This window comes from Hyperolius riggenbachi, chromosome 1 (assembly GCF_040937935.1).
Source record: "Hyperolius riggenbachi isolate aHypRig1 chromosome 1, aHypRig1.pri, whole genome shotgun sequence".
NCBI lineage: Eukaryota > Metazoa > Chordata > Amphibia > Anura > Hyperoliidae > Hyperolius > Hyperolius riggenbachi.
In genome coordinates this window covers 519,860,129-520,004,307 of record NC_090646.1, presented here as the reverse complement: position 1 = coordinate 520,004,307, position 144,179 = coordinate 519,860,129, and the positions used below count along the sequence as shown (strand labels likewise).

Genomic DNA, 144,179 nt, shown 5'->3' with positions numbered 1-144,179 from the left:
TGCAGCCGGGCCAGTGCCTATGATACGTGACCAAGCCGACTGGAAGACAGGGCAGGAGAAAATTACAGGTACCGGAGAGGGCAGAATGGAGAACGGGGGGAGCGGTGCGCATCAGGACAGCTCACCATACATGCCTGCTACCCCTGTTTCTCATTTTCATTTGGGCTCTGGTAGCCTTTAAGCCCCTTATACATTCCCAGTGGTTCTGGGACACATTGAGCTAACTGGGTATTCCATAGCACAAATGTTATAGGGGTACCATAGTGACCTACAGTAGACATAAACCGGTATATGCTAGGTACACGCGATCCAATTTTGTTAGATTTCCATGCCCGATCCAATTTTTTTTTCCCTACATGTCCGATTTAATTTCGATCAATTTCCGTTCACTTCTATAAAAATCGATTGGAAAATCGGTTGTGTTGGAAAAAATTGATCTGGCGGGCTAATATAACATAAAATTGTGTGTACAGTGGCATAGCTAAGGAGCTATGGGCTCCGTTTTTTTTTTTTACATGGGGCCCCCCAAGCACTCTATGCATAATAATCGATACCGCGCACCAAAACCTGCTACTATTTAAAACATTTATAGAAGTGATTGTGACCAACACAGGGCAATAAAGAGCTAATATTGTGCTTGAGGGAGGGCCCCTCTGACCCAAGGGCCTGATGCGGTCGCTACCTCTGCAACCCCTACTGCTACGCCACTGCATGTGTACCTAGCATAAAGGTATAGAGTCACATCTGCAAGAATTAGTTTGTTCTACCACTCGCTGCCTGCCGCAGAAGCCAGTTATCTCTTGTAGTGTCATGCTACCTATAGTCTGTGTGAAGTTGTAGTCAAATAATTGATTATATCTATACTGTAGTCTAGTAGCTGTATGTGCCTAGTTCAGCTTGCACTGTAACCTAGCTTCTGTCTTTTTTCTTTACATTTTACGTTGCATTCCATTTACTTGTGAATTGTATAATGCAAAATATATGATAAAATCCTGGGTACATGACGAGGGGGATCTGAACTCCTCTGACATGTTTGGCCCTTGAAATGCTTATATGATTTATGCTTTTATTCAGGCCTACCACTCCATGTTAATGGAATCTGACACAAAGTTAACAGGAAACATGGCATTGCTGCCAATCAGGAGCCAGTTCAAAGGACCCGCCCCCAGAGAAAGTAAGTACTGGAAGGCATTTCAAACTTTTCATTCACATTCCTGTTCCAGACCTTCTTCAAGTTCCTGCTCGCTTGCGGGATAGTTTTTTTTCTCAAGCAGTTGTATGTCTAAGGTGTGATAAACAGGTAGTGTTTTTTTCTTTTCAGTCAGTACTTTAAAAATGGCTAAAAAGCATTTATATGTAGGTGCTTGTGAAAAGTAAATATATTATAGATTGTCCAGTCATACAGCTCTGTGAATGTTATGAACATACATTATACAAATGCTAACATGCTTTCCTCCAGAAGGATAAGTAAATGGTCTGGATTGGTTATCTCTTCAGTGGTCCTGGTCCCAGTCTTCCCTTTGGAGGCTGTTTATAGTCATTATCTTGCATATCTGCCCCTATTTTTGGTCCTTGTGATAACATTATATGATTATTGATAATCATTTATAAAGTGCCAACATATTCTGTGGTGCTGTAAGTAAGAAATAGACATGGAGTACATAATAGTACAGACAATGGTATACACCAACATACAAAATGTAAGTTTGCAAGGGCAGGGGCCTCCTCCTAGTGTTTCTTATTTTGCTGTAGTTTACCATATGAATGTGTACCAATTTTAGTGATATCTCAATCCACACATTAACTACCGGTATGTATGTATTTGTACAGTACTTGTATTACCGGATTTCATTACTGTACAGTGTCTTGAACTTTTTGTATATTTGTTCTGTAATATTTGTTTTGTACTATGTACAGTGCTGCAGAAGATGTGGCGCTATATAAATAAAATAATAATAATAATAATAATAATAATAATAATAATAATAATAATTGCTCTGCAATAACCAGCCAATGCCAATCAGTCAGTGGGAAGGACAGGTGGAAGTGGTGTGTGAATAACTAGCGCATAGATTTGTAGCATATGAAGCCATACAAAGTCCGATCAATCATATCTCCATCAATTTTGACCTAGAATTGATCAAAAGTATCGATAGGACAGAAATTTTCCATTGATCGATGGGGTGTAGTGTTGCACTGCATCGAACAGTACAGCGATGTGGTTCACTCGATTTTCAAGCTGTTTCCTGATGAAATCTATTGAAAATCGATGTGCTGTGTGTGGAAGGAATTGATCACTCTTTGGTCAGAATCTGATTAAATTGTGATCGATTGGATAGGCACTTTGGCTTATAATCAGCTGTGTATGGCTCCCTGAGATAAGGGAATTTTTATTTTATAGTTAGTCACAAGTCAGATTTGTGTTGCTCTGAGGGTCACAAGACAATATGCTGTATGTCTGTAAAACTGACTTTTATTGGGTTGGGGTTTAAGTTAGTGGGTGCTTTGTGTGGTTTAAGCTGGTGTTGTTGTTTTTTTTTTGTGTCCAACTTTAAGAACATTTTAAAAAATATCTATATTTGCACTTTATATAGATAATAGGATAACAGAGGTGCCAACAGTATAAAAAACACTAAAAGAACTTAAAAACCCATCTTGGTAATAGAGGAGGTAGTGGTGGATTTACCTCCTCCAAGCAGAACATACGACTGTGGATTTTCAGTCAAAACAATTTTATTGGATACTCCAAATAAAGTGCAACGCGTTTCTTGGGATACAAACCCGCTTCATCAGGCAACAACAGATAGGAGTAAATAGCATCTGCCAGTATCAACGCTGAGCCTTCAGTATAGTTAGCCAGGTATAGTGTACTTAGGTGTGGGTGCCTTCAGGATAGTTAGCCAGGTATAGTGTAGTTAGGTGTAGGGGCCTTCAGTATAGTTAGCCCGGTATAATGTAGTTAGGTGTAGGTGCCTATAGGATAGTTAGCCAGGTATAGTGTAGTTAGGTGTGGGTGCCTTCAGGATAGTTAGCCAGGTATAGTGTAGTTAGGTGTGGGTGCCTTCAGGATAGTTAGCCAGGTATAGTGTAGTTAGGTGTAGGGGCCTTCAGTATAGTTAGCCCGGTATAATGTAGTTAGGCGTAGGTGCCTATAGGATAGTTAGCCAGGTATAGTGTAGTTAGGTGTACTTGCCTTCAGAATAGTTAGCCAGGTATAGTGTAGTTAGGTGTAGGGGCCTTCAGTATAGTTAGCCAGGTATAGTGTAGTTAGGCGTAGGTGCCACTTACCTCCCTCCAGTTCCAGCGGCGGTGTCTGGGGCTCCTCCTGGTCTCCCCTCCTTCAGCCGTGCTGCCTAGAGTGCAGATCGGCGGTTAAATTAACATTCCGGCAGCTATGACGTCGCGGCGTCCTCCGCTGCCTTCTAATTGGCCGGCAGCAGAATCTGATAGCTGCCGGCTGCAAAATTTAACATGACGCGGCCTCGATCTACCAAATACGTGGTCGCGATCTACCGGTAGATCGTGATCGACCTATTGGGCACCTCTGTACTACACTATATTGGGCTCTTGGTGTTCTCTCTTTTTCCTCATATTTGCACTTTAAATTTGTAATTTCCAAGGCATTCAGACCGCTACAGCCAAAAGGATGAAATCCTATCTAACACTGTACAACACAATGCTGTATGCTATATTTTATAGCGAGAAGCAATATCCATTCGTTCAATAGCTCTTTCTTTTTTTTTGTTTTTTAGCCAAAGATAACGATATTATTGATGAAGCTATTTATTATTTCAAGGCCAATGTTTTTTTCAAAAATTATGAAATTAAGGTAAGTCATTTATTATGTGAGCTGTGCAATATTATTGTTCTAGCGTATTGACCCTTTTTTTAATGTGTGCTGCAGTGCCTTATTTTTTTTTCTTCCCTCAAAGCAGAGCGGTGCAGAGAGTGCTTGGTAGTTACCGGGTCCGCTCTCCTCCACCACCACCGGGATAAGCTCTTCTCTTCAATCACTGAGCGGCACTGTAACACTGACATCATCCTCTGGGTCCTGATCACACGATATGACGTGACCGGAACCCGGAGGAGGTTGTCAACATTACAGAGCCAATCTCCTCTTCCACCACTGAGCTGCGCTGTAACGCTGACATCCTCCTTCGGGGCCCACTTACGTGTCCTATCCTGATCGGGGACCCGGAGGAGGATGTTGGCATTACAGCGCTGCTCAGTGGTGGAAGAGGAAAGAGCCGATCCTGTGCCTGAATCAGGTAAATGTAAAGCGCACCCTGTCGCTCTGCATTAGGCAGCCTGAGATTAGCCGGCTGCGGCTTAGTCATTCATCTGCTACAAAGTGTGGCTTTCTCTATCTCTGCTACTTGTATTCTCCTTTAAATAAGATACACAAATGATTGAATAGGATCCTAAGAAGCTTGGTGTACCTGAGCTGAGTGTACCATCGGGGCCGCACGGCTCCTCTTATACATTCATGGCCTCGCAGTAGCTACTGAGCCTGCCTACGCAGTAAGCCGGAGCCATGGGCTCTGTGTTACTGCGCATACATGGGCAGGCTTGAGCCACGTAGCCATGATATGGAGAGTAGCCACGCTCACCAACCGGGGACACCGGACCACCGAGGGAAGCCTCACTAGTATCCTGAGGCTTCCCTCTCTTAATGGTAAGTATCTGTTTTTTAACACGAGCTTTGCCTCGGGTTCATTTTAATAGGCCAATAAGGTAGTTTAAGCTGAACTCACGATTTAAAGAGAACCTGTCAGGTAAAAAGGTGCCTAAGCTAACAGTGCTACAATTCAGGTGCAGTGTGGTGCCTTCTAGTACCTTCACTCTTCTTTAGACTGACGTGTGAGCCCAGGAAACCCTCAAGACATGCGTTGTATACAGAAGCACAGTGAGTAAGGGCCCGTTTCCACTAGGGCCGGATCTGCAGCTTCCCCGCATGCGAGCTGGAGGGGGAATGCTGCCTATTTGGGCAATGGCTTGCCATCTGAATCGCATTACAGTTCGAATCTGGACTGCAAGCTGCAGTTTACCGCAGCATGCATCTGAATCCTATTCCCTATAGCCGTGCATGGCAAGGCTACAGGGATTCGGATGCATACTCGCATTACTGCAAGTGCTCAGTGGAAACCAGCCAAACACTGAATCTACAATGCAGGCTCTAGACATTAGGCATGGAGTTTGCACTTTGCTCCATGTTTATGCAGGTCTCTCGAGTACTTTAGATTCAATTCTAAATACATGCTGGTAGGTTAACTGACCCTCACCAGAAAAACAGAAAGCCCCGTTCTGCATTAGGGAATTAGATTGGAAGGTACTTTGAGGGATATGGGCATAGTAGATTTTCATTGTGCTTCTTAAAGTGCTGTGAAAAATGTGTGAATGCTATTTATACATGTAAAAGAAGAATAAGAGCACCTCAAATATTTCCTGACTATGTGCAGCACGCCAGTCAGTAGCCCCAGCTCAATATTTTACCTAATTGAAAACCTTTCGACAACCAGTGTGCACCTAGCTGGTGTTAAAATGCTACAAAGTACTGCACCACAAAGCCTGCTTTGTACAACAATACTGGGATCTCTTTACTAACCAAACTAAGGAGACCAGAGTGATACTTTTTTTTTCTGAGTTCTGAAATTGGTCACAAATGCAGAGTAAATATATACCACATATTAATTCAGTGATCCGGCAGCTGCCTGTCCCCGAATTACATCTCCCTCTGAGTTGCGACTACTCGGAGGGGGAATAGTATTTACCGCTGCCGGGGAGTTTAGTAGCAGCGGGGAGCGCTGTCATTCAGCTTGCCCTGTGCCGAACTGCCCGGCACCGGGAGGAGATGTTCCCATTCACTACAAGCAGGTGGCCACCCCAGACTCTTGTTAATACTAATACCCAATCTAATAACCATAGACTTACATAATTTTTATAGATGTAAATTATAGCTTTTCTTGACTGGCCTAAACCTCTACAAATGTGAATTTCATATCTTAAAGGTACCCTGAAGTGAGAGGGATATGGAGGCTGACATATTTATTAAAACATTAAACAATGCACATTGCCTGGCTGTCTTGCTGATCCTCTGTTTCTAATACTTTTAGCCATAGATCCTGAACAGAGCATGGAGATCAGGGGTTTCTGACAAGATTAGCTTGATACTTGTTTCAGGTGCGTGTGATTCAAGCACTACTGCAGCCAAAGAGATCAGCAGGACCACCAGGCAACTGGTATTGTTTGAAAAGAAATACACTTGGCAGCCTTTATATACCTAGTTTCAGATTCCACTCATCCTTTAACTTCAGGTTTAAAATAAGTCAGTTTTCTTGCACCTGTACAACGAATCCAGATTCCACAAGGTGGTCTGCAGGCTCACCAGTTGTGCTTGAAGAGTTGAGCAATGTGATGATGTAATCACACTATCCCACCTGAGATATGAGTTCTGCTGGAAAGACTTGTGCAGATAGTCATTAGGGGGACTCCTTTTACAGTGTTTTTTTTTGTTGTTGTTGCAGTGAGGAAAAGTTTGTAGCGAAAATGCTTTCCTTTTTGCTTTCTCTTGCTGGTATGCTTATAGAGTGAGTTTCTAAATGTGTGCTTTTTATTTTAGAATGAAGCTGACCGGACATTAATATATATTACTTTATACATCTCTGAATGCTTAAAAAAACTGCAAAAGGTGAGCTGTACATTGATATACACACAATGATGTTTTACTGGGGTATGTGTGGGCACCTGCAGTTTATATTTGGTGTATCATCATACTACAGGGGTGTCCAAACTTTTTTTTTTTTTTTTTTAAGGAGTTACAGATTTAGTGATGTGAAAGTGTCAGAGGGTCATCAGCGCCTGTTAAGGTGGCCACACACGATACAATAAAATGATCTGATTTTAGATAAATATGATTGGATCTCCTGAAAATATCAAAAGGTGTTTTTTTTTTTTGTTTTTTTTTTTTTTTTTCAAAATCCAATCGGATTTCCGGTTTATTGTTTCCGATTTCAAACAAGCCGGAATGCTGGACATTTTTCTTCAATTTTTCTAAAGACTGTATGGTGTGTGTTTTGTCAATTTATTAATATACACAGCCTAGCAATTTTCTCAGTTTCCAACCATTTTTATCATAATTGGGGAGTAATTGAACATATGTGTTTTGGTACATTGGTCAGATTTTTGAAATGTTACAATCAGTCGGAAAAATTTATTGCAATTCTTGAATTGAACAGATATTTTAAAATATTGTATGGTGTGTGGCCACCTTTAGTTAGATGCGAGTTGGCCAAGTCGCACACTACCGCACATAACAATCATACAAAACTATCTTTGGAGCCTGCAGGGCTAGGGGTCTGAAATTTGGCACAGACATAGATTCGGGAGGGGGGGAGAAATACTTCGCTGTAGGAGGCATGGTTGACCAGATTTAATGAATGGGGTTTCCTGTGAACAGTGTAGATGCCAAAAACAAGCACTAAATGACACTGCATATAATTATGATGGGGAACTGCAGTGGAGGATGGCACGCTAGTCTACATTGTGCCGCGCCACGCCCCCTGAATTGCCTATTCATGTGGGCGGGCCAATCATCACAGGGAGCTGTAGGTAAAGAGCGGCCCTCTACATTGTGGTTGGCCACGCCCCACAGATTACTTTTACTCATTTGGGCATGACAATCATCACAGGGCGCAGCTGCGCAGGGTGGCTCTCAACATCTTGGCAGCTGCAGAACAAAATTAAGGGGGAAGATGCGGGCTGTGTAGTATTTGACTTCGAGCCGTGATTGGCCCATGGGCTGGACTTTGGACATGCCTGTCATACTTGGTTATTAAAAGGTTTCTTACCTTTACACCAGGGACATTGTCATTTTTATGCAAAATAGTCAGGTGTACAAACTAATAAGTGTATTTAGTAAGTTGGCTTAATTCTAGAGTAGACTTTGTAAACGTGCAGAAGCTGAGGATTTGAAAAAACATGGATAAAATGTATTTGTGGCCAGACAGCTGTTGGCTAAGGGAATGAGTACTAAGAGATATAGTAAATGGATCATATTTAAAATGGGAAGTTGTGAACAGTGGGGTCCCACAAGAGTCTGTACTAGGTCCAATTCTTTTCAACTTAGTAATTAGTGACTTAGTGGATGGAATACAGACTAATATTGCCATTTTTGCAGAACATGCAAAATTATCATCACTAAGCAGGATAGTGATATACTACAGAATGTTTTTGACAGCATGGCTATATGGGTAGGCATATGGCAGATGACATTTGATGTTGATCAATGTAAGGTCATGCATCTTGGATTTGCCAATGCCAGTTGCGTTATACCAAATCAACTAAATGGGATAAAGCTGAGAACATCTGATTTGAAGACAGACTTAGGAATAATGGTTTATAGCAAGTTAACCAGCTTTATTCAGTGCCAGCAGCAGCTAAAGTAAATTAAGATTGAGGGTTGCATAGAACTATAAATGAAATCACAAAATACCAGTGTACTAATCCCTCTGTATATATCATTTGAGAGGCAGCATCTGGAGTATGATACAGTTTTGGGCATCACACTATAGGAAGGACATTGATCATCAGTAAGGGGCTCTTCATAGTCAGAGGGGTTAAAATGTTGAACATCTTAATAGTTACTGCAAAAACTGTAGTTGCATTTACAATGGCTTGGATACTTTCCTTATGCTAGGAATACCCCAATACCACCAAAGTAAATCTGCCAAAAAACTTGTTGAGTATTCCCAGCATTACATTGAATTGGCATCAACTACTATGATTGCTAGATGTGGGGAGATGATAACTTGGTGCAGGGAAGGAGTTTCTGCCCTTGTGGCTTTTCTTTCCTGGATTGAGGTGCATTGAGGCTGAAGAGGTTGAATTTGACGGATGCTTGTGTTCTTCTCCAGCCTAGATAACTGTAACAATATGACACAACATCTTTGATATATCAGTGCAAGCTGTCATTTTCTCAATTGATTTTGAATTTTGTTTAACTTTTAATTTATTTTGAATTAGTGCACTTCTAAAGGCCAAGGAGAAAAGGAGATGTACACACTGGGGATTACAAATTTCCCAATCCCAGGAGAACCAGGATTCCCCCTCAATGCCATGTATGTGAAACCAGCCAACAAGCAGGAGGATGGTAAGGCTGGGAAAGGTGGCTGGTTTATAGCCAGATCTTTGTAACAGATGTTGGGGGATGCCAGGAGATTGACTAAGGCCTCGTTCACATCATTTAGCGCAGATGGCTGTGCGATCGGAACGCAACGCGTCCAATCGCACGCCATCTGCGCTCCTATGCGCTGCAGATCCCATTCATTACAATGAATGGGATCTGCGCTGCGATTCACAAAAATGCGTGCAGTACGCGATAGCGCAATCGCGCTGCCACGCAGCGCATATGATGGGAACGGTAGAAGGGCTGTCTATGCCCTTCTACCGTTCTTGCGTGTCGCACACTATACGCGCTGCCAAAATGCGCATGGCAGCGCGTATAGTCTGAACGAGGCCTAAAGGTGCGTTCCTGCATCCAGTCCTGATTGGCCCATTTTACCACTTCCATGTAGTGTGATAGCTTACCTATACAATGTTCAAATTATTCAAAATATGTTGGCCCTCATACTACATGGATGTGATAATGTTCGCCAAACAAGATTGGATGTTTGTATTCACCTTCAGGCTAGGTTCACACTCGCCGTGGATAGTGACAGTGCATTCGTAGTCACCCTCCATGGAAAGTGCCTATGGTGTCACCCTCCTTGGAGTAATTGTACTGCATTGTACCTTGCACTGGTCATGTCATGACAGCATTGTCTGGTATCCAGGAAAGTCATGGATGCTGCGAGTTTGCATCCTGGCATTGCAATGCACAGAACACTGGGCGTACCACACATCAGCACATCTGAATAGATCCTATGTTTACTGCAGGATCGGTCAAGATGCCCATTGTGGTCCATTCTGTGAATTGGACAGTTTTCGGTGCTAGTGTGAACCAGCCCTAAAATTCATATTAAGGCTTTGAGTACATGGGCATTTATTTTGCATTTGTACTGCATTTCTAAAGCACAATGAAAGCATCTCAAATGCATATAAAGATTCATCAGAGATCTTATAGAGCAGCATTGACCTATATGAAAAGGCTGTGTTTGGATTGTATTGGGTGTTTCCAAACAGCTGACAGGTTTGATGCCATATTTTGTTTTTCCAGATGGTCTCTGTGCACCTCCTGTCCCTGCTGTTTGTGTGGTCTCCAGCTTAATGAAGCCTGTGTTCCCTGCATTGGCTGCAGTATGAGAGCGTTACCAATACTGCAGCAGTTGCACCACCTTGTTGCTAATGTGCTTTTGCTCTCTCTTTGCTGTAGAGGTGATGAGGGCCTACCTGCAGCAGCTGAGACAGGAGACAGGACTGCGGCTGTGTGAAAAGGTGTTTGACCCTCAGACTGACAAGCCCAGTAAGGTAAGCAAGCAGCCAGTCCAACCTGCAGCCATCATTTTGCAATTCTACTACCCTCATGTGGATGTCTATATTTTATGGTTAATTTTGGACCTTTAGAACTTTATCTACTTAACAAAAAAGAACGACCATATGTGTGGTCGATGTTAGTTGACTCCAGGAAAAAACAAACAAACCTTAAACTGCATTTTTCACTTGCCCAAAGTGTTTGCCATTTTCAGTAAACAAGGAGCTTTGAGTGCACGTCTCATCCAGTCATCCAGTGTGCACAGACAGCACTATTTCACTTCTGAAGCCTGCTTGTCACCTGAGTGGTTGTTATGATCACTTATTGTGCAGTGAGGTTGCAGTTTCAGGAAGCTGCAAGGCTGAGAAAGGAAATGATGGTGGCACTTGCCTGCCGTACAGTGATGATGCAGTCATCTGGCTGAGCAGAGATACAAATCTATTGGAAAGTGAAACCGTTCAAATGCTTGTATTTTAACTTTAGAATAAGTGGGGTATTTTAAAGCCCAATTCTTGAAAATAGTTTTCCAGTTTTCATCCCTTTACCCTAGTCTACAGTTAGAGCTCATACATTACCTATGGAGGTCTTCAGCTTTGGGGATTATGTGACACTCCCCACATTACAAGTGGGCTTGTCTGTCTTTTCTGGCAGCAGCTAATGCCACCCCAGTTGCTGCTCCATCTCTTTTCCATGAGAAAGTCTAGAAGGGAGGGCGTAGTTGCTGCACCCCTTCCTACAACGTGGTGCTGATTCTACAAACTGCATCCTCCATTTGCTAGTTAGTCAGAACACTTTTCAGTTCCACTTATTTCTATATGTGTGCAGCAGTATAATCTCAGTGATAATGTGGTGTGTTTTTGTTTCAGTGGTGGATGTGCTTTGTGAAGAAACAGTTTATGAACAAATCCCTGTCTGGCCCTGGACAGTGAAGCTGTAGAACATGGAGGGTGGAGAACTTCAGCATCATTCAGTTCAGTCTTGAAAAAAAAAATCTTTTATACTGTGTTGTAATATGACTGGCCATAGCCAAATCGGGAAATCTGGTATTGGGAGGAATATTCCATGTTAAGCTGGTGCTTAATAAAAGTGATAATGCTTTTCTTGATTGTTTGCCTTGTGGGTTAATGCTTTGCCTGTATCTCCACTGGCTGGAGAGATACCATCACACACCACCTCCTGTATGCTAATAAATAATATACTGCTATCCTGACAGTGTTTTGGTCTCTTGAGTAATCATAGAAGTACACAATTTCAAACCCCAGGCTTAGAGTGGATCCTTGTGTGCATTTTTTTTATTATTATTGCAGGTAAAGTTCCACAGCGAGGGCACTACACTGGATTGGTACTCTTTCAGATGGTCGGCTGAATAGCGTTTTTGTCATCCTGCCTCTTGGCCATGAACACCGCTCGGGTGCTGTGATGTCGCATCTGAGCACCGCAGCGCTCAGTTGCTACGGGGGGTGGGGTGGAAGTTGGATTGGGATGCCACTTTACCTACTGTACCAAACACTAACAAATGTCTGGCCGGTGCACAGGAGCAGCTGACAGGCTGTGCATTCACTGCCCTCAGCCTTCTGTGGCCTTAGTCGCCTCTGTTGAGAGGTTGCTATTTTATGCCTGCATAGTTTTTGGGGGTGTGACTGCTACTATTGCAAAGGCAAGTTGGAGTTCTGTTACCAGAGTTGGGATGAGGAATGTCCAATAAGGGCAAATTGTGGTTATATGAGTGGCACCTCTAGGTTATCAGTACCCCTCTTCTTACATACATTGCTTTTGGTATTCCAGCCTTGCCACACTATAATTTACTTTTGGTGTTCTTTATTTTGTTTCTGGGAGGTTCTTGGAGTGTCCAGATTTATCGCTCACTTTTTCTGACTGCTTACCCAAACAACTGGGCCTTTCTAGTCAGGGAGCAGCAGGCAAAGTTAATGTGACACACATTTCAAAAGGTTATTCTGTATGAATTTCAGTGGTTAAAGTGGATCTTAGTGTCCTTGCATAAAAAAACACCACCTTGTTAACCACTTAAGTACCAGCGGTGCCTGCCCACTAAAGGACCAGAGACAGTTGGTACCAGAAAACTCCAGATACCGATGAATTGCCGCACATACCCACCACAACCGCCATCCACGCCGCACGCCCGGAGCCTCAGGCCACCCACTCTGCAGTTATGTAGCTATGAAGTATATTTTTGCATGAGGTGCCATCCCCTGCGCCCTTTTTCCAGGTGACTTTTTTACATGAATGCGTTTATGGTTACTGATATAATGTACTCTTAAAGTGAACCTACAGTGAAAATAAAATTCTGAAATGACTTTGATAGGAAGTACGGATAATAAATATAACATTGGCATTTTTATTTTCAGTTGTATAGCTTTATTTATACACTCTGTCTTTTAAGCTGTGAAACAAAGCAGAACTTTTTTTGAAATTTCCTACAGCAAAACTTTATCTCAAGTTGTCTCTACCTTTTTTTTCCTAGCTGATCAAGCTTCTACTTGCTCTTCAGAAAACAGGACAGACTTCACAAGCTGTCAAGCTCAGAGAAGTTCTTTGCATAGATAACTCAAGGTTTTTATTAACTCTTCTTGTACTGGAAAAGAAAGGGAATTCACATTGTTTTAGTAGGGCTAGTAGTATATGTGTACAGTATATGTTTCTCACATGTCACTTCAGGTTCACTTTAACAGTAAATGGGAACTGGCCAGAGCTTAATAATGCAGAAAATGGGTAAAGTTGCCATTACTTTGCATCAAAGAGATAAGTATAACCAGTAAGCAAAGCAGCATGTGTGAGCGAGCAGATCTTGTAAAGAGTTGTGCTGGAAGTGGAGAGGAGTCCAGCAGAAGACAAAATATTTTGGAAAAGTGTTATTTACCTCTAACCTTTGAGAGAAAAAAAAATACTGGTACTTAGAGACTATGAAGCGACCCCAAAAAAATGTATTTGATTTGTATGTGTAGTACAGCTAAGAAATAAAAAAGAAGCAGAGACATACAGTAGGTATAATATTGTTTCCAGTATAGGAAGAGGTAAGAAACTACAGTTATCTATGCAAAAGAGCCATTGCGCTCCATGACTTTGAGCTCTGTCTTTTGAAGCTTATTATCTCAAGTGTCTGTAAATGTATTTTATTTTTCTCTGCAGAGAAGGGTTCAAAAGTTCATGTGTTGTTCTATAAAATCAGTTAGAATGCCGAGCAGTGTGTAAACTGTAAATATTAGAGAATGATGTAATGTTATAAAAAAAACTATATAACTGAAAAAAAAGAATATTTTCTCATTGTTTGGGGCTATTATGCTATTGCTACTAATGTTCTAGTAATTATTCGTACTACACAACCAATTCATTATTTATTTATTTTTTTTATTTTTTTTTGCTTCAGTGGCAAGCCTCAGTCTAGAAGCTTCCTGGATAGTCCTGGTGCTCATTGTTCCAGTGTTGGGTTCCTCTAGACATATTTGACAATAACATGCTCTTTTTGGGCATGCTTCTGTCCAAATATGAGCTTCATTGTATTGCGAGCACAAGGTCAGTCTGCACATGTCCAGTAGAACCTGCTTGTGTACAGCTTTTTCCTCTGTGCATCAGCTGGCTTCATTCTGCTGATCATGTATGAACTGTCCTCCCTCATGCCCAGTACAAAGAAACTGGTACTTGGATGGGAGTGTGACCATGGAGAAGGGGAGAAGCGGTGTGCTTAAGGAGGATCTGGGAAGTCCCTGGAGCTTTAAATGGAAATTAAAAGGATACCAGAGCCAAAAGACTCTAGTTAAACAGGCATATACTGTGGGTAAGGTGGTATAAGGAAATACAGCACCTTCCGTTCCCTTCAGTCACTTGCCGTTCTCCTGCAGTAATCCCCGTTCTTTTGACTGACTCGCATAACCTAGCATCCTGCGCTGCAGCTGGGAGCGCTATGCCCAGCAGCAATTTTTGTGTACTGCGCATGCGCAGTAGCCGGGCCAACTTTGTGAGGGTTGCTGCTGCTGGCTGGAGGGACTTGGAAGCATGTCGTGGGCACAGGATGATTCCATTTCCTTTAAGGTGAAAATGTAATACAAGTGAGCATCAAAAATGTCTTATCTTGCCAGGAATATATCCTTACCAGAGTCAGAAATTACATTAAATGATAGTATCTTGGGAAAATTTGTTTTTTTTTCCCAGTCTTATTTTGTATTTAAAAGCTAAACATATAGGTTTGACATTACTATCTTAATTACTTTTTAATTTAGGCTCCACACAGATGAATCTTAAACTACTTACACTGCTCCTACACTAAGACATTTGCCATCTAACTAGTTATCAGTGAGAGTTATACTACAGTCTGATTGCAGGGAACCTGGCATTTAGAGCCGTGAATTCTTAACCCTTAAAGAGACACTGAAGCGAAAAAAAAAAAATGATATAATGAATTGGTTGTGTACTATGAATAATTACTAGAAGATTAGCAGCAAAGAAAATATTCTCATACTTTTGTTTTCAGGTATATAGTGTTTTTTCTAACATTGCATCATTCTATAATATGGCAGATTACACAACATTCTGCATTCAAAATGAGTCTTTCAGAGCAGTCTGTGAAGTAATTACATCTCCTCTAGCAGAGGAAAAGTAAACAGTACAATAACACTTGAGATAATAAAAGTCAGATAACAGCCCTCTCCAAGACTAACTTGGTCGGAGAGCTTAATGGCTTGTTTGCATAGAGATAACAACTGGAGTTTCTCAACTCTTCCTGTACTGGAAACAATTAGACTGATGTATCTGATCTTAATGTTTTATTTCTTAGCTGTACTACACATACAAATCATAATATCATAATTTTTTTTTCGCTTCAGTGTCTCTTTAAGGCTGCCATACACTGGTCAATAGCCACCAGATTGACCAACAGATTCCTCTCTAATTGAATCTGTTCAGAGAGGGATCTATTGGCTGCTCATACACTGCACACAGATTTTGAATCGATTTCAGTTTGAAATCGATTCACAACCTGTGGAGCTGCCTCGCCGCCTCTTCTCCCCCAAGCAAGAAATACATTAGCTTTCCGGCCGATGCGAGTCCCCGGGTCCGTGCTGTCCCTTTCTCTAGCTGACCATCTTCTCTTCACTTCCTCTCCTGAGCAGAAGCTCAAACAGTAGAGGGTGCTCTACTGTTTGAACTTCCCCTTTTCACAGGAGCGGAAGTGAGGAGGTGATGCCAGAAGACCAGCTGGAGAAAGGGAAAGCACGGACCTGGGGACTCGCGCCGGCGGAAAGGTGATGTATTGCTGTAATGGTCGTCACCAAATGGAACGGCGCTAACGACGTGCTCCTGACCCGCCGGTGATTGAGCTAAATTTTCCACCTGGACTGAATCGATTGATTTTAGATGGAAATCAGTTGGTCAGCGTTTGCATTAACTTTCACAGCAGATTCGATCACACCTATCGCACATATATCAGCAGAAAAATCAATGTAGTCTGAGGGGGAAAAAAGAAACACGTGCTAGATCTAAGAAGGATAGGGACTTTGTCTGCACATGTTTATCTCGTGTTACATCTCACTTCAGCTATCCTTTATCTTTGCTATGTATATGTTATGGCCAGAACCCGAAGTCTGCCCACTTCAGGCTCTGGCCGGTCAAAACGAAAAGTGGCTATCTGCAGGCTGCGGCCAATGTGAGAAAGGAATGAAATTCAATTCGATTCCCGGCAGCATAAATGAAGCTTCTCGGCTCTGGCACCTCCCCCTGCCCATCTCCTATTCACCTCCGGCAGCCAGAGACACAGGCATTCCCCTAGAGTCGGTTGACGCAGCAGGGAAGCAGAGCGGGAACGCTTGGAGACATTGCTTCTGCCAGCACCTGCTCTGCAGGAACTAATGGCAGGATTCCCTGCCACGACGATCGACTCTGGGGGCTTGCGTGTGTGTCACTGGCTGCCAGCGGTGTATAGGAGGGGGGCAGGGGGAGGAGCCAGCATCATTTCTCACATTGCCGCCAGTGTAATCTAATTGACTCTAATTCGTTTCTCACATTGGCCGCAATGAGACGGCCACTTCTAGTTTTGACTGACCAGACTTACACATGTGCTGGTCTTTGCAATCCCAAAAAAAAAGTTCAGCTTTAGCTCCCTGCCTATATCATCTACAAGTGCAAATTCATTGTCCGCTTAAGGTACACTAAGGGCCCGTTTCCACTATCGCGAATCTGCATGTGTTCCTGCATGCAGATTCGCACAGCCAATACAAGTGGATGGGCCTGTTTCCACTTGTCATTTTTCCTGAGCGTTTTTCTGCACGGCAGAACCCTCAGAATTCACCTGCGTGTGGAATGCATGCGAATCGTCGCTAATGTATTTAATAGGGAAATCGCCTGCGGCTTTGGTATGCGAATTTTCATGCGAATTCGCATGGAAATCAACACCGGCACTGCCATGGTTAAATTCGCATACAGCATCATTCATGCGAATTCGCATGAAAATTCCCATCCGCATGTGAATTTTTACTGCGGTGATTCGTACCGCACAAGTGGAAACGCGCCCTGATAGATTTGCAGCAGATTCAACCATCAGATAGATTTGTCAGGTCGAATCTGACAGGCATCTATGATCTCTGCCACACACTAGGAACAGATTTACAGTAGATTTCAGAATGAAATTATTTAAAAAAAATCGAGATAAATGAATTATTCACCATTAGAGCTAATGCAACCCTATGGGCCATCGCTTTGCTGCCAGCAGCAGATCGACCTAGATTTTCCATCCTGCCAGATAGATAAAATCGATCATTCGGTGGCTGAAATCCATCAGTGTATGAGCCCCTTTATGGTGAACATTTAGCCATGCCTCCCCAAAATCCTTGGCAGTCTAGGGGTTCCAGGGCTTTCCTCCTTTATTGAATACTTGTGTTTCTGTTGCTCCATTCTGCTTGGCGGCAAAGTCCCCTAGGCTCACTCTGCATGAAGGATCAGTGTCACTCAATTTCTTCATCCCGAGAGCAGTGGCTCAGCTCTCCTTACACCAGTGGGCATTTTTCTGTAATGTAGATTAACCACTTGACGACCACAGAGTTAACCTCCCTAACGACCAGGCTGTTTTTTTTTAGCTTAGCTCAGCTGAGCTGTGCAGTTTCTTCAGCCTCCTGAACAGCCCAGCTATGGAGCCCCACGATCGGGCTCACCTTTTTTTTTTTGTCCCTAAGGGAACATGCTGCTGGAGGTGTCTGATCGCTGTGGCCGGGTTTTTTTTTTTTTTTCTTTCCCCCTCAGCCTGTATCAGGCTGTTTCTCCCTCCCCTCAGCTGTTCACAAAATTGAACAGGACGGTGATCTGTCCTGTTCTGCCTCTCATAGGCATCAGCCTATGAGAGGACGGTGATCCCCAGCCAATCAGAGGCCAGGGATCGCCCATCTTGTTCAGCGCTGCCGGAGATTGCAGCGCTGTACAGTTGTAAACAAAGGGGATTTCTTTCCCCTTTTGTTTATAAACAGCGTGCTAGCCGCAATCTGCAACTCCGCTCCGTGAACTGGCAGGGATGATTGCACATACGTGCCAAACTGCAGCTCCAGGACTTGACGCCAATTGGCGTTAGGCAGACCTGGGGCTGCCGCCACGTCCATTGGCATGGAGTGGTCGTCATGTAGGTAAAGGAAACCCGAGGTGAGAGGGATATGGAGGCTGCCATATTTGTTTTCTTTTAAATACCAGTTACCTGGCAGTCCATCTGATCCTGTGTCTGTAATACTTTTAGCCATAGACCCTGAATTAGCATGTACAGATCAGGTACTCTGACTCAGGTTTTACTGGATTAGCCATATGATTGTTCCAAGGTTTTGACTCAGACACTACACCAGTAGATCAACAGGAATGCCAGGTAACTGGCATGGTTTACAAGGGAGTATATATTGCAGACTCCTTATCTCAACTCAGGTTACCTTTGAAGTGTACCAGGGATTGAACTATTAACCCAGGTAAGAATCAATACTTACCCGGGGCCTTCCTCCAGTCCTATAAGCACATCTGAATCCCTCGCCGCTGAGGTCTGCGCGCAGGCAGAAAACCCAGACTGACGCGACTGAACCAGTTACCGAGGCTGATTATGGTTGACTGCCGGATGACAGCGTGGGGCTCAGATGTGCTTATGGGGATGGAGGAAACCCTGGGTAAGTACTGATTCTAGCTATTGTTTGATCTCTGGTTTACTGTAAGGTCCTTGCTTGATGAGGTCATCAAGCGAGGGACCCTCAAAGACGCAGTAGAGAAGAACGCCTGCCGTAATCTTGCGAGCAAAGCCGCTGCTCCTGGGACAGACCAGACTTAAAGGACAACTGAAGAGAGAGGTATATGGAGGTTGCCATGTTTATTTGCAATACCAGTTGCCAGGCAGGCCTGCTGACCCCCTCTCTCTCGCTGATACTTTCAGCCATAGACCATGAACAAGCAGCAGATCAGGCGTTTCTGATATTGGCCTCAATTCACTAAGCTTAACTCCTGTCTTTAATAACTCTTCAGAGCTGTTATACAGTTATCACCATGGTGATATAATTGTGATAACTGTAAAACAGCTCTGAAGAGTTATTAAAGACAGGAGTTAAGCTTAGTGAATTGAGACCATTGTCAGATTAGCTGCATGCTTGTTTGTGTTATTCAGACACTTCTGCAGCCGAACAGACCAGCAGGGCTGCCATGCAACTGGTATTGTTTAAAAGGAAATAAACATGGCAGCCTCCATAGTCTTCTCACTTCAGTTGCCCTTTCAATGAAACCTGTATTGAGACTGTCATGGGTTGTCATGTTACTTTAAACCAGTAAAGGGCAAATGCACGACTAATACACATGCACCTTAAATGCTACACATTTTTGTGATAGCGGTTCTTTAAAAGGGATACTGTAGGGGGGTCGGGGGAAAATGAGCTGAACTTACCCGGGGTTTCTAATGGTCGCCCGTAGACATCCTGTGCCTGCGCAGCCACTCACCACTGCTCCAGCCCCACCTCTGGAATTTCTGACTTTAAAGTCATAAAACCACTGCGCCTGCGTTGCAGTGTTCTCGATCCCACTGATGTCATCAAGAGCACACAGCGCAGGCCCAGTATGGTCTGTGTCTGCGCAATACACTCCTGGTGACATCAGCGGGAGCAAGGACACGGCAACGCAGGCGCAGTGGTTTTCTGACTTTAAAGTCAGAAATTCCAGAAGTGAACTGGAGGCGGGGTCGGAGTATCGGTGACTGGCTGCACGGACACAGGATGTCTGCGGGGGACCATTAGAAGCCCCGAGTAAGTTCAGCTCATTTTCCCACGACCCCCCTACAGTATCCCTTTAAGGAAGTGGTTAGTATCTCTCCCTTCCGATAAATGTTGTTTCTGCTTGGAGACTTACTTTAACCACTTCACCACTGAGGGGTTTTACCCCCTGAGCACCAGAGCAATTTTCACCTTTCAGCGCTCCTTCCATTCATTCATCTATAACTTTATTATTACTTATCGCAATGAAATGAACTATATCTTGTTTTTTTCGCCACCAATTAGGCTTTCATTAGGTGGGACATTATGCCAAGAATTATTTTTTTCTAAATGTGTTTTAATGGGAAAATAGGAAAAATGTGGGGAAAAAAATAATTATTTTTCAGTTTTCGGCCATTATAGTTTTTAAATAATGCATGCTACTGTAATTAAAACCCATGAAACGTATTTGCCCTTTTGTCCCGGTTATAAAACCATTTAAATTATGTCCCTATCACAATGTTTGGCGCCAATATTTTATTTGGAAATAAAGGTGCATTTTTTTCAGTTTTGCGTCCATCCCTAATTACAAGCCCATAGTTTATAAAGTAACAGTGTTATACCCTCTTGACATAAATATTTAAAAAGTTCAGTCCCTAAGGTAACTATTTATGTATTTTTTTTAATTGTAAATTTTTTATTTTTTTTTTAATTACAAAAAATAAAATAAAATGGGGAGTGTGGGAGGTAATGAGTTAATTTTATGTGTAAAAGTCATTTATTTGTATGTGAAAAATGTGTAGGGTGTAGTTTACTATTTGGCCACAAGATGGCCACAGTAACTTTTTGTTTTAATGCGACCTCCAAGCTTCCGGGGAAGTATAATGAGCATGGACACGTGAGTTTTTTCTCACAATGATCGCGCTGCCCATAGGAGAGCAGCTGATCATTGCGGGGCTTAGATCAACCAACGGGAATGGATTTTCCCGTTCATTGATCTCTGGGCGAGCGGGCGGCGGCGGTTTTACTAGCGGCGGGCGGCGTGTTTACGAGCGGGAGCGCGGGCAGCGTCAGGAACGCGGAAAGTACGTGTTTCTCCGTCCCTGGTTTTTAAAGGATGGAAAAAGGGGCGGAGAAATACGTACGCGCGGGGGTAAAGTGGTTAAACCAGTGGTGTCAAACTCAGACAATGTGAGCCGAAATTGTACACTGGGACCTAGTCACGGGCCAACTCCAATGTCTACTGGCCACCTTCCTCCCTTATAAAGTTCCCTGGTGTCTAATGGCCCCCCTCCAACCTCTATACAGTTCCCTGGTGTCTAGTTGTCCACCCTCCCCTATACAGTTCCCTGGGGTCTAGAGAACCCCACCCTCCCCTATACAGTTCCCTAGTGTTTGGTGCTTTCTCCCTACCTCATCCATTTGCCTTCCTTGGTGTTCTAGGACTTCACCTCCAATATAGCCTCCCTGGTGGGATTAGAGTGGGCAAACCATAATGCAAAGTGAGCAAACCACTTGAGGGCCAAATGTAATGGCTCTGAGGGCCGGATTTGGCCCACAGGCTGGAGTTTGACATGTATGCTTTAAACTAGAACAGGGACAGTTAATGCAGATCAATAACATTGCTGCCTAGTGTTCCACTGTTAATAGCACCCCTCATCCAGCCTGATAATATTGGGCTACAGCATGCATTCCCAGTAATTCTTGTAACCTATAAAGAAATGAATGCTTTACAACCTGTTCTTGCTGGTGTCTTTTGAAAAGAACAGTCATCGGAGACTTGCGGTGTTCAAATAAAAGCATGTTGAAAAATAACTATATGTCATGGTTTGTACCAGCTCGGGTTCTGATTTCCTGTGAGGTCTACTACAATTCTGATCTCTGGAGTGCTGCTGCAGTGCCAGTTTCACATCAAGTGTCCAAACCAGCTCCAGAGAATAAAAAGAAATCTATTTATTTGAAGTAGAAACCAAAAACCTCTGTTTAGCAGAATTCTAAAAATGTCTAAATTTCACTTTTAATTTACCCTTGCCACACTAATCAGTACATTTTGAATGACTGTGTATACTGTGTGAACCATTACAAGGCCATCAGCTCAAGAATCCCATCCATTATCTGGGAAATGTTATGAAATATTAGACTTCATCTCAGTCATTCAATAAAGTTTAAAATTATAATAGATTCAGGTTTATTGTAAGATGCACACAAATATTTAAACATGAAAGCTATATGAAGCTTTTTTTTTTTAAACCCACAACAGGAAATGCCTGATTCAGATACAGAATAGCAATGTGTAGAGAGGGACATGATCTGCTTATGAATCTCAAGAGAAACTTTGCACTATTTTACTTCATATAGTGTAGTCCAGTAATGCATAAACAGCAACCCCAAAGCCACTTGTTCATTGCAAAATGCCAACACAGCAATTTAAGCTATTACTATTATGGAAGACTATTCCAATTTGGACCAGAACTTGAATCTCAACTAAAGCTTTAAACCTCTCTATGCACCCTCCGCTCTGCACATAAGCCAAAATTTGGTTAGGCCCAGGATCCACTTTAAAAGGAATACTGTAGGGGGGGGGGGGGGGGGGGTCAGGGGGAAAATGAGTTGAACTTACCTGGGGCTTCTAATGATCCCCCACAGACATCCTGTGCCCACGCAGCCACTCACCGATGCTCCGGTTCACTTCTGGAATTTCAGATTTTAACCATTTCAGGACTCAGCCTTTACAACCCCCCCCCCCCCCCCCCCCCCCTCCCCCCCCTCTTAAGGGCCAGCGCTGATTTCTGAGATCTGTGCTGGGTGGGCTCTACAGCCCCCAGCACAGATCAAATCCCAGGCAGAGCGACCAGATCACCCCCCCCCCTTTCACCACTAGGGGGATGATGTGCTGGGGGGTTTGATCACTCCTGCATGCGTGTGGGTGGGTGGCGGGGGAGGGAGGGCACCTCAAAGCCCCCTCCACCGCAGGATTCCCCCATCTCCCTCCCCCAGAGAGCAGAGGCTGCACAGGAACAGATCTGTCCTGTGCAGCCTCTAACAGGCTCCTGCCTGTCATGTGACAGCGATCCCCAGCCGGGGATCGCTGATCTAGTACAACGCTGCTACTGTTAACAGCGTTGTAAAAATGTAAACAAAGCGGATTATTTCCGCTTGTGTTTACATTTAGCCTGCAAGCTGCGATCGGCAGCCCACAGGCTATTCAGAGACCCCCCCCCGCCATGAATTGACAGGAAGCAGCCGCTCACCCGAGCGGCCGTTTCCTGATTAATTAGCCTGCAACACAGATGTGCGTCACTGGTCCTGCAGCTACCACTTTGCCGACGCGCGTTATGAGTGCGCGGTCGGCAAGTGGTTAAAGTCTGAATACCACTGTGCCTGTGTTGCCATGTCCTCAGTCCCACTGATGTCACCAAGAGTACTGCGCAGGCCCGGTATAGTCTGTGCTCCTGGTGACATCAGCAGGAGTGAAGACACAGCAACACAGGCGCAGTGGTTTTCAGACTTTAAAGTCTGACATTCCAGAAGTGAACCAGAGGCGGGGCCGGAGCATCAGTGAGTGGCTGCACGTGCCCAGGATGTCTGTGGGGGGGGGCGATTGGAAGCCCCAGGTAAGTTCAACTCATTTTCCCCCTACAGTATTCCTTTAAACCATTTGGTGCCTTTTCCCATGCAGCCCCCTACTCTATGAAACTCACTTCCACAATCAGTGCAAGAGACCCATTCTCTGGCCAGCTTTAGGCTGGTCTCACAGTGGGACGTTACAGGCGCACGTTAGAGCAGCCTTTAACACACCCCCACGCACAGCAATGTGAAATCAATAGGCTGTTCAGTGCCCACGTTGCGTTACATGTAACGCAGCACATCTACATAACGTACTGCATGCAGTACTTTACACGCAGCTAAGCTGCGTTAGATGGTTTGCACATGCTCAGTAGGGTTTTTTCTCATTTTATGGGCAGAGAGGCCGCTATGTAGCCAGGCACATCCTGGAGCGGCCACGGATTGGCTGGCAGGACCACGTGATGCGGAGAACTCCGCTCACGTGGTCTCCACAGTGCCTCTGAGAGCAGGCACACCAAGAGCTGCTTGTAACGCGGCTCTTGGTAGCGTCCTGCTCCAACACCACCAGGCGTTGCGTTAGGGGCACGTTATGCGACCTTAACGTCCCCTCTAATGCAACGTCCTGGTGTGAAAGAGGCCTTAAAAGGGAATCGTAAGTGAAAATAAACCTATGCTATAATGACTTGTATGTGTAGTACACCCAAGAAATAAACCATTATTAAGCAGAGAGGAGTCTAGTATTGTTTCCAGTACAGGAAGAGTTAAACTCCAGTTATCTATGCAAAAAAAAAAAAAACTTCACTGAACTTTCCAACTTTCAAAGGCACAGAGAGCTCTGTCTTCTGAAGCTCAACTGTCTATCACTGTATTTTTTTTATTTTCTACAAAAAGAAAGGTTAAAAGGTTGGTAGCCTGCTCTATGAAGTAATTTAGAATGCTGTGTAGTGTGTAAACTGTAAATATTAGAGACTAATGCAAGGTTATTAAAAACCCTATGTAACTGAAAATAAAAATATTTTGTTACTAATGTTCTATTCCTTATCTGTACTACAGATACATTTCGTTAAAAATTATGGTAGCATGTATTTTAAAGCTATAACTGCCAAATCATGAATTTCCATTTTTCTCTTAATATTCCCATTAAAGTGCATTTAGAAAAAAGTTATAGCGTTTACAAACTATGGTGCCAAAAGTGAATTTTCCCATTTTGGAGCATCTCTGACTTTTCTGAGCACCTGTCATGTTTCATGAGGTGCTAAAATTCCAGGATAGTATAAATACCCCCCAAATGACCCTATTTTGGAAAGAAGACATCCCAAAGTATTTACTGAGAGGCATGGTAAGTTCATAGAAGATTTTTTTTGTCACAAGTTAGCGGAAAATGACACTGAAAAAAAAAAAATCAATCAATTTCTGCTAACTTGTGACAAAAAAAAAAAAAAAAAAAAAAATTCTATGAACTCACCATACTCCTAATGGAATACCTTGGGGTGTCTTCTTTCTAAAATGGGGTCACTTGTGGGGTTCCTATACTGCCCTGGCATTTTAGGGGCCCTAAACCGTGAGGAGTAGTCTTGAAACCAAATGTCTCAAAATGACCTGTGAAATCCTAAAGGTACTCATTGGACTTTAGGCCCATTAGCGCAAAAAAAAAAAAAAAAAGTGCCATACATGTGGTACCTCCGTACTCAGGAGAAGTAGTATAATGTGTTTTGTGGTGTATTTTTACATATACCAATGCTGGGTGGGAGAAATCTCTGTAAATGGACAATTGTGTGTAATCAAAAAATTGTCAGAGATTTCTCCCACCCAGCATGGGTATGTGTAAAAATACACCCCAAAACACATTATACTACTTCTGAGTACGGCGATACCACATGACACTTTTTTGCAGCCTAGGTGCGCTAAGGGGCCCAACATCCTAGTCACAGGTCATTTCGAGGCATTTGGTTTTTAGACTACTCATCACGGTTTAGGGCCCCTTTATTTTTTGTCACAAGTTAGTGGAAAATGACAAAAAAAAAAAATAAAAAATAAATAAATATCAATTTCTGCTAACTTGTGACAAAAAATAAAATCTTTGAACCAGTCATACACCTAACAGAATACCTTGGGTGTCTTTTCTAAAATGGGGTCACTTGTGGGGTTCCTATACTGCCCTGGCATTTTAGGGGCCCAAAACTGAGTAGTCTGGAAACCAAATGTCTCAAAATGACTGTCAGATTAGGGTCTGATCTGATGGACAGCAGTGATAGGGGGTGATCAGATGGCAGAACAGATGTAAACAATGCACTTTGGAGGTTATCTGAGGGTAGGTCTGCGGGCGATCTGATGGTGTGGGAGGGTGATCAGATGCACGCAAGAGGCAGGTTAGGGTCTGATCTGATAGGTGGTAGTGACAGGTGGTGATTGACGGGTGAATGACAGGTGATTACAGGGGAGGATAGATGTATACAGTACACAAGGGGGGGCTGGGAGGCTCTGAGAGTGTGGGGGGTGATCAGGAGCCCCCAGGTGGGCAATCAGAGGGAAGGGGGGGGCAGATCAGTGTGCTTGGGACAAAGTCAGACACTTTGATCCCTCTGGCGCCACACAATTAGACTGGTGCTTGTGCAATGGGGGGCAGAGTTACAGCACAAGAGCTGTGCTGCCCCCAGGCAGCTACGAATGGCATGTCTGCACAGGGCTCAGCAGCAGCCATGTTGTGAGCCTCTCTCCTCTCCATGTTAAAGAGATTGCAGCTTGGAGGGAAACCCTCATCTGCACTTGGGGACACCTATGATGTCTGGGAGGCAGGAGGATAATGGAGGGAGGGCAACAGAGGATGACCCAAAAAAAAGGTACAAGGGCAGAGGACAAAAAAAAAAAAATATAAAGAGAATTACAAAGGGGACATAATCAGGGGAGAAGATCCACTAGATGCCCCTGCACCATGGATACACCAGATTTAGCATTTCCCCTCCCCCTTAATCTAGGTATGTCATATGGTCCAAAAACAAACCACAGTAAGTATGGCAGCCTCCATGTCCCTCTTTCTTCAGCACTCCTTTATTTTCCACTGTTCCTCTCCCATAACATCACCTTTCACCTAATAGCCCCCTAAATAGCCCAACACTAAACAAAGCTAGAAAATGCATGTAAACACCAACCTTTGAAACATTGAAACACCCCCCCCCCCCCCATACCTACCAAAAGTTTATGCAAGTTTAAGTTTCTGCTCCTAAATGACCTCTTAAAAGACCAAGTGACTTCTAAGACCTGGTTGTTTGAAAAGTAACTTCTAGAGGCTGAGAGCACACTTTGCAGAATTGCATGTGTTTTTCAGGAGTGCACTGCTGCAAAAAAAAAGACAACTTTACTTACGGTAACGTCTTTTCCAGTAGTCAGAAGGACAGCACCCCTGGATGAGACTTGTCTCCCTCCCAATCGTGGACAGGAACTGCAAAAGAAAGATTTGCATAACAAATAGGCAGCCATATATAAGCTACTAGCTTACCCTCAGTACTTCAGTTAATACAAAAGATGACACGGACCGGTATAAATGCCTACTTACATAATTATTATTCCACCCAAAAATAGGGCGGGTTGCAGGGGTGCTGTCCTTCTGACTACTGGAAAAGACGTTACCGTAAGTAAAGTTGTCTTTCCCAGAACGTCATTGGACAGCACCCCTGGATGAGACGATGTACCAGATATGAGATCTAGGGCGGGACCACTGCCTGCAGTACTTTTCTTCCAAAAGACAAATCTGCTGCGGCTGAGATGTTTAGGCGATAATGCCTCACAAAGGTATTGTGACTTGACCAGGTAGCAGCTCTGCATATCTGTTCTATTGATGCCCCTGACCTCTCTGCCCAGGAAGTCGATATTCCTCTTGTAGAATGAGCTCTAATTGAAGACCCTAACTGCTTCCCTTGAGCTTGATATGCCAATGTAATAGCCTGTCTGATCCATCGTGCTAGAGTCGTTTTGGACGCCTTGTTGCCTCTTTGTTTCCCAGAAAATAGAACGAACATTGCGTCAGTTTTTCTCCATGGACCTGTTCTCTCCATATATTGTATAAGACATCTCCTTACATCCAGGCAATGAAGTCTCTTTTCCTTGTCATTGTTAGGATTCTCACAAAAGGAAGGAAGGAAGATTTCTTGATTCCTGTGAAATGAGGAAACAACCTTTGGTAGAAACGCTGCATCCGTGCGTAACGTAATTCTATCTTCAGAAATGATGCAGTAGGGCTCTTTAATAGACAATGCCTGCAATTCACCTATTCTTCTAGCTGAAGTAATGGCTAGCAGGAAAATGGTTTTTAGAGTAAGAAATTTATCCGAAATTTGTGATAATGGTTCAAAAGGGGCTTCACATAACCCCTGTAAGACAGTATTTAAATCCCATGAGGGTATTCTGGACCTGATTGCTGGTTTCAGTCTCTTTAAAGCTTGGAAGAATCTTAAAATTAGATTTTCTTCTGCCAGCCGTCTTTCTAGAAATACGCTTAGAGCAGATACCTGTACCTTCAGAGTGCTTATACTAAGCCCCTTCTTGTATCCACACTGAAGAAATTCTAATACGGATTTAAGTGATGTATTGTCACAAGATCTTTCCGAGCACCATTCGTTATACACTCTCCAGGCCTTTTGGTATATTACTCGAGTCACCTTCTTCCTACTCTGTATCAAAGTTTCTGATAGTTCGTCTGAAAAGCCCTTGGACTTCAGGATGCCCCATTCAGCTTCCAGGCTGAAAGGTGAAGGCTGTTTAAACTCGGATGCCACACTGGACCCTGGGACAGCAAGTGAGGTATGGGAGGAAAGACTATCGGATCTGTAACCGCTAGTGTTCTTAGTGACGTGAACCATGGTCTTTTTGGCCATAGTGGAGCTATCAGGATTACTCGAGCCTTGTCCTGAATAATCTTTTTTATTACTTGTGGTAGCAATGGAATTGGAGGAAATGCATACATCAGTAACTCTCCCCAATTGATCGAGAAGGCGTCTACTTTCCAAGGTAGGTCCTCTGGAAACAGGGCACAAAATTGCTGACATTTCGCATTCGCTCTCCTTGCAAACAGGTCTACTTCTGGGCAACCCCATTGTAACGTCACTTGCTGAAAAACTTCCAGATCTAGTGACCACTCGTTCGAGTCTAACTTCCTCCTGCTGAGGTAGTCCGCCAAGTGGTTTGAGGTTCCCTTTAAATGTATCGCAGTTAATGATAAAAGATTTCTCTCCGACCAGAATAGGATCTTTGCCGTCTTTTCCCATAAGGATTGACTCCTCGTGCCCCCTTGCCTGTTCAGGAAAGCTACAACGCTCCTGTTGTCTGTTCTTATTCTGACATGAGAATTCTCTATTAGGGGGCCGAAATGTAGTAAGGCTTGCCATACTGCTTGCAACTCTCTGTTGTTCGATGACTGTGACCTTATTGTCATATTCCATGATCCTTGAGCCGGCAGAGAATTGAAGTGGGCTCCCCAACCCCACAAACTGGCATCGGTTGTGATTGTATTCTGTTGTGGATAATTCCACAGATGACCTGGAGATAGATGATCCAGACGTTGCCACCAGATAAGGGAAGTCTTTACACTTTGTGGAATGATGATCTTCTTGTCTAGAGTCACCAGAGACCTGTTCCAAGATTTCAAAATCCATATTTGTAGAAATCTCGCATGGAACTGTCCCCACTGGATCGCCGGAAAGGCAGAGGTTAGAAGTCCTAGAAGAGCCATGGCTTTTCTTAGCGATATGCTTCTTAATTTCTGAAATGAGAAAATACTATTAAAAATAGCAATGATCTTCCTATCAGGTAACAACAGTTTCTCTTCTCTGGTAGAAATATTGAAACCCAAAAATTCTAGACACTGGGAAGGAATCAGAGCAGACTTTTCCCAATTAATTAACCAACCTAACTCCTGGAGGACGCCCAGAGTTATAAAAAGCTGATCATTAACGGATTTTTCAGAAGAACCCCATAATAAAAAATCATCAAGGTAACCGACAATATTAACGTGTCTTAACCTGAGAAGAGCTAATACTTCAGACATAACCTTAGTAAATAGCCATGGGGCAGACGATAGTCCGAAAGGCAAGGCATTAAATTGAAAATGTCTTACCTCTCCTTCCATCCACACGGCAAACCTCAGGTATTGTTGGCAGGATAAATGGATTGGTAGATGTAGATACGCATCCTTCAGGTCTAGGGATGCCAAAAAATCGTCCTTCTGTAAAAGATGAACTACAGATCGAATATTGTCCATCCTGAATTTCCTGTATTTGACTTTTAGATTCAATTTCTTTAGGTTTAGAATCAATCGATAGGCTCCTTGAGGCTTTTTTACCAGGAAGATTGGGGAGTAGAATCCCTGTTCTCTTTGACATGCTGGAACCTGTCGAATTACTCCTTTCTGAAGAAGAGACTTTACTTCTGACTGGAGGGCTACTAATAAGGCTGGGTCTTTTGGACAAGGTGTTAAGACAAAGTTTTGAGGGGGGAGATGTTCGAACTCTATTCTGTAACCTTCTAATATTATGTTTAGTAACCATTGATTGGTGAATAGTTGTTGCCATATTTCGTAAAAGTTGGTGATTCTCCCCCCCACCGGAATGATGGCGTCATTGTTTGTTTGTCTTTTTAGTATTAGTAGCGGTATTGCGGGGTCCTTGTTGCCTGTAAGGAGCCCATCTTCTACCCCTGGAGGATTTACTATCCGTTTCATTTTTAGCGGGGGCCCGAAATGGCCGTTTATTCTGAAAGGGGCGCTTCCTTGGGAAATTTTTCTTATTATCTGCTGTACGATCTAGTGTATCGTCCAGCTTAGACCCAAACAGAAGATCTCCTTCACAGGGGATACCACAAAGCTTAGATCTGGATGAGTTATCCCCATTCCATGTCTTAACCCATACTCCCCTTCTAGCTGAGTTCACTAGTGCGGTGGTACGGGCTGTTAATTTAACCGTATCGTCTGCTGCATCAACCATAAAATCTGAGGCATTAGTGATTTTAGGAAAGTCATTAAGGATTTCTTCCCTAGACACCCCATTTGCTATTTTATACTGTAATTCTGCCAACCAAGTCTTCAGAGATCGACTCACTGCTGTCGATGCTACTGCCGGCTTAAAAGTTAATGAAGCAGACTCCCAAGCCCTACGCAAAACATTATCCATTTTCTTGTCTATTGGGTCTTTAAGGTTTCCGAAATCCTCAAACATAAGGTCTGATTTTCTTGAAACCCTGGAAAAGGACGGATCTAGTTTTGGCGGAGGGCCCCAATAAGCCTGGTCATCAGGAGAAAAAGGATAACGCTTAGATAAAGATTTTGGCCAAAAGGCCCTTTTCTCAGGATTTTGCCACTCTTTCTTGATCAAAGTTTTAAGAGTAGAATGGACCGGGATGAACCTGGATTGGGGGTCCGCCAAACCCTCATACATTTGGTCAAGGGGTGACAAGGGTTTTCGCTCTGATTTAATACCCATTGTTTCATGCATGGATCTCAAAAGATCCTTCATTAATTCTGTAGAAAAAGCAAACTTTTGTGGTTTTTCAGTCTTATCCATCTCCTCCCCCTCGGATATTTCATCTAATGCAGAAATTTCTCCCTCAGAAAATTGAGAACCTTCTACCTCACTATCTCTGCTTCTCCTAGCCTGTACAGGAGCACGAGATAAAGGAATTGGAGATAAACCACTGACATTAAGGTTAACAGGAACCTCATTGCTAGGACCAGGCATTTCAGCAGGACTGGGAGCTACAGTCTGAGAAGAAATGGCAGAATCTTTAATTTCCTTGATGGCTGAAGACATTTCTGACCGCATCCATCCCATCAGATCCTTAAAGATTACTGGTGATTCATCCTTAACCAGTTTGTTTGTACAATCCTGGCACAGCTTTTTTGAGGTAGAGGATGACAAGCGAGAGGAGCAAATGGCACATTTCTTCACAGATTTACTAGATCCACTAGACTGTGTGGAAGATTTGTCAGATTTGTCCTGTTTTCCAGGCTTTTCATGTTTTTCTGGCAGAGAGGTATCTTGGGCTGGCCTGGCAGACTGCGCAGGAGCTGACCCAGTAGCGTCCTCCATGCTCACTTTAGACAACCAGAGTGAGTCAGGAAACAGATTTAAATAATCATCATATGATACAAAGAAATGCAAACAGCCACCTGAATACTCAGTTCATTAGCATGTTTCTCATTTGCATAAGCCTTTCAAAGGTTAGCCAGTCGCGGCACCTGCCGCTTAATTGCTTAAGCTTATTAGCATAATTATCCCCCTTCTGAGGCACCTGCCGCATGTAAACCGTTACCTTAGCGGATCAGCTGATGCTGATCCGCAATGACCGCCGCGGCCGCCTGCCGCCTGATCTGAGTCACACTGGACGCTGCGCGTGACGACTTCCGGGTAGACCCGGAAGTACCTTGTCTCCCAAGCGCGCCTGCGCTATATCTCCGCTGCCTTGTACGGAGAAGCCTCCTCCACGCTGCAGGGCTCCCACTGTCACCTGAATCAGCCTAACTGGAGCCCTGAAAAGACGTTGCCCCTGAACACCTGTCAAGGATAGCACTCTGGAGACCTCTCCTCTGCATTCCGTCCGGGACAGGAAACTGAACTGAAGTACTGAGGGTAAGCTAGTAGCTTATATATGGCTGCCTATTTGTTATGCAAATCTTTCTTTTGCAGTTCCTGTCCACGATTGGGAGGGAGACAAGTCTCATCCAGGGGTGCTGTCCAATGACGTTCTGGGAAAAAAATGCATTTCTGCAGAGTGTGCTCCTAGCCCAATGTGTAGTGTTAACCCTTGCATGCATAGCATAGTTTTCCATGTTCAAGTCACCCAAAACATGTTACAGATTAAGAAAGGGTTACTCAGTTTATCAAAACATCTCAAAAATAGTTTAATTTTGTAACCAAAATGCTCCACAACACAAACATACACAGACATTCTACCGCGTAAACATGGGTTAAAAATGAACATTAAGCATCAATTACCAAAATGTCCGAATGCAGCCCCATAACTCATCCTGGTTGAATTTAAGCTCTGCAATGTCCAAAACGTGCGGCAGCCAAAGCCAATGTATAGAATATTCTAGCATTCAACTTCTGGCTGATGTACATTGCCAAGCAGCATACCATAAAGTTATTTACTACTCCCCTACCCAAACACTAGACCAAAGAAGCCCTCTAATCAAGAAGATGGATGGGTATGGTCATAAGTACAGCCAGAGACAGATGAAGATTGACATAATATGAGGGTTAGTGCTGTAAAGAAAGCCATTTTAATTTTATAAAAAGACTTATGCAAAAATATATATCTGAATAAATAACGATCCTGGTATGACTGAAGATCATCTGCAGGTTTTCTGTTAAAATAGGAAGTCCATAATATAATTTACTAAACACACAGTAATTGCCAACTGGAGGCAAGAACAGAGGTCAGGGAAACACCACACGCTGTGAGCAGGATACTGCTTCTGCCTGTGAAAGCTATTGCTTATCCGATGCAAGAAGGCTTCTTCTAAATGCACTAAGACCGGGAGAGAGAGGAGAGAGAAAACAAACAGGTTTAGCATTCATAGTAATCAAAGTCCTTTCACACTGCAGGTTGCATTGCAATGAGATTGCAACAGAGCCAAAGACATATTGCACAGTACTATTACGACCATACAGTGCAATGATTTTGTCTATTGCAACACAATAGGCACTATGTGAAAGGAGTAAATAAAATGCAAGTCAATGGCTGTGCATACAAAAAAAAAAAAAAAAAAATTGGCGGTGGCAGTTGCATGCATGTGTAGGACGTGAATATGACAGGGATCCCCGGAAATCCAAGTGACGTACATCACTGGGTGAGGGGTAGCACTATGCATATGACCAGGTTGGCAAACTCTGCCGCAGGGTCATAGGTTTGTGATCTTGTGCGATGCGGCATTGCACTGCAAACGCACACCTCAAGTGTAAAACCGGCCTTACGCATAGCTAGTAAATATAAACTTGTTTTGTAACAGTGACAATACTACAAATCAGGCGGAATACTGAACAGTTCACGTCACCATTTCATAGAGGGGAAACTACACTCACTACACAGCAAGTAGAACTGGTGTAGTTGGTTACAACTAGATTAGAAAACTAGCGCAAAAATATATCTTTCACATGGACAAAAATACATTCTCAGTTTTACCAACAGGCCTACTACTGTCAATAGCCAACTTTATCCCATCTAGGAAAGTGGGCTTTGTGATTATTCAGTTTTACCATCATTTAGTTTGTACACAAACTTACTAGTTCACTCAAAGGCCATTTCTTGACTTTTCCTAACACAGCGGGCAACCTTCCTCTTGAATTCACCATTTGGGTCTTCCCTCCACTCTTTCTGTAAGAGAGAAGTAAATTTTAGGTTCACCTAGAAAAAAAATAAAATACTTAAAGAGAATCTGTATTGTTAAAATCGCACAAAAGTAAACATACCAGTGCGTTAGGGGACATCTCCCATTACCCTCTGTCACAATTTCGCCGCTCCTCGCCGCATTAAAAGTAGTCAAAAACAATTTTAAAAAGTTTGTTTATAAACAAACAAAATGGCCACCAAAACAGGAAGTAGGTTGATGTACAGTATGTCCACACATAGAAAATACATCCATACACAAGCAGGCTGTATACAGCCTTACTTCTGAATCTCAAGAGATCACTTGTGTGTTTACCTTCTGTCCCCAGCTTCTCTCATGCACTGAACATTACAGGCTTCTTGCAGACAGCTCTGCCTATGTCGTTAATTCCTCAGTATGTGACAGACCAGCTCCTTTCACAGCCTCCAGAGGAGGATTTTTATCCAGCTCTCTTCTATCACTGATAAGATAGCAGAGAAGCTGCTGGCTTATGTAAATAAAACACACACTGGAGTGTGCATAGAGGAACAGTTCAACACTGAAGAACTTGGCAGCCTTCCAGACACAGGCCGACAAGTCTGACAGGGGAAAGATACATTGATTTATTACAGAGATGGTTATAGTAGAAAGAGCTACAGTAAGCCAGAACACATAAGAATAGGTTTAGGAACTTGTAGGATGGTAGAAAAAAATGTTGTAATTTTTGTTACAGAGTCACTTTAACCACTTGACCCCCCAGTGCTAAATTTCTCCGTCCCTCTGCGCACTGCTTCACCCCCAGGGACGGAGAAAGGCGCACTTATTTGTTTACTGGCTGGGAGTGGGCGGGGACCTCGCGCGCACACTCCAGCCAGCCAGCACAGCAGGTGACTAATTGGATGTTAGGAACAAGCGTTCCTAAATCCAATTAGACGCGCCGATTGCGGACACAATGGAGGCTGCTTCAAACAGAAGCAGTCTCCATTGATAACACATTAATGTAAACAAACGTGTAGCGCGCGATCGCGCGCCCCCGCGACCCGCGCGCGCACACCCCCGCTCTGCAGTGCAATGATTGGTTATGGGGACCCCAGTCCCCAATAACCAATCATATCACAGTAAAAAATGAATGGAAGCAGCGCTGCAATGTACAAATTGCGCTGGTGCTTCAGGGGTAAAACCCCTCCGTTGTGAAGTGGTTAAGGAACAAAATTGAGGCCACTTACACACTAACACGTTGCGCTTTAGGGGAAGTTATGGTTGCATAACATGCCCCTAACGCAACGCATGGTGGTGCGGGAGAGGACGTTAGAGTGAGCCGCGTTAGGCGGCTCTATCCGCATAAGGTCTCCCAGAGTGGCGCTGATTGGCCGGCGGGACCACGTGATGCGGAGCGAGACACTCCGCATCATGTGGTCCCACCGGCCAATCAGCGGCCGCCAGTGCAATGCATATTAACCTCCCTGGCGGTATATTAAAAACCGCCAGGGGCAGCGCAGCCTATTATTTTTTTTTTTTTTTTAAATCATGTAGCGAGCCTAGGGCTCGCTACATGATAGCCGTTGCTCAGCGGCATCCCCCCTCCGGCGATCAGGAAATCCCGTTCAAAGAACGGGATTTCCTGGAGGGCTTCCCCCGTCGCCATGGCGACGGGGTGGGATGACGTCACCGGCGTCATAGGGAGTCCCGATCCACCCCTTGCCGCTGCCTGGCGCTGATAGGCCAGGCAGCGCAGGGGTCTATGGGGGGGCCGCGGAATGCGGCGGCGATCGAAGTGCTGACGCAGCTAGCAAAGTGCTAGCTGCGTTCAGCAAAAAAAACAAACAAAAAAAAAAAAAAAAATTACTCAAGTCGGCCCAGCGGGGCCTGAGAAAACCTCCTGCGCGGCTTACCGCCAGGAAGGTTAAGTAGCCATGTGCGCGGCTACTGTAGCGGCATCTCACCACCTCCTCTCTGCCCCCATTGAGCATGTGCAAACAGTCTAACGCACAGCATGCTGCACTGTCACTACAACGTGCAGCGTTACATGTAACGCAATGTGGGCACTGTGAACAGCCCACTTGTATTACATTGCTGTGCGTTGGGGGAGCGTTACAGGCTGCACTGACGTGCACCTGTAACGTCCCACTGTGAAAGCAGCCTAAAGGATATCCTTTAAGAATCAAAGTAAGCAGCTATACAGAAACCGAAGCACTCCCACTCCACTGATCCATCCTACCACCACCCACAAACGGGGCAAGAGGCAGGTGGCAAAGCATACATGTGCGGCTGCTTGCTGTCCTATGGCACTGAGGAATCCCTGGTTTGGCGCAGCAAGGAGTCCTGAAGTGCCCACCAGTGTGCAGAGGACTAATCACAATGTGCAAGGGGTGGTGCTGCTTTGTCTCTACCAGCATGTTGGTTTGTCAAAAAGAATCCTCGCCATGTGCTGACCAAAAAACACCCACCAGCAGAGAAAGCTGAAGTGCTCGCACTTAAGACAGCCGCTGCCTTACACTAAGCTCCATTGGGCAGGGCTCTCTTTCCCCTTATGTGCAATTACTGCTGTGAAAATGGTTAAAAACATTTTCAACCTTCATGTATGATACAATGGTGACCTCGTAATTGTCATTTATCTGTAACTCCTTGCAACTGTCTAACTACCTGAAGACCGCTCTACACCTATGGGCGTGGCAGCAGCCCCAGGACCGCCTAACGCCGATTGGCGTCAGGTCCTGGAGCCGGCTATTGAAGGAGATCACGCGCAGGGTGCGCACGCCTCTCCTTGGGGAGGGGGGGGGGGGGGAGAAAATCGCCGTCTGTTTACATACTACAGCGCTGCGATCAGCAGCAGCGCTGTACTGGGGACAGCAGTGTTACACGGTTGTCCCCCTGGGGGACAAGAGCGATCGGCTCTCATAAGCAGAAGCCTATGACAGCCGATCGCGTAATTGGCTGGCTGGGGGAGGGGATTTTTTTGGGGGGGGAGGGGGGGGGAGAAAACGCATTAACAAATATTTAAAAAAATAAAAACACAAGGGGCGATCAGACCCCAACAGAGAGCTCTGTTGGTGGGGAGAAAATGCGCGCGGCTGTTCCCTGGGAAACTGCAGCCCCAGGACTTGACGCCAATTGGTGTTAGGCGGTCCTGGGGCTGCCGCCGTGGCCATGCCCATCGGCGTTAGGCGGTCCAGAGGAGGTTAAACTTCACAGGAACTAGCCACTCTGGCTGCCCACAACACACATCTCAGCCAAGCCTGATACAAGCTACAGGAAATTCCATTCACTGACAGGCAAATGCCACACATATACTTACTGCAGCATCAACATTAGCGGGAGAATCGCTGTTTGGATCAGCAAGCATGGAAATAACACTAATCATTATGGTCTCCACTGTGTGTATTGGTAGCCAGCGTTCCTCGGGTTTTTCATAGCCAAATTTATCTTCACCTGGCTCGTGGAGAATGGATATACAGACATCGCCATTCTTTGCAACTTTATGAAACAAAGCAGAAAGTATATACATTTACTCGCATTTCTAATTACACCCCTCCACCCCACAAAGAAAATAAAACTACAATTGCTCATAGCTGCCTGTAACCATAACAGTGCTAGTGACTAGCTAGTGTAGGGGGGGGGGGGGGGGGGGGTAGAGAAGCCTAATGCTAGGCATACACGAGTTGATCCAGCGGCTAGATTAGTTGCCGGATCGACTCCCGCCACGTCCCTGTTCGTCCCCCCGGATCAATTCCCGCTCGTCCGCCAGCGCTTCTTATCTTCTGCTCGATTCGCCGCCATTGTCTGCCCAGGGGTATTGAGCGCGGAATCGATCCCCGCGGTAATCAGACACATCGGATATCATCAATCGAGCCATTGGGCTCAATTGAAAAGCCTCCCTCAACACCGTGTATGCCCAGCATAATAGCTAGACTTTTCAAAGCTGTAGCAACGTTACAAGTATGCCCAGACCAGAGGTGCGCAGATAGATAGAGAAGAATTAGGATACAATTTTTTTGTTTTGGACACCTCATTCAAAGAGTTTTCTTTATTTTCATGACTATGAACATTGTAGATTCACAGTGAAGGCATCCAAACTATGAATTAACACATGTGGAAGTATAGTACATAACCAAAAAAAAAAGTGTGAAACTGAAAATATGTCATATTCTAGGTTCTTCAAAGTAACCACCTTTTGCTTTGATTACCGCTTTGCACACTCTTGGCATTCTCTTGATGAGCTTCAAGAGGAAGTCACCTGAAATGGTTTTCACTTCACAGGTGTGCCCTGTCAGGTTTAATAAGTGGGATTTCTTGCCTTATAAATGGGGTTGGGGTCATCAGTTGCGTTGTGGAGAAGTCAGGTGGATACACAGCTGATAGTCCTACTGAATAGACAGTTAGAATTTGTATTATGGATAGAAAAAAAAGCAGCTAAGTAAAGAACAACAAGTGGCCATCATTACTTTAAGAAATGAAGAAGGTCAGTCAGTCTGAAAAATTGGAAAAAAACAAAAAACAAAAAAAAAAAAAAACACTTTGAAAGATTCCCCAAGGGCAGTCTCAAAAACCATCAAACGCTACAAAGAAACTGGCTCACATGTGGACCACCCCAGGAAAGGAAGACCAAGAGTCACCTCTGCTGTGGAGGATAAGTTCATAGATGTCACCAGCCTCAGAAATCGCAGGTTAACAGAAGCTCAGATTAGAGACCAGGTCAATGCCACACAGTTCTAGCAGCAGACACATCTCTAGAACTGTAAGAGGAGACTGAATCAGGCCTTCATGGTAGAAGATCTGCTAGGAAACAACTGCTAAGGACAGACAACAAGCAGAAGACACTTGTTTGGGCTAAAGAACACAAGGAATGGACATTAGACCTGTGGAAATCTGTGCTTTGGTCGGATGAGTCCAAATTTGAGATTTTTGGTTACAACCACCGTGTCTTTATGCGAAGCAGAAAAGGTGAACAGATGGTCTCTACATGCCTGGTTTTCACCGTGAAGCATGGAGGGGGTGTGATGGTGTGTGTGTGTGGGGGGGGGGGGCTTTGCTGGTGACACTGTTGGGTATTTATTTAAAATTGAAGGCATACTGAACCGGCATGGCTACCACAGCATCTTGCAGCGGCATGCTATTCCATCCGGTTTGCGTTTAGTTGGACCATCACCCCAAACACACCTCTAGGCTGTGTAAGGGCTATTTGACCAGGGAGGAGAGAGTAATGGGGTGCTGTGCCAGATGACCTGGCCTCCACTGTCACCAGACCTGAACCCAATCGAGATGGTTTGGGGTGAGCTGGACCACACAGTGAAGGCAAAAGGGCCAACAAGTGCTAAGCATCTCTGGGAACTCCTTCAAGACTGTTGGAAGACCATTTCAGGTGACTACCTCTTGAAGCTCATCAAGAGAATGCCAAGAGTGTGCAAAGCAGTAATCAAAGCAAAAAGGTGGCTACTTTGAAGAACCTAGAATATAACATATTTTCAGTTGTCACTTTTCGGTTATGTACTATACGTCCACGTGTTGAAATTTTGATGTTACATACTACCAAAACAACAAAAGTGATAGAGGAGTCAGAGTTTTTTTTTTTTTTTTTTTTAAACAAACAGACTCCACAGCCCTGGCAAACACACTGCAATCTGATCACCGTTTGCAACTATTTTACAAACATGATTTTTCGTGCGCTTGCCATGCAACTTTGGTGCTTTCCCATAGACAAACAGGAAAAGCAGAATGTACTACAGGATCTTCTAAAAAAATTAGCATATTGTGATAAAGTTCATTATTTTCTGTAATGTACTGATAAACTTTAGACTTTTATATTCTAGATTCATTACACACAGCTGAAGTAGTTCAAAGCCTTTTATTGTTTTAATATTGATTTTAGCATACAGCTCATGAAAACCCAAAATTCCTATCTCAAAAAATTAGCATATCATGAAAAGGTTCTCTAAACGAGCGATTAACCTAATCATCTGAATCAACTAATTAACTCTAAACACCTGCAAAAGATTCCTGAGGCTTTTAAAAATTCCCAGCCTGGTTCATTACTCAAAACCGCAATCATGGGAAAGACTGCCGACCTGACTGCTGTCCAGAAGGCCATCATTGACACCCACAAGCAAGAGGGTAAGACACAGAAAGAAATTTCTGAATGAATAGGCTGTTCCCAGAGTGCTGTATCAAGGCACCTTAGTGGGAAGTCTGTGGGAAGGAAAAAGTGTGGCAGAAAACGCTGCACAACGAGAAGAGGTGACCGAACCCTGAGGAAGATTGTGGAGAAGGACCGATTCCAGACCTTGGGGGACCTGCGGAAGCAGTGGACTGAGTCTGGAATAGAAACATCCAGAGCCACCGTGTACAGGCATGTACAGGAAATGGGCTACAGGTGCCGCATTCCCCAGATAAAGCCACTTTTGAACCAGAAACAGCGGCAGAAGCGCCTGACCTGTACTTGACACTGGACTTCAGACATTTTGGCATTTCCCTCTCCCCAGTCTTCCTCCAGACTCTGGCACCTTGATTTCCGAATGACGTGCAAATGCTGCTTTCATCCGAAAAAAGTACTTTGGACCACTGAGCAACAGTCCAGCTGCTTCTCTGCAAGCCAAGGTCAGGCACTTCTGCTGCTGTTTCTGGTTCAAAAGTGGCTTGACCTGGGGAATGCGGCACCTGTAGCCCATTTCCTGCACACACCTGTACACGGTGGCTCTGGATGTTTCTATTCCAGACTCAGTCCACTGCTTCCGCAGGTCCCCCAAGGTCTGGAATCGGTCCTTCTCCACAATCTTCCTCAGGGTTCGGTCACCTCTTCTCGTTGTGCAGCGTTTTCTGCCACACTTTTTCCTTCCCACAGACTTCCCACTAAGGTGCCTTGATACAGCACTCTGGGAACAGCCTATTCATTCAGAAATTTCTTTCTGTGTCTTACCCTCTTGCTTGAGGGTGTCAATGATGGCCTTCTGGACAGCAGTCAGGTCGGCAGTCTTACCCATGATTGCGGTTTTGAGTAATGTACCAGACTGGGAGTTTTAAAAGCCTCAGGAATCTTTTGCAGGTGTTTAGAGTTAATTAGTTGATTCAGATGATTAAGTTAATAGCTCGTTTAGAGAACCTTTTCGTGATATGCTAATTTTTTGAGATAGGAATTTTGGGTTTTCATGAGCTGTATGCCAAAATCATCAATATTAAAACAATAAAAGGTTTTGAACTACTTCAGTTGTGTGTAATGAATCTAAAATATATCAAAGTCTACAGTTTATCAGTGCATTACAGAAAATAATGAACTTTGACAATATGCTAATTTTTTGAGAAGATCCTGTAGATTTGTGTATAGGGAAAAAGAAAGAAAGAAACGCCAAAACTTACCATTTGGATGCCAAATTTCTGAAATAAACTTCATTTTAGGAGGCCTTAAAGGATAATCAATTGGAAAAATAAGTTGCACTTTGAAGACACCACCCTCGCTGTAAAGCAAAATGAAGAGACAGGTGAGAAAAAAAAAATGTTTTTCTTCATTAAAATTAAAAATTATCTTCTTGGAAAAAGCCCAAGAGAAATGTTAATAGGACCAGGCCAATTACGTACATAAATATGTATTTAAAAATGGAAAGAAATTACAGTGGGGGCAAGATGCAATTCATCTTCCAGCTATTGCTGGCGGACGAATGGCGCTGGTTTTATTATAATTTGTGCTCAGTCTTATGGCGCTCAAAGTACTCAATGAGCATCGCTATAACTGTAATTCACATTACAGCCTATGGTGGTACCCAAGTGTCAGCCGCATGATTTTTTTTTTTACACTTGCCTCACTCCCCTTTAACCTCATATGAAAGAAACCACCACAAAAAGAGAAGCAGCACTACTTATGGAAAGGCGAATGTGGATTTTCTCTTATATCTGCCCCAGGAATTACGTAAAGAAAACCTGAACTGATCATTAAAAGCCAAAATAAACATACACAAGTCATACTTACCTCCTGTGTAGTCTACTCCTCAATCTATTTTTCCTCTCCAGCATCCTGTTTGTCCACTGTGATCAATGGGATTCTCCGTCCTCCATTTTGAAAATGGCCATTACCCATAACAGCTTCCTGGTCAGCACACTGTTAAACTGTAACATCGCCCACTTGAGCCATAGGGAAACATGGACACATCAGTTCTCCTCAGCTGTAACTGACAGCAACTGATATATTTCAGTTCTGACAAAATGTTGTCAAAACTGGAAGGGATCACTGTAAGAATAAAATGGTGAGCTTCTGAGAGGAACTGATGGCAAGGTAACTATGTAATGTTCATTTGAAGTTACCTCATGTGTTTATTTTAAATAATTTTACTCAGTACAGGTTCTCTTTAAGGCTCATTTACACAGGTAGTTGAACTGTGTGCTCAGCAAGCAGTTACCTGGCAGCAGTGAGCAGTTGTGTGAGTTTCAGAGGTTTTTCACTGCCCATCAACTGCTTGTGGAAAAGGGGACTCAGGAGGTACACATACTTGACGGTCCTTCACACGGGCAGTTGATAGGCAGTGAAAAGACCGTTGAACCCTCACAACTACTTGCTGCTGTCAGGTAACTGCTCACTGAATGTGCCGTCCAGCTGCCCATGTGAAAGGGCCCTTAGGGGAGGTACCAATGCTTGAAGGATTTTCCTTCCAAAAGCCATATACTGCTGCAACATTACTTCCACCCTGCAAGGTCTGCTAGTTAGTGCAAATAATAGACTGCACCAAGTCTCTGCCCCTTCCCCTCTAAGGCCGGATCCACAGTAAAAGCACTTTTCTGAGCGCTTGGTGATTGATTGGCTTTTTTTTTTAATTTCTCCGATTCACTTTCATTAAAATCGTGGTAAAAAATAAAAGCTGCGATTTTTTTGTGTACGCGATCACAGCGATTTTTATGAACTTGAATGGGAGAAATTTTTAAAAAGCACTTTGAAAGCGCTAACCAATCACAAAGCACTCAGAAAAAGCTTAGTGTGGATCTGGCCTAAGACACGGTACAAATCTAGTCAAGGGCACTTTTAGGCACCTTTTCCACGAGCAGTTGATAGGCAGTGAAATACCTCTGACTCTCACAACTGCTTGCTGCTGCCTGGCTACTGCTCACTGCTGCCTGGTAACGGCTTGCTGAGCAAACAGTTTAACTGCCCATGGAAATTAGCCATAAGAAAGTATGCAAGCCAGTAAGCACAAGTAATGCATATGGTTTACTTAATCCTGCAGTACAGCTTTCTGGGGTTTGGAGACCTCTATTGGGAGCAGAGGAATGCTATCTGTTGCAGAGGTCTTAAAGAGAAACTCCAACCAAGAATTGAACTTTATCCCAATCAGTAGCTGATACCCCCTTTTACATGAGAAATAGAATGATTTTCACAAACAGACCATCAGAGGGCGCTGTGTGACTAATTTTGTGCTGAAACCCCTCCCACAAGAGGCTCTGAATACTGCGATACTCTGGGCAAACTGCCACAATGTAACAATGTTCACAGACAGGAAATGGCTGTTTAAAGCTGTCTGTAACAGCCAGAGCAGCTAGAAACAGCTACATAACTTGCCCACAGTAACAATGTCACCATGTAATACATGTCAGAATGTGAATCTGGGAGAGGAAAGATTTTACAATGAGCAAACACTGACTAAATCATTTATACATTGTAAAAATGAAGCACTTTTTTTTATTAAATTATTTTCACTGGAGTTCCTCTTTAAGGAACAACTTGCAGGAACATTAACACATTTTTACTTGAGGATTCCTTTACCGGCAGGAATGCATAAAAATGTACGCAATGCGGCCTGCCCAGAGGTCAGCAAAAACTAAACTAGCTGGCGGCGGGGGACTGGAGCAGCAGTGAGTGACTACGAGGGTGCAGGATGGCTGCATGGGGCTAGTAAAAGCCCCAAGTAAGTGAAACTTTTTTTTGACTGACTATTTATTAGAGGTAAGAAAAAAAAAATTTCTTCTGGATACTTTTCTGTAAATTATTATGTCTATTACACTGCCCATCCATCCTTGTCACATACTAGAGCAGCACATTTGAATTTCCAGCCAAGGTCTCCTATTTGTTCTTCCAATTGCCATCCCTGGGCTTAATGATTCAGTCTCATAATATCTGCTTGCATATGCATTCTGGTTCAGTGACAGAAGTAGTTCAGATAGTCTAGCAACTAGCTATGAGGTCAACAGTAGGAGCATTTTAATTCCTCTTAAAGGAAATCTGAAGTAAAAAAAAAAAAAAAATTATGAGATAATGATTTTTATGTGTAGTACAGCTAAGAAATAGATTAGTAGCACACATACAAGCTCTACATTGTTTCCAGTACAGGAAGAGTTACGAGACACCAGTTATCTATGCAAGAGAGCCTGTCTGAGCTCGCCAACCAGGGCTGTGGAGTCTGTACAAAACAAACCAGACTCGGACTCCTCAGTTTATGAAACCACTGACTCCAGGTACCAAAAATTACTCGGGACTCAACTCCTTAGTCTAATTTTTACAAACGCTATGGATTTGGTAAAAACACAAATAAATGTAGATAAGATTTTTAATGCTGGGAAGTTGAAAGTCATTGGGCTCAATTCTGGTAGCGTTTAGTAAATAATTACCTCATGAATTACCTCATAAATTAACAACTCATGAGGGAAATCAACTCATCGAAAAATCTTTCAGAATTGATAAGAGGAAAATACCTCGAGGTATTTTACCTACAAAAAAAAAAAAATATTTACCTCAAAATATTAAACCATTTTGGCTGCTTCGAGTTAAAACGCTTTCAGAATTGATAAAAGAGAAAAGACCTAAATATACATACAGTGGAGGAAATAATTATTTGACCCCTCACTGATTTTGTAAGTTTGTCCAATGACAAAGAAATGAAAAGTCTCAGAACAGTATCATTTTAATGGTAGGTTTATTTTAACAGTGGCAGATAGCACATCGAAAAAATAACCTTAACCACTTTACCCCCAGCGGTACGAATTTCTCCACCCCTTTTTTCCCTCCTAAAAAACCAGGGACGGAGAAATCCGTACCTTCCGCGCTACCGCCGCTGTCCGTGCTCCCGCCGCTCGTGCGCGCGCACCCGCCGCTCGTGCACACCGCCGCCCGCTCGCCCGGAGATCAATGAACGGGAAAATCCATTCCCGTTCGTTGATCTAGCCCCCGCAATGATCTGCTGCTTCTTTCAGAAACAGCGAGATCATTGTGCGTCTCCCAGCCTCCTACTGCTTCCTGTAAGCGTCCTTCCGGCGCTTACAGGTCGCATGTAAACAAACACTCTGTGGCCATCTTGTGGCCAAATAGTAAACTACACCCTAAAAGCATTTTACATATACAAACATTACATTTACACAATAAATTAACTCATTACCTCCCACACTCCCCAATTTAAAAAAAAAAAAAAAATACAATAAAAAAAAAACATAAATAGTTACCTTAGGGACTGAACTTTTTAAATATTTATGTCAAGAGGGTATAACACTGTTACTTTATAAACTGCGGGCTTGTAATTAGGGATGGATGCAAAACTGAAAAAAATGCACCTTTATTTCCAAATAAAATATTGTCGCCAAACATTGTGATAGGGACATAATTTAAATGGTTTTATAACCGGGACAAATGGGTTAATACATTTCATGGGTTTTAATTACAGTAGCATGCTTTATTTAAAAACTATAATGGCCGAAAACTGAAAAATAATATTTTTTTCCCACATTTTTTCCTATTTCCCCATTAAAACACATTTAGAATAAAATAATTCTTGGCATAATGTCCCACCTAAAGAAAGCCTAATTGGTGGCAAAAAAAACAAGATATAGTTCATTTCATTGGGATAAGTAATAATAAAGTTATAGACGAATGAATGGAAGGAGCGCTGAAAGGTGAAAATTGCTCTGGTGGTCAGGGGGTAAAACCCCTCAGTGGTGAAGTGGTTAAATAAAAGATAGCAACTGATTTGCATTTCATTGAGTGAAATAAGTTTTTGAACCCTCTAACAATAAAAGACATAATACTTAGTGGAAAAACCCTTGTTTGCAAGCACAGAGGTCAAACGTTTCTTGTAATTGATGACCAAGTTTGCACACATTTTAGGAGGAATGTTGGTTCACTCCTCTTTGCAGATCATCTCTAAATCCCTAAGGTTTCGAGGCTCCCACAGAGTGGTTAGACACTTCTACTCAATTAGTCACCCTCATTAAGGACACCTGTCTTAACTAGTCACCTGTATAAAAAGACACCTGTCCACAGAATCAATCAAGCAGACTCCAAACTCTCCAACATGGGAAAGACCAAAGAGCTGTCCAAGGATGTCAGAGACAAAAAAAAAAAAAAATTGTAGACCTGCACAAGGCTGGAATGGGCTACAAAACCATTAGCAAGAAGCTGGGAGAGAAGGTGACAACTGTTGGTGCGATTGTTCGAAAATGGAAGGAGCACAAAATGACCATCAATCGACCTCGCTCTGGGGCTCCACGCAAGATCTCACCTCGTGGGGTGTCAATGGTTCTGAGAAAGGTGAAAAAGCATCCTAGAACTACACGGGAGGAGTTAGTGAATGACCTCAAATTAGCAGGGACCACAGTCACCAAGAAAACCATTGGAAACACATTACACCGCAATGGATTAAAATCCTGCAGGGCTCGCAAGGTCCCCCTGCTCAAGAAGGCACATGTGCAGGCCCATCTGAAGTTTGCCAATGAACACCTGAATTATTCTGTGAGTGACTGTGAGAAGGTGCTGTGGTCTGATGAGACCAAAATAGAGCTCTTTGGCATTAACCTCCCCAGCGGTATGGACAGAAATGTCCATCCATAAAAACATGCTGTGAACAGTATGAACGTGCATACACATCAATACTCTCCTGCACTGTATACTAGATCCTTGCTTGACACATTTTGGCAAGTTACAGGAAAAAAAAAAGTTTTAAAAATAAATTGTATCACTTTTTGTAAAGAAATCCTGGGAAAATTGAACGCCGGGGAGGTTAACTCAACTCGCTGTGTTTGGAGGAAGAAAAATGCTGCCTATGACCCCCAAAACACTGTCCCCACCGTCAAGCATGGGGGTGGAAACATTTTGCTTTGGGGGTGTTTTTCTGCTAAGGGCACAGGACAACTTAATCGCATTAACGGGAAAATGGACGGAGCCATGTATCGTGAAATCCTGAACGACAACCTCCTTCCCTCTGCCAGGAAACTGAAAATGGGTCGTGGATGGGTGTTCCAGCACGACAATGACCCAAAACATACAGCAAAGGCAACAAAGGAGTGGCTCAAGAAGAAGCACATTAAGGTCATGGAGTGGCCTAGTCAGTCTCCGGACCTTAATCCAATAGAAAACCTATGGCGGGAGCTCAAGCTCAGAGTTGCACAGAGACAGCCTCGAAACCTTAGGGATTTAGAGATGATCTGCAAAGAGTGGACCAACATTCCTCCTAAAATGTGTGCAAAACCTGGTCATCAATTACAAGAAACGTTTGACCTCTGTGCTTGCAAACAAGGGTTTTTCCACTAAGTATTAAGTCCTTTATTGTTAGAGGGTTCAAAAACGTATTTCACTCAATGAAATGCAAATCAGTTGCTATCTTTTATTTAAAGAGAATCTGTACTCTAATATTCTTACACTAAAAAGCATACCATTCTATTCCTTATTTTCTCCTGTGCCCCTCTGTGCTGTTTCTGCCACTCTCTGCTGCAATCCTGGCTTGTAATTAACAGTTTTAGGCAATGTTTACAAACAAACTAACCAGCTTCTAATAGGCTCAGCTAAGCATAGTGTGTGAGTATGCAGGGGGCCTGCAGAGGGTGTGTATCGCTTCTACCAATCACAAGCAGCCCTGCACATTCCACACAATCAAAGCCTTAGCCCGACAAACAGGACAGAGGAAAGATACATTGATTTATTACAGAGACAGTGTAATTAGGAAGAGCTGCAGTAAGCCCCAGCACATTAGAACAGGCATAGGAACTCATAGGATAGAAGAACTAAGGCTGAAAAAAATTGTTACAGAGTCTCTTTAAGGTTATTTTTTCGATTTTCCTTGTGATGGGCTATCTGCCACTGTTAAAATAAACCTACCATTGAAATGATACTGTTCTGAGACTTCATTTCTTTGTCATTGGACAAACTTACATAATCAGTGAGGGGTCAAATAATTATTTCCTCCACTGTAGCTAACAGAATTGAGCCCATTAGCTCTGTTTTTTAGTTTAACCATTTTAGCCGCTTGGACGTGATAGTCACATCCAAGCGGCTGCTGTTGTACACACACACACACTTATTGATCTATGGGTGCATACACACATCAGACTATAGTCTTTGGAAAATGAAAGCTCACAGACCAATCTTACCACCCTTCATGTAGTATGAGAGCCATACTCTACACAGTCTTTTCTATGGAGCTGAACTCCACATCAGAAAAAAAAATCTTTGCAAGATGCTGCACACACAGATGCTGTACAGACACAAAAGATCAGTATCTGCAAAAGATCTGTTCCTGCAAATTGCATTCATAGTCTATGATATCTGCAGATCATCATACACACCTTTAACAGACATTCATCTGCATATCTGAAAATGCATCCTGGTGGATCTAATCTGCAGATCAATGTCCGTTAAAGAAGGTGTGTATGATGATCTGCAGATATAGACTATGAATGCATTTTGCAGATACTGATCTTTTTGAATGTGTACAGCATCTTTGTGTGCAGCATCTTGCAAAGATTTCTGTCTGATGGGAGCTCCATAAAATAGACTGTAGGTATGGTTCTCATACTACATGGAAGGGGGTAAAATTGGTCTGTGATCTTTCATTTTCCAAAGACTATGGTCTGGTAGAAAGACCAACATCTTCTTAGAAGAAGCCGCAGTCTGGGAAAAAAAAAAAAAAAAAAAAAAAAAAAAAAGGAAACAATTTGAAAAAACAAACAAATCAAATAATTACCTAAGGGTCTAAACTTCTAATATGCAGGTCGAGTTTTTTTTTTATAATTAAGCTTGTAAATAGTGATGGACGCAAAACCTTTATTTCCAAATAAAATATTGGCGCTATACATTGTGATAGGGACATAATGTAAATGGTGTAATAACCGGGACACATGGGCAAATAAAATGTGTGGGTTTCAATTATGTTAGCATGTAAAAACTATAGTTGCCGAAAACTGAGAAATTGTTTTTCCTTAAATTTTCCTGTTAAAATGCATTTAGAAAAAAAAAAAATAATTCTTAACAAAATGCGCCACCCAAAGGAAGCTTAATTGGTGGCAGAAAAAAAAAAAAGATCAATTCATTGTTATAATTAGCGATAGCCATTAGCAATGAATAGGAGGTGAAAATTTCTGATGCATAAAGCCCCGTCTACACGGGGAGATGTGGCGATCCGGCGGCTTGATTAGCCGCCAGATCGCCTCTTCCGCGTGCCCGCCACGTCCCCACGCCGGATTAGATTCCCCGCTTATCTTCCGCTCGATTCCCTGCCATTGTCCCCTCGCGGGGAGCGAGCAGGGAATCGGCGGAAGCAAGATCCGTCCTGTCGGATCTTATCGAGCCGCTTCAGCGGCTCGATTGATAAGGAACATAGCAGCCGCATCTACGCGTGTAGATGTGGCTTAAGGTGAAAAAACACTGAGGGCTGAAATGCTTAATGTACAAAGTGGGGCTTGTAACTGCAAATCTATAGCTTTTTTTCACAATTCTGTCAGATCTAAAAATTAACATATGAGACTATTTTCTTTGCTACTAATGTTCTATTAACTATCAGTGTCAGGAATATAGCAGCTAGTTATGAGGCTGATGATGTTAGGAATACAGGAACAGATCTTTCATTTTCCCATTTTTATATCTGCTATGTTATGTCAAAGGTGTAGATATGCCAGGCTAGATTCATGGACTGTTCATGTGATTGTGCGTGTGTGGGTCACTAGACCTACATTTGCATCTAAAGAGGACTTCAGTGAATAGAGCTGGGGTAATCAGACAATGGCAGAAGTGAAGTGTTGAAGTCATTGACACTTGAAACATTTACACTTCTGTTGATGAAGGCCGTTAAAGCATTGTGAAGAACTCTAGACTAGTCAGGAAGAGTCTCTTCACCAAAAGTTGACATGTGTGTTAAACACTATTTCATTGTGAGGAAATTGAATTATTGGTGGAGGTGCAAACTATACCCTCTAAATTACATCTATTGGAAGGGGTTGGAAATCTCTGCAGACTTTAAAAAAATGGAGACAGGAAAAAGCCTTAATCATGTTTTCACCTGGAGTTGAAAAGCCTCACTTCACAATCTTTTGATGTATAGACATTTACCTGGAAATAGAATTATGTCTGAGATTTAATTAAAAACTAGTTCCTCCCCTCCCCAAGGAAGTCGCAGCCTCCAGGCGTATCTCACAGTATAAAACAGCAGCTAGGATAGCCACAACTTGTAGTTCTTGGAGATAGCACACACGGCTAGAACTAACCTGGTTCCTGACCAGAAAGTGCGTACTCCCACAACACCGCCAGATCGATACGCTGGTACGTTTATTTCCCCGTTTATTTTGGTAAGCAAAAATCGCTTTGTTTGTATTTTTGTAACTTTTTACTTTGTTTTTGTAATCTTTTGTATATATTCTGTTCTGCATTGTTCCACTTTTTTCCCTGGAATATTAAATTATTGTAACGATTGGTGTAACAGAGGATCTGATTATTGATGATCTGCAGTATCACCGATAATCAGATATATTACTAACCTCTGGACACCTGAGAGATATGAGTGTTTGGTGCAACAGTAATACTTTGAGAAGAATATCAGGAGGACAGGTACAAAGGCAGTAAGGAGTATGAGTACCTGTCAGCAGCCTGAGAATCTCCCGCAGGGAGGAGTCAGACTGGGAGAGGAAAGGACCAGAGCGTGAGTGACACCAATAGAAGGATGTCACTGACTGATCTGTGAACTCTCTCTTAACTGAGGAGATAGCTCTCAAGGTCAGACAAGCCAGGTCGGCAACACACGGACATACAAAGTACAAAGTCAGGAGGCTGATTTGGTAATCCTAAGGCAAGCAGGGTTTAGCAACAGAGTATCAGATATAGCCAAGTACTGAATCAGTGAACAGAAGAGTGGTCAGGAAAGCAGAAAGTCATAACAGATAATAAACAATGCCTAGTCTTGGGTGTGAGCTCCGTGATCATCAACAGCCTGGAACTAGTCTGACATAACAGAATGATAACACGAGTCCCTAGTCTTGGGTGTGAGGTCCGTGATCATCAATACCCTGGAACTAGTCTGAAGTATAACAGAATGGTAACACAAGTGTGAGGATCCGCTCGGCTGCCTGCGCACGCAGGCAGCTTTTTGACCACTGTTCAGGTCTGCATTCTGCAGGTCTCTGGAAGAGAGACCTTTTGTCAGTTTTGCTGCTGAGGAATTTGCATACGTTTGTCATGCAAATTGCCTAGCCACATCCTTTGTAGGCTTGCTCTATATATACACACACACCATGTGATATCACAGACCTGCGCTGGTCATAAGGGTTTGTCCTGTGAAACACTCCTGGAGTGTCAGCCTTGCTTATTGTTTGAAGATTAGCCTAGAGTAATTCCTGGGACTGCACTAGGCAGGTTCCCTAGTGCAGTTAGGATTGCATATCTGTTTTGTTTGTCTGTTGCGATTGTCCTGTCCCAGCGGTGGTCGACAGGAGATCGTTCTGATCTTTGTTCTTGGAGTATAGCTGGAGCAGCGGTTGCTACCAGCTATCTCATCTGCCTGTCTAGCTTGGATCGCACTCGCCTTGCGCTAGTGCTGTGGATCCTTCTGATCTGTCTTGCCTGGATCGCACTCGCCTTGCGCTAGTGCTGTGGATCCTTCTGTTCTGTCTTCCTGGATCGCACTAGCCTCTTGCGCTAGTGCGGTGGATCCCATCTCTCACTTATTCCTGTTTTCGTGTATCTGTCTTGTCTGCTACGAACGCTTGCTGGAGGCTCGGTGAGGTAACCGTTAGGCAAGTGCTTGCGTCCTGTTTCATGTTTGTCTGTCGGTGGTTAGATAGGCGTGCTTGTCTCTGTTGTGCTTAACACGCGGAGACCGCGCATAAACTCGTGCACTGTTGCGAATGAGTGCGGTGTTCGCGTTTAGTTAGCCTTTGTTATTTTCCTCATCTCCTCATTGTATTATTTGCTGTGCCTTTGCTACTCTCGTGCTCTGCTTTGCTGTAGCCTTGTGTCACCTCTGGCAATCGCCTCTCTCGCGATTGCGTTCCTACTTCATATCTGCTGTTGTGTATGCACGGTCGCGGGTTGGCGACTAGATTGGTGCACACACATACCCTCTGTCGCTTTGCTCTCTCTTTCAGGGCTATCTTGCCCTGCGTTTCTTCCCTTCGTACAATTCCTGTCTGGCGTCTGTGGCAGGACAGACGATCTGTTCCTCTGCACTCCACAGCTCCACCTGCTGACAGGAATTTCCCTCTACAGGTGCAATGCACCTTTTGCTGGGTTCCCTCAAATTATACGCTTGTGGAGGATTTCCGCAGTGTCAGCGCACGTCTTGTGTGCTGATCACGGAGAGAATTCCACAATCGTTACAACAAGGCCCTAATCTTGGGTGTGAGGTCCTTGATCATCAACACCCTGGAACTAGTCTGAAGTATAACAGAATAACACAGATTCTGACAATAAGGTCTGAGTGCTTCCACGTAGTGATCGCAACGGCAGACAACCAGCGAATGACCAGCACCCAGTATATATAGCCCAGCGCTCTCCAGCGCCTCCCCTAAGTGCTGGACCAATGGGAACTGGTTGAATCGTCAGCTGACCGGCTTGGTCAGCTGACTCCCTTCTGGCTGTAATAAAAGTTCTGCCTCAGCGTGCGCGTCCTTCTGAACCTGTGTGGACTATCAGTCCCAGCCACACCAGACATGTCTTGCGTACCACCCGCCGCGCTGGACGCAGAACCAGCCGCACCGCTATCAGGGCATGCGGCGGTTTCTCCGCGTTCAGCCATACTGGCAGATGTAGGCCTACGCATGCAAACCGCCGCGTTGGATGCGGAATCAGCCGCCTTGTTCTGAGCACACGAGGCGGCTTTTCCGCGTTCTCACAATTTTTTAATAAGCTTGACTTCTGCTGTACTAAACTAACACTCATAGCCTAGAAGAGATTGAAGTGTATAAGTCTGTGCCTGATTGTATGATTGAGCGACACTACCGTTTAAGATTGTAATTGCATTGTGTGTGGGGCGTTTGTCATACGTTGGCCTAAAGCGTGCAGCTGACCCAACGTACGAAAATGCCAGTGCGAGTAGCTCAACAGCTGAGTGGCTAACAGTATTGTTCGGAACGACTGTTAGTGGTTTTGCTTCACTACAGTGTAAGATTGCAACTGTGTGTGTGGGTGCGTGGAGTTCCTGTATTCGGCCTAAGCGCAAAGCTGACCCGAATACGAAAACACGGATTGCGCGCTGAGGACTCGACAGCAGAGTGGAAGTGTCTAGCGAACCGCTAGTGGTGGCAGTGAGAGGTGTTCTAAGGGTTCCCAGCCTGGTTTTAGCTCGAATAAGGCTGCTCCTCGCTTGATCTGGTCAAACCCGCAGTCGTGAACCATATACGCAGGCGTGCCGCAGGCCGGTTCCTGACAATCAGTACTACACATACAAATTACATCATATCATAAGGTTTTTCTCTTCAGTGTCACTTTATTAGCTTTGTAAAGTGAAAGGGGCACCAACAATGGTTTTAAATGGAATCCATTGACTTACAATAAGGTGTCCTGTGGTCCAATAAGCAACACTTCCCATTTATAGATATCTTCGTCATCAATCAGTCCAGCGGAAAAGCCTTCTACTGGGTTTTTGTTCAGTTCTGAAACGCAAAAATTGAAATATGTATAGGGAGAGTGACATACACATGTACACATCACAGCTGTTAGCAAAAGTCCAAACTGGAGGCGTACTAAACAGGCATAGTCTATCACAGGGGTGCCCACACTTTTTCGGCTCGCGAGCTACTTTTAAATTTGCCGAGGCCAGGAGATCTACCAACGTCTCAAATGCTAAGCACGCCCCCCCCCCCCCCCCCCCCCCGCGTAGGTTAGCCAGGTATATGTGCCTGCAGCATAGGTTGCGTGCCCCCAGTGTAGGTTAGCCAGGTATAGGGCCCCCCAGTGTAGGTTAGCCAGGTATAGGGCCCCCCAGTGTAGGTTAGCCAGGTATAGGGCCCCCCAGTGTAGGTTAGCCAGGTATAGGGCCCCCCAGTGTAGGTTAGCCAGGTATAGGGCCCCCCAGTGTAGGTTAGCCAGGTATAGGGCCCCCCAGTGTAGGTTAGCCAGGTATAGGGCCCCCCAGTGTAGGTTAGCCAGGTATAGGGCCCCCCAGTGTAGGTTAGCCAGGTATAGGGCCCCCCAGTGTAGGTTAGCCAGGTATAGGGCCCCCCAGTGTAGGTTAGCCAGGTATATGTACCTGCAGGCGAGCCAGGTATATGTACCTGCAGGCGGAGGAGAAGAGGCGGCGAGGAGAGACTCTGGCAGGCCAATGGGATGTAGGAGAGAAGCGGCGGCGAAGAGAGAGGCGGCGCGGCCGCTACGTCATGGCTGGGGGCGGCGCCGGGCACGTTACACACGCACATTACACAGGCTGCCCGCCGCCGCCCCCAGCCATGACGCAGCGGACGCGCCGCCTCTCTCCTCCCTCTCTCCTCGCCTGCATGCATTCTTATTGGCCAGCGGCCAGCAGCTAAACACGAGCTGCTGGCCGCAACAAACATTAACGAGACGCGGCCAAGAGGCCGCGATCTACCAAGGAGGCGGTCGCGATCTACTGGTAGATCGCGATCGACCTATTGGGCAGCCCTGGTCTATCATGATGAAGATTTCTGAATGAAGATGCACATATGCTCCTTGAGGAAGAAAAAGCTAGACAATTTCACAACTAGTTTATTGCTGCCTATACACCCATTTACGATCAATTTTCTTAGAATACGTTTTCTAGGATTTGTGCACATTGTTTGAATGCTGTGTTGGAGTTGGTAATCAGGATACATCAACATGCTGGAACTAGGGGTGGGATGACAAATACATGAAACTTTGAAGATTTGTGGTTCAGAGATTCGAATCCTATTCCTCCAGTATTACAATTTGAATATCCGCAGAGGGGCAACGTTAACAGGGCTTATTTCCACGGGCAGTTGAACTGTGTGCTCAGCAAGCTGTTACCAGGTCAAAGTGAGCAGTTACCAGGCAGCAGCAAGCAGCCGTGAGTTTAACCTCCCTGGCGGTTTGTTAAAATCCGCCAGGGGGCAGCAAATACCTTTTTTTTAATTTTTTTTTTTTTTTCATGTAGCGAGACAATGTCTCGCTACATGATAGCCGCTGCTGAGCGGCATCCCCCCAGCCCCTCCGATCGCCGCCGGTGAACGGAGATCAAGAGATCCCGTTCAAAGAACGGGATCTCTTGGAGGGCTTCCCCCGTCGCCATGGCGACGGGGCGGGATGACGTCACCGACGTCATTGACGTCATTGACGTCGTGACGTCAAAGGGGAATCCGATCCACCCCACGGCGCTGCCTGGCACCGATTGGCCAGGCAGCGCACGGGGTCTGGGGGGGGGGGGGGGGGGGCGGCTGCAGCGACGGGTATAGCGGCGGATCGGCGGGCAGCGGCGGCGATCGGAGGTTACACGCAGCTAGCAAAGTGCTAGCTGCGTGTAACAAAAAAAAAATTATGCAAATCGGCCCAGCGGGGCCTGAGCGGTGCCTCCCGGCGGCATAGCCCGAGCTCAGCTCGGGCTTACCGCCAGGGAGGTTAAGAGGCTTTACTCTGCCTGTCCACTGCTCAGGGAAAAGGGAGCTCACTTCTCTGGGATCCACAAACAGCCCACTTCCTCCACCCCGACTCATGCTTACATGATCAAACAGCAGTGGCACCATAGAGATAAGAGGCCTAGGAGGAAGATAGGCCACATGTGGATCCAGGAGAGGTATGATACTTCACCCCTCTGCTGCACACTATTGAGGGACTCCCCCTCTCAGTGTAGGGGGGCCTCTGCCCACCTATACTGAGTGGTAGGAGGATCACTGGCTCCATATACTGAAGGGGGGGCTCTCTGGGTAGCTATAAGGGGTGGCTTTATGGCTACATAAATTGTGGGGGCCCCTATAGCTATATATACACTGCCAGGGGGCAGCTATCTGGTTACCCAAGTAGGGGGTTCCTTGGCTACCTGTACTGGGAGCTCCTCCAGCTACATGTGCTGGGGGCTTCCTCTAGCTGTCTTATCACAACAATTTTCCCTAAGAGCTATTAAAGGAAACCCGAGGCAAACCTTGGTGGGGAGGGAATCATATACCCAAGGGGTGGGAATCCTGTGGTTCATGCTAGTGTTTAGGATGGACTGAAAAATTCTACTTTATAAACTGCACCTTTCCCGATTCAGACTCCTCAATTTGAGCTGTGCTTAAAATGTACGAGGACCGCGGCCCTTGAGTTAGACATCCCTGCTTCAGAGGTTTCCCACACTGTCATCCAGACAAGGTAACAAAGGTTGCCGAGTGACAGATGTGTTGTAGGAGGCCATTCCAGAGGGGTGAAGCACGTGCTAAATCTTGAAAACGTGAATGTGAGGTGGTAATTCTAGAGGACAACAAAAGATCATGTGCAGATCTGAGATTGCGATTGGGTTTGTATCTGGAAATTAGTGAGGATATGTACCAGGGAGAGAGAGTGGAGAGCTTTGTAGGTTAGGGTTAGTTTGAACTGGATCCTCTGGTTAATTGGCAGCCAGTGAAGAGCTTGACAGAGAGGGGCAGCAGAAAACCGAGAAGATTAATAAGACGAGCAGTACCAACTGGAGCGGGGACAGTCTGTTAGAAGGTAGTCCACAAAGTAGTATGTTGCAGTAGTCCAGACAAGATATAAGAGCATGTATTAACATTTTAGTTGTGTCTTGAGTGAGAAAAGGTCAGATGCGAGATATCTTTTTGAGTTGGAGATGGCAGGAGCTGGTTATGGAGTGAACATGAGGAATAAAAGAGAAACAGGAGTCAAATATTACCCCCAAGCACCGTGCTTTGGGAACTGAAGTTATGGGAATGTTATTAACATTTATTGTAACTTCAGGCAGAGAGGTGGACAAAGACTGTGGAAAAATGATTAGTTCTGTTTTACTCATTAACTTTTAAACTATGGTCGACAGCATCAAATGCTGATGACAGATCAAAAAGGTTTGAGTATGGAAAATTGACTGTAATGAATAGCGGAGATGCCACTGCGCGGTCTGGCGGCTGTCTCCGCGTTCAGACCGGCGGTTTCCGCACAGCAGCATGCGTCTGGTTTGCCTGGGCCTTCTAGTGCACACAGATGGAGAGCTGCGCGCGTGCGCTAGAAGGCAGGACCTTTATGCCAGCAGGAGAGGTATCACCTGATCAGGACGATCAGCTGATTCCAGCAGAACTCCTGATTGGTTGAGTGGCTGGGGGCGGCGCTGAGGAGCGCTGAAGTATATATACACACACCTTGCCTGTCAGTTGCTGGTTGTCTGCCGTTGCGAATACTTACGTGTTAGCACTCAGACCTCAGTCAGATCCCTCAGTGTGTTAGAACCAGGTGGACCTGGGAATTCACACTTAGCCAGATTACGATGTTATTACTGTGTTATACTCTAGAACAGTTCCAGGGTGTTGAGATCAAGGACCTCACACCCAAGCTTAGGATACTGTGTTATTCTTTAGACTAGTTCCAGGGTGTCGAGACCAAGGACCTCACACCCCAGACTAGGATTGTGCTTTATATCTGTTATGACCATTCGCTCTGTCGACCTCTCATGCCTTCTGATTTGGTACCTCTGTTTATTCCAAAAAAAAAACACACATAGATAAGTTAATTGGCTCCCCCTAAAAAAAAAAAAAAAAAAAATTGGCCCTAGACTACAGTACTTACACTACATAATATAGACATATGGCAATGGTAGGGATTAGATTGTGAGCTCCTTTGAGGGACAGTTAGTGACAAGAATACATACATACATACTGTACAGCGCTGCGTAATATGGTAATATGTTGGCGCTATATAAATACTAAATAATAGTAATAATAATAGTAATAATCTGTCTACCAGTTGCCAAGCCTTGCCTGTACCCGGTTACCGAATCAGCCTTCTGTCTTTGTACCTTATCTGCTCGTGTGTTGCCGATCTGGCCTGCCCGACCCTCCTGACTGTCACTTCCTCCAAGTGTTCAGTCTGTCTGTACTACCCGTGACACTATTCCACCAAGTGTCGGTTAGCTGCAAGGACTCTTGCTCCTCAGAGTCCTACCTGCAGTGCAGCTAGTGGCCTCTACCTCATAGGAGTCCCCTGGCTGCAGTACAGTCTGATTACCGGTTTACCAGGGAATCAGTGGCTGCCAGATTATCTCTACCCACTCTATTAGGAGATAGTCCCTGCACAGCCGAGGGCCACCTGCTCCTCAGGTGGTCGCTGGCTAAAGTTATCTGTGTCTCCCACCTCACGGGAGATAGCCTACAGTTGCACCAAACACTTACACTTCATTAGGTGTCCAGAGGTTAGTCATACTTGTATTATTGGTGATTCTGCAGATCATCCATAATCAGGTATACATCTGTATGGTTGATTCTGCAGATCATCAATAATCAGATTCTCTCTGTGTGCTGATACCAATCGTTACATTGACCTTTGTATTTAGCTGTAAGAAGATAATTGGCCACTTTAATAAGGGTAGTTTCTGTGGAGTGGTTAGAGTGAAAGCCAGACTGGAACTGATCAAGTAGGGAGTTAGATAAATAATGGCTTAATTCTGCATGTGTATGGCGTTCAGGTAGTTTTGATGCAAATGTGAGAAGTGACACTGGGCGGTAGTGGTAGGATCTAGAGATTTTTTTTTTTTTTTTTAAAGAGTAACTGTCAGGCTGCAAAAGCTAATTTAAACCTCTATTCTCCTGTGTTAAACAGTTTAGAAGGAAGTCAAAAAGGCAATACTGAAGTTAAAAATCTCTTTTGATGTGTGCTGAACAGCAAGGCTGTTAGACCCAAGCTCTTAAAAGGACGGGAGGCCACATACCATACTGCAAAGCATTCTGGGGCCCTCCCCTCGGCTGCTAGTGAGAAGTTACAGGCTCAAGTTACAACAGCGTGTAATGCAGTCCAGCTCACAGCACTGAAAAATCTCAGGGCAGAGTATACTGCATGAGTCCGCTATTGTTCCTAGCCACATGGCTAATTAATATTTACTGCACAGTAGTGTTGTCTTTTTTCTGAGTCGAATCATCAGGAAGCAGGGAGGACATGACGACACATTTGGCTTCATAGGAGACAGACAAACATGGAACCTGCCATGAGCTGTCAGGAGCATCATTTTCTGCAAATACTATATAAAAATTCTGTGAAATCCAAACGTGGACAGTGAAATGCATATGCAATGTAAGTACAGCCAATCTTTAGCTACTGATAGGTATAAGGTCTCAGAGAAAAAAAAAACATAACAGCTCCTCTTTAAGTAGTTGTGTCACAACAGCCTTTTTCAATTGGGGACGGAAAGATGCCAGTGGAGAGAGACAGGTTAAATAGCGGTGTTAGTGCAGGCATGAGAGATGATGGCTGCAGAATGAAATGGGAGGGAATAGGATCCAAAGAATAGGTGGTTAGATGAGCTTTGGATATTATAGAGTGGAGAGAAGGCAGTTAGCGAGCAGTCAATGAGAGGTGTGGAGGTGAGATTTGAGGGCTGCATGGAGAATTAACTTTGGATTTTCTCAATTTTATCAGTGAAGTATGTTGCAAAATGATAAGCAAGATAAAGGAGGAGGAGGAGGGGGATGGAGAACGGAGTTTAAGGTGCTGAACAAGCATTTTGGATTGTGGAAATGGGTGGATATTAGGGAAGAAATATACAGCAAGCCAGCACCTATTCAGTAAGGAAACCTTGGGCAAGACTCCCCAACATTGCTACTGCCTACTGAACACACCCTAGAGCATGCATGTCAAACTCCAGCCCATGGGCCAAATCTGGCCCTCAGAGCAATTAAATTTAACCCCAAGTGGTTTCCCAGTTTGCATTATGTTTGGCCCACTCTAGCGAACACGGTAAATCCAGCGCTGGAGACTTGGGCGCAGCAGCGCAGGAGACTTGGGCGCAGCCGGCGCCACCATAGGCCGTAATAGGAACTACGGCTATCGCAGGCACATGGAGTAACTTCAGCGCCGTCAGAAGACGGATCTGAAGTTGCTTTTAAAACAATAATTCGGCTTCCAGCTATTGCTGGAAGCCGAATTATTTCATTCCCCCACTATCCATGTCGGCCTGGAGGGGGAATAGTAATTAACACGGCCCGGACTTGTGCGGCAGCAGGATTAGCCATATACTGGCTGTGTCCTGCGCCCAAGTCTCCGGCGCCGTTCTCTCTCGTACGCCACTCTAGACCACCAGGGAAGCTATACTGGAGGTGAAGCCCTAGAACAGCAAAGCCATATGAGCAAGGTAGGGGGTAAAGCGCTAATTAAAAAGGTAACCATATAGGGGAGGGTTGGGGGTCACTAGACACCAGTTATTTGCAAGGGAGGACAACTAGACACCAGGGAACTATATAAGGGGAAGGAGGAGGTCTGCTAGACACTAGGGAACTGTACAGGAGCTAGAGGGGGGCCATTAAACAACAGGGAACTTTGTAAGGGAGAAAGGTGAGCAGTAGACCTTGAGAACAGCCCACAACTTGGTCCCAGTGTTCAAATTCAGCCCACTTTGTATTGGAGTTTGACAAACCTGCCCTAGAGGCTGAAGCTCTGAGTCCACCAGGAGATGAGCACAATATAAATGCTTTATGTCTTGTCTCAAGATACAAGAGACTAGAAAAATCCATGTGTATTTTTATTTTTTTTCAGGATTTTAAATGCAAAGAGCCCAAACAGACAACAATTACTCCTTGCTGTTTTCCAACTTTTTCCCGATCAACCATGTTGAATCTATCGCCTAGGACTCCAACCGATTTATGGGAATAATAGCCCCATTTTACAATAAGTAAACTACAAACTAACCAGCTAATAATAAAACACGCCAGAATAGACTTAAAAAGGTACAGCTGGCCGGTACTGGAGTTCAGCAGGAACAATCCTTTCTCGTAAAACAGAGTCCAAGAACTACCGACAGCCATAAAGGATATGTAAATGATGACTAATGGGAAGTGTGGCAGAGATTGCAAAACTCCCTCAGCAGCTGAATCCGGGAAAGGGGCAGCAGTTCCATATCTGTATAGAACAAAGCAAGAACAGCACATGGGACTCCAGATTACCTGCTAGCTGCTTCCTGAGCAGAAGGGCGGCTTGGTCTGCCATTCTGAAAGAACCGTGCTCCTAACTTCCCTTCTGTCTGCTGCCTTATTATAGCACTTCCGCCCTTATAGGCTTCAGTCCTCCGTGGATCGCATAAACCCCGCCCTGCTTCTGCTTGGAACGCACAGCTGACTCCACGTCCGCCCTTTTATATTACGTCAACGTTGTAGGGTGCCCTTTGAGCCTGCTTTGGGAAGGGATGGGCTCTGTTCATCAAAAGATAATGTTAAATTTAAAAGTATTCATTAATGTATGTATAATAACTGTTCAGGTTAATTTATGGAAAACAATTGACTTTGTAAGGCGACCAGCTGAACTCGCATATTCATTGAATATTCCTCAAAAACAGTTGCTGTAGAAACAGGCACTGTGAAGACAGCTATGTGCTATGTGAAGTGAGGTCGTCAGCGAGCGCCATGATTTAATGCGAGTTTTGCGGCTGGGTGGAGTTGTGCTGAAGTGTTGTTTGTTGTAGAGCTGGTATATACTATATAGAAGATGAGTGTGATAGATCATGTGAGAGATATGGCTGCGGCCGGCCTCCACTCCAATGTGCGTCTACTGAGTAGCCTGCTGCTGACCATGAGTAACAACAACCCGTGAGTGACCCCATACGTTCCGACTTACTGCTGTCTGACAGGGAGCAGAAACCTCACATGCAACACGAAGCCTGATTGGCTGTTTTGTGCAGATGCCATACCCTGTTTCTGTAACGTATAACCCCAATGGAGAGCATTGTATGACAGGTGGTAAACACTGAGAAATTGGAAGCAAAAACTGTTTTCCGTTAAAAGTTTACTTCATCTAAAACCCATCTTACCATAATTTGGTAGATGAGCTGGCTGTTCTCACAGGGCAAGGTCTTCCACCAGGGTTTTCATCCCTTAAGGCCTCCTTCACATCTGTTGTGCTGAGAAACGTGTAAAAGCGTGTTAAAAAAATGCATGCGCTTGTGCGCGCTTTAGTGTGTTGCACTGTGCTTTTTTTTAAGCTAGGTTTTCTTATGTCAATAAAACGGAAAATTGTTACTTACCTATCGGTAATTTTCCTTTCCCGATGCTTACATGTCATCACACCTGGGGTAGATGCCCCGCCCACTCTACCCCACAGGATCTCAATTAGTATAAATTTTGGCAGTTACTGGCCCCCCCCAGTCTCCGTAAGCCTCGACTTACCGAAGCTCACAGGAAGGGAGGGACCAGTGTGATGACATGTAAGCATCGGGAAAGGAAAATTACCGATAGGTAAGTAACAATTTTCCGTTTTCCCTATGCTTCCATGTCATCACACCTGGGATTTAACTAGGAAATAAGAAGGGAGGGACACCATTTTTGATGCTTAATCAAAGAAATATTTAATTATCCATATGTTGTGAATTTTCCAGTACAACCTTACCAAACATTAAAGTAGACTGAGAAGACAAGTCCACCCTATAGTGCCGCATAAATGTGTTAATTGATGACCAGTTAGCGGCCTGACACACTTTCTCTGCGGGTACTTTATTTAAAGCTGCCCAAGAAGTTGACATACTCCTGGTGGAGTGGGCATTTAACTGTCGAGGGGGTTCTAGTCCCTCTGATTTGTAGGCGGTTTGAATAGTTTTCACTATCCATGTAGATATTGTTCTGGCGGAGGCCGGTTGGCCTTTGCCATAGCCTGCTGGGATTACCCATAGTCTATCAGTCTTCCTTATGTCCGCCGTTAGGTGTAAATAGTCCCTTAGTGCTTGCCCTACATCAAGAGGGTGAACGTCCACCCCTTCTTCTTGGGTAAATGTTGGAAGTGTCCATTCCTGGTTGAGGTGATAGGTCGATGTTACCTTTGGGATAAACTGCTGAATAGGTCTGATCAGTACTCGGTCAGGGAAAAAGGTCAGGTATGGTTCGTTATATCCTAACGCTTGAAGCTCCGACACTCTTCTCGCTGAGGATATTGCTACTAAGAAAACAGTTCTTAAAGTTATGTTCCATAGCGAGTTGTCTGTTACAGGGTAAAAGGGTTGTTTTGTAAGGGCGTCTAGGACTAAGGGTAAGTCCCATTTTGGAAAGATATTTCTCTTTGGGGGTTTTATCTTTAGTACCCCCTTTAGAAACTGTTTAATTAAGGGATTTAAGGCCCATTGGGTACCCGTCATTGCTGATAGGGCAGAGACGTGCGTCTTCAGCGTGTGGTATCCTAGCTGCATAGTTAGACCTCTCTGAAGGAACTCGAGAATATGATAAGGTTCTGGTTTTGTAGGTTGGAAATGCAGTTCCTGTGATAGGTTTAGAAACTTGGTCCAGACCCTTTGATAGGTGGCATTTGTAGTAGGTTTTCTTGCGCTGAGAATAGTCTTGATTACTTCTTGTGAGCATCCAGCCAGTTCCAACCTCCTCCCTTCAACAGCCAGGCCATCAGATTCAACCTCTTGGGATTCGGATGGAGGACTTCTCCCTGTGATAGTAGTTCCCTGTTGTCTGGGAGAGGCAGAGGTGACTGTAGCCTCATTCCCCATAGTAGGGGGAACCATGGCCGATTCGGCCAGTACGGAATTATTGCAATCACTAGGACCTTCTCTTTGTGGAGTCTTGATAAGAAGCGTTGTATCATAGGTATTGGGGGAAACACATATGCTGTTGTAAAGTTCCAGTCCGCTGTCAGTGCATCCACTGACAGGGCTTCTTTGCAATAAACTCTGGAATAGAAGTGTCTGCATTTGGTGTTCGATGGCGTTGCCATCAGGTCTAGTTCGGGCTTGCCAAGATGTTTGCATACCCAGTGGTACACCTCCGTGGACAGGCTCCATTCGTTGTTGTCCAACGTGTGTCTGCTCAAATAGTCCGCTAGAATATTCTCCTTCCCCGGTATATGCAATGCTGACAGATTCCACAGATGTTGTTCCGCATATTGGAAGATAGCTGCCGTCTCCTGTAGTAGTGCTATACTTCTTGTCCCCCCCTGTCTCCTTATATATGAGACAGCCGTGCTGTTGTCTATACGTAGGATTACCGTTCTGTTCTGAATCAGATGAGTGAAACTCAGGAGTGCCTGGTAAACAGCTCTTATCTCTAAGATGTTCGACTGTGTGTGAGGATCTGTGTTTTTCCAAAGGCCCTGCGCTGTTAGCGTGCCACAGTGTGCTCCCCAGCCCCGTAGACTGGCATCCGTGGTAATTGTGATCGAGTTCGTGACTTCGATCAAATGTCCTCTGGATAGGTTGTTGATATCCGTCCACCATGCAAGGCTGTTTTTCATCAGAGTGGTGATCTGTATTGACTGATTCCAGTTTTCCTTGTTCCATTGAGTTAAGAAACCCCATTGGAATGGCCTTATATGCCAATGTGCCCATCTTACTACTTGAAACGTCGAGGTCATTGAACCCATTAGACTGACACATTGTCTTGCCTTCAACTCGTTCAGGGAGATGACTTGGGTTATTTTCTGTATCAGCGATGCTATCTTGTGTTGTGGCAGACTCACTAAGTTCTGTTTCGTTTGAAAAAATGCCCCCAGGAAAATCATTGATTGGGTCGGCTCCAATTGGCTCTTGTCTTTGTTTATTCTCCAACCAAAGTGAATGAGTGTATCTAGGAGAATTCGTTTCTGGGTGGTTAACGTCTCCTTGTCTGCCGCCAGTAAAAGTAGGTCGTCCAAGTAATGAAACAAGCGCAATCCCCTTGTTCGCAGAAGGGCAACTAAGGAGAGCAGGATCTTGGTGAAGGTTCGTGGTGCCGTACAGATTCCGAATGGTAAGCAATTGAACTGATAGTGACTTGGGCCTATTGCAAACCTTAGATATTTCTGGAATCTCGAATGTATGGGGACGTGCAAATAGGCGTCCTCCAGGTCCGCCGAAAGCATCCAATCTGATTGTTTTACTACTTGAATTATCGAATGCAACGTCTCCATTCTGAATTTCTTGAGTTTTATGTGTCTGTTTAGGTAACGGAGGTCGAGGACCGGTCGGTAGTCTCCAGTTTTTTTGAGTACAAAGAATAAGGGGGAGTAAACCCCCTTTTCCCTCTGGTGTTCTGGCACTGGCACCACAGCTTCTTTGTCTAGAAGTGTCTGTACATATTCTTGTAGAAGGAGTGCTTTCTCTCGGTTTTTTGGAATCCTGGTTGGTACGAAGTGTGCTCTTGGAGGTTTTTTCAGGAAGCTCCAACGATGTCCCTGGGTTATTATCCTTATTACCCACGGGTTGTTTATTTCTTCCATCCAAATTTGTCCGAATTTCTTCAATCTGCCGCCTACCGGACAAGTTTGGACGGCCCTCCTGTCAAAAAGACTTCTGTTGGCTAGGGGCTGAAGTAGTGGTCTTCTGGCGTGTAATTCTTTGCAGATTGCTGTGACTGCTCTGCCAGTTTTTCTTGAATTCCCTGCCCGGTCTGTATGATCTGGCTGCTCGAAGTCTTGACTGTTGGAACCGGTTTGCTTGATAATTAGGTTTTCTATTCTTCCTGTCCTGAGGTAATAGTCCGGATTTACCCCCGGTTACTCTCTGGATAGCGTTTTCTAACTCCTTCCCGAATAGGTTGTCTCCATCATAAGGTATTTTGCACCATTCTTGACGTGATGACTGATCAGCCGACCATGATTTAAGCCATAAGGCTCTCTTTGCGACTACTGATGACGCCATAGTTCTTGCTGTACATCTTATTATATCTACGGCGGCTTCCCCCACATAGTCTGCCGTCAGGTTGAAGTCATCAAGAGCTCTTATTATAGCATCTTTGTCGGCATCAGCTCTCACGGCGTCTTCTATATTTATAGTCCACGCTCTGATCGCTCTTGCTACCGAGGTTAGTGCTACCGCTGGTTTTGTGGCACTACCTGCTAGAGTATAGATTTTCTTCAATTCGGAATCCATTTTTTTCTCCATCACATCTTTAAATGTCGTTACATTGTCCCTTGGCAGTGTGATATGCTTCGCTAGTCGGGTGACCGATGCGTCCACCGTCGGTGGATTATCTAAAGACTTTGAATTCTTGGCTTTCATGGGATATAGTTTCGTGAGTCGATTGTTTAACGGCGGTTTCTTGTCAATCTTCTCCCATTCCTCCTTAATGATCTCCGCGATCTCATCCATCATGGGAAATGAGGTAGTCTTTTTCTTAAGGTGAGTATAGTACTCCTTATGCTTTCTGGAACTGGTAGAGGGTTGTTCTTCATCCGAACTTTCCCACTCAATTGCTTCCCTTATTGCATGCAAGTACGGCTGGACTAGGGCAAAGTCAAACCCTCCTGCAATCTCGTCCGACTCATTAATCGTGGTAGATTGTTCCGTAGACTGAGGCGCCTGAGAGGGAAGTGTTGCAACATATTCCCTCATAGACTCTTGCACAGCGTCTTTTATCATCTGTGTAACGTCCATAGGAGTCTGTGCCGTCTGTCTAGCCATGTCAGAGAAGCATGATCTGCATACGCTTTTGTCTGGCAAAGCTTCCCTGTTGCAGGCCCAGCAGGTCTTGTGCGAGTGGCTCCTGAGAGGGGATCTGCTTCTTTCTCTATAGTCAGTACTGGGGACATTGGCCCGTGTCTTTGACTTGGATCTCGACTTTTTCTTTCGATGTTTTCTAGGACTAAAAGAGACACTGTATAAGTATAGTGTCTGTCACTATACAGGGCTTAAGAACCTACCTTAACCCCCCCCCCCTACCTTGGAGCCCTGTGCTGGTCTGCTGGGTGCGCTGGAGGATCCATAGAATCAGCTAACACAGCTGAAAGGAAGAAACACAGAAAGGAGAGTTTCAGTAAACATACAGAAAATACTCTCTGCGTCGCATAGGGCGGGCAGGAGAGGCACCTACGTCTGAGTTGTTCACTGGTCCCCGAATGAGAAGCTCCCGGCTGCTGCAGCTCCATCGCTTCCTGCCCCGCATCCGCGTCCATCCTCTACCCCTATGCGCAGAGAGAGAGAGAGGAACCCAGCGAGCGACCGCCGCCATAGTTTTAAATGCAGAGCGTGGCGCTGAAGGATACAGCCTACCCACTTCCGCCTACGTACGGCCAATCAGGGGAGGTAGGACGCGGAGCGCCTTCTGGACCCTGTAGGATGCGGAAATGCGAGCTGGAGCGCACGCTAGAGCAATGCGGAAAGTCCAGGGAGAAGACAGAGGCGGACCTCCCCGCCCGCACAGCGAGGCAGAGCCACCACCGCTAGCAGAGGGAAAACAAGGTGAGAAGGGATCCCCAGTCTAGCTACACTGCATTTAGCAATGTAATACCGAACCTAGGTACCGGGCGGCCGAAAGGTGGGGGGCGCAACCCGCAGGTTATTTAAACCTTAATAATATACCTGCGCCCCCCGTTCCCCCTGAGAGCCAGCAGAGTGTGGGATTCCCCAACTAATTTATAGTTGCAATGGGAAAGGAAAAAAATTTCACTGTAAAAACAGTGTGGCAGGGGGGGAAAATAAAAAAATTGCAGGCAAATCTTGCCCTACTCACGTAGACCCAGTAGACCCTGTGAGGTGAGGAAGTCGAGGACAAAAAAAAGACTGGGGGGGGCCAGTAACTGCCAAAATTTATACTAATTGAGATCCTGTGGGGTAGAGTGGGCGGGGCATCTACCCCAGGTGTGATGACATGGAAGCATAGGGAAAGCTTTGTTTTTCATATGTAAATGCGTTTTTTTACCACCAATTTTTTTCCCCCAATTGGTGGTAAAAAAACGCATGTGCTAAAAAAAAGTGCACCCATTCACTTGCATTGATGCGTGCTTTACAGCTTAACGCACAGAAATGTATGCAACCCTACAGTTTTGTAATGCAGCGCATAGATGTGAACCAGGAACATTTAATTACATGGGGAAATCAATACCTTGCTGAACGCACAGGGCAATGTGCTGTGAAAAGCACACAGAAACGTCCCTGATGTGAACGAGGCCTTATACTTTGGGGTATTAAAGAATGCGGATTTGTTTTATTCTCCCCTTTTATTACAATGACTAGTAAAATAGCCCGCCCATTAAAAAATGGGTGCTAGGCTATGGGTGTTAACCCCCCCCCCAGCAACGTGAGCACAGATGCATCCCGCTTGCCCATCCTCCACCGCTGTCTGCCGTACATGCACACAGGGAGCTGTTGCTTGCTTGGCAGTTGGAAAAAGCTGGTCTTTCCCACAATGCAATGAGGTTCACAGATAGCAAACTGTCAAGTCTGGAAACACACACACACACACACATCCCCCCCCCCCCCCCCCCGCGCAGAGGCACAGGGGTTTTATTATATAGGATTTATTTATAAAAATGGGAACATTTTTTGTTTCCTCTGGTAATCTACTAGTACAAGTAAACCGATTGCCCCTTCATGAGTCATGACTGTCAGTTCTTGGCTGTTTTGAAAGTTGCGGTAAGTGGTCCATTGACTTTCATTGTGGCTGCTTACCAGTGTGTTATACGGTATAGTGTCAAACCTGGTGTTTGATACACACTGCTCTCCATTTCTTATTATAAAGTGAAGAAGGGCATGTGGCAGACAATGGGCTCTAGTCATAATCATCTGTGGCGAAAAAACTCCTGGAGGGAAAATACCGCAGCGGTATTTTAGACTTCTGGGTGGTCATTCATAAAAATCTAGCCAGCTGCGATGCAAGAGCGGAGATCTCCCGCTGAAGGCTGACGGTAAGCTGTCGGAAGGCATGTGGAAACACTTCAGCCGGCAGAGTCCCTCCGTGCACTGCTCTCTCTGGGAGGTCTGTCCCATTCACTTGTATGTAATCCGCAAAATCAGAGGAAGCGGTATTTCCCGTCCACATACCGCTTCCTCTAATCTTTATGAATGGCCATTTTGTTACTTATTTCTAGATAAATCTAGAAAAACACTGGAGAAGGCGGAAATTTCTCGCTCTGCTGGGGGATTGTAGATTTTCATGCGGGAACAGCTCTTATGAATGCCCACTTTGCTAAATGGACGGGAAAATCCGCTGTTTTGAGCGGAAAACTTGCGGTAAGGTTTTATGAATAGAGCCCAATGTAGTGATCAGCCTGACAGGCAATTTATGATTATGACAGTAGTCACTAAAGAACTGTTAAAATGGTAGTGTGGTGTCCCTGCATAACGTTATCCATTTCTATAAACCTGCTGATATGTAGACTACCATTATTTTCAGAAGGTAACAGCATGTTTTCTGGTGAGCTCCTTTTATAAATAGAGCCCATAGATTGGGGAAGAAAGTGTGTAAAGGTTTGAATAGCTGTGCCTGAGTTGGGGTGATTGCTTTACATTTCTTGATATTAATAAACTACTGGGGCAAACAGTGAGACATTTCTCAACAAAGAAGTATGTATCTGGCTTCATTAGATCACTTTTGTCTCCTTTCTTGTTCTTGGAGTCCCCTGGGACAAGGAGAACCATCATACATTCAGAACTTGACAAAGGCAATAATTCTTGTTCTATTTGTAACTTTGGTGCTAATTTGGCTATTCTTGGGTATTTGTGAGGTACAGGTAATTCACTTACTTAAAGGGAACCTAAACTCAGAGGGATATGGATTTATCCTTTTAAACAATACCAGTTGCCTGGCAGCTCGGCTGATCTCTTTAGCTGCAGTAGTGGCTGAATCACACACCTGAAACAAGCATGCAGCTAATCCAGTCTGACTTCAGTCAGAGCACCTGATCAACATGCTTGTTCAGGGGCTGCGGCTGAAAGTATTAGAGACACAGTATCAGCAGGAGAGTCAGGCAACTGGTATTATTTTAAAAGGAAAATCCATATCCTTCTTAGTTTAGGTTCCCTTTAAACCAACAGTCTACCTAATTGAAACTCAACGCGGATGTTCATTGTGATATGTAATTTTTTTTAAATGTCTTGGCAAGCACGGTAAAATGGCAGTGTATGTTGATAACAAAGCATGTCTAAGGCCTCCTCCCCCGTTTATGTATGGTTGTTCCAGTTGAACAAAGAGCAGAAAATGATAAAGCAAACATATGGAAATGCCCCAGAACAAAAAAGGACACATGGATAAAGAACCTTTATGACATGGAACTCTCCCAAGCAAAGAGAAGGAAGTCCAATCCAAGGTGTTGCATTTTGCTGTGAATACTCATTCATATTCCACTTGTGGAATTAATCACAACCGTAGATTGAGCCATCCAAAACATTCAAATAACAGGCAACATGGCACCTCCCTCAAACCATGTGAGAAAGGACTGGCATTGCTGAGCAGGAACCAAGACTTCACTTCCTGTAGACAAGGGAAGTTTGATCATTTAACTTAAAACACTGGTGTTGAGGCAGTCTGTATCAAGTTCTGCGGATGGGGCTACAGCTGCTTCATTTGCATCACTCTGCTCTTCAGGCTGCAAAGGGGTGGATACATGTGAAGGCTCCATTCACAATGCATCAGTTGCCTTGCAGAATAATTCTACATGTCAACTCACTGCCATTCAATTGTATGGGGCTGTTCACAGTGCTGTGTTGTAACTGATCACGTTACTCTAACTCACTGTTTCTCAACATTTTATTGGTATGTAACCCTTTTAAAACAATGTACTCACCAAGTACCCACTAGGATAGTAAACATTATCACAAGTACCCCTTGACAAATATATATTTTTGGATAAGTATATCAAGCCCAAGCACTCCCTGGGGTACGCATACCACACGTTGAGAACCTATGCTCTAACTCACTGCATGCAGGCTTTGTATTAACGTCTATGTCCAGTCTCCATTACAGTTCAGTCATTTATAACACATGCGTTACCATGCTGTTTTTACTTTATGCAACACACACACACACACACAACTCTCTACATACACACACACACACACACACAACTCTCTATACACACACACACACACACACACCTCTATATACACACACACACACCTTTATATACACACACACACACACACACACACACCTCTCTACACACACACACACACAACTCTCTCTATACACACACACACACACACACACACCCCTACACCCCTATACACACACCCCTACACCCCTATACACACACACCCCTATACACACACACACACACACACCTCTATACACACACACACACACACACACACATATATATATATATATATATATATATACACACACATACACATACACACACACACATACACACACACATACACACACACATACACACACACACACCTCTATATACACACATACACACACACACACACACACACACCTCTATATACACACACACACACACACACACACACACACACACACACACACCTCTATATACACACACACACACACACCTCTATACACACACACACACACACACACACACCTCTATACACACACACACACACACACACACCTCTATACACACACACACACACACACACACACACACACCTCTATATATATACACACACACACCTCTATATATACACACACACACACACCTCTATACACACACACACACACACACACACACACCTCTATATACATATACACACACACACACACACCTCTATACACACACACACACACACACACACACACACACACACACACATCTCTATACACACACCTCTATATACACACACACACACACACACCTCTATACACCACACACACACACACACACACACCTCTATATACACACACACACACCTCTATATACACACACACACACCTCTATATACACACACACACACCTCTATACACACACACACACACCTCTATATACACACACACACCTCTATATACACACACACACCTCTATATATACACACACACACACACACACACACACACACACACCTCTATATACACACACACACACACACACACACCTACCTCTATATACACACACACACCTCTATATATACACACACACACACACACACACACACACACACACACACACACACACACACACCTCTATATACACACACACACACACACACACACACCTCTATACACACACACACACACACACACCTCTACACACACACACACCTCTACACACACACACACACACACACACACACACACACACACCTCTATACACACACACACACACACACACACACACACACACACACACACACACACACACACACACACCTCTACACACACACACACACACACACACCTCTATATACACACACACACACCCCTACACACACACACCCCTACACAGAGCCGGGACAAGGTCCTCCAGCACCCAAGGCTGAGACACCAAAGTGCGCCCCTCCATCCCTTCCACCCCAGCTGTCACACACTGATTGCTATTAGACTAAGAGGGCCACAGGGCCCACAACCTCCCCAACACCTTAATCTCTAGTTATCTGGCTTGCAGTCACTGCTATGTATCCCCTTTTCTTATTTCTTTCTGCTTCATACACAATTAGGAATGACAGCTGAATGAATTGTGCGCCCCCTCCTACACTGCGCCCTGAGGCTGGAGCTTCTCCAGCCTCTGCCTCGGCCTGGCCCTGCCCCTACACACACACACACACACACACACACCTACACACACACCCCTGGGTACACACGGTACGATTTTCCGTGCGATAGATGCATCCGTTTGATAAAATCCCTCATGTGCGATATTAATTGGCCAGTGCCAGTCTTTCTTCTGACCAGGTGCTTTGAGAGTGTTTAAAGAATACCCGAAGTGACATGATGAGATAGACGTGTATGTACAGTGCCTAGCACACAAATAACTATGCTGTGTTCATTTTTTTCTTTCTCTATCTGAAAGAGTTAAATATCAGGTATGTAAGTGGCTGACTCAGTCCTGACTCATACAGGAAGTGACCACAGTGTGACCCTCACTGATAAGAAATTCCAACTATAAAACACTTTCCTAGCAGAAAATGTAAAAGAGATAAAAAGGGGAATTTCTTATCAGTGAGGGTCACACTGTGGTCACTTCCTGTCTAATTCAGGACTGAGTCAGCCACTTACATACCTGATATTTCAGGCAGAGAAAGAAAAAAAGGAACACAGCATAGTTCTTTGTGTGCTTGGCAATGTAAATACCCATGTCTATCATCATGTCGCATGTCACTTCGGGTATCCTTTAACCTTGTACACTGCGGTTGGTGTCAAGGAATGCTCTCTAGTGATGGACAATATTCCTCCCTACGTCCTCCAGGACGGCCCTCCTGAGATTGTGTAAGTCTCCCCTCCCAAGTCGGAAACACTTGACAAGAATTAAAATAATAATTAGTATAAATCCCACCTCCCCACAATCTCCTCCAGTTTTTTGTTTTTTTCCTGGACTTGTCACGGAAGCACCTATGAAGTTGTTCCTGGTGGTAGGGGAGCCTGTTGGCACCTACTTCTGAAGCCAGGCTTATGAACAATGACTATGGAATGGAGGAGCGGTTTAGGTCAGCGCTGGGCGCGATCTAGCTGGTGGATGAAGGGGCAGCCATACCTCTATTCACTTGTGGAGTGAGGAAATCGGAGGATTTTTTCATGGCCACCGCTCGTTCTATTTAATGGCGGCTGGGTGGACGCTGGACGGCTCTTCCGTGTCTGAAATTCCGGAAATTGGGTTGGAGAGGATGCCGGAAGTGACACGGAGATGACGCGACGCATGCCGTCAGGCGGAAGTTTGGTCGCGTGTATTTAGGGGCGGTCCCCGAGTGCGCGTATCGGCTTTTTCCTTTCCGACTTGGCTCAGCTCAGGCACGCTGAGCAGGAGGGACCACGCCGGCATAATCTGACACCGCCTGCGGCGGAGGCAACAGACCACCCAGCACGCCTGAAACACTGCACGGAGGCAGTGTCACTCTGCAGGGGCTATGGAGCAGTCAGCAGAGCCCGCTCCAGAGGCGCAGCAGACATCTTCGGCTGTCACGGGGGGAGGCGGGACAGCAGCCGGTAAGATGCATTAACAGTACTTGCAGGTTTTGATATGTACTCTTGTTGGCTCGGTAGCTAAGTACCCTTTGTGGGTCCCTTGTTTGTCTATTTTGTTTTGCAGAAACCACTTAAGAGTTCAGCAAAGTCAATTAAGTGTGCTAAATGTGGTTGCAGGCTACCTGAGGGGACTACCAAAGCTCTGTGTGCAGAATGTTACAGTAAATCAAAATCTCATACCCCTAGGCCTGAGAGCACTACTGTGGCATTATTAGACTTAATGAAATCAATGAAGCAGGAGCTAGCTACTACGTTTTCAGCATTTAGAGCTGCTCTGCCTCCTTGCCCGGTACAGATGATTCCGTTTTCACAAACACCTGCTGCTTTGCCTCCAGTGCTCAGCCAACGGTGGTTACTTCTCAGGCGCAGGTTCCCCAGACTAGTTCCATCCCCATAGTTCCGACTCCTCCTTTACCTGTACTTCCGGAGATTCCAGTCGGGGTGGGAGCTTCACAGGTGGGAAGGGTCAGAGATTCCTCTTCCTTGTCTTTGGAGGAGATATCTGATGAGTCTGAGGAAGGGAAGCTGGTCGAGTCAGACCATTGGGGGGTCCTGGGGGGGACCAAGATACCTAGGTATCTATTTGAGGCCGAGGACACTTCAGAGCTTCTTAAGGCAGTATATGATTCGGAGCAGATTGAAGAGCCTAGGTCGACCTCTACTCCTCAGGATGACCTTTATAGAGGTTTAGAGGATCGGGGGGGTCTTGTTTTCCCAGTTCATAGAGCAATTAAAAGTGTTATTTCTGCCCAGTGGAAGGATCCTGAGGGAAGGCTGTTTGTGCCGAGGTCCTTCAAACGACGATTTCCTTTCAATGTAGAGGAGCATGAATCATTGTTTAAGTGTCCATGATTGGATGCTCCTCTCTCCCAGTGCTCAAAAGATACAGATTTATCTTTTGAGGATATGGGAGCCTTGAAGGACCCGATGGACAGAAAGGCAGAGGCCCTTCTCAAGAGGGCATGGGACGCAACATCTTTCTCCTTCAAGCCTGCCATTTCCTCCGTGTGTGTGGCCCGTAATCTTGATAAATGGATTCGGGGACTTCAGGAACGTTTGGAGGATGGCACGCCTCATGCAACGATTTTGGAAAGTTTACCAGTTATAATTAAATCAGTAGCATTCTTAGCAGATGCGGCCACTGAGAGTCTCAGGGCAGCAGCTAAGACGGCGGCATTAATCAACTCGGCTCGCAGAGCCGTTTGGTTAAATACTTGGGAGGGGGAGGATACTTCCAAGCAGAAACTTTGTGGAATGGCGTTTCACGGTAACCTGTTATTTGGAAGTGATTTAGATTCTGTCTTAGAAAGATCCTCCCAACAGGGCCAGGAAGTTTCCGGAAAAAAAGAGGGAGAAGCGGCCCTTTCAGAACAAGAAGCCCTTCTTCAGGCAGGAACATAGGCGGTCAGAAGGGCAGAGACAGAAAAGAAGATTGACCTATAACGCAGGCAGAGGCAGGCCATTCTTGTTTAATAGGCCTCAACCAGCCTCCGCCGCTGCAAAATCCGCAAAATGACTGACAGATTCCGGTGGGGGGGAGACTTCGCTACTTTGCGCCGGCTTGGCGAGAAGTTTCAAAGAGCGAGTTTATTCTGAACTTAATTCAGCAGGGATACAGGATAGAGTTTGTATCTCCTCCTCCCTCCCGGTTTGTAGTCACGTCGATCCCCAGGGATCAGATCAGAGCGGTAGCTCTGATGGAGTCCGTCTCTTCTCTTCTTCAGAAGAACGTTATTCAGCCAGTACCGATATTAGATCGGGGGAGGGGTTTCTACTCAACAGTATTTTTAATACAAAAGCACTCGGGGAAGTTCCGAATGATTTTGAATTTGAAACCCCTGAACCCTTACATTGTGGAGAAGAGATTCAGGATGGAGAGCATTGCATCGGTCCGCAACCTTATGTCTCCAGGAGCCTTTCTTGCTACGGTAGATCTGGAGGATGCTTACCTCCACATCCCCATTCACCCTCTCTTTCAGAAGTTTTTTTGAGGTTTGCGATTCGGATGGGAGAGTCGATATGCCATTTTCAATATCGGGCTCTCCCGTTCGGGATATCGTCGGCCCCAAGGATATTTACGAAGGTGGTGGCGGAGGTAATGGGCTATCTACATCTCCACAATGTAAGGGTTCTTCCTTATTTAGACGACTCTCTTTTTATGGCAGAGATGCGAGAAGCCTTGCAGAGGGAGCTAGGTTTTTCTCTGCAGCTCTTACGAAAACTGGGATGGATAGTGAGCTCGGAGAAGTCTCACTTGAATCCGGTTCAAAGTCTAATTTTTTTAGGTCTCAGATGGGACACGACGGTCAGACGTGTCTTTCTGCCAGAACCGAAGGTAGACAGGTTGATGTCAGAAGCTCGGGAATTGAGGTTGAATCCTCAGGTTTCCCTGCGCAAATTGGTTTCGATCCTAGGTCTGATGTCATCTGCCATTCCGGCAGTGGAATGGGCCCAGGGCCATTCGCGGAGACTTCAGACCTGGGTATTGACAAACTGGGACAGGGATCATCGATCACTGGACGTGACGGTGAGGGTACCAGAAGAGGTAACAGACTCCCTTCTCTGGTGGAGTCACCTGGCCAATTTTGAATCAGGGTCGCAGATGGACCCAGGAGGTTCCGTTAAAGTTATACACGGATGCCAGTGCTTGGGGCTGGGGGGCTCACTGCCTAGGTCACCAGGCCCAGGGGTTGTGGGACCAGCAGATGTCCCACATGTCATCAAATTACAGAGAACTCAAGGCAATTCTATTAGGGTTACAGGCCCTTCTTCCAATAATCTCCAACTCGAAGGTTCTGATATTCTCGGACAATTTCGTCTCGGTTTGCTATGTCAGGAAGCAAGGGGGCACGAGGGTGCCGGACCTTCAGGATCTGACATCTCAAATAATGTCGTGATCAGAAACGAATCTGGAGTCCTTATCGGCAGTCCACATTCGCGGTGTCCACAACAGACGTACAGATTCCCTAAGCAGGCACCTAGTGGAAGATTCGGAATGGGAACTCAATCCAGATACATTCCGAGAGATCACAGAGCGTTGGGGGGTTCCGACTCTCGACCTGTTTGAAAAACCCAGAGAATGCAAAGGTGAAAGATTTCTGTACCCTGGATCCTTCTGCTTCAACAAGCAGAATAGACGGCCTGTCGATTCCTTGGCCGGAGGGTCTGCTTTACGCGTTTCCTCCGTTCAAGTTGATACCGAGAGTCCTCAGGAAGATCCAGTCAGAAAAGGCGGAGGTAATACTGGTGGCTACTTGGTGGCCAAGGAGAGCCTGGTTCCCTCTCCTTCAGTCCTTAATTTTCCGGGGTCCTTGGCATCTTCAGTACAGACCGGACTTATTGTTGCAGAACGGGCAGGTCCATCCGAATCCAAGGTTCCTGAACCTCACTGCATGGATCCTGAGGAGCAGATGTTGAGGAGTCAAGGATTCTCCAGGGATGTAGTTAGGACCTTGTTAGCCTGTAGAAAACCAGCTACTAGAAATAAATACAATAAGGTTTGGTACACTTTCTCGGCTTGGAAACAGAAGAATGTTTCCAGGGCGGATAATATATCTTCAGTTTTGGAATTTTTGCAGGAGGGGGTTCGGTTAGGATTGACTGTTAATACAATACAATACAATAACATTTCTATAGCGCTTTTCTCCCATAGGACTCAAAGCGCTTAGGCTCTCTCAGATTCAGTAATTAGTAGGATGAAGTATTCACACAACAAAAGTTATATTTCTGCAAATGCCAAACTGAACAGGTGGGTTTTCAGTCTGGATTTAAACACGTCCAGGGATGGAGCTGTCCTGATCTGTTGAGGTAAGGAGTTCCAAAACGTAGGGGCAGCATGACAGAAGGCTCTGGGACCAAAAGTTTCCAAGTGGACTCTGGGTATGACTAGATTATTAGAACCTGTTGATCTGAGAATGCGGGGATTGCTACGCAGCTGCAACATATCTTTCATGTATCCAGGGCCTAAATTATTAAGGGATTTAAATGTCAGTAGGCTGTTAGTACCCTTAGAGCGCAGGTGTCAGCTCTCTCCATTTTTCTTTCCAGGCGGTTATCCGCGGATGTTTATGTTAAGAATTTTTTGAGATCGGTGGAACGTTCTCAACCGATTCCTCAGAAATTGATCCCTCCTTGGGATTTGTCATTGGTGCTGGATTTTTTAACCTCTGACAAGTTTGAACCATTGAACTCAGTTCCATTAAAATTTCTTACACTGAAGGTGGCTTTCTTAGTGGCTATTACCTTGGCTCGCAGAGTGGGGGATATCCAGGCCCTGTCAATAAAAGATCCATACATGGTAGTTCATGCTGATAGGATCGTCTTTAGACTTGATCCCTCTTATTTACCTAAGGTATCTACATCCTTTCATAGGACCCAGGATATTATACTTCCCTCTTTCTTGGCTACTCTGCAGAACGATAAGGAAAGGAGGTTAGGCACTCGATGTCAGGAGAGCGGTTTTGATTTATTTAGATAGAACTAGGGAGTGGAGGACTTCCACTATTCTATTAGTTGCATTTGGGGGGTCAAAGAGGGGATCTCAGGTGTCTAGGATGACAGTATCTAGATGGATTAGACAGCTGATATCCCTTGCTTACTCAGAGGCTCAGTTGCAGGTACCTGACCACATTACAGCACACTCTACCAGATTACTTTCAACGTCATGGGCAGAGAGGTCGGGAGCCTCCCTGGATCAGATATGCCGAGCCGCAACCTGGTCCAGCCACTCGACATTCATCAAGCATTACAGAGTGGAAGTGCTTTCCAGTCAGGACCAGGCCTTTGGCCGCAAGGTTCTTCAAGCGGTTATCCCACCCTAAGGTAAATTTCTCGCTAAATCTCAGGAGGGCCGTCCTGGAGGACGTAGGGAGGAAGTGCCGGCTGCTTACCTGGTAGCAGTGTTCCGGCGAGTCCTCCAGGACGGCCGCCTAAGTTCCCGGCCCTATTATATTATATTATTATTGGTATGATAGCGGTTGGTGGACTCGGTTCTCTTCATTAAACTGGAGGAGATTGTGGGGAGGTGGGATTTATACTAATTATTATTTTAATTCTTGTCAGGTGTTTCCGACTTGGGAGGGGAGACTTACACAATCTCAGGAGGGCTGTCCTGGAAGACTCGCCAGAACACTGCTACCAGGTAAGCAGCAGGGACTTTCCTATTCAACTGTCTTCAAGTGGCTGGATAGTGTAATGGTTAAAGGGAACCTGAAGCGAGTAAAATTATTTTAAACAAACACATGACTTTGCTGCAAATGAATATTACATTATAACCTCCCCATCAGTTCCTCTCAGAAGCTCACCATTTTCTTCTTACAGTGATCTTCCATTTCTGACAATATTTTGTCAGAACTGAAATATACCAGTTGCTGTCAGTTATATATCAGCAGCTGTCAGTTACAACTTAATGTGCAAGGTAATGTCCATGTTTCCCTATGGCTCAAGTGGGTGACCTTACAGTTTAACAGTGTGCTGACCAGGAAGCGGTTATGGGGTAATGGTCATTTCTAAAATAGAGGACAGATAGTTACTTTTGATCACAGTGGACAAATGGGATGCAGGAGAGGAGAAACAGATTGAATAGACTACACAGGAGGTAAGTATGACCTGTGTATGGTTATTTTGACTTTTTATTTTCAGTTCAGGTTCTCAGACGTAATGGCCTCTGTCACAGGAGACTTGGGTTTGAATCTCGGCTTGTCCTGTTCAGTAAGCCTGCACCTATTCAGTAGGAGACCTGGGTCAAGACTCCCTAACATTGCTGGAAAAAAAAGGCACCAATAGAGTCAGAAAAAAACAATGTGAGCGCACTGGAGAGAATACTTTGTAGCCAGTAGAAAGAAACACCCAATAAAAAGGTGTAGAGCTGGTGTATGTAAGCAGTGAATAGGAGAGATTTCTTTCTACTGGCTACAAAGTACTCTCTCCAGTGCTCTCACATTGTTTTTTCTGACTTTATTGGTATTCTTTTCATCTTGTCTGCATTTTTGTAACACATTTCGTTGCATTTTATTACTATGGTGACATTTGATGTTCCTTATTTTATTTTTTGTATTTAATTATAGATGTACACTATTTATATAAAGGCCTGAAGAAGGGTCCCTAAGATCCGAAACAAGTCGACGTTGTTGCTCTAGTGTATTTACTATATACATTGAATCATTTTTTCACTGATTGTTTTTGCATGTATTTTTATTTTTAAGTAACTTGAAAAAAGAAAAAACGTCCCATTGTTGACTGGTTTTTGGACAGTAAAAAAATATTTTTTTTTTTTATTACATATCCTTGTATTTACTGAAGTACTTCTTCTAATTGGTGTAGTGGAAACACCATTAAGAATATACATGAAACATTTTTCTCCCAGTTATTGTTCTCTAAAAGACTCCCTAAGGCTGTAGACACACGGTGAGTGCTCTCTAAGGCCTGGTGCACACCAAAAAACACTAGCAGATCCGCAAAATGCTAGCAGATTTTGAAACTCTTGTTCTTTTTCTGTAGCGTTTCAGCTAGCATTTTGCGGTTTTGGAAAGCGTTTTTGGTGTAGTAGATTTCATGTATTGTTACAGTAAAGCTGTTACTGAACAGCTACTGTAACAAAAAACGCCTGGCAAACCGCTCTGAAGTGCCATTTTTCAGAGCAGTTTGCGTTTTTCCTATACTTAACATTGAGGCAGAAACACATCCGCAATCCAAAATCTGCAGCAGCCCGGGAGTATGCGTTTCTGCAAAACGCCTCCCGCTCTGGTGTGCACCAGCCCATTGAAATACATTACCCTAGCGGATCCGCACCCGCAAGAGGATCGCAAACCGCACCCGAAACGCTCTGGTGTGCACTAGGCCTCAGCCTTATCGAACCCTCAGCGCTTTCTGTGCAGTTTTTTTTTTCTTTTTTAAATCATGGTGAAATTGCTGCAATTGTGATTTCTACAAAAAAAATTGAGATCGCTGCAATTTTACCACAAATTTTGTCCAAGTCAATGTAAAGTTGTTGTTTTTTTTTAAACGCTCCTTTTAAAAAAAAAAAAAAAAAAAAACTCAGAAAGGGCTCATAGTGTGTCTACAGCCTGACACTGCTGCAGTCTATAGAGTGCGTCATAGTGACTGCAACTCTGGTGCTTTTCAGTCTGCAAGGAGAAAAGTCCAATATAAATGTTCTCCGACTATATAGCCCATATTTACTACAGTTCACAATGAGGATGAATTAAAATATTGACAGCTGATCAGAAGAAACAATGATTATGAGTTCTGAAGTGCTTCTGACCAAGATTGTGTGTAATCCAGAAGATTTCTACAGGTTATTTGTAGCAATGGATGGATCCACCACTTTTATGCAGAAATGATGAGGCAGTTTATGAAGTAGAAATGCTATGGTTCCCCTTTCACCCATAAATTCTGTGCCCAGTTCAGGGATTCACAGCATTGGCCTTCAGGGTTTCTGTGAGAAATATCATGACTGATTAGTTGCTGCATGGACAAACAATCACATACTCCCAACATGATCAATGACAATATTAAGGTGAAATGGGGAGGAAAGTTGTTTTTTTTTTTTTTTTTGTTCCTATGGATAGTGCTCCTGCTACAAGTTGGCTGTTGCGATTGTGGCAATACATTATTCTGGCTTTAAAGTACCCCTAAACTGGGGACATAAAAACAAAATGGCAGAAGCCCATGGTAGGCTAGATAATTTTTTTTAAGTGTCCTGGTGCCGTGGGTCCACCACCCCTCCTGGTCATCTTCATATTTGTCGGAATTCTCCAGTCAAATATGAACATTGAGAAGCTCCCTAGTGAGGGTGCGTTAATCTAAACCGCGCAAGCACATCGAAAGCAAGGCGCAGGTGGAGCCCAAGCAGCTCAAAACTTGAACCTTTGCACTTTGGAATAGCTCTGCACTGCTTGGAGGAACGTCTGGGAGGCGCAGAAGTTAGTGAGGGAAGGGGAGCGCCAGGATATTTCTAAGAGTAATTTAGGCTGCTTTCACAGTGAGACGCTACAGGCGCATGTTAGAGCAGCCTGTAACGCAGCCCAACTCACAGTAATGAAAAATCAATGGGCTGTTCAGTGCCCACGTTGCGTTGGAGTATAACGCTGCACGGTAAATGAAAGTGCAGCGTGCTGTGCGTTATACTCGTATTTGGCTGCGTTCGGATGTTTGCACATGCTCGGTACTGTTTTTTGTTTTTTTTTAATTTGCAGCATGCGCCGTTTTCGCTCGATAGTATGCGTCAAATACGCATCACGGACGCATCAAGAGACGTGTAACGTGGCTCTATATAACGTCCAACTTCAATACTAACATGCGTTGCGTTAGGGGCACGTTATGCGACTTTAACGTCGCATGAAACGCAACGTCTTAGTGTGAAAGAGCACTTATCCCACCATGGGCTTCATTTAATACATTATCTCCCAGTTCAGGGGTACTTTAGTCTATTTTGCTTATTCTTGCTTCTGAGGAAAAATCCCGTGATGGATGAAAGTAATGGCTGCTGCTCATGTGTATTTGGACAATGAGAATTTTTGTTTTCCAAAGGCATTGAGCTGTCTGAATTCTGAATGCCAATTGTCAGTATAGTTATGTTAGCGTAGATTGATAAGAAACAAACCGTTTCGGTTTTATTGTCATTATTGACACACAACTTTTATCTGGAATAACCAAGAGTGGTAAAAAAAAATTACTCAAAATTGGGATGGGCAAACCAGGAGTGTGGTGACGTGGGATGAAGAAGCCAATACAGCGTGGCACCTCAGCTTGGTTGATTTCCACCCATTCCTGTAAAAAGGGCGGCAGAAAATTTGGGTGCAGGGTAAAGCCAAAAAACAGCTTGTCCTGCTATTGCAAATTTCCTGGCGGCATTAATTACAGACTGCCATGGACTTGAGGGAAAGATGCAATTTTGCTGCCAGCTATTACTAATGGCTGAATTGCACGGTTTTTGTTGTGGTTTTTGTAATTTGGGCTCTGTCATTCGCCGATGCCCAAATGTATACTCTGAGCGCTGACACAGCTGTAATTCACATTACATTACATCCGGCGCCCTTTCACCTGTCTCGGATTTCTACAGCATTAGCTCCAAAAGACTGAAGGGTTTAAGAAGGAACCAGAGAGGTAAATTTCTTGGGCAAGAGTAAGTTTTCTAATCATCCCTTGGTTCCATGGGGTTCCACACCATCACAGCCCCTAACTTGGCATACAAGCACCCAGCCTGTGCACAGGAGCAACCAACAGACAGTGACACTGCCTTCAGCCCCCTCCCCCCATGTGATAGAGGCCTTAGTACACTGCTGAAAAGTTTGTCACCTACAGGTTGTTTTGGATTACAGAAGTCATTAAGGTTTACGTAACTAAACTCTTATGCGAGCCATGCCTGCAGTAATCTGACAGAGTTTTCTGGTCAGTTTTTATAACCTTTATGGAATATTCAAACAAGAGGACGCTCTTAAGAAATCTATTCACATTTTATTCAGTCTTATTAACCCCCACATTACATAAGTAGTTTATGGTGGGTAGTCAGTATGTAGTTTGAGGAGACTGGGGCATGTTGCGGTTTTTCATTCTTTCATTACATGTTTCTTGCAGAATAAATTAAACCGATGAATGAATAACTTTTTAATAGCTTGTTTAGGAGGTAAAACTTAGTAAAATTGTACTATACAGTAAAAGCACCAATAGTCAATGAACACACCCCCATCACAGAGATGTTAAGTTAGTCAAGCATCCAAATTAAACTTCATAATAACAAGTCCCTAGGTCAGCCATACAAAAGAAATACAATGATAGAAGATCTGTAGCACATGACTGATACAAGATTTTGGTACATTGTAACATACACCCCAAACAATAGATACACTAATGAAAGGATCTGTATAAAATGTATCAAATTCATGTTGAAGAGCAAAGTTAAAAAAAAAATACATATTTGGCAGAATAAAGTCCAAATGACAACCTGAAGTGAGAAGAATATGGAGGCTGCCATGTTCATTCTCTAATAAACACTTATGTGCCGAGACCGCGTTCACAGCGGCCGTTGTGTTCCCTGTGACAACAGATAAGGTAAACGGTGCTGCATGTTACCTGCGCATTCCGTCACATACAGTCAATGAAAAGTCTGCTTCACTTTACCTGTTAATGCATGCATTTTACTGTACCGCACTGAATGTTGCTATAGACGCTGCGGTAAGCAGCATTACAAATGTACGAAGAAGAGGGAGTTACATAGTTATATGGGAGTGTTACAAAGCCACTGTTATGATGCAAGCACACCCCTTTGAACATGGTCTGATGCTCTGCCTCTAATACCTTAAATCACTGGCCAGAATGGTCATGCAGATCAGATGCTTTGACTATGGTCTGACTCCACTGGCTGCATGCTTGTTGCAGGTGTGTGACTCAAAATCTAAAGCCAGCATGACAGCCAGGCAAGGCAACTGGCATTTTTACCAAGGGACTGAAGATGGCAGCCTCCAAATTCCTCTCACTTAAGGTGCCCTTTAAGGAGGCTAGTGACACCGATGAAGAGATGAGCAATCTGGAAGTAGCTGTACAGCAAACTATATACTATTGTCATGGTTCCCATCAAGTTTGCTTTCATTTTTTTTCACCAGTAATAGGAAAAAAAACACTGTATGCTGAAAATTATTAATTTTTTTTACAAAGTAAACTTTACACTTTAGAGGAAACCTGCCCAGGGACCTCTTACCGCTATTTTGTTCTTAATGACCTATTCAGAGAAGTCAGCACTTTTTACTTTGATTTACATCTATAGACCTCACAATTACATTTTGAACACACTATTTGTAGAGCTTCATTATTGTATTTGTATTGGATAATTAACGAAGAACAGGACATGAGCAAAGACCACTAACCTTATGCCATTGAGCAATGTGCAGGCTCCATGCCATTGCTAAAGAAACATCATAATTAGACTGATATTAAAGTTTGGGTAATTATGTTTTCAGTGCTTTATTAATTGCATGTGTAGAGCTGGACCTTCGGTTGCTAAATTGTGTGGAAAGAGGGGCACATTGTACTTTGGGGAGGTTGATGAGGGGGAAATGTAAGAGGAAAGAAAGTTGTTGTTGTTTCATAACAGAAGAACATTTCTGTAGACTAATTTAGTGCTTTAAAGAGAATCTGTATTGTTAAAATCGCACAAAAGAAAACATACCAGTGCGTTAGGGGACATCTCCTTTTCCCCTCTGTCACAATTTCGCAGCTCCCCGCCGCATTACAAGTAGTCAAAAACCATTTTAAAAATGTTGTTTATAAACAAAATGGCCACCAAAACAGGAAGTAGGTTGATGTACAGTATGTCCATACACAAGCAGGTTGTATACAGCCTTCCTTTTGAATCTCAAAAGATAATTTTTGTGTTTACCTTCTGTCCCCTGCAGCTCTCATGCACTGAAGAGTGACAGGCTGTGAGGCTGATTGTTTCTTCCTGCAGACAGCTCTGCCCGTGTCTGTAATTCCTCAGCATGTGTCAGCCCAGCTCCTTTCACAGCCTAACAGAGGAGGATTTTTATCCAGCTCTCTTCTCTCACTGATATCAGAAAGCAGAGACGCTGCTGGCTTATGTAAATAACACACACACAGGAGTGTGCATAGAGAGGCCTGGAGGGGTGTGTGCATAGCAGATCACACTGAAGAGTTGGCAGCCTTCCAGACACAGGGCGACAAGTCCAACAGGGGAAAGATGCATTGATTTATTACAGAGACGGTGATAGTAGAAAGTGCTGCAGTAAGCCAGAGCACATTAGAATAGGTTTAGGAACTTGTAGGATGGTAGAAAACAGGATGAAATTTTTGTTACAGAGTCTCTTTAAAGCAGTCGGTGCACAAATCATCCGACTCCTCAGTTTATTGAAACCTCCAACTCCAGGTACCCAAAACTACTCCGATTCCACAGCCCTGCTTTAAAGAATTTTATAAAAGTTTGTAGTTGCCTTAGTGTGTAACCTCATGTGACTTTGCTGAGTGATGGGGAAGCAGGATCAGGAGTATCAGATCGCGAATTGGAGGCAAGATGAAAAATTGCTTTTTGTATCTGTATTAAAAAACGAAAAAGATTTAGAAATGGACCCCCCAGATGTATGTTGTGTTCCAAACATATACGAGTTTCTTATGTGATAGCAAAATGCATTGATCTTTTTTTTTTTTTTTTCTTTCTTTTAGGGAAATGTTTTCACCTTTGCAGAAGTACCAGTTATTGGTGTACCATGCTGACTCTCTCTTCCATGACAAGGAGTATCGCAATGCTGTTAGCAAGTACACAATGGCTCTTCAGCAAAAAAAGGCCTTAACCAAGACCTCCAAAGTCCGACCATCCACTGGAAATGCTGGTACCACGCCACAGAATCAGGTATAGTATAAAACAAGTTCAGGTTCCTGGCAATTTTTGACTTTTTAGCTGTGTTGCTATTGATACAGCAATAGCCACATTTTTTTTTTTCTGTGGACAAACTATGCTTTCTCTGGTTAGTATTTTTTCTTAATGATTTCACAGGTATTTACATGGGGGTGGGGAGGATGGAACGAACCCCTTCATAATATTTACATGACAAGTGCTGCTGATATAACACCTCAAAACATTTTTCCACTCTTCCTGGTTAAAATTACATATCTGCTTTAGATCATCAGACAAGACAAATAACATTTATATCACGCTTTTCTCTTGGCGGACTCAAAGCGCTAGAGCTGCAGCCACTAGGACGCGCTCTATAGGCAGTAGCAGTGTTGGGGAGTCTTGCCCAAAGTGTCCTACTGAAGAGGTGCTGACTTACTGAACATGAAGAGCTGAGATTCAAACTCTGGTCTCCAGTGTCGGAGGCAGAGCCCTTTACCATTACACTATCCAGCCACAGCTGGGCATTAGTAGCTGGAAGTATAGTGGACCATTATCTTCAGCCTTCCCATCTGTAGTGATCAGATCCGATTGCTGGGATGATGCTTTGGGGACCTGATGCTTAACGGATGCAACACTAGGCAATGGCAGAGCAGTGTATTTGTACAGCATACTCCAAATGGTCACCCTGTTGCGTTGGGTGACAGTCATTGAAAATGTGTCTGCATCTTAAAGAGAACCTGAGGCGGTTCCTTGGGAGGCAGATGGGACACAGGCATGTTCTGGGCCTCCATGACATGCCTCTGTGTCCCCACACTGCTGCAATCTGCCGTGCCATAGCCCTCCGAAATTAGCGACATTTGTAGCTATCTCGGAAGGTAAATAGAGGAGAGGGATTCCCTGCTCAAAACACCCATTAGGGGTGTTCCTGCAGGCTTTCCAGAGCTGCCATTGGGCAGCGCTCTCTCCCTGGCAGCGCCCCCTGCCGGTCCCCCGCGCCCCTGCACGCTGCTGTGAGAGAGAGATCTCTCTCTCCTTCCAGAGGTCACAAAAATGAAAATGGGCCAGTGCGGCCCACAGGAGCATCGGTCACAGACCCCAAATCAGGAAGCATAATTTTTTTTAGTTTATGAGCCCACCTTGGGCTCCCTTTAATCCCCCTAGTGACCAGGCTATTTTCCTATTCAGGCCACTGCAGCTTTCAGAACTTGCTGCAGGGCCGTACAAATTGGCATTCGCCCCCCCCCCCTTTTCTGCCCACCAACAGAGAATTCTGTTGGTGGGCTCTGATCACTGCTTTAACGTTTGTTTATTTATTTTTGTATATGTTTATTTTTTATTTTAATAAATTTGCCTTTTTTTTTATTTAATTTTTTACTAACCCCCCTCCCTCCAGCAGCCAATCGCAGCGATCGGCTCTTATAGTCCTCAACCTATGAGAGCCAATCGCTCTCTTGAGTCTCCCCAGGGGACAGACGAGTGTCATGGCTGTCCCCGGTACAGCGTTGCCTTAGATCGCATCGCTGTACAATGTAAATAGACGACTAACAGTCTCCTAGCGGCATTCAAGCGGGGATGCGCACGAGATCCCCTGCAATCTCTTCCACCAGGACTTGGCGCCAATTGGGGTTAGGTAGTCCTGGGGTAGCCGCCTTGTTCACGCCATTGGCATTAGGAGGACGTTAGGTAGTTAAGGCCAGGAACAGGTGACAAGGAGTTCATTGGCTAGGTAGGGGTTACAGAATTTGGTTGAAAAAAAAAAAAGACATCCGTCCAAGTTCAACCAGGAGAAAAAAAAGAAATAATGAAAAATTGGGCACATTTCTGTCTTGCAAACTCACATAATCCAGTTGATCCAGGGGATGGCAAAAAACCCTTTCAATGTGTGGGCAAATTTTACCTTTAAAAGAAAACAAAATTCCAGGCTCCAGGTGGCAGTCAGATAAAATCCCTGGATTAACGCTGCTGGGAATTGTCTATTAATTATAGCCATGCACCTCTCATGGGTATGCCTTTAAGACTCCAACCAGTACTGCAAAGTACTGAGGGCCCGTTTTCACTATAGCGAATCTGCATGCGTTTTCTGCATAGGCAATGATAGTAAATGGGCCTGTTTCCACTTGTCAGGAAATCTGTGCGGTTTGCTGTGCAGAAAAAAAATCTGCACAGCAGAGCCATCACAAGATTCGCATGCAATGTAATTCATAGGAAATTTGCATGCATTTTCACTATGCGAATTTTCCATGCGAATTTGCGTACGTTTTGGCCTAAAATCAATGTAAAAGCACACAGGCACTGACATGGTGAAATTCGCAAAACTTACAAAAAAAACGCAAAAACATACGCGTATTCGCGGTAAAATTCTCATCCGTCTGCAAATAATATGTTTGCGTCTGCAGCAAATTCGCACTGCACAAGTGGAAACGGGCCCTAAAAGATGCATACCTTTCTGAAGCTTGTGCTCTCCTTTTTCATTTGATGCCTGAATCGCCGTTCTCAAAATAGTTTTTGTTCAATTTCAATTTGAAAATCGTGGCTGCTATCCTAGTTATGTTATAACGTCTGGGTCACCCCTGTCTTCTCTGTTAGAGAAGTGCATCACTGAATCAAGCAGGAAGAGGAAGTGACACGCATGGTCATTGCAAGAGGCTCCTCCAGAGGGGTCATAGCACAACTTTGTTGGAAGTCTGGCTTAAAGGCATGCCCATGAGAGGTGCTCGGAGTCCCTTTTTAATGCAAGGAAAGGATCCAAGCCTCCCTTAAATGTAGACATTGAATTTTCCATTGCTACTTCCTATATGCCACACTTTAAAGAGAACCTGAACTGAAAATAAAAAGTCAAAATAACCATACACAGGTCATACTTACCTCCTGCGTAGTCTATTCCTCAATCTCATTCTCCTCTCCTGAATCCTGTTTGTCCACTCTGATCAATGGAACTCTCTGTCCTCCATCTTGAAAATGGACATCACCCCATAACAGCTTCCTGGTCAGCATACTGTTAAACTGTAATATCACCCACTTGAGCCATAGGGAAACATGAACATTACCTTGCACATTCAGTTGTAACTGACAGCTGCAGATATATAACTGACAGCAACTGGTATATTTCAGTTCTGACAAAATATTGTCAGAACTGGAAGGGATCACTGTAAGAAGAAAATTGTGAGCTTCTGAGAGGAACTGACGGTGAGGTTAGTACATAATATTCATTTTCAGCTACGTCATGTTTATTTTAAATAATTTTACTCACTACAGGTTTCCTTTAACTACTCTTACTGTAAAGAACCTATTTCTAAATGTATGGCTTTTTTCTTCTTCTCAATAAGTAGATCATCCCCTTTTCTGTTGTACAGGCCCCAGGACAAAATGCTTATCTGCCACTAACACTTAACACTTTGCTGCTGGGAAAAAAAAGCTTAGAATTTTCATTACTGCAAACGAACAGATTCTCATGTGGCATGCTAGGTTTCTTCATTTCAGTCTGTAAGGGCTCAGCCACACTACTAGCGCTTTTCTGAGCGCTTTGTGATTGATTAGCGCTTTCTGAGCGCTTTTAAAAAATGCTCCAATTCACTTTCAATAAAATCGCAGTAAAAATTGCATAGAAACCACCGCAATCACGTACGTGAAAAATCGCTGCGAATCACAAGCGATCAGAAAAGTGCTTATATTGTGGCTGAGCCCTAAGGGCTTGTTCACACTAATGGTGCCCATACATGGTACAATGTTTTTCATCCAATCTTACCATTTCTATGTACTATAAGGGTAAATTAAGTGAATATACTGAAAATGATAATTTAGGCAGTTCCCTTATATTACATAGAAATGGTAAGATTGGATGAAAAAAATTGTACCATGTATGGGCACTATTAGTGTGAACAATCCCTTAGGGCTCAGCCACAATATAAGCCCTAAGGGCTTGTTCACACTAATGGTGCCCATACATGGTACAATTTTTTTCATCCAATCTTACCATTTCTATGTAATATAAGGGAACTGCCTAAATTATCATTTTCAGTATATTCACTTAATTTACCCTTATAGTACATAGAAATGGTAAGATTGGATGAAAAACATTGTACCATGTATGGGCACCATAAGAGCGTTTTCGATTTGTTTGTTTTTTTTAAGCTCCGGCGATTTCTAAAATTGCTTTAAAAGTGCTTGACCAATGTTGCTCTATGTGAGGGTTCTCACATGTGCGAGCTTTCTGAGTGCAAACGTGGGTCCTGCACCATTTCTTGAGTGTTTGCGCTTCAATGCAAAGTTTAGGGAAATCGCAAAGCGCTTAAAAAAGCTCTTTGTAAAGCGATTCGGTGAGCACTTTAAAAAAAAACAAAAAAAAAACATTGTAATTCTTCAGTTTCAGGTCAAAGAATTCACTTCCTAATTGATTTATTAAAAAAAACAAACCAAAAAAAACCCGCTAATTGCCACACAAAAGCACTTAGAAAAGTGCTTTACAAAATCGGAAATTGCCCTGAAAGCACTGGGAAAAGTGCTTACAAAGCAATTACGATTTTATAATGTGAACAAACCATACAAACTAAACAATACAACAGTTAATACAAGACAATGGTGGATTACCGCTGATGCTGTTAACAAATAAACTACAGATTTTTACACTGGGGTGGGCGGTATGCATACGCATTACACAGCATTATGAGACAAAAGGGGAAGAGAGTCCTGGCCAAAAGGCCTTAGTCTAAAGGCTGATAAGAGGGATCTATTGGCTGCCTACACTGTAAACAGATTTTGAATCAATTTTACTTTGAAACTGATCCGGCTGGCGCGAGTACCATGTTCTCTTCTCCGCTCTGGGCTCCAGCTTCACTTTACTTCCTGCTGGGGGAAGTTTAAACAGTAGAGGGCGCTCTACTGTTTTAAACTTCCTGTCGGAGCCCAGTGCTGCGAAGGAACAGCGGAGAGAGCGGGGACACGTGCCAGCGGAACAGGTAATGTATTGCCGCTAGCATTGGTCGTCGGACATTCGAACGCCGCTATCGACACACTCCCGACCCGCCGGCGATCGGTGGGAACTATCGATTTCGGTTGGAAATCGATAGTTCGGTTAGCGTTTGTGCAACGATTTCACAGCAGATTCAATCACGATGAGCGAATCTGCTGTATATCTGCGGGAAAATCGTTAAGTGTATGGGCCCCTTTAAGGTTTAAGGGATAGGACAGTAGGTAAAGCGAAACTGTGTATATGAGATGGTGGTCAGTGGCTGAAGTGTCCTAGGTAGGGGAGTATTCTTGCATGGAGAGGTGAGTTTTCAGATTGCGCCATAGATTTTAGCTCTGGCATACTTTTAATGAATGTCATTGAGCAAAAACTAAATAAAAAAAAAAAGTTAAAACTTAAGTTGATTTAAACATAAAATAAAACTGTGGAATATCAATTTTAGGAGTAGGAAGATGGATACTAATTTCATTAGTTTATTATTGCCTCGGGTGTCCTTTAAAAGGGAACTGAAGAGAGAGGTATATGGAGGCTGTCCTGTGTATTTCCTTTTAATCAATACCAGTTGCCTGGCAGCCCAGCTGGTCTATTTCTCTGCAGTATCATCTGATTAAAACCAGAAACAAGCATGCAGCTAGTCTTGTCAGATCAGACTTATAAGTCTGAATCACTGAAACACCTGATCTGTTGCATGCTTGTTCAGGGGCTATGGCTAATAGTATTAGAGGCAGAGGATCAGCAGGGCTGCCAGGCAACTGGTATTGTCTAAAAGGAAATAAACATGACAGCCTCCATATACCTCTCTCTTCAGTTCCCCTTTAAGTGTGGGTGAGTGACAGATGTGTTCAGGGAGTGTTCCGGAGGAGGGGAGAGGATCAGAAGTCTTGTAAGTGGGAGTGAGAAGAGGTGACCAGAGAGGAAGACAGGAGAATATGGTTAGTAGAGTGGAGATGAAGTGTATGATAGTACCTGGAAACAGCGGTGGCCTCACGAGTCTGTAAGGACTCAAATTCGTGATTCAAATGAGGCTTAATTGCCTCGGCTGTGTGGCTGGAAGAGAGGAGGTTACTTACCTATAAGTCCGCTGTCTTCTATGCGTTCCAAAAGTATTGGACACGTTGCATAACTTGCTATTGCGCACCTCCTCCTTCAAGCCGGAAGGAGGAACTGCGCGGTAGTGAGTCTTGCAACGTGTCCAATAGGATGCGTGCAAGACGTTTTGTAATGCATAGAACACAGTGGACTTATGGGTAACCCCCTATCTCCCAGCCGCACAGCCGAGGCAATTAAGCCTCATTTGAATCACGAATTCGACTCCTTACGGAATGGTGAGCACAACCCTACCTGGAAATAGATTTAGATTGGAAGAAGCTAGGTTGTGGAGAGCTTTGTAAGCGAGATTAAGGATTTTAAATTGTATCTTTTGTTTAACTGGCAGCCAGTGAATGGACTATATTAAATAATAATTGGCCTTTCTGGGTATGCTGAAAAAGGGGCGCCAGGGTCATTTGGGTGCCAAGTGAAGCTGCTAGTAGAATATCTGTAAAATTTTGGATATTCTAGTATGGGACAGGCTAATACTGATATTCTTCTATCACTTTTACCTAGCCCTCTTCTCATGCTAACCCTCCCTCTACCTACTCCTAACCCTAACTTTCCCCAATTCCCCCACCCCCCGCTTGCAATCTATGTTGCTGAAATGTTGCTCTGCCAACATCTGGCAGTGCTTTCCGCCACTATTATTCGCTGGGAAATTTTGTTTCTCCAACAACCTTTCTACCAATCTGTAAACTGCCAGAAATCTGTGTAAGGGTACGTTTCCACTTGTGCGTCGCGATTTGCTAGCGGAAAACTCGTCAATGAATCCGCATACGGTTGCGGATTCGTTAACGTTTTCATGCGGATTTTCACACGGAATCGTTCGCGATTTTAACAACGCGATTTTAACCATGTCAATACCGGCAAGCATTGACATGGGTTTTGTAACGAAATCGCGCGCAGAAACGCCGGGAAAACCGCAAGACTCAAGTGCTTGCGGTTTTCCTATTTAGTTACATGACCGACAATTCGCGTGCGGCGTGCGAATTCTGACTGCTCTGCTGTGCAGATTTTTTCTGCAGATCGAGCCACACAGAATTCCTGACAAGTGTAAACGGCGCCATCCACTAGTATTGTTTGAGCGAATCTGCATGCAGGAAACGCATGCAGATTCGCTCTAGTGGAAACGAGCCCTAATGCTATGAAATCTTGCTGCTCATACTCTTTCCTTATTTGACAGAGTCTGCCATCAGAGATTGAAGTAAAATACAAAATGGCTGAGTGCTACACAATGCTGAAGCAGGATAAAGATGCTGTTGCCATATTGGATGGAATACCTTCCAGGCAAAGAACACCAAAGGTAAACCGTGTCTCTGGTTTTTATCACTGAATCTAATTTTTTTTATTCTGTTTATTTTATTGTTTTCTTTTTATTTGCAGATTAACATGATGCTGGCAAATCTGTACAAGAAGGCAGGACAAGAGCGCTCAGCAGTGACCAGCTACAAAGAGGTGCTGAGGCAGTGTCCACTGGCGCTTGATGCTATATTAGGTACTATCTGATTTTCAACTACTGTCCAGAAAATATAAATATTAAAGTGGAAATCCTTATTTACTGATACATTAGAAATCTGTATAGGGCAGCGGTCCAAAACCTTTTGTGAGCCGAGGACCACTTCAGTATCAGGCAATTTTTTCAAGAACCAGGTGGTGCGTGAATGTGCCCGCGTTGGGGTTAGGGGGCTTGGGGGTGTTCTACAGGCAGTGTCAGTACATAAATTCCTGGCAGCACCAACCCTACCCAACCACTATCCTCATCTCCCTCAGCACTTTTTGCTGACTGGGACTGTTGCATAAACTACCAGTACAGGAAGATACATTTGGTGTGATAGGCGGTGAAAGAGGGGGAGTACTGCTTAGGCTTCCCTTTCTACTGGCACAGTCACCTCTAGCTTTTCTTGACATTGCCTGATTCCACTCGCTCACTTTCCTCTTCCCTTCTCTCCACACTCACTCTACCCACACTCACACTTCACCCTTCTCTTCTCCCCCACACTCGCTTCACCCTTCTCTTCTCCCCCACACTCGCTTCACCCTTCTCTTCTCCCCCACACTCGCTTCACCCTTCTCTTCTCCCCCACACTCGCTTCACCCTTCTCTTCTCCCCCACACTCGCTTCACCCTTCTCTTCTCCCCCACACTCGCTTCACCCTTCTCTTCTCCCCCACACTCGCTTCACCCTTCTCTTCTCCCCCACACTCAGTTCACCCTTCTCTTCTCCCCCACACTCGCTTCACCCTTCTCTTCTCCCCCACACTCGCTTCACCCTTCTCTTCTCCCCCACACTCGCTTCACCCTTCTCTTCTCCCCCACACTCGCTTCACCCTTCTCTTCTCCCCCACACTCGCTTCACCCTTCACTTTCTCCCCCACACTCGCTTCAACCTTTACTTTCTCCCCCACACTCGCTTCAACCTTCACTTTCTCCCCCACACTCGCTTCAACCTTCACTTTCTCCCCCACACTCGCTTCAACCTTCACTTTCTCCCCCACACTCGCTTCAACCTTCACTTTCTCCCCCACACTCGCTTCAACCTTCACTTTCTCCCCCACACTCGCTTCAACCTTCACCTTCTCCCCCACACTCGCTTCAACCTTCACCTTCTCCCCCACACTCGCTTCAACCTTCACCTTCTCCCCCACACTCGCTTCAACCTTCACCTTCTCCCCCACACTCGCTTCAACCTTCACCTTCTCCCCCACACTCGCTTCAACCTTCACCTTCTCCCCCACACTCGCTTCAACCTTCACCCTCTCACCACACTCGCTTCAACCTTTCCCTACAGTTTGTTGTCCATTTTTCCCATACTAACTTTCAGCATCAGCTGCTTACCTTACCTCCATGCAGATGGAACTCAGTGGCTGTCAAGAAAGCAGAGCGTCCCAGTCATCCTCACTGTTGCCACATGGTGTCCATAAAGACAGGAAGCGTGCTGCATTACAAATTACAGTCACCAGGTGGCTGCAGTAAGAATGGTTACAGGCGTTGTTTCTCTCCAGCCTCCTGCTGACTACAGTGAAAATACACTCAGCAATCCGTTCACTGTGCAGTCTGACATACACGGCCCAGCTCAGCACAGCCTGCGGTCCAGCAGTGGGCCACAGTCCGGGGTTTGGGGAGCCCTTGTATAGGGGGGATACACATGGTCCCCTTTATCAAGGATATTGATAGAACAGTGATGATCCTTGAAGAGGACCTTGTGTAGCTACAAAACAATTGTTAATCTATATGGACTACTTGTTCTCAATAAACAAGAAGGATCTACATATCTCTCAAGTTCCTCTTACTTCAGGTGTCCTTTAAAGGGAACCTGTGGTGAGAGGGATATGGAGGTTGTCATATTTCCCTTTAAACAATACCAGTTGCCTGGCAGTCCTCCTGATCCTGTGTCTCTAATACTTTTAGCCATAGACCCTGAACAAGCATGCAGCAGATCAGGTACTCTGACTCAGGTTTTACTGGATTAGCCATATGCTTGTTCCAGGGTTTTGTCTCATACCTCATACCCCTGTTTGTGCTGTGAGCGGAAAAAAAGGCTTTCTCTGCATACAGCATCTCCTTGTGTAAAGAGCGCCGAACGGTTGAATGATGCACAGTGACTCCATCTGCAGCAAGATGATGTTGTAGGTATTTGGTGCTGGTCTGTGGGTTGACGCTGACTGTTCTCACCATTCGTCACTTCTGTTTATTTGAGATTTTTCTTGGTCTGCCACTTCGAGCCTTAACTTGAACTGAGCCTGTGGTCTTCCATTTCCTCAATATGTTCCTAACTGTGGAAACAGACAGCTGAAATCTCTGAGACAGCTTTCTATATCCTTCCCCTAAACCATGATGGTGATCTTTGTCTTCAGGTCATTTGGGAGTTGTTTTGAGACCCACATGCTGCTACCCTTCAGAGAAATTTAAGAGGGAAACTTACTATTGACCCCCTTAAATACTCTTTATTATAATTTGATTCACCTGTGTATGTAAATCAGGGGTCACTGAGCTTACCAAGCCAATTTGAGTTCCAGTAATTTAGTTTTGGAATCCATAAAATGGCAATGCCCAAATTTATGCACCTGCCTTATTTTATTTAAACAATTATTGTTATTGCACACTTTCTGTAAATACACTAAAGTTCATTTCACTTCTCAAATATCACTGTGTGTTGCTCCTATATGATATATATAACTGACAATTTTTATCGTAACAACCAACGATATATATACAGGAAAATCATGACGATTAACAACGTTGCCCAAACTTTTGCATCCCACTGTATAGGGTACTCTATCCTCTCTAATTATTAAAAAAAATCATTGAAAAGAAGAGGTATCTTGCCTCTTAAAGAGAATCTGTATTGTTAAAATCGCACAAAAGTAAACATACCAGTGCGTTAGGGGACATCTCCTATTACCCTCTGGCACAATTTCGCCGCTCCCCGCCGCATTAAAAGTGGTTAAAAACAGTTTTAAAAAGTTTGTTTATAAACAAACAAAATGGCCACCAAAACAGGAAGTAGGTTGATGTACAGCATGTCCACACATAGAAAATACATCCATACACAAGCAGGCTGTATACACCCTTCCTTTTGAATCTCAAGAGATCATTTGTGTGTTTCTTTTCCCCTGCATCTCTCATGCACTGAAGTTTCAGGCTGCTCTTTTCTTCCTGCAAACAGCTTTGCCCTTGTCTGAATTTCCTCAGTATGTGAAAGCCCAGCCAGTTCAGCGGAGGATTTATCCAGCTTGTAAAAGATAAGAGAGCAGAGAGAAGCTGCACTAATCTAAATATCACACAGGCAGTGTGCAGAGAGGGGCCTGAAAGGGGGAGTTCATAGCAGAACCACAACACTGAAGAACTTGGCAGCCTTCCAGACACAGGCCGACAAGTCTGACAGGGGAAAGATACATTGATTTATTACAGAGACTGTGATAGCAGAAAGTGTTGCAGTAAGCCAGAACACATTAGAATAGCTTTTGGAACTTGTAGGATGATAAAAAACAGGATGCAATTTTTGTTACGGAGTCTCTTTAAGACAAAAAAAGACCATTTATTGAAAACTAATTTTTTTATTCATACAAAAATAAAGCTGTTGACAATGCGTTCCATGGGTCTTCAGCCGCTTCCTTAGGTCAATAACACGGGGTAAATCTGTTCTGCAGTCAAGCATGGGGACCTATATTGACAATCTGATTTCCTGAAAAATCTTAATTTTATTCGCGCAATCTGATTTCCCGTTTTTAGTCGATCGGGAGGGGTGGATTTTTCTGATCAATTAATTATTATGAAAATGGAATGGTGTGTGTTGTAGTGTCAATTTACTAATATACGGTATACTCCAAAGCAATTTTTCCTCAGTTTGTAATCCATTTTTTTCATAATGGGAAAAACATTGTGTGTGTGTGGTACATTTATCATATTTTTGAAAGGTTACCATCAGAAAAATTGTATGGTGTCTGGCCAGTGACCACCTTTATACCATACTTTGCTCTTCCCCCTAGAGGCAGATCTTAAAGGTGGCCACACACCATGCAATTTTCATGCAATCTGGCTGTACAATCAATCGCCAAGTGCTGTTATGCTGGGTACACACTATGACATTTTGTGGTCGATTTACTGTTAGATCGATTATTTCCAACATGTCCGATTTGCTTTCCGATCGATTTCCGAGCATTTTCTGATCGATTTCCTATTAAAGTTAAAGGAAATCGATCGGAAAATGCTCGGAAATCGATCGGAAAGCAAATCGAACATGTTGGAAATAATCGATCTGACAGTAAATTGACCATAAAATCTCAGTGTGTACCCAGCACTATACTACATGGTGGTAAGATTGAATAAAAATTGTCAGATTGCATGCAAATTGTATGGTGTGTGGCAATCTATACTCTAGTTGCCACTGCTAATAATAAATGGATCTGCTGTGTCCCAAGTAGAGTCCTTTGAATTCCTTGGGTCTTTCGCCTCTAACAACCAAAAATTGGAAAGCAGCATTGTTGCCACCATCAAGAAAGCCCAACAGAGGGTGTACCCAGGTATTCACTTCCCTCCAGATTCTGTTTCAAATAAAATAAAAATTGTCATTAATCCTTGCATTTTATTGAGGTAAACTGAATCATGAATACCATTTCTGAAGATTTTTACAGAAAAATTTGGAGATGTAGTGGTAATTTTATATTTGTTTTTTTAATCTTCTTGAGTTTATTGTTGTACTTTTTGTTGTTGTTTTGCCGGTCTAGTTTAAAGCAAAGCATGCTGGCATGTGCTGCAGGTCGCATCCTTACTGGTAACATAAATGACAGGTGGTTTCACTGATGAATATGCATCTTATGCGGTATACTTGCATCTGAGAAGGGATAATTTTCCTCCAGGACTGAACAAAGCTTGTAATTGGTAATCATTAATCTGTCAGTGGAATAGTTGTGTCTGCATGTATTACAGGTAAAAATAGAAGTGTTTTGAATGTGCTGTGTAATTAGAGTTGGAGAGAAGCAGTGCGTTATTGTAGCACCTGAAGGGTCCTTTGCCTTGTCGGGCTCAAAATGGAAGTGCTCTGCAGAGACTTGCTACTTACTGAATGATCTGCTGGTACACAGCAAAATGTCATTTTGTAGAGAAAGCAGAATGAGTCATACACTGTAAATGGGAGAATGAGTCATCCACAGTAGATTGAACAGATCTGAGGAAATCTGCATATCAGAACATTTCCCTTGCAAGCACATACAGTAGTGTAATAAAGACAGCCTTTGACCCAATCTTCATATCTGAGATGCGCATCTGATAAATGTATTGTTTCATATCATTCATACGATTAACGTTGCCCAAACTTTCGCATCCCACTGTATAGGGTACTATATCTTAAAAAAGATCATTAAAGAGGAGAGGTATTTTACTTCTTAAGACAAAAAAAGAGCAATTATTGAAAACCAATTTTTATTCATACAAAAATAAAGCTAATCCTGCCATCATTTGATCATTTGATGTATATCATTGTCTGTATCGTTATGTATCCCTTGTTTGTTTTCTTACATTGTACAGCGCCACGGAATATGTTGGTGCTTTATAAATAAATAATAATAATCATCGTCGTCGTAGGGGTGAACTTGGGGTTTTCCACCAGCAGATAAAATAAAGCTATGTACACACTGGGGAGTCGCTCTCCATTTATTTGATGGGTGGGAGATATGCATACATGCGCACATACACACATACTTGCCGGTGTTTTAAGTGTGTTACATTCTACTGACATTTGCAACTTGACAATGAGAGCTATAGTACTTCAAGTGTGGTGCAGACCCTTTTGTTGGATTGCTGGACTAGTGATGCCTTTGGTACAGGGGTGGTGGGTCTAGGCACGCACACTGCTTTTTGGGAATTGAGTGCTCCTTCAGCAAAGTTTACATCGGCTATGTACACACTTACAAGATTTATTACCCAAAGCAATATGTAAACATAATTTTTTCGGCAGCTCTTGCTCGATTGCTGTACAAACTTACTGTTCCACTCCTGACTGAGCATTGTGTACTGCCTTATGGAGGGGAGGCTCATGAACACCACCAAGCTGCAGAAACGTCCATTGAAGGGAATAGAATAAAGCGGGGTTCAGCTATCTGACAGGGTGGTTTTACCGGGTAGGCCAATGACATCGACATAATGCCCCCATTTACAATTTTTTTTGGGGGGGAGGGGGGGGGGGGCAAGGACCATCTGAAGTGTGAATGTATTGTCATACTGGTTGCACAACTAGGGCCTGTACACACTGCTGCATTTTGCGTTGCATTTTTAAAATTGCATGCATCTTTTTAAGTGGAAGGTCTTTTGAAAAATCATGAAAATGGTGACCAGTACACACTGGTGCAGTGCATTTTTAGAAAAAAAACACAATTGCGGAGACTGCTGTGCTTTTTAAGTGCTGCGTTTGAAAAAAATGCATACAGTGGGTTGCAAAAGTTTTCGGCCCCCTAGAAGTTTTCCACATTACTGCCACAAACGTGCATCAATTTTATTGGAATTCCACGTGAAAGACCAATACAAAGTGGTGTACATGTGAGAGGTGGGTCGAAAATCATACATCATTCCAAACATTTTTTACAAATAAAGAACTGCAAAGTGGGGTGTGCGTAATTATTCAGCCCCAAGTCAATACTTTGTAGAACCACCTTTTGCTGCAATTACAGCTACCAGTCTTTTAGGGTATGTCTCTACCAGCTTTGCCCATCTAGAGACTGAAATCCTTGCCCATTCTTCTTTGCAAAACAGCTCCAGCTCAGTCAGATTAGATGGACAGCGCATATGAACAGCAGTTTTCAGATCTTGCCACAGATTCTCGATTGGATTTAGATCTGGACTTTGGGCCATTCTAACACATATGTTTTGTTTTAAACCATTCCATTGTTGCCCGGGCTTTATGTTTAGGGTCATTGTCCTGCTGGAAGGTGAACCTCCGCCCCAGTCTCAAGTCTTTTTTGCAGTCTCCAAGAGGTTTTCTTCCAAGTTTTCCCTGTATTTGGCTCCATTCATCTTCCCATCAACTCTGGCCAGCTTCCCTGTCCCTGCTGAAGAGATGTACCCCCAGAGCATGATGCTGCCACCACCATATTTGACAGTGGGTATGCTGCTGCGTAATATGTTGGCGCTTCATAAATATAATAAATAATAATAATGGTGTGTTCAGAGTTATGTGGAGTGTTAGTTTTCCGCCACACATAGCGTTTTGCATTTTGGCCAAAAAGTTCCATTTTGGTCTCATCTGACCAGAGCACCTTCTTCCACATGTTTGCTGTGTCCCCCACATGGCTTGTGGCAAACTGCAAACGGGACTTCTTATGCTTTCTGTTAACAATGGCTTTCTTCTTGCCACTCTTCCATAAAGGCCAACTTTGTACAGTGCATGACTAATAGTTGTCCTATGGACAGAGTCTCCCACCTGAGCTGTAGATCTCTGCAGCTCGTCCAGAGTCACCATGGGCCTCTTGACTGCATTTCTAATCAGCGCTCTCCTTGTTCAGCCTGTGAGTTTAGGTGGATGGCCTTGTCTTGGTAGGTTTACAGTTTTGCCATACTCATTTCATTTCTGAATGATCGTTTGAACAGTGCTCCGTGGAATGTTCAAGGCTTTGGAAATCTTTTTGTAGCCTAAGCCTGCTTTAAATTTCTCAATAACTTTATCCCTGACCTGTCTTGTGTGTTCTTTGGACTTCACGGTGTTGTTGCTCCCAATATTCTCTTAGACAACCTCTGAGGCCCTCGCAGAGCAGCTGTATTTGTACTGACATTAGATTACACACAGGTGCACTCTATTTAGTCATTAGCACTCATCAGGCACTGTCTATAGGCAACTGACTGCACTCAGATCAAAGGGGGCCGAATAATTATGCACGCACCACTTTGCAGTTATTTATTTGTAAAAAATGTTTGGAATCCTGTATGATTTTCGTACACCACTTTGTGTTGGTCTTTCATGTGGAATTCCAATAAAATTGATTCATGTTTGTGGCAGTAATACGACAAAATGTGGAAAACTTCAAGGGGGCTGAATACCTTTTGCAACCCACTGTGCATATATAGATATGTATGTGTATGTGTATTTATTTATTTATTTTTGTATGTGTATTAATTTTTTTTTTTTTTTAATTTATATAACGCCAACATCTTCCGTAGGGCTGTACATAGTACAAACAAATAATGGGGAACAAATATACATAAGAAATACAAGACACTGTACAGTCATGACATTGAATAGAATACAAATGCATACTTAGTTGATGTGTAGTTGGTACATGTACATATGTTAAAATTACAGCGGTATGAGAAACACTAGGAGGGGGTCCCTACCCTTGCGAGCTTACAATCTAGAGGGTAGTCGGGAGGAAACACAAGGATTAGTGGGTGAGCCAGTGTGCCTTCAGTGCTGCCTAAAGCAAATTATAGGCTTGTCTGAACAGGTGTGTTTTCAGAGTATGTTTGAAGGTTTCCAGACTCGTGGCATGACGAACCGGCTGAGGGAGAGAGTTCCAAAGGAAAGGGATAGCCCGTGAGAAGTCTTGGATGCGAGAGTGAGAGGAGGTGACTAGGCTGGAGGACAAAAAGGTCTCCTGTGAGGAACAGAAGGTCCGGGCGGGGAGGTATCTGGAGATTAACCACTTGAGGACTTAGCCTTTTCCCCCCCCCTTAAGACCCGCGCTTTATGATCTGTGCTGGGTGGGCTCTGCAGCCCCCAGCACAGATCAGGTTGCAGGCAGAGCGATCAGATCGCCCTCCTTTTTTCCCCCCTATGGGGATGATGTGCAGGGGGGGTCTTATCACTCCTGCCGGCTGGCATGTTGCGGGGGGGCACCTCAAAGCCCCCTCCGCAGCGAAATTTCCCCCTCCCTCTCCTTCCTCTCACCCTTGGTGATCGGGGCTGCACAGGACGCTATCCGTCCTGTGCAGCCTGTGACAGGCTGTCCTCTGTCACATGGCGGCGATCCCCGGCCGCTGATTGGCCGGGGATCGCCGATCTGCCTTACGGCGCTGCTGTAGCAGCAGCGCCGTTAAATGTAAACAAAGGAGACAAACGTCTCCTGCGTTTACATTTAGTCTGCGAGCCGCGATCAGCGGCTCGCAGGCTATTCACGGAGACCCGCTCCGTGATCTAACAGGAAACGGTCGCTCGCGAGAGCGGCCTTTCCTGATTAATTAGGGAGGCACCTGGCGACGCAGATGTGCGTCGCTGGTCCTCCAGCTACCACTTTGCCGCCGCACAGTATGAGTGTTGTTGTTTAGTTGCTTCTTGTGAAAGGAATGGACGGATTCTGGAAATGTTTTTGAGATGTAAGTAGCAGGAGGTAGTTAAAGTGTTAATATGTGGTTTAAAAGGGAAGGGCCAAGCAAAATAAAAAAATGAGTTTCACTTACCTGGGGCTTCAACCATTTTTACGCATTACTGGTTCAATGCGTAAAAATTTACGCGTTGAACCAGTAATGCGTAAAAATGTATGTGTTAATGTTCCTGCACTCGTGGGAATGCGTAAAAATGTACGCAATGCGTCCCGCCGACCTCCGAGGTCGGCAAGCTGCCAGCGGGAGACTGGAGCAGCAGTGAGTGACTACGAGGGCACAGGATGGCTGCATGGGGCTGGTAGAAGCCCCAGGTAAGTGAAACTATTTTTTTTATTTTGCTTGAACCTTCACTTTTAAAGGAGAGCTCAGAGTCCAGAGTTACCTCTAGGCAACGAGCTTTGGGGGTTGATGCTATTGGGGTGTTATCTACATTGATTGTGACAATGGGAGGTGGAACAGAGAGCGAAGGTGGAAATATCATATCACAATCTCCGTTTTGCTCATATTGAGTTTAAGGAAGCAGGATGACATAAATGTAGATACAGCGGATAGACATTCGGGGACTTTTGATAGTAGTGTGGAGAGGTCTGGAGCAGAACCATAAATTTGGGTGTCATCAGCATAGAGGTGATATTGAAACCCAAAAGAGCTTATTATTTGTCCCAGGCCATGGGTGTAAATGAAAAAGAGGAGGGGTCCAAGGACAGACCCTTGTGGTACTCCCACAGACAGTGGGCGCGGAGAGGAGTTTGTATTGGCATCGGAGACCATGAAGGAATGTCCAGACAGGTAAGAGTTGATTCAGGAGTGTGCTAGGTCCTTTATTCCCAGTGTTGAGAGGGTCTGGAGAAGTAGGGTGTGATCAACAGTGTCGAAGGCGGAGGACAGATCTAGGAGTATTAGTACCGAAAATCTGCCTTTGGGTTTAGCAACTAGGAAGTCATTGGCAACCATAGTGAGAACGGTTTCCGTAGAGTGTTGAGAGCGGAAGCCAGACTGGAAGGGGTCCAACAGGGAATTGGCAGAGAGAAAGTTAGACAACTCTGACTAAATGTGGCGTTCCAGCAGTTTGAAGGCAAAGGGAAGGAGAGAGACTGGGCGGTAATTAGAAAGGACAGTAGGGTCTAAGGAGGGTTTTTTTCTAAATTAGGGGTGTTATGATAGCTTGTTTAAATGAAGAAGGGAAAATGCCAGTTGAGGTGGAAAGGTTAAACAGTGTTGTTAAAGCAGGAATGAGGGGGGAGGAGAGCTGGGGGATAAGATGAGAAGGAATAGGGTCCAAGGCGCATGTAGTAAGATGAGCTTTAGAGATTAGTGAAGAAAGACGCTGTTCAGTTAAGGCGGAGAAGATTGTTAGCAGGGAGGAGGTTTGAGTGAGTGGTTATGTGGAGATGGATAGTTGATAGTAGGGGAGCTGCCGGGCAGAGAGGAAAAAGGTAGAGGTGAATGGACCGGTGAAGAGGGTTGCTTTTGAAAGCTGTTCTGTAGTGTTTCAATTTTGTTCAAAAAATATTCTGCAAAGTCTTCTGCAGACCAGCCTGTGGTTGTAGGGGGAGGCGGTGGGCGGAGAAGAGAGCTGAAGGTGTTAAAAGTTGTTTTGGGTTATGGGATTGTGAAGAAATAAGTGTAGAAAAGTATGACTGCTTTGCAAGTGAGAGAGCGTCCCTGAGCTGCAGCAGCGTGTTTTTATAGTGGACGAAGTCATCTGCATTGGAGCTTTTCCTCCACGGTCGTTCTGCTGCCCTGGACTGTCTTTTCAGTTGTTTGATCTAGTCTCAGCAAAATCGCAAGTGCACAAAAATCACAAGTAGAAATTGAATTAAAAACACAATCGCACAACGTTTGCGATTGTGCTTGCAATTTTCAGTGTGTACAGGCCCTTAATGTGATCAGGTAAAGCTGTCCAGAACAAACTTTTATTATCACCTAAAAGGCCAAACCTACTACAATAAAAAAAGAGTGAATTTACGTAATTGGGGGGGGGGGAATAAATTTGACTCTAAAGTCTGCACAGCAGCCACTTTGGTGTGGTGTAATTTTACATCCTGGTTCATTCAGTTGCCAACAAAAAGAAATGGTGATCATGGAAACGTTTCATCTCTATTTTGTTATTGGCAGTGCTTGCTTTCTCAGGTAAAATTCATTTGTATACAGAAAACACAGCTCTGTTAACTATTCTATTACAAAGCAAAAAAAAATTAAAAGTGGACACCAACTCTAAGCAAGTTTAGTACTATATGTACTTTTTTTTTTTTTTTTTTTTTTTAACACATGAGGTACACTTTAACTCCAAGCTCCATCACCTGTATATGGGGCTTTTTTTCTTTATTGGGTTTCTTGGCTAAAATAATGGCAATATCTGTGCATAGTGGGATGAGAGGGTAAAAGCTTGTTGTTAGTTGATTGATTATACTTTAAGTGGTAGGGCAAATCCTATCATAAACCTGTTCTTGTTCCATGTAGCAAAGAGTCATGGATGCTAAGTTGTTCTTGGAAAGGCCTCTGAGCATGCTAAAAGGACAAAATAAAATGGAAGCTGCCACTGTGTGAAAGCTGTTGGACTGGTCATTGAACATAACTCTAACATTCATTTTTGTTTTTCAAAGGTTTGTTGTCCTTGTCTGTGAAAGGGGCAGAAGTGGCATCAATGACCCTGAATGTTATCCAGAGTATTCCTAACTTAGACTGGCTATCTGCATGGATTAAAGCTTATGCGTTTGTGCACACTGGGGATAACACAAGAGCAATTAACACAATCTGGTAAGAGGAGGTGTATGTCCATAGCTGTTATTAATGTATATACTCGCATATAAGCCTAATTCTTCAGCACAAAAAATGTGCTGAAAAGTTGCCCCTCGGCTTTATATTAAGGTCAGTGGAGCAGAATGGATGGTAGAGCAGGTTTTGTTACTGGCAGAGGAGCTTTAGGATTGTGCACCAGTAAGCCTACTCTTGCCAGATGGCTCCCTGCTGTGTACGTGCCCTCCATCCCCTGCAACATGGTGTGCAGAGTGCTCTGCTCAAGACTACCTTTGTCCCCTGGCTTGTGAGTCTGAGTGCGCAAGCAACGTGTCAGTGGTGCAATAATCAGGCATTCTTCCTGTGTGGCAATCGCTGTCTCATATCTGACGACATCTAGCGGCGTCTTAAGACACATCTGTATCATCCTTTGGGCACACATGACTATGGGGAGAGTAGCTGTCTTGCACTGGGGGCACATCAGGCTACTGTGGAGGTGGCTATACTGGGTAGGAGGCTTATACAGGAGTCAGTCACTTTTTTCCTGGTTTCTGATGGAAAAGTGGGTACCACTGCTTATATGAAAGTATTACACAGTATATTCTGTCTATATTCTGCTTTATACTGTATAGCCAATTTGTAAAACCCACAAGGTTATTATGATACACACGCTGGAGGTTGTTATACTTACTGCTAACCAGGGGTGTAACAATAGACCCTGCAAGGGATGCCTCCGCAGGGGTGCCCAGAAGCCACAGGGGGTCCGTGGGAGGGGGAAGAGTTTGAGAGACTGACAATTAAGGGCATGGAGAGAAAAAACGTATTCTGTTTTTGCAACATTGTTATATTGATTGCCTGTGTCCTCCACACAGATAAGGAATCATACACACATTGGAATTTGTACACTGTCCCTGCACCCTAGGGTTCGTAAAAAAAAAATCTGTCTCTCACTGCCGCAAAGTTCTGATGACTTCATGTACAACGTTACAAACAAAGGAGTCACATTTTGAAAAAAAGTTGTAGACTGTCCCTTAGTAATCACTCCAAGAGATTCCTAGATTCTTATCACACACAGTCTAGTGACATTATGGTGTCTGATTACTTTTACAACACAATGGAGTGGGTAAGATTGATGTCTGACTGTCGCTGCCTCATTAAGAGCTTGTGTCTCATACTGAGTCCAACATCCTGTAATTACAGTATCAATCAGTGACATTTTTAATGTTTTGCCAAAGTTACATTGAATACTATATCTTACGTTCAGCATGTCATTGTTGTTCCTCCATATAGCATGTGCTCGCATGTAGTAAAATAATACGGCTGTGTGTGTATGTATATACTGGGAGCAGAGCTGCAACGAGGGACTTGTCGGCTGCAAGGGGATGGAGGAAGCCCCGGGTAAGTAGATCTGGGGGTAGCATAGATTGCCTGATGTTTCCTTTAAGTCTAAGTGTTTTTATCTGCATGGGGAAAACACATTGGTCCTCAGTTTTCCAGTGCAGAAAGCAAGGGAGGTGGGGGTGAGGGGGCCCCATGCAAAGTTTTGCAGGGGAGCCCAGTGATGTCTAGTTACGCCCCTGCTGCTAACTTTGGTATATGTGGTTTAATTGAAGTTAGAGTGATATGGAGGCTGCCATTCTATTTTTTTTAATTTTTTTTCTGTTCAACACCAGTTTCCTGGCAACCCTGCTGCAGTAGTCACACACCGGAAATGAGCATGCAGCTAATTTTCGTCTGAAACCATTGCTCTGCATGCTTGTTCAGGGTCTATGAATAAAAGTATTGGAGGCTGAGGCTTGGCAAGATGGACAAGCAAAATGAATTGTTTAAAAGGAAATATTTATGGCGGCCTCCATATCCCTCTCACTTCAGGTGTCCTTAAAAGTTCTAGCCTTGGCCCATTCTAAAAGGGAAGGGTTATAAAGTGAAGGGAAGTGACACTGAAGCAAAAACAAACAAACTTATATTATAAAGTTGTATGTGTAGTATGGATAGTTCATAGAATGTTAGTAGCATGGTGGTAGTAGTAGCATAAAAAAAAGTAGCATAGAAAAGTTTATTTTCAGGTTTGTTTGTTTTTTTGTTGTGTTTTTTTTTTTTTTTTTTTGCATCATTCTCTATTATTTGGAGTTTACAAACTATACGCTGTATTTTAAACTGATACAGAGCAGGAAATTTCAAAGGGTCATAAGCTCTGCAGTAAAACCTTAAACAAAGAAGAATCGGTGAAATACAGATTGAGATAAGTGCTTCAGAAAAGAGCACTGTAGGTTAGAGTTCAGGGAAGCTCTTTTGCATAGATAACTGAAGTTTCTTAAAGGGGCCCATACACTGGTCATTTCATCGATCGATTCTATGGAATCGATTGATTGGATATCACATCTATAGAATCAGCTGATTGATAGATCAAATAGATTAAAAATCGGCCGCAAATCGATCTGACTGGATGGAAAATCTAGGTCGATCTACTGCTGGCAGCAGATCAATGGCCCATCTACACGAGGCGATCCGGCGGCTTGATTAGCCGCCGGATCGCCTCTTCCGCATACCCGCGCATACCCGCCGCGTCCCTGCTCGCCCGCGTGTGCGTCGCATTCGATCCGCCCTCGTCCCTGCCCGGCGCCGCTTATCTTCCGCTCGATTCCCTGCCATTGTCCCCTCGTGGGGAACGAGCAGGGAGTCGGCGGTGGCGAGATCCGACCTGTCAGATCTTATCAATCGAGCCGCATCAGCAGCTCGATTGATAAGGCACATCGCCGAAACCTCGCCCCGTGTAGACTGGGCTATAGAGTTGCATTTGATCTAATGGTCCAATAATGCATTTAGATACATTTTCAATAGATTTCCAATAGATTTAATTCTGAAATCTATTGGAAATCTGTTCCTAGTGTGTGGCACACATCAGATTCCTGTCAGATTCGACTTGACAGGCATCTGACAGAAATCTGATGATCGAATCTGCTGCAAATCCATAAGTGTATGGCCATCTTTACTCTTCCTGTACTGGAAACAATACAAGACTCAAATCTGTGCCCCTTATGTTCTATTTCTTAGCTGTACAACACATGCAAATCATTATATTATAACTTTATTTTTCTTCAGACTCCCTTTTTAAGAGCTGGCCTGTGCTCTATCTGCACTTTAACATAGGGATGATAAAGAGACTTAAGAGTAAATCTCTAGAAGTAGTGGAGACTGTTTCAAAACATTGTTTCACATTAAGCACAGTATAACGACTTACAATGTGCTTAGTAGGTTGTCATGCCTGTCGCCTAAAAAGGCAAAATAAAGGTATAGTGCATTATTGATCAGGGCCTGTCTTTCATATACTTGAATATGTTTCACTGCTGACAGTCTCAATTTGTCAGTTTAAATAAAGAGAAGTGAATACCAGAGGCTTTATTTGTGTGCCACTGTCTTTTCCACTGACCTGATCACCACTCCCGCTTCAGGGGAATGTGTACAAGCAGCCACGTAACTAGAGGAGCAGCCTCTGTGTACAGTAAACCTAATATCTAATAAGACTCTTAATCCAGTCTATGGGATCTATTCACAAAGCGGTGATAACCCAGTTAAAGTGAATGTTTACCAATTAAAAAATAAAAAAGTCAGATACTCGCCTAAGGAGAGGGAAGGCTCGGTCCTAATGAGCCTTCCCTCTCCTCTCCCGGTGCCCGGTCCCGCGCAGGATCCCCCGTAGCCGTATTCGACCAGTTTGGTCAAATACTGCCACTTCCGCAGCCGAAGGGAGCTTTCGGGAGCCTTCGGAAGCACTCAGGCTCCCGAAGACGGGCCGCTCCATACTACGCATGCGCGAGCGCAGTATGAAGCGGCCCGTCTTCGGAAGCCCGAGTGCTCCCGAAGACCTCCGAAGTCCCTGCGGCGGCTGACGCGAACGGGGGAGCCAGCGCAGCACCGAGGGCACAGGGAGAGGAGAGGGAAGGCTCATTAGGACCGAGCCTTCCCTCTCCTTAGGTGAGTATCTGACTTTTTTATTTTTTAATTGGTAACCACTGGCTTTAAAGACTTTAGGCATGATAACCATTTTATCATGCCTAAACTCAGTTTAGGCATGATAAGTTTAGGCGTGATAAGTTTAGATTGCAAAGTCCCGCGCGCAAAGCAGCGCCATTAAACTCTATGCAACGTTTCGCGCACCAGGCTTTGCTAGCACAAAACTTTTGATCAGCTGTGCACTGCGGTGCTAACCCAGTTGGTGCTATAGTTATCACGCCTAAACCGAGTTTAGGCGTGATAAGCGGCATTTCACCAGCGTGCTAACAGTTTGCACCGCTTTGTGAATCGGGCCCTATATGTCTAGCTCCCCAGTGCCAGCTGCAATGGCCTTCCAGATATCTGCCCTCCCAGGGGCTTAGAATGAGTACAGGTGTACATCAACACTAACACTAGCTAATATGATAAAAATACTTCAATAAAAAATGACATTTCCACACCTATAGCTAAAGAATGGGTTCAAGTGACCCTTTGTGTCAAACTGGTAGAAAATAAAGTTACTAATATGCTAATTGAGTAAATACTAACTATCAAGTATGACCGATTTTCAATCTTTGAAAAAACACAGTCCCATTAGTTATTTTGATGTAACAATAGTGGTTCAAAACACAATATTCTACAGCATTAATTGACTGCACAAAATGATCTCCTTGTGTTCTATATTTAATTTAAGAAAATACATTATTTTCCTACTGTCGCCTGCCATAGTCTAGGGTCTTTTTAAACTCTTAACTGTACTACCACCGTTATACTGATAATTTTCCTCTGCAGTATGTATCTTTCAACCTCCCACTGGAGCTCCTCCTAGACCCAATATTTTGGACCAATGAGAACATGCTGCATGCTGGAGCTTGTCTTACTTTACATGTCCTGTCATTGTTGCCATACTGTAGATAATTACACTGTACATGTCTCAGATATTGTGTAATGTACGTTTATACTTGATTATTACTATCACTAGGGATGGTCCATGAGATCCTAATCATTTCAATTCAGAATAAAATACAGCAGATGTTACATTTGATTGTGGTTTTATTCCAGACTGCATACATTTGCATCAATTTGTAATGATTAGCATCCCATTGACCATTCCATATAATCACCAGTGTGTTATCTGCTGGGTCTGCCCTAATATTTACTTGTCTTCCTAGCTCTTTGGAGAAGAAGTCTTTACTCAGAGACAATGTGGATCTGCTGGGGAGTTTGGCAGATCTCTATTTTCGAGTGGGTGATAATAAAAATGCCATCCTGAAGTTTGAGCAAGCTCAGATGCTGGATCCTTATCTTATTAAAGGTAAATGAATATGTGCATGTGTATTAGTTACCGTAAATAGTTTGCCATTGCAAGTGAGAATCCTTGGCAGTATTTGAAAACTTATGGAGCACAGGCTTTATTAAAGCAAACCTGTAATGAAATAAAACAAGGTAATGCTGAGTGCTCCTATAACATTAAGTAATTGGCATCCTTTGCTGCCCCCAGTGTCCCTTGTGTTCCTCATTTTATCTTCTTTCTCCACTGCATCCTATCTGAAGTGTTCACGGCTGTGGACTCTTGCATCTGCAGTGCACGCACAGCCGTCTCAGCCATTAGGCAGGTATAAATTTTTGCCTAGGGCGACAGGAGGAGGGAAGAGCGCTGTTGCACTGAGTAGTGAGATAAGAAATGCCCCTTAGCTCACTCAGGGGGTCAGATTACAACAGCAGCTAAAAGCAGCGCCTGACTCCACTCATAGCTGATTAATTCAGTTCCTTCAGCTCAATGATTCAAAGAACCACAGTAATGAATGAGTCAGTGAGAGAAGGCACTGGTCCCAGCTCACTCAGTTCCAGCTCACTCAGTCAGGGATCCATTGGAGTACAGCATCGGCTTCTGAGTCCTGACTGATTAAGTGTGTCTCTCTCTCTCTCTCTCTCTCTCTCTCTCTCTCTCTCTCTCTCTCTCTCTCTCTCTCTCTCTCTCTCTCTCTCTCTCTCTCTCTCTTCCCCCCCCCCCCCCCCTACTGGTAACTCCGTGGATTTAGAGAGACCTAGTGTAGCAGCCAGGCATGGACTGCCCCCCAGGTCGCCTTTCATTCAGTGATTTAGGGCTGGTCCAGTGCCTGGTGTATTCAGGTTTGTTGTTGTAAGGCAATGTCAAACACTAAGCTAGCAGATAAAAGTGCAATTAGAGGGCAGACAAGCTGGTAAATATACACAACATAATGCAGAGCTTGCCTGGAGGGTCTGTGGGAAAACATCTGTCTGGTCTCTCACCATTGTTAAAATGACTGCCTGTGCAGATAAGGTGTTAAACAAGTGGAAAAATGTTGACAGTCCCTACACTCCAGGAGGGCTGCTTTCTGACTTGTGCGGGAGACCGCCAGGGACAGGAATCCTATTACAGGTAAGTAGTCTCTGTGTAATGTAATGTAGTAATGTGGACTGCAATACAGATAAGCTCTCTGCTTCATCTCAGGCTATTCTAAGTTTCTCCACTCCGCCTCTCTCTGGGCTAGTGCACGACAAAATCGCAATAGTAATCGCTAGCAGTTTGCGAATGCGACTTTGTGAAGCGATTTTTGAAAGAATCGCTCCAAAAAATTAGAAAAAATCCCAACGCTGCTGTGGGAACACCGTCATAGGGTAACAATAGCCAATCGCTTTTCAAATCACTGTCGATTTGAAAAGCGCTCAGAAGCACTCTTGGTGTGCACCAGCCTCCTTCATTCACCTTTGTTTCCCTCTTCCCCTAGTGCTGGCTGGCTGTGTCTTCTTGTCATACAGGAAAGCTAAATAAAAGTGCAATCCTGGTGAGGCAAACATCTTCTTCCCTCTCTTTCAGCTATTCTCTCCTCATTATTTCCCTGCATAAGGGCTCAGACACACTATAAGGTAGCGAAAGCAGGGATAAGTAGAGATGGTGGTGAAGGGGAGGACATAGGTAGGTGTGTGTGTGTGTGTGTGTGTGTGTGTGTGTGTGTGTGTGTGTGTGTGTGTGTGTGTGTGTGTGTGTGTGTGTGTGTGTGTGTGTGTGTGTGTGTGTGTGTGTGTGTGTGTGTGTGTGTGTGTGTGTGTGTGTGTGTGTGTGTGTGTGTGTGTGTGTGTGTATAGTGTAGTGTGCAGTGTGCGTGTGTATAGTGTGTGTGTATAGTGTGTATATAGTGTGTACTGTGTGTGTACGTGTGTATAGTGCTGCGTAATATGTTGGCGCTTTATAAATACAATAAATAAATAATAAATAGTGTGTGTGTGTGTGTGTGTGTATGTATAGTGTGTGCATGTGTATAGTGTGTGTAGTGTGCGCGTGTGTATAGTGTGTGTGTGTATGTATAGTGTGTGTGCGCGTGTGTATAGTGTGTGTGTGTGTGTATAATGTGTGTGGTGTGTGTGTATAGTGTGTGTGTGGTGTGTGTGAGTGCATGCCGCAATAAGTATATTTTATGGTGAAAAGCTCTGCTGCATTACAACTATTTTCTGGTGAACCCATGCCGCAATAAGTGTATTTTACTGATTTTCTGGTGAAACGCTGCTGCATTATGATTATTTTTAGGGGTTTTGGGGGTGGGGGGAATGGGGCTGGGGGGCAATAACGGGGGGGGGGGGGGCGCCACAGGATTTCTCGCCTGGAGTGACAAAATGGCTAGAGGCACCCCTGAGTGCACGTGTGCAAGCTCACAAACCACGCATGCCCGAGTTCACATTTCCTGGGCATACCTGGTTCAGAAGTCAGTTTGCAGATATTACCAGCACACGTGGTTAAAGGGGAACCCATCAAGGCATGTGGTTAAAGGAGGACCCTGTGTGGCCCCCGAAACAATTGTTGGATTATCCTGTGGAAACTGGCACAATAAAGTGCGTGCTGTGAATCTGCGGTGTGCTGGTAATATCTGCGACCAGTAATTAACTGTGGCACTGCCTATGCCACTTTACCAGGCACCCCAAAACGACAGATGGTGCGCCAACTTCACTTTGTGAGTTTGGTTCAAAAGTCAGGTCACCCTGTGTAAATTCAGTTGCAGGCTCTTTCTGTGTATTTTCTTCAACTGCTTGTGAGTGAATCAATTGAAGGTACCGAAAAGGGGAATGGGAGGGACACCATAGGCCGCAGATTGTTGTAAGTTCTTCCTCAAAGTTATAGAAGCATCCACAATTTTGCAGGTTAAATGCAATTCAAGTGCCCTTTAATCTAAAGAGTAAGGCTAGGTTCACACTTGGGACGAATGCAAAGCGGAGCATTAGAGTATGCTGAGCAGATACGCTTTGCTCTGTCACATCACCATTGTGCATCAGTCTCTCCACTGCCACTGTCGTCACCACCACCTTTCAAGTCTTCACGCTGCTACTCACCTGCTACCTACATATCTTCAGTCACCATATGATTCTTCCACGTTCGCTGACACCGCTTGTGAACCAGTGAGAATCCTCACTGGTGCTATGAAGAACTCCCATTGTCTTTTTTGCACTGCAAAGATAGCCCAGGTTCTGCAGGGATACCAATACCAGCACTTTACAGAACTCAGCAGCGTTCAGTGGACCAGAACACCTGCGGAGAAGACAGGTGAGTTGATCCAGAACGGAGGGGGAAAACAGCCTAGTGGGAACACACTGTCCGTTCCCATAGGCTTGCACAAGTTTCATGAGCATCCACAGCGTATGCGGGCTTCAGAAAAATTGTGCCGGTCAGGATTGTGCTTTCCATTCATGCTCCGTTCCATTACAATTTGCTAATGTAAATGGATCATATGTTTAACATGGTTTTCCACATATGCTTCCGTCCCACTGGATCGGAGAGTTTTTGTGACAAGTGTGAATGGCGCCTAAGCCCTGAACAGATTCCTTCAGAGGCAGAACAGAGCTTCAGGAGGAACGTCCCTTCAGGTTTCTATGGACTTATTATATTACACTGGAGGAGTTGAGAGGCTGAACCATAAAGTACCTCATGTACACTCGGCAAATGTCATGTCTCCTTTGTTTTTGGTAAAATGCAGTAACATTTTAGTCCTATGTTTGCTTCAAAGCCATAGTTCAGGCTTGATGTTTTTTTTTGTTCTATACTCTATGGAATAAATTATAAGCACCATTGTAGATTGCAAGCCTCTGGTAGACTCCAACCCCCCCCCCCCCCCCCCCCCCATTCATAGTGTTTTCAGTTTAATTATGCAGTCTCACGGTCTGTCACCCCTCTTGCTGACTAGAACAGACTCCATTTTGAACAGACACTGAACTACTATTATCAAAGATATTTGCATGATCTTGTTTTATTGTGATTTCTTTGTATGTTAACCAATTTATCTATTGTGCAGCGCTGCGTAATATGTTGGCGCTTTATAAATACAATAAATAATAAAGTAATTGTAAGGTTTATACAATCAAATTGAAATGTGTGTGGGCAGTAATAGAAGTTGCTGCTGCTTCTTTCTTCTGCCTTGTTAATGCCTGGTGGATGAGGAAGTGCTGTATCAGAGCTGTGACAGGAGAACAGGAAATGGAATGCTGCCTCCCTCCTCAGAGAATCACTCTCTTACTTATCAGTAGAGACAAATTCGTCCCTGCTAAGCCAATAGAAATAATAAGGTTATAAGAGACGCTGCGCGTCACGGAACTCCTTTCATAAGCTCGGGTAGCGTATGGAAGTTTGATATCTGAATGTCATCTGTGTGGGGGAAGGATCAGCTTGTCCCTGAACAGGATATTGGACAGTTCTGATATTTGCTATGCTGGAGTATTGCCACACTTTCTGGCAGTTCCCAGGGAGCTGTTGTGTTGGCATAGTTATAGCTTGAATGGTTGCTTGTAACAGAGGGAAAGTTGTTCTGGGTGAAATCATCTTCAGTCTTCTTTCCTCAGCATCTAAAAATACGTTCTTGTGCAGTTTTTATTATTTCATGCATCGTCTCTTAAAGCTGTACTGGACAGATGCCTATTGGGCCCAGGTTATGTCTCATCCCCTCTGCTGGGGTGACAGAACTGGCATATATGCCATGATAGATGGAGGTAGCGGGCAAAGTGGTCACATAAATGTAATTTCAGGGCTATTTTTTTCTCCTTTTTTAACCACTTAAGTACCAGCGGTCTCTGCCCCATTAAGGACCAGAGACCGCTGGTACAATACCGACTGAATCCTGACGAATCGCCGCATATACCCGCCATCACCGATGCACGCTGGGATCCTCCTGACATCCACTTTGCCGTCTCTATGACGGCAGAGTCATGTGAGCCGGTCAGGAGACGCTTTCATTGGCTCCTGGCCCGTGTCTATCAATGTAAGCACCAGGAGTTGCTTACATTGATAGACAGGGCCAGGAGCCAATGAAATAGTCTCCTGACCGGCTCACAGGGCTCTGCCGTCAGAGACAGGCAGAGCAAGTGAGCTGCGACAGGACATGGCAGGGATTCAGCGGCGAGATCAGCAGGAGCGATGAAAACGGCATGTGCGCGCTGTGGTGATGATTGAAATCTACGCCCTGCCAGCCAGGTAACCACAAAAACAGAGCGTTTTTCTCTCCAGTTACGTGATGGGGTGGAAGGCAAGTACTGTTGAAAAAATTCTATTTTTCGCTGATGTGCGCTTGATGGTATTGCATAAATTGCCTTTGTTGATCCACTCCTGCAACCTACACATAGACAAGTATAAGAATGCTTTATCATGGTAACAAAATGTATACTAACTGACCAGATATCAGGAGTGGTGGTGCAATCTGTACAGTGTTCTCTTCAGGCTCTTTTTGCTCCACCCGGCTAGTTTTGGTTAGCACCCGGCTGTCATCGGCTCACCTCCTCCTATGCTGTAAACCGAGTTATAGAAGCACCGACCCTGCATTCTCTCATCTCACCCCCACCCGGCTACTTTTTCATGCCACTCGGCTAGAAAACCATTATGGGGAGAACACTGCAGTACATATATACAGAATAAATGCAAACTGGTCTTCTGTAAGACGAGGTGGAATTTAATGGTTTCATTCACAGGTTGAGTCACTTTTTAAGGTTACTGGTTATTACTAGTTGCTGAGTGTTTGAAAAAAAAATTGCTTAACTTTTCGTAAAAAAAATCCTTTATCCTGCAACTCTGTATCAATTGCATCTCATTGACAATCCTTAAGGTGCATACACACATCAGACTATAGTCTTTGGAAAATTAAAGATCACAGACCAATCTTACCACCCTTCATGTAGTATGAGAGCCATACCTTCACAGTCTTTTCTATGGAGCTGAACTCCCCATCAGAAAAAATCTTTGCAAGATGCTGCACACACAGATGCTGTACAGACACAAAAGATCTGTAGCTGCAAAAGATCTGTTCCTGCCAAAAATCCATTCCTGCAAATTGCAATGATAGTCTATGAGATCTGCAGATCATCATACACACATGATTTAATTGACATTCATCTGCAGATCAGATCCACCAGGATGGATTTTTAGATCTGAGGATGATTGCTTGATCTGCAGATGAATGTCAGTTAAATCATGTGTGTATGATGATCTGCAGATCTCATAGACTATCATTGCAATTTGCAGGAACGGATCTTTGGTAGGAACAGATCTTTTGCAGATACTGATCTTTTGTGTCTGTACAGCATCTGTGTGTGCAGCATCTTGCAAAGATTTTTTTTCTGATGTGGAGTTCAGCTCCATAGAAAAGACTGTGTAGAGTATGGCTCTCATACTACATGAAGGGGGGTAAAATTGGTCTGTGATCTTTCATTTTCCAAAGACTATGGTCTGATGTGTGTATAAGCCTTTAGTCAGAGACCTAAAACCGATGCAGAAAAATTATGAATGAAACCTAACTTGTTTGGGACAACATAATGTGGCCTGGGGGTGACAGTTTTATAAAAGACTAAATATGGAAAGGCTGAACCGTAAAGTAGTCTGAGGAGGATATGGTGATGGCTATCCTTTTTTAAAGGACACCTGAAGTGAGAGGTATATGGAGGCTGCATATTTCATTTTAAGCAATACCAGTTGCCTGGCAGCCCTACTTATCCTCTACCTCTAATACTTTTAGCCATAGACCCTGAACAAGCATGCAGCAGATCAGTTGTTTTTGACGTTGTCAGATCTGACAAGATTAGCTGCATGCTTGTTTCTGGTGTGATTCAGACACTGCTGCAGCCAAATAGATCAGCAAGGCTGCCAGGCAACTGGTATTGTTTAAAAAGAATTAAATATGGCAGCCTCCATACACCTCTCACTTCAGTTGTCCTTTAAAGTGGAACTGAAATGTTTAAAAAAAAAAAAAAATTCACTTACCTGGGGCTTCTGCTAGCACCCTGCAGCCTATCTGTCTCGTGCGTCTCTGAATGATTCTCCATTCCCCCGCCACAGCTCACTTTCAGCTTCTCTGTCTTAGAAGTCGACCCTGGACGCACGTGTCCTCGTTCCCCTCGCTAACAGCGTACTGTGCCTTATGAGGAGGCGCGCGGCCATGATCAACTTCTTATAAGACTGAGAAGCTGAAAGTCAGCCATGGCGGGGGAACAGAGAATTGTTCAGAGAAGCAGAGGGCTAGCAGAAGCCCCAGGTAAGTGAAAATCCTTTTTTTTTTTTTTTTTTTTTTTGTGTGTGTGTGATTGCTGAGCGCTTCTTAAAAATCATTCCCATTCGCTTTCATTAAGGTCGCAGTAATTTTTTACTGCTATTTTAATGAAAGTGAATCTGAGTGATTTTTAAAAAGTGCCCAGAAAGCACTCCGCAATCACAAGCGCTCAGAAAAGCACTTATGGTGTGGATCCAGCCTCAGTCCAACTGAAAGTGTGTTCCCTACAGCTTGTCAAAGGAAATACACAGTGTCATGTATTTTCTTTTTGTACCAAAAGCACAGTGTTTTATATTTTTATTTTTTTTATATTTTTTTTTAAATTGATAAATTGTGAAAGCTTGCAAATTGCTGTTTTTCTGTTTTGTGTTTTTATGTGTTAAGCATTACTCCTGGTGGTGTGACTAGCAAGCTTATAAAGGAAAACCTGCGTGTTACATTACAGTAACCAAATCCTATACTGTATATAGGCAATTTTTGGGGTGGGGATAAATATATATTCTGAATATGAAACTTTCACTGACTATATTGTATTCCTATTTCTCTGGTTTCCTCTCTTTAGGAATGGATATTTATGGCTACTTGCTGGCTCGAGAAGGAAGGCTGGAGGATGTGGAGAATCTCGGCTGCAGATTATTTAATATATCTGATCAGCATGCAGAGCCGTGGGTTGTGTCTGGGTAAGTACAAAGGTATGCTCCTATAAGTATTCCTCACTGTGCATTAAAGTCTTTTGCAATACAAGAGCCTCTGATTTGCTGACTGAGAACCAGGCTCTACTAGTCACTATGGAACAATTGCTCTTTTTTTATTGCACTGCACAAAGTGAGGCCTGTAGTTACAACGTTTGCCAGGAGGTGGAGATGCATATAAATATCACGTTACATTTGTGATATTTTAGTATTTTGCTGAGTAAAATACTTTAGTTAATATTAGTACTAGACCTATTGCATACAAAAAAAAAAAAAAAAAGAGAATACTGCTTCAGTCCACAATTGGTTTATCTGGACTTGTCATTTTAATATCATTTCAGGTGTCATAGTTTTTACACAAAGAGACACTCTAGGGCTCTATATTTGGGGGCCAAAGCAATACAGCTGAACAGCAACAGTGTCCAGGCTTTGCTGCTGAAGGGGGCAGCTCTGAGAAACATGGGAAGAGTACAAGAGGCAATCATTCATTTCCGGGAGGCAATAAGGCTGGCCCCCTGTCGCCTGGACTGCTGTGAAGGTACATGCACAATGTTTGAGTGTGCTTTGCATTTGTCTGAACATAATTGGGCATTTGTTATTAATGTTGCTCCTATTTCCAAATAACACTTACTGCACTTATGCTGCTTTCATGTGAGTGAAATTTCTGTGGCTACATGGGGAAATGACTTAGAAGAACCACTGTGCCTGCAGGCATATGAGAGACATATTGAATGTGAAGTGTATAGAAAAGCGTGTTCTCAGAATCCAGGTGTCTGTCATAGAAGACTTGTGCATTGTGCTAATGGACTGCTTAAGAGCAATTTGTGTGAGGTAGAAACATGCAGAACAAAACCTTTGAATGCTAGATTCAGTCACTATGCTGTATATAGCTTTCATCGTAGCCAAGTGGAAATCCAACAGATGGGTGTTACATATAATTGTTTTCACTGGATTGTGTAGTTGCCCAAAAATTGCTGTACTGTTACCTGATGTGGTCTTCACTAATGCTTCTGCATGCAGAACATCACAAGAATGCCCTTTCACCTTTGTTATTCAACTTTATCTATGAAGCGCTAACCTATTACGCAGTGCCGTACACTAGATGGGGGAGACATTACACTACACAGGCACATTACTGCATGAAACAATGGTACACAAAATAGTACTGTAACCAATGATGGTACACAGATTGCAATGTAGGGATAAACCTAGATGAGTCCATATGGTGGCTGAAAGGGCACACTGGCAATAGGGCCCTACAAAATAGGCTTACAATCTAAGGGGTAAGGAGGAGGGGCACATAGCAGGGGAGGGGGGGGGGGGGTAGGGCGTATGTCCAAGGGAGGGGGTTGGGGTTCTTATAAATGACAGGTAAGCAATGGTGAATAGATGAGCCTTTAAAGGCCTGCTAATGAGTTGAAGATGGGAGTGAGCCTGATGATGGGAGAGTTGTTCCATAAAGAAAAGGCTGCTCTGGAGGAGTCATGGAGCCTCGCTAGTGAGCAAGTGATGAGAGGGGTGTCAGAGTTGGGAAGTATCTCTGGATTCGAAACCTATATAAAGAAGGGGGGGGGGGTATGGTGAATGGATTTATGTCGAACAGAGCAGATTAAATATAATTCTGGGGGGAAGAGGAGCTAGTGAAGGGACTTGCGAAAAGAGACAGCTGAAGAGGAGTGGTGTGAGCCTGGCAGCTGCATTCAAAACGGATAGCAGGGCTCGGGGTCTGGCCTTGGGAAGTCCAAAAAGAATGACATTGCAATAGTACTGATAGGGATATGACCAGAGCATGGACCAGGAGTTGGGGGTGGTCAGGGGTAAGGTGGGGCAATGTTGCAGAGATGGAAGTGGGAAGATCTGGATATATGGGGGTGAAGAAGAGTGCGGAGTCAAAGGTGAAGCCCAGACAGCAGGTTTGAAGGATTTGGCAGAAGGACGTGTTTTTGATAGAAACAGATGTCGGGTAGAGGGCTTAATGAACAAGGTGGGAAGATTGTGGTCAGTGTCTCCCATGTTGAGTTTCAAAGATTGGGGGGGGGGGGGGGTGATTGAGAAGGCTGATCTTCAATCTTCAAACACCATGGCAAACAGACTGTGGGGAAGTGCATGGCAGGAATAGTTCAAAACTAGCTCCTATTAGCTAGGCTGAAGTCATGCGAAGCCAAGAAAAGCAGAGTCATGCTTAGGTGTACTAAAGTCCACAGGTATTGCAAAGCAGGGCTTTCTGGTGCCTGCCTTGAGCCGTGTAGTGCCAAAGCTTGGCGCGGTTATAGCAGTAATGCTATAGTCTGCGCACGGCCAATTTGGGGAACCAGCGATTGCCGGACTCCAATTTACTTCTCCCTCCAAGTTGCAACGATTCGGAGGGGGAATAGTATTTTAACCTCTCCCCCCGAGTTTGTGCGGCAGTAGGGTGAGCCTTCACTCTGCTCACCCTGTGCCAAAACGAACTCACCGCCAAAGTGCCATGTATGCCAGGTATTGCACTGTAGAGTATTGGAGTAAGGTCATCTTTGGGAGTCCAATTTTCAGCTTTGCTTTCTACGCGGTCTTATAGTTAGAGACCTAGAGGAGCCCACAACCAGTAGTGTCTTGCACCAATGGTAAAATATGGAAGAGGGTCAGTGATGATCTAGGGGTGCTTCAGCAAGGCTGGAATCGGGCAGATGTCATTTGTGAAGTGTGGATGGATGAATCAAACAAAACAAACACAAATCAAGCCACATATAAGGTTAGTCTATAAAACCTTTGCTTCCTTCTGCTAAGAGAACTCATAGGATTTTGTATTTCCCGCAGGACAATGCTCCATGCCACGCAGCCATGGGAATCCAGGTCTGCATGGAGGATCACTAAATCAAGTGTTTGTCTTTGGCCAACCCTATCTCCAGATATTTTTTTTTCTTCAGACTCTTCAATACATTTGGACCCATTAGGTTAAAACCAGCTTTTTTCGACATGGTCCTTTGATGTGCAATAAATATAAAGGCAGAGGGACTTAAAAGAAACCAAAGAAAGTAAAGCAAAATCAGAAGCCTAAAGAAAATGGGGGAGGGTAAAGAAAGAAAGGTGATAGAGGGTAGAAAAATAATGAGAAAACAGTGAGAATCGATATTACCATTGGATATGGTAAGAAAAGAAAAGAAAAAGCGAATAAGAGCTCATTTCCGAGTAGCACCTGCATTTTAAAATGGTCTGCAGGGAAGCAATTTAAAGGCACAGCATTGTGCATCCAACTTTCTAGTACCGTATTTTGCAATGACTGAACTGATTCCGAGTTTCTGGAGGGAGGTTTTGTGGATAATCTCCCTAGTAGCGTTGCTCATACTGAGTAGCTACGTCCTTGCAGCTACTCAATCGAAAATTTAAATGAGTTTGGGACTGCCTGCGGCTGAGAGGGGGGTCAACTTACCCAGGCGCCAATGCGCTCCATTCGTGTCCCACATTGCGTTCCATGTCACACACCATGCTTTATTCCAGGTTGAAGAAGGAAGCATGGGAGTGATGTGGAATGGGACACGAATGGAGCACATCAGTGCCTGAGTAAGTTAACCCGCCTCGGCCACAGGCAGTCCTGAACTCCATTTAAATTTCAATTACAAGGATGTAGCTCCTGGATATGAGCAATGCTATTCTCTAGTGTTTGAAACAGTAGTGGGTAGTCCCCTGACTGGTGAGTGCATGGGGGGGGGGGCAGCCTGTGCTGCTCCTACCCGGTGTAGCTTGCAGATGGCGCTCTCAGGCAGTGTGAGCACTTGGCACCCTGCCGGATTTGCGCAGCATGAATAAGGGCAAAGCACAAAGCCACACACATGCATCATTTATCTAAAAATTTCCTTTATAGGGGGGTCTTTTTATTGTGCTTGTCCCTAAGCAACCTTAGCCATAGTTCTTTTGTTTTTGCTAAAACCGACTTTGGTATTTTGCTGGATGTCCAGGCTACCTCTGTTTCTATGTAGGTGCTAATCTGTTCTATTGTGGGTGGGACAATGTCTGTGCACTGGTAACCATACAAGGGTTGATGATGGACTGTTTCAGGATTGATCAGGTAGTAGTAATTGATGTACTAACATGCTACCCTTGTGTGTGTGTGTGTGTGTGTGTGTCTGTCTGTCTGTCTGTCTGTCTGTCTGTGTTTTTGTTAGTGATTTGTGTTCCTGTGCACTCTGAAACCCACGGCAATGGTCCTTGACCTGCTATACTGTTTTCTGTTTTTTGGTTATTGCCTGAAGAATATAGCTTTGTGCTAAACGTCAGTTAAAAAAAAAAAGTTTTGCACCGTGTCTGATTACCCTTTTGAATGAGACTCTTCTGGGATCAGTAGATCCGGATGCCAGAATATGTGCCCTATAGCTACGGTTGCACAGATGCTCTTTGCATAATGGGAAAATGCAGGTAACAGAACTGCATAAATATTAATGGTGTGTACGGTCTGTTTGTTGTGTTGACCATGGCCACTTGAGGGCAGCATGCCATTTGTCAACTCTGACTGTGTAAGTATATGGTCTGCAAGCCAATTGTGTATCAGCAATTATTTTTGATACTTGAGCCCTGAACCTTAAGTCAGAAAAAAAAATGAGTTTTACTCACCTGGGGCTTCTACCAGCCCCCTGCAGCAGTCCTGTGCCCTCGCAGCCACTCACTAATCCTCTGGTAGCACCCCCCCGCCAGCTAGTTGTGTTTTTGCCGACAGGCCTGTCAGGACTGGCCACGCGTAGCTTTTTCCGCATTCCTGACTGCAATTAGCGCTATTGCGGGCCGCAATGCGTACAAAAATACGCGTTGCCGCATATCTATGCGTTCGTAATGCAGCAACGCGTATTTTTGTATGCGTTGTGGCCCACAATAGCGCTAATTTTTAGTCGGGAATGCGGAAAAAGCTACGCGTGGCCAGTCCTGACGGGCCTGTTGGCAAAAACGAAACTAGCTGGCAGCGGGGGACCAGAGGATTAGTGAGTGGCTGCGAGGGCACAGGACTGCTGCAGGGGGTTGGTAGAAGCCCCAGGTGAGTAAAACTAATTTTTTTTATGGCTTAAGTGTCTCTTTAGTTTCAAAGGTATTTTATTGAAATAATCAAGTGATTACAAGGTTGCTTTTCATAAGCCCTTAACATAGGGCATGGTATAACTAGAACAATATAATGTGTGAGAACACAGTCCACTTACAGCAAGAACAGCATTGAATCGGGTACATATTTTAGGTTAGCTACAAACAGTCATATATTATGAATTTGAAGTTTGGAGTCCGGGTTAATGTACTGGTCCGTCAAGGGCACTGCGGAATTTTATTTCAGAAGGAAAGGGCACATGAGCGAAGACCTATCGTGTGTGAGCACGAGAGCCAGGGCTGCCAAGTTCTGGTGAAGGCATCTGTGCTATCGTTAATAATGGCTAACGTTAAGTGTCTCTTTAAAGGACAACTGAAGTGAGAAATATATGGAGGCTGACGCATTTATTTCCTTTTATACAATACCAGTTGCCTGGCAGTCCTGCTGGTCTATTAGGGTGCAGTAGTGTCTGAATAATGCCAGAAACAAGCATGAAGCTAATCTTTCAGATCTGACAATGTCAGAAACACCTGATCTGCTGCGTGCTTGTTCAGGGTTTATGGCTAAAGGTATTAGAAGGTAGAGGATTAGCAGGAAAGCCAGGCAACTGGTATTTCTTAAAAGGAAATAAATATGGAAGCCTTCATATCCCTCTTGCTTCAGTTGCCCTTTAAACCAAAGTTACAGATCAAAACAGATTAAAAAAAAAAACACATTGTTTTTATGTTCACTAGTATATTAAGTTTAATTATTTTTACAGGGAGGTGATGATATAAAGTTATATTTTATACCAATATATTTGGATCCTAATTCATTTATTTTAATGTGAAACACTTCAGGACCATCCTCACCTGAACCTCCAGGCACAGGAACTCTGTTCACCCCAAGCCCTCCGAACTCCCATGGGATTGCGAGCCTCGCACTTGCGCAGGGGCCACTGACCTACCCGGGTTGGCGGCTGCCAGGGGCGTTTCTAGGGTCCTTGGAGATCAGTGGCACCTGTGGGCACCAGGCGGGGAGGTACAGGCAAAAAATGGGCGTGGCCATGCGGTGAGTGGGCGTGGCCATGGGTGGGGCCAAATGTACATGAACTTAGCAGCGGTGTAAGCTACGGATAACGGGCCTGCCCATCGAAATATTGGACGGAGCCCCCTGTCCTTTATTTCGATCATTTACAATCAGTATAGGCATAGATCAAAGATGTATACGCACATACAATTTTGATTGGTCAATCACTGACCCCCAATTTCCCACCCCCGTGCAGTAAGTGGGCCAACAGACAATGAATTTTATGAACAGAGCTAAAATTGGCTAATCAAAATTGTATGTGTGTACCAGGCTTTACAGCTAATACTGTACATACTGAAAGTAGCAGGGATCAGCATACAATACAGCTGTTACAATCAATAAAGGCACATAGTAACACCTTACACTGTACACACTGGAGGTAAATCAGCACACAGTGCAAGCACTAGAGAACAGCGTATACTGTACATACTGTAGGCAGCAGAATTCAGCACACTGCAGCTAGCGTGCCAAAAATATGACGATCACGTTGTGCGGCGTGCTTATCGCGCCGCACCAAAAAATGGGTGGGCCATGGACCAGAATATAGGTGTGGTAACGGGTGGAGACAAATTTACATGAACCTAGCAATGGTGGGACATCAGATTAGGACAGTGGTGGCGAACCTTTTGGAGGCCGAGTGCCCAAACTGCAACCCAAAAGTCACTTACCGGTATCTATCGCAAAGTGGCAACAGCAATTTAAACTAAATACTGTACAAACGTTTTAACTCATACATGAACATTATGGAAAATTCAAGTTGAAAATAAACTGTGAAGATAAACAATTTCATCCATCCTACTCCTGAAAAATGTATTCAATTTTTTAGAACCTCCCAGTTTTATTTTCTGTTTTAAAACGCTAAAAAAGTAGGTTTAATGCTATTGTCTCATATGATAAGGATTCAGCTTTTCCCATAGTCTCGCAGTTAGCAATCATGTGACCCCCAACAAGACATATTCAGCAATCATGAGGCCCCCAACAAATCAGGAGGCCCCCAACAAGACAAATTCAGCAATCATGAGGCCTCCAACAAATCATGAGGCCCCCAACAAGACAAATTCAGCAATCATGAGGCCCCCAACAAGACAAATTCAGCAATCATGAGGCCCCCAACAAATCATGAGGCCCCCAACAAGACAAATTCAGCAATCATGAGGCCCCCAACAAATCATAAGGCTCCCAACAAGACACATTCAGCAGTCATGAGGCACATAAATAGACAGCATTTCACATAAATAGGCAGAATGCCCCCTTAATATGGTAGCCCCCCCAAGTTAGGTAGTGAGTGACAGGGACCCCCAGGTTAGCTAGTGAGTGACAGGCGCCTCCAGTTAGGTAGTGAGTGACAGGGACCCCGATAGTGAGTGACAGGGAGCACCTTTAGGTAGTGAGTGAGTGCCAGGGAGCCCCTTTAGGCAGTGAGTGAGTGACAGGAAGCCCCTTTAGGCAGTGAGTGAGTGCCAGGGAGCCCCTTTAGGCAGTGAGTGAGTGACAGGAAGCCCCTTTAGGCAGTGAGTGAGTGACAGGGAGCCCCTTTAGGGAGTGAGTGAGTGACAGGGAGCCCCTTTAGGGAGTGAGTGAGTGACAGGGAGCCCCTTTAGGGAGTGAGTGAGTGACAGGGAGGCCCTTTAGGGAGTGAGTGAGTGACAGGGAGGCCCTTTAGGAAGTGAGTGAGTGCCAGGGAGCCCCTTTAGTGAGTGAGTGAGTGCCAGGGAGCCCCTTTAGGCAGTGAGTGAGTGCCAGGGAGCCCCTTTAGGCAGTGAGTGAGTGACAGGAAGCCCCTTTAGGCAGTGAGTGAGTGACAGGGAGCCCCTTTAGGGAGTGAGTGAGTGACAGGGAGCCCCTTTAGGGAGTGAGTGAGTGACAGGGAGGCCCTTTAGGGAGTGAGTGAGTGACAGGGAGGCCCTTTAGGGAGTGAGTGAGTGACAGGGAGGCCCTTTAGGAAGTGAGTGAGTGCCAGGGAGCCCCTTTAGTGAGTGAGTGAGTGAGTGCCAGGGAGCCCCTTTAGGGAGTGAGTGCGTGCCAGGGAGCCCCTTTAGGGAGTGAGTGCGTGCCAGGGAGCCTCTTTAGGGAGTTAGTGACAGGGAGCCCCTTTAGGGAGTGAGTGAGTGACAGGGAGCCCCTTTAGGGAGTGAGTGAGTGACAGGGAGCCCCTTTAGGGAGTGAGTGACAGGGAGCCCCTTTAGGGAGTGAGTGACAGGGAGCCCCTTTAGGGAGTGGGTGCGTGCCAGGGAGCCCCTTTAGGGAGTGGGTGCGTGCCAGGGAGCCCCTTTAGGGAGTGAGTGAGTGACAGGGAGCCCCTTTAGGAAGTGAGTGAGTGACAGGGAGCCCCTTTAGGGAGTGAGTGCGTGCTAGGGAGCCCCTTTAGGGAGTGGGTGCGTGCCAGGGAGCCCCTTTAGGGAGTGGGTGCGTGACAGGGAGCCCCTTTAGGGAGTGAGTGAGTGACAGGGAGCCCCTTTAGGGAGTGAGTGAGTGAGTAACAGGGAGCCCCTTTAGGGAGTGAGTGCGTGCCAGGGAGCCCCTTTAGGGAGTGGGTGCGTGCCAGGGAGCCCCTTTAGGGAGTGAGTGAGTGAGTGACTGGGAGCCCCTTTAGGGAGTGAGTGAGTGCCAGGGAGCCCCTTTAGGGAGTGAGTGACAGGGAGCCCCTTTAGGGAGTGAGTGCGTGCCAGGGAGACCCTTGAGTGAGTGAGTGAGTGACAGGGAGGCCCCCCCTCTAGCCGCCGCCGCTCCCCCCCTACCTCTCAGCAGACCTCAGGATCAGCGGCGACCCGACCAGATGTACGAGCGGGCGCTGGACGCACCCGCTCGATATGCGGAAGTGATGTCACTTCCGCATATCAGTGCGGGCGCTGGGTCCTAGCGCCCGCACGATTGGTCGCCGGCTCGCCGCCTGATCCTGAGGTCTGAGACTGTCAGTGACGCGGCGGCTGGAGGGAGCCGCTGAGTCTTGACAGAGGGGGCGGCCGGGCGGAGATCCGTGGCACCCCAGGAAAGATTGGGGGCACGTGCCCCCCTAAAACAGGGCTAGCGACGCCCCTGGCGGCTGCTGCTACAGAGGGGACCCTAGGAGACTGGCTGAGGGTGGAGCTGCGGCGAGGGACACATAGGCTTCCAGGGACTGAAGGAAGCCACAGGTAAGTGTTTAATTTTTTTGCCTCAAGCAGCCTTGAAGACCTGCTTGAATGAGTTGAATTGAAGTTGAGGGCCAAAAAGTATAGCTAGAAACAAAGCAGTGATAAAAATCAGTAAGGATATTAATCATATTTATGCAAAAAAATATTTTCTTGCCCTTTTGTGGCGTGAATCTGGGTGTAGGAGTGCTGTTGCATGAAGAACCGTGGGGGACGGCCATTGTGATTCAAAAACACATTGCACTTGGGGAAAAACAGCACTGTGATTTCCATGTTAATTTGTGGTGCTGTTGTGATTGGCATAACTGCCCCAATCTGCTGTTTTGTAGCGGATTGCAGCTAGTGAAAAAGCGCCCTGCTGTTTTTGTCCAACAAATAAATATGTGACTATTACCTGAATTTGCTGTTGTGACCCTGGTCTATCCACATACAAAAAGAAAATTGGCTGGAAATCAACTTATAACCTTCTCTGTGTGATGTACACAGTAGTTGTATGTTATTTAGATAAGGCACTGGCTGATTCAGAGATTAGTCTGAAAGCTGTGTAGCTTTGTGTATGTCACTCATGAAATGGATGGTTTGCCTGTTTCAGTGATTAGCTGTAATTAGAGCTTTTCTCTGCCTAGCCTACTCTGTATGCATGGGGATGTGTCCAGTGATTGCACAGTAATGGCTGCACATGTTGTTTCTGCCCTGTTGAACAGTACTGTATAATTTGTATTCGCTTTCTCAGGCATGGACTGCTGCATCACCTGGCACATCCACCCTATTCTTTTTGCATGAAATTGCTGTTAAATACTCATCTGAGAAAGTATGTCTTTGTCTTTTTTCACCAGGCCTTATTGAGTGTTATCTGGCATCCAACAGTGTCCGGGAAGCTATGGTCATGGCCAACAATGTGTACAAAACCCTTGGCGCAAATGCCCAGACACTGACTCTGCTGGCAACAGTCTGTTTGGAAGATCCGGTGACTCAAGAAAAGGCCAAAACACTCCTGGACAAAGCTCTTTTACAAAGACCGGATTATATCAAGGCTGTTGTGAAGAAAGCGGAACTTCTTAGTAAGTCGCTCTAGCCTAGACAAAGCTAATCGTGATCAGAATATTTCATCACAGTGACCTCTAGTTAGGCAGACCTCAATATGCTCTACAGCTTCCAAAGTGCTTAGTTGTAGATGCTGATTGAAATTCTAATTACGATTATAGCCTGTCCCTTTTATTTTATTTTCTTCAAGGGCCACCATGACATTTTCTAGCATTGCGAATTTGAATAGGGGCTTGAGCACCTGTGTTCAAACATTACCCCAGACGTTACTGTGTCTAGAAGGTAGTTCATGTAGCAGGAGTCTTACATCCATTCATTTACACCTGCAGGTCGAGAACAGAAGTATGAAGAAGGGATAGCTCTGCTTAGAAGCACTCTTGCAAATCAAAGTGACTGTGTCTTGCATAGGATGTTGGGTGACTTCCTGGTGGCAGTGAATGAGTTCCAGGAAGCAATGGATCAGTACAGCATTGCTCTGAGGTATGGGTTATTATTGGAAAAAGTGCTTGTGTGAAATTGCCTGAATATGGAAACCAGAAAGAATCTGTGTAATAATTGAACAGCAGTTTACACATGCCGGTGTGTCTTTTATACGTTTTCATCCAATCAACAAACATAGCAAGTCTCCAATGTCTTGTTTCTGTGAAAATTAGACATCATAGAGGCCGTTCCATACGGTGTACTTTAATTTCGCTGGGAATTCTTTTCTCCACATTTTGCATTCACTGGTCTCCAAAACTACTTGGCCATTCTGAATAAAGGTTTGTGTGGGCACGGGTGAGGGGAATGTCAGTAGAGCACTCCTCCCAACTGTAGAAATGATTGAGTAGCCTTGTATCCACCAATCATTTTTAATCAATATGGGGAGTCCCAACTGTTTGCCAGCTTTGCAGCAAATTTTGCTGTTGCAAATATATGTACTACTTGAGATTTGGGTGCCTGTTGAGCGTGGTGCCCAGTTCTTTTAATAGCGATATGATGAAAGATAAATCTTATTGCTTTCTCTAGTTAAGAGGTGTGCTACGGTTGGCTAGATAAACATTTTGAACAAGGTTATGGTTAGCTTTAGGTAGTGGTGGTGCTACACTGGGACCCACGGATGACTCCCTTCGGTAAATGTTTAAATGCTAACCCCCCCCCCCCCAGTTGTTGTAGAGCTACGAACAGAGCATCTCTGAGAAGTTACTCGCCTCTCGTGGCTGGGATTCCTCTTCATCCACATCGCAGAGCCACCTCATTAGGACTCCAGTAGCACCTTCCTCATTAGGTGATGGCATCTCCCTCAGTAGGTGATTGTGCTACTTTATCTAGCAGCGGCTGGGTAATGTACTGGTTAAGGGCTCTGCCTCTGACACAGGAGACCTGGGTTCGAATCTTGGCTCTTCCTCTTCAGTAAGCCTTCAGTAAGGAGACTTTGTGCAAGACTCTCTAATGCTGCTACTGCCTAGTGGCTGCAGCTCTGGCGCTTTGAGTCCACCAGGAGAAAAATGCTATATACAGTGATGTGATAAACTATTTGCCCCCTTCCTGATTTCTTATTCTTTTGCATGTTCGTCACACTTAAATGTTTCTGCTCATCAAAAACCGTTAACTATTAGTCAAAGATAACATAATTGAACACAAAATGCAGTTTTAAATGATTGTTTTTATTATTTTGTGAGAAAAAGAACTCCAAATCTACATGGCCCTGTGTGAAAAAGTGATTGCCCCCCCTTGTTAACAAATAACTTAACTGTGGTTTATCACACCTGAGTTCAATTTCTGTAGTCACCCCCAGGCCTGATTACTGCCACGCCTGTTTCAATCAAGAAATCACTTAAATAGGAGCTATCTGACACAGAGAAGTAGACCAAAAGCACCTCAAAAGCTAGACATCATGCCAAGATCCAAAGAAATTCAGGAACAAATGAGAACAAAAGTAATTGAGATCTATCAGTCTGGTAAAGGATATAAAGCCATTTCTAAAGCTTTGGGACTCCAGCGAACCACAGGAAGAGCCATTATCCACAAATAGCAAAAACATGGAACAGTGATGAACCTTCCCAGGAGTGGCCGGCCGACCAAAATTACCCCAGGAGCGCAGAGAAAACTCATCCGAGAGGCCACAAAAGACCCCAGGACAACATCTAAAGAACTGCAGGCCTCACTTGCCTCAATTAAGGTCAGTGTTCACGACTCCACCATAAGAGACTGGACAAAAACGGCCTGCATGGCAGATATCCAAGGCGCAAACCACTTTTAAGCAAAAAGAACATTAAGGCTCGTCTCAATTTTGCTAAAAAACATCTCAATGATTGCCAAGACTTTTGAGAAAAATACCTTGTGAACCGACGAGACAAAAGTTGAACTTTTTGGAAGGTGCGTGTCCCGTTACATCTGGCGTAGAAGTAACACAGCATTTCAGCAAAAGAACATCATACAAACAGTAAAATATGGTGGTGGTAGTGTGGTGGTCTGGGGTTGTTTTGCTGCTTCAGGACCTGGAAGGCTTGCTGTGATGGACCCAAAACACACCAGCAAATCCACCTCTGAATGGCTGAAGAAAAACAAAATGAAGACTTTGGAGTGGCCTAATCAAAGCCCTGACCTGAATCCTATTGAGATGTTGTGGCATGACATTAAAAAGGCGGTTCATGCTAGAAAACCCTCAAATAAAGCTGAATTACAACAATTCTGCAAAGATGAGTGGGCCAAAATTCCTCCAGAGCGCTGTAAAAGACTCGTTGCAAGTTAACACAAAAGCTCGATTGCAGTTATTGCTGCTAAGGGTGGCCCAACCAGTTATTAGGTTCAGGGGGCAATTTCTTTTTTACACAGGGCCATGTAGGTTTGGAGTTTTGTTTCTCACTAAATAATAAAAACCATCATTTAAAACTGCATTTTGTGTTCAATTATGTTATCTTTGATTAATGGTTAACGGTTTTTGATGAGCAGAAACATTTAAGTGTGACAAACATGCAAAAGAATAAGAAATCAGGAAGGGGGCAAATAGTTTTTCACATCACTGTAAATGTTCTGTCTCTTGTCTACAGTCCTAGAAAGGGGTGTGCTAGATGAGGCGTAAGTAACTTTTCTAGTACATTGTGCTCACTACTCTGCATATATGAAGGGGGGGAGGGGTATGTAAAACTGGGGGAACAGCTAGCTACCTAGACTGGGTGGGGGGGGGGGGCTACATAAAACTGGGGCACATCTGGCTACCTATGCTGGGTGGTTGGGGTAACATAATGGGGAGGGGGGTTATCTTATTACTGGGGGTACATCTAGCAACCTGTAGGGGGGAGGGGAGATTTCCTTAAAGGGAACCCGAGGTGAGAGTGATATGGTGGCTGCCATATTTATTTCCTTGTAAACAATGACTGTTGCCTGGCAGTCCTGTTGATCTTCTGGCATACATAGTGTCTGAGTTAAAATCCTGGAACAAGCAGAAGACTAATCCAGTAAAACCTGAGTGAGCTGAGTCAGAGTACTTGATCTGCTACATGCTTGTTCAGGGTCTGTGGCTAAAAATATTAGAGACATAAGATCAGGGGGACTGCCAGGCAACTGGTATTGTTTAAAATGAAATACATATGGCAGCCTCCATATCCCTCTCACCTTGGGTACCCTTTAACACTGGGGGTACATCTATTTACTATATTATGGGGCATCTAATCCTGGGAACACATCTGTCTACCTATACTAAGGGAGGAACCTACCTAATACTGGGGGCACATATGGCTACCTATACCTGGAGAAAGGGAGGGAATATACTTAATACTGGAGGCACATCTACTAACAATACGGGAAGGGGCACCTAATACTGAGCACACTTCTGCTACCTATACTGGGGCACTACCTAATATTAGGGGCACATCTAGCTATCTACAGTGGGCAGCGGAAAGAATATCTGCTACTTATACTGGTGGGCTGCGTAATACCTTGGGCACATCTGCTAGCTATACTGGGTGAGGGGATTATCTCATATCTATAATGGAGAAGGAGCCCATCTTCTACCCATACTGGGGGTAATAACCATTCTGGGGCAACCTAATACTTGTGGGCACCTCTGGCTACCTAATACTGTGGTTTAAATGGCAATCAAGAAAGCGATTAGGAAAAATCTTATCCAGTCTCTTTATTAATGCAAAAAGTATTCAGTACAAAAATTCATAAAAAGGATTGATGTTTGTCTTTTTTCTATAGGATGCAAAAAAGTTGCAAGAATACAAATATAAGGTTGTCAGGCTTCTCTGGTCAATAACCACAGTTCAGACTGTATGCCCATATGACTGACCCAGAGCCCAGCCCGTAACACCTACGCAAGGTCCTGCCTAACACAAAACTACAGTACCAAGCAGGTAGATGTGGCATATAGCCTGACAGGTAGTCAATCACCAGACAGGACCTGGTAATTCTTGGCAATGCAATATGGGCACAGTGGGCGAACAGTGGACACACACACACACACACACACACACCTAGTGGCAGAGGTGCCATGAGTTCCTGGTGGCATTGAGGTAGTCCAGGTGGGAACTTTACAGAGATAGCGTAGACAAGGCAAGCCAGAGTCAGTCCAAGCAGAGTTCATGCAAATCCATGTCCATCCAAGCAAAGGTCAATCCAGGCGGCTAGGCAAGGTTGGCAACCGGAATCCAGCAGAGATAAGTGTGGTCAGGATACAAGGCAATAGTCGGCAACAGGAATCCTCAATGAGATAGTGAGTGCTACCCAGCAACAAGCCAAAGCTAATGCTTTCATGGGAGATGACTGGGGAGCTAACTAGGTTTAAATACTAGAGCTAACCAATCAACAAAGGCAGAATTGAAAACAAACCAATAGCAATCCAGCGTGTCAGCTGACACGCAATCATGAACGTCAGAGCTCCTGCTTACATCTGCGGAGCACGTACTGAGAACGCATCCTCCGCCTACCTAATGAGAGCTGAGAAGCCTCTTGCGTTCCACTGATGTCAGCGGCTTGCCCAGACCCAGAAGTCGGAGCTGCTTCCTGAGTCTCGGCATTCCGCCACTGATTAGAACCAGCGGACCTTACAAAGGTCATGAATAGCGTGATGAGCTGCAATTTGTAGGCAACAATGCCAGCTGGTTCTGAGTCGACATTTAGTTGTACAGAAGATTATGAATAGCGTGGTGGAACGCTACTAAGGATATAAATACTCCCAATTTTTGGCATTTACTACCTAATACTGCAGGGCACCTCTGGCTACCTAATACTACTGGGGGACACATCTGACTGCCCGATACCATTTGGGGCACATTTGACTAATATAATTTAAGGTACACAACTGATGACCTAATAATACTCTCTAGGGGCACACCTGGCTAACTAATACTAATATGGGGGGGGGGGTTGTTTATGGCTTTCTGGTACTGCTATCTAGGGACTAACGGGGCTACTTAATATCGCTAAGTGAGAGGCTGGCTACCGAATACTGATATCTAGGTGCACATAACTACTTAATTCTTTCATATGGGGTAACATGGCTACTTAATTGTTGTATCTGGAAGCACAGGGCTGCTCCAATTTTTGTATATGAAGGTACAGATAGAAGTCTAGTCTAGCGTAACATTGTGGAACCTAAGGCCAGCGCTGAGCATGACAGCCAGGCAACTGGCATTGTTTATAAGGGAGCAAAGGCACTTCAGGTTTGCTTTAAATAGTTAACGCGGACCCAAACCAAACATTTTTTTTAAAAATTTTAAATATTTAGTTGCACCACTCTGACACAATGATAAATAAACACTCCTTCAAGCCTATGAGCATTTCAGTGCCTGCTTTTCACCCTTCTCTTTTCATAACTAGGGTTATACAGGTGGCAGCCATTACTTCTGAGCTTAGTAGGAGGTTTTAGATCATGGGTGTGTTTGCCATTAGCTACCCTCCCTCACAGGGGCGTCATCTATGTGAAATCTCACACAAGCTGAGATCACCTCCCCTGTGACATCATCAGTAGCAGCCTGTGTTTTTGTTTTTTTATCTCCTCCACCAGTCTGCGGGATTCTGTCCCGGCAATATGAAAGGAAGGGAGGGGTTCCTCCAATAAATGTAAAATATTTTATATTTGTCATCATGCAGCTGAAGAAAGGCTGCTATTTATTATAAGTTTACAAGATTTCAAAAATAAAATCTATTTTTAATTTGGGTCCACTTTAACCACTTGAGGACCCACCCTTTACCCCCACTTAAGGACCAGCATTATTTTTTGTGATCTGTGCTGGGAGGGCTCTGCAGCCCCCAGCACAGATCAGCTGGCACACAGAGCGATCAGATCGCCCCCCCCTTTTTTCCCCCCTATGGGGATGATGTGCAGGGGGGGTCTGATCGCTCCTCCTGTCTGGTATGTTGCGGGGGGGGCACCTCAAAGCCCCCCTCTGCGGCGAAATTCCCCCCTCCCTCTCCTATCTGCTCATCCCCGGTGATCGGGGCTGCACAGGACGCTATCCGTCCTGTGCAGCCAGTGTGACAGGCTGTCCCCTGTCACATGGCGACGATCCCCGGCCGCTGATTGGCCGGGGATCGCCGATCTGCCTTATGGCGCTGCTGCGCAGCAGCGCCGTACAATGTAAACAAAGCTGATTATTTCCGCTTGTGTTTACATTTAGCCTGCGAGCCGCGATCGGCGGCCCGCAGGCTATTCACGGAGCCCCCCGCCGTGAATTGACAGGAAGCAGCCGCTCGCGCGAGCAGCTACTTCCTGATTAATCAGCCTGCAGCTGGCGACGCAATACTGCGTCGCTGGTCCTGCAGCTGCCACTTTGCCGACGCGCGGTATGAGTGCGCGGTCGGCAAGTGGTTAACATCAGTGTTAGTATTCAGCAGTTGGCATGGGAAGGGCTAAGTTAGTGACCTTGTAGCGATAGGAATATGTAGTCCATAATACTTATTTCCTTTTATAGAAAGTCCATGGCCTCTAACCTACTGCACCAGCATCCAGGGATATTGCTCCTGGTGGGGTTTGTGGGAAGACTTGGGGGGCCATATGCAATTAACCTTTTCTACTGAGTTTTCTCCTAGGAGATAATTTTTAAACTTTGATTTAGAGTAAGTTTTCAGCACTTTGCAATGGAAAAAGTAGGATAAAATGTACTATCAAAATTATTTTGACAATATTTTTTTTTTGCTTGCTGGTGATTCCAAAGGCATTTTATTAGCAAGTTTGAAAATATCACCTAGGAGAAAACTCAGGAGGAAATGTTAATTGCACATCGTCCTTCGTTTGTTCTTTACTCGTGAAGGAGACTATGTACTGGAGTGTCCATGTAGTCCCTGTATTTGCATGAGTTTCCTCTGAACGCTCAGCCTAACACCCCCCCCCCCCCCCCCCCCCCCAAAAAAAAACAATTAGTAAATTAGTGACATGATTTTTGTTCTATGCTCTATGTCAGGGGTCCCCAAACGTTTTGGGTCGAGGGCCGGGTAAACATACTTCAGACTGCTGGGGGGCCGGAGTATACATAAAATTATGTAGAATTCTTTGCGGGCCAGACAGTGAAGCATACCCAGGTGACAACCTGCAGTCCAATTGGACAGCAGTGTCACCTGATGTGGAATTTTGATTGAAAACCAACTAATTACTGCTTTCTGGCTTCCATGTGGATGGGTGGTGCCAGCACTGCTATTCTATATGCCGACCACCAATATTTAAAGATGTAGCAGACCGCATCTATAAGTAATACATTTTGTGTGTGTGGGGGCCGGTAAAAATGTATCAGGGGGCCGCATTCGGCCTGCGGGCCTTAGTTTGAGGACCACTGCTCTATGTGAACAGCGGAACAGAAAATGTCAGTGCTGTATACATGCATAATGATTGTATGTGTGTATGTGAATTTGTAGAATCAATGCTGGCTGGGCAAGCATTTTCATATCTGCAGTAACCAGCACAATGGGAAGTAAGAATGCATGTCCTCAGACAAGGGCATCCCTTTTGAAAAAATTCAAAATGTGAGAAATGGGTTTGTGTTATAGAACTGATAATCTCTCTGGTTGTACTGTATATGCGGCAGTAACTGATGATGCCTTACAGTATATTAAAGCTTTATACAACAGGTCAGTGCAGAGAATCCGATCCGGTTTGTTACACTCAGGATTCATGCTTCATGTAAGGCTGAATTGCAGCATCCTGCAGCAGAGCATGGAGCATGTGCATTACAGAGTGCTCTGCAGCAAGCAATTAACATATCTGTCAGGCATCCACCCTGCCTCTCTGCACTGCACACTTCTCTGTGGGAAGCCTGCTAACAGCATTTAACCAGCAGCTCTCATGTGCAGAGAAATCTCCCTGTGGTGGAGAGGCTACTGTAGCTTGTTCATTCAGCATTCACGCTACAGAAGACATAAGTATTTATAAGAAGTTAGGAAACAAAATGTTTAGAAAAAAAAAATTTTTTTTTGTTTGTTTGTTTTCCAACCCTGTAAAAAAGTTTGACTTTTCCGCAACCTAATTCTCCCTCCTTTTTTTTCTATAAATAAAAAAAAATTGCCCTGTGCCTGACGATCCTTAAATCAAGTATCACTGTTAGCAGGTATTAGTAACTCCCAGTGCAGTAAGTCTAAGGGCTCGTTTCCACTATTGCGAATCCGCATGCGTTGGACTCGCACATGTAATGCAAGTGGATGGGCCTGTTTCCACTGTAGCGTTGTTGAGGTGCGGTTTTTTTCAGCGGTGAAAAAATGCACAAAAGAGTGGCAGAATTCGCCTGCGAGTGGAATGCATGCGAATCGCATGCAATGTATTTAATAGGGAAATCGCATGCGGTTTTCCCCATGCGTTTTTTTTGCCACAAATTCGCATAGGTACCAATGTAAATTCACACAGGCAGTGACATGGTTAAAATCGCATATACCCTCACCTATGCGAATTCGCGGCAAAAAACGCATGGGGAATCGCATCCGCATGCGATTTAATCAGCGGTGGAATCCAGGCGATTCCGCACCGCAATAGTGGAAACGAGCCCTCAGAGCATGCCAAATATAATGCTTAAGCTGCATCTAATGGGCCCTCAGAAATGTTATAGCTGTCTGGTGGGGTCAGTTATAATCACAAAGGGAGGACTGGGGATAGCCGCAGTTTTGAATATGAAGTTTCATGAAAATATGAGGATCCTTAAAACAGAAGTTGTTTGCAGTTATTTCACATTATGTAAGCAAGAAGTAACTCCCATGATGCATCACTTTTGCTCAGTGAGTGAATATTTAGTTCACTGCTTTGTCTTCTTGTGGAGGCTAAAGGAGAAGCAGGAGGCTCCCCATAGTGACAGTCTGTGATTAAGAGGTAATACCTGTAGTTGAAAGAACCCCAGTGAAGCTGTGCTTACTGCAGCCATTCACCAGCCGTGCGTGTGTGTCAAATTTCTACTGTAATCCTGGGTTTTTGGAAAATGTATTCTGGAATCAGAATCTTTTATTTCGCTAAGCACGACTGGGCCGTGCTTGGAATTTGGTTTGGTAAGTACAGGTCTAGTGTGAAACGGGACAAACAATACAATTAAAGATATAGATACAGCAATTCGAACATATCATGAACACAGAGCTGACCATGAATTTTGTACAGTGTGCAGCAGCGTAAGTCCATGGAGATTGTCGTGCCTAGGAGGCGTCCACAGGGAAGGCTTTCAACTTCCGTGCCGTCCATGTTGATTGGAGGTGGGGTGGGGTCAACAATCATCTCAACGTTTTTGCAGTGTTGAGGACCAGGCCGTTCTCCCTACACCACTGGCAAATTCTGTCAACCTGGTGGTACTCCTGCTCCTCATTCCCGGAAATGAGGCCAACTATGGTTGTCATCAGTGAACTTGATAACTTTGACACATTTGGCACATTAAAGTGGCTCACCTATCCACTGTAGCCATTGGGGAGAGAGCATGTGCTACTGCAGTTCCAAGAACATGCTCTAATCTGCTTGGGGCAGAATATGGAGGTTTGAGAGAGTAGTATTATAGTATCACCTGCTCTTGCCAGCTGTACACTCGGACTTTCCTAGTTGCAGTAAAATCTTGGATTGAGAGTAACTTGGTTTTAGAGCACTTTGATATATAAGCACGGAATGTGTACATGCGTCACAAATGAGCCGATGGTTTTTCTAACTTTGATGCTGTAGAATTGTACTTAATCTGAGTGTAGGGTCTTTATAGTGCCACATTTCCATCAACGCCTCAAAAGTAGGCACAAACAAATGTCATTGGATAATTTCCTTGTTAAAGACACCTACACACGCCCACCTACAAACGCCCACCTACACACGCCCACCTACACACGCCCACCTACACACACGCGCACACACACACCACACACGTACAGATGCGTAGTTGGCCCGCAGTGTTGCAGTGCAAAGGGGTGGAGGGCTGACAGAGCGGCGCAGGTATGACGTCACACAGCAGGCTGGGTGATGGGGGGGAGAACAAAGCTGAATCGATTTGCCAGGCAGATCGCGGCTCATAGGCAGAGGGAGTCCTTATCGGCCACCTCAGCTGAGTTTAGCAGGTGTACAGTGTTTAATTCAGAGCCTACAGTTTACTGGAAGAGGATCACAAGGACAACCACTGCTAGCTTTTTTTCTTTATTTCATCGTAGATTTCAAGGGCGCTGGTCCAGAAACAGTTACATTACAAATTACCTCATATAGAACTGTTAAGAGCGTTTAAGATATGTGAAGTTTTTTAAGTTTGTTTTATTGTTTTGTTTCATATTTTAGCTTGGACCCGAATGACCAGAAATCTCTGGAAGGCATGCAGAAGATGGAGAAGGAGGAGAGCCCCACAGATGCCACTCAGGAGGAAGATGTGGATGACATGGAGGGCAGTGGAGAGGAAGGGGATTTGGAAGGCAGTGACAGTGAAGCAGCACAGTGGGCGGATCAGGAACAATGGTTCGGCATGCAGTAAATCAGCAACTATGGGAAACTTCCAAACCTACTCTTTTTTTTTCTGTTGTACTGAACTTGTTCAGAAAACAAGTCATTAAGGCCAAATGGCCACATTGCCAGCAGAGCCTTGTGCTGTAGATTTACACAGAACTGTCAGCACCCTGATTGGTAGATTGTTGTACCATGGTAGCCATTGGTAGAAGCAGGAAAATGGAGGGTTGAATGATGCCTTCTGTTGGCTAAATGGGTGATTACAATGCCGAGCTTCTCTAGAAGACCAGCTTTTCCATTCCTGTGAAGCCACCTCAGCTGTCGGGCTCTTGCCCTTGTAATCTTCTCAGCTGGCAAACAAGAGGGCAGCATTTACCTTCTATTTTCCTGCCGCTTCCTGATAGTCCGTCTTGTGCTGTAGAATGTTTACATTGCTGATTCCTATTAAGCCTACCTGCAGGTGCTACAATAAGGGAGAGGGGAGCAGGGCGAGCCACATGGCTGCTGACCTGGAAAGGCAGTGGTAAGGAGTAGTGGCAATATTCTCCTTAATGAGACGTATGCTGCCTTCTCCAATTTTAGGTAGATAACCAAATCCATTGGAATTTAGTGTTATTTCTTTGGGGACAACATATATTTTACATGGCCTCCGTGTGCCAACTTCTTTTCAGTGTTTTTTTTCTTGCTGTGGCCTCACTTAAAGTGCATGCATCCCTTCTGTAATGTGACGTTGTTTTCAGATATCAGTCCTGGATATAGATTTCTGGTGGCCCTCCAGGACTGGAGTTTGACACCTGCGGTCTACAGGCTTCCCGTACCTTCTTACAAGATACCGTTCCATTGCCAGATCTCTTTGCCTTCTGAGCACGAGTGCCTTCTGAGAAAAAAGGCCATGCACATGCGCCTTTGTTCCACTGGGCCTGAATGAACCATACTCTCATATGCACAGTGGTTTATGGGCAAACTCAGAAGAAACATCATATTCGATCTGCTGGGTCGAATATGTTTTTAGAGGACCCCAGTGCTGACCTGATACGGTGTAGGAAGATCTGGGAAGCCATTGGACTATTCAGAGTCTTTTTTTTTTTTTTTTTTATTTCAAGATAACTTCAACTGCAGAGTTGCATTATATAAGTTTCAAACCCATTTTGTACTGGGGTCACTCTATTGTTTACCTCGGTCCGGTCCATATGGATGAGCCTTGCTTGGCTATTTTTCCTCAGTCTTCTCAGCAGCAAGAAGCCCAGTGATGCTTTGGTGTCTGTGCCTTGTCCGCTGTATATATGGGGTGTCAGCACAATGTAGTGAAGGGAGGGAGCATATCCTGCCTGGACCACTGCTTCATCATGCAGTCTAATCCGATACTAATAATTCCTGCTTGCATGCACATTAAATGCTGTTTTATGTCCTGGGCCAATAAACATTGCATTTGATTGGCCCAGTCCCAAACTCCATACAATTTGCATTAAATGTTGCATGCAAGACTGAATGATTAGCATTTCCCTGAACAGCTCTAGTGATTATCTGTTACAAGAAAAAGAGAAAAGCTGTCCGCTAGTTGTATTCTGCAATTTAACGTAAACCTGTAAGTTTGCAAAAAGAAAGAAAATCGATACTTTGGGAGGGGGGAGCATCTGGATCCTAATGAGGCTTCACTGTCTCTTCTGCAGACGCACAGAAATGGCCGAGCCCGATCAGGTCCTCTCTGCTGTGCAGTCGCACATGGTTTGTGCCTACACAGTACAGTGGATCCGATCGGGCTCTGGGGGAAATTGGGGAAAACCGCTAGTGCGCCTGTGTGCAGCGGCAACACGCTGACATGGGGGGTACCAGTCCTGGATCACCTCTGCTGAGGACGGGGGAAGCCTCTTTAGGATCCAGAGGCTTCCCCCTGCCGACATAAGTACCCCTAAGGGTCACATTTTTCCCCCTCAGGATTACTTTAAATGGCTCATTATTCAAAATATTATCCTGCTTATTCATTGGATGACCAATCCCCTTTAAATCCTATGTTCTGTTTTATTACATGTGTACATATATATTGTAGCATTTTAAATGAAATGTCCATTAGTCACCTGTAAGACCTCTGTGTATATATCTGTATAAATTGTGTGTTCCTATATGTAATCAGGCTTGGAAAAAAAACTTCAAAAGAATCAGTACTCTGAGATTGTATACAATGTATACTGCATCCGCTGTATGACACACAGTGCTTTTTCTGTAAAATTAAAAACATTTTAAATGGTGTGTATTATTTTCAGTATGGATTTATACCTTTACCCTCTCTTGCCATGTATGTCCAGCAGCTTCTCTCTCTTCCCATGTGCAGCCCCCCTTTTCCGTAGGGAACATTTATATGCGGGTAGTCCTCAGTTAATGAACGAGATAGGGTAGGCCAGGCCCTTAATCATGTGACCTGCAGGAAGAGTGCTCTTCCTGGACATCTCAGCCTTGGACATCTCTTCCTACATGTTACCTGATTAAGGGCTGGGCACTAGAGGGAGAGGTGAGAGGAGGACAAACAGCCTTGGACATATCTTCCTGCATGTCACATGATTAAGGGCCGGGCACTAGAGGGAAGGCTCTAGGTCCTATAGAGCCTTCCCATTCCTATCACAGTTCACTCCATTAAGTGACACTGAGGCAAAATATACTTATATGTGTAGTTCAGTTGTGCAGATGATTCATTGAACATTAGTAGCAAAGAAAATATTATATATAATATATATAATCTTACTTTAAACGTTTTATTACATTGCACAATTCAAGCAGATTTCCAATTTGCAAAGCATACTCTGTATTTGAAACTATGAAGCAAGGGCATAGCTAATGACCCTTACAACTTCAGATTAGGTTTTACTGCAGGGACGTTCACTTTCACTGTTTCTTTAATGTACAAGTGCTTCAGAAAATAGCACTGTAGCCAACCCAAGTTGGGTCGGAGAGCTCAGAGAAGCTCTTTTGCATAGATAACTGAAGAGGGTTTTTTTAACTCTTCCTTTACTGGAAACAATATGAGAATCATTCCTTTGTTACTAATGTTCTATTTCTTAGCTGTTGCAGTTCATTATATCATAAGGGTCTTTTTGCTTCAGTTTCACTTTACAGTGAACCAGAGACAAAGCACCCTCCATGTATTTTACCATATATTTCAGTGGGAACATTAGAGAAAACACCTACCCAGCTCTTTTATCCTTCACTGCTCAGCCTGCTTGTTACCAGCCCTGATAAAATCCCCGACTGAGCATTCAGTCTGGCTTTGCTCGGGAATCCTTATAGCTGAGTCATTATAGCAGAGCCAGAAGGGGGCAGGCTTGAGCTTGAAAAGACAGACTCTGCTATAATGATTCTTGAGCAAAGGCAGACTGAATGCTTAGTCTGGGATTTTATCAGGGCTGATAACAAGCAGGTTGAGCAGTGAAGGATAAAACCGAGCAGGGTAGGGGTTTTCTCTAATATTCCCACTGATATATATGGTAAAATACATGAAGGTGCTTCGTCTCTGGTTCACTTTAACCACTTGAGGACCACAGTGTTAACCCCCCCCCCCCCCCCCCCCCTAAAGACCAGGCCTTTTTTGTAAAATAGGCTTTAAGGCCAAGCTGCAGGGCCGCTCAACACAGCACACAAGTGATTTCTCCCCACCAACAGAGCTCTCTGTTGGTTGGGTCTGATCGCTCCCCCTGTGTTCATTTATTATTTTTATAAATATTTTTATTTATTTTATAATAAATGTCTCTTTTTTTTTTGCCTCCCCGTAGCCAGCCAATCATGGCGATTGCTGTCATAGGCTTTTGCCTATGAGAGCCGATCGCTCTCTAGTATCCCAGGGGGACAGCCGTGTGACACGGCTGTCCCCAGTACAGCGCTACAGCAGATCGCAGTGCTGTACGGGTAATTAGACGGCGGATTCGCTGTCTAACAGTTTCCCGAACGGCGATCGCTGCTTGGAGACTGAAGGCAGAGCTCAGCTCCACCCACCAAGCAAGAGATGCACGCGATCTCCTGTAAAACAGAGCCCCAGGACTTTACGCCGGTCAGCGTCAGTCGGTCCTGGGGCTGCCGCCGAGGCCACGCCCATCAGTGTGACGCGGTCGGCTAGTAGTTAAGCGCTGGCTCCCCATTTGAATCCTCCACCGCGGGAGGCTTTGGAAG

General features: G+C 44.5%; 3 protein-coding genes and 1 long non-coding RNA gene across 7 annotated transcripts in view; 2 read left to right on the top strand and 2 right to left on the bottom strand.

The window, feature by feature from the left end:
* ARPC3 (actin related protein 2/3 complex subunit 3) overlaps positions 1-11,678 on the top strand; it is a 16,283-nt gene extending 4,605 nt beyond the window's left edge. The window contains exons 2-7 of the mRNA XM_068245313.1: positions 1,075-1,174; positions 3,753-3,829; positions 6,620-6,688; positions 9,022-9,148; positions 10,370-10,464; positions 11,335-11,678. Coding sequence (XP_068101414.1) covers positions 1,075-1,174; positions 3,753-3,829; positions 6,620-6,688; positions 9,022-9,148; positions 10,370-10,464; positions 11,335-11,397 — 531 coding nt within the window. The 3' untranslated portion in view covers positions 11,398-11,678. The remainder of the gene's footprint in view (positions 1-1,074; positions 1,175-3,752; positions 3,830-6,619; positions 6,689-9,021; positions 9,149-10,369; positions 10,465-11,334) is intronic.
* Positions 8,395-17,242, bottom strand: LOC137524876 (uncharacterized). Its single transcript, XR_011022801.1, has 3 exons — positions 17,140-17,242; positions 12,937-13,061; positions 8,395-8,921 (listed from the first exon to the last, which is right to left on the bottom strand). It is a non-coding gene; the product is annotated as an uncharacterized lncRNA (long non-coding RNA).
* A 14,855-nt stretch (positions 17,243-32,097) lies between these two features.
* On the bottom strand, positions 32,098-61,777 carry LOC137524912 (ubiquitin-conjugating enzyme E2 G1-like). The gene is made up of 7 exons (XM_068245428.1): positions 61,690-61,777; positions 60,830-61,075; positions 53,296-53,398; positions 40,937-41,034; positions 36,885-37,063; positions 33,507-33,597; positions 32,098-32,751 (listed from the first exon to the last, which is right to left on the bottom strand). Exons 2-6 carry the CDS (start codon positions 60,870-60,872, stop codon positions 33,511-33,513), a joined length of 510 nt encoding a protein of 169 aa, XP_068101529.1. The 5' UTR covers positions 60,873-61,075; positions 61,690-61,777; the 3' UTR covers positions 32,098-32,751; positions 33,507-33,510.
* On the top strand, positions 61,037-140,078 carry ANAPC7 (anaphase promoting complex subunit 7). 4 transcript variants are annotated; one of them, XM_068245406.1, is made up of 11 exons: positions 61,037-61,119; positions 85,883-86,069; positions 93,296-93,415; positions 93,496-93,607; positions 105,528-105,681; positions 110,826-110,968; positions 118,753-118,870; positions 119,224-119,420; positions 128,962-129,186; positions 129,499-129,649; positions 139,863-140,078. In XM_068245406.1, coding segments are annotated over exons 1-11 (1,599 nt in total). In that variant the 5' UTR covers positions 61,037-61,117; the 3' UTR covers positions 140,053-140,078. The 4 variants fall into 4 exon arrangements, with proteins under 4 accessions (XP_068101507.1, XP_068101498.1, XP_068101516.1 ...); XM_068245397.1 differs by lacking the exon at positions 61,037-61,119 and adding an exon at positions 61,274-61,468; XM_068245415.1 differs by lacking the exon at positions 61,037-61,119 and adding an exon at positions 68,063-68,199.
* The last annotated feature ends 4,101 nt before the right edge of the window (positions 140,079-144,179 follow it).

Bases quoted from the DNA above. Each gene is read 5' to 3' on its own strand.
- LOC137524912 (XM_068245428.1), bottom strand. From the start codon at position 60,872: ATGGCAGACCAAGCCGCCCTTCTGCTCAGGAAGCAGCTAGCAG. The intron at 41,035-53,295 runs GTAAGTCAATGG...TTTGCTTTACAG, and splicing joins GGACCACAGGACACCTTATT to CGAGGGTGGTGTCTTCAAAG. The intron at 37,064-40,936 runs GTAAGTTTTGGC...TGTTTCATAAAG, and splicing joins AGAAATTTGGCATCCAAATG to TTGCAAAGAATGGCGATGTC.
- ANAPC7 (XM_068245397.1), top strand. From the start codon at position 61,368: ATGAGTGTGATAGATCATGTGAGAGATATGGCTGCGGCCGGCCTCCAC. The intron at 93,416-93,495 runs GTAAACCGTGTC...TTTTATTTGCAG, and splicing joins CCAGGCAAAGAACACCAAAG to ATTAACATGATGCTGGCAAA. The intron at 129,187-129,498 runs GTAAGTCGCTCT...TTACACCTGCAG, and splicing joins GAAGAAAGCGGAACTTCTTA to GTCGAGAACAGAAGTATGAA.